The following is a 138,785-nucleotide window of genomic DNA, read 5'->3' on the forward strand; positions in this document are numbered from 1 at the left end:
CAGCCACTGATGGTCGCCAGAGCTGGGCTGAGGATGTGGGGCTTCCGGAAGGCCATCCGCCTCCCCGTCTCAGCCCTCTGTGAATGTGACGTCACGATTCCAGCCACCAGACATCAACGTTGCAAACAGAATCAGACTCCGTCCAGCCTCGGTCCCGAGTGGCGGGCTCCCGTGTCACCCCCACCACCAGGCTGATGTCCCAAGAGCCCCCAGGGCAGACTTGGCGGGTCTTTCCCAGCTCTGGCTGCACAGCAGGATCGGGGGCCCGGCTGGGCTCGTGAGTAGCCGGACCTCGAGAACCTGCCAGCGGGGGCAGCAGCTTGAGCGGACTTTGCCCTGAGTGTCACCTTGGCTCCCTCTGCACCGCAGGAAGGAGAGGACGGGTGCCACGGCGCCATGGCGTCCCGGCCATGCGGTGTGGTCCACGGAGGACTCTCCCAGTGGAGCCAGCCCTGCGGTCAGCCTTCCTCTCTGCTCTTTCTTTGCAAATTCTTCTCGGGAGGCACTTGACCAGCACTTCCCAGAAACTGGTCCCCAGGCCAGTGCGAGCCCATAATGAAGTTCTCCTCGGTCCGTGGTCAACACGAGAAAAGTCGTGCCAGAGGAGTTTCTCGGCCAGGCCACAGCGAGTTCACAGAAAGGCTGTCCTTTTTCTGAGAAGCTTCTTCCCACTTTCCCCACGAAGAAGGGTGAGGGGTGACAGGACCTCTCACCCCCGAGGGCTGCCCCTGACAGAGTCCCCACATGTCCGGACACTCGGACAGTCCCCTCCCTTGTCCGGGCCATTCTGATGGCCACAAAGAGCCGCAGGCAGCATGAGGGCCCTGCCCCAGCCTTCCTTCCGGGACCATGGCCCCGTCCGGGCCTCCTGGTGTCCGGACCAGGGGATGCAGTGCTTGGAGTCGCATGTCCCTGGGGACCCCGTCCATCGCCCCAGACAGGAGAGGTGAGCACAGGAGAATGAAGTGCTATTGACAGTCAGCAGAGCCCCTAACCACACCCTTAAGCTCCTGACACGGGACAGGTGCCTCACAGAGATAAATCGGACTCATCCACGTTTCCACCGTGACATGACATGGACGCCCATCCGTGAAGCAGTACAACATTATCTTCTAACCTGGGTGCGGAAGGTCTGGGGCGGGGGGTCCCCTGAGATCCAAGCATCTCCCAGGCATCCAAAGTGCTCGAGTCATAGCATTTCCCTGAACAGAGGTTACAGACTGAAGGTGCCCCAGGTTCATACACGGAGCGACATGGTGACCAGGGGTGCTCCTCCCTGCTATTCGCTGACCCCACGGAGGTCACCACCCAAACAGGCCGGCCCTTCAAAGCCAAGAGCCCCATCTGCAGTGCTGTCCTCTGCAGGTTCAGCCCGCACTCGGAAAGGATGGAGGCTGCGGCCCAGGTCTGGGGGCAGGTGTGGCCGGGGGCAGGTGTGGCCTGGGGCAGGTGTGGCCTGGCCCTGGCGGTGGTGCCCAGCTGGAGGACGTGAGGCGTGGAGGTGGGGCCAGAGGAGGGAAAGGCATGCTGGCCCTCGGCAGTACCCGTGCACTCCTGGGGCTCGGGCGTCTTCCGGCAGGTGGCTGGGGGTCAGCAGCGTCCACACGGGCGCAGGGGCTCCTCTTCCGGAGGCCTCCCGATGTGGCCCAAGGATGGGCGTGCCCAGTGGCCAGGAAGCCTCACCCCGGGGCTGCTTCAGAGGGGCCGTGCTCTGGACGTCTCTGCTCACGCTGTGAGCTCCGAGGCGAAGCGGGGACTCCCCTCACGGTGATGCCTGATGCCAGAGCCTGCCACACAGGCGGGACAAGGCCGGTCTGGGCCAAGCTTGTGCGGGCCCACGATGTGAGCGCTGCCCCTGTGGTCTCCTCGGCCCCGGCCACCTCTCGGGGTGCCTGCCCCCCCAGTGTGGGCAAGGCACAGGGATGGACGATTGCACCCATCCTGAGGGAGCTGGCAGCATCCCACATCTGAATGGGCCCCGAGCCAGGATCCCTCCAGTGCGGCGGTGGGCAGGGACCCCCACAGACCTACAGACTCAGAGTTCCGGGAACCCCGTGGGCCTCCCCGGGCAGCCAAGGTTGGGAAGACCCCAGTGAAAGCGTGGGCAGTGGTGTTGGGGGTCCTGCCCCATCACAGGCTACCTTCCCCTGCCCAGACCTCCCCGAGGCACCTTGTGTCTGTCCCAGGAACCCCCCTGCAGGAGGATCCCGGATCCGGGGTCCGGGCCTGCTGTATGGATGAAGGAAGTGACTTCAGACCCGGAGGTGAGCTGAGCAGCTATTAGCCGTGGGACCTGCACAGGATTCCGGCAGGAATCCCCAAGGGATGAGCACTGAGCACGTGTGGGGACCAGGTCAGAGCTCACCCTCGGCCCTGGGGGTCAGCCCTGGGATCAGCCGGGACAATGACCCTGTGCCAGCAAGAAGCACCTGGGTAGAGGTGGTGGCAAGGTCTCAAACCCACGGTGCTCTTTGGGTTTGGCTGATTTAAGTACTGGGGGCCGTACCAGCCCCACATCTCTGCAGGCTCTCCTTTCGCCAAACGGGAGGGGTGAGAGGCTAGAGAGACAGGTGGGTGAGGTCAGTGGGGTCAACAGTGCAGGGACTGGAGCCAGGATCCTGTGTGCACTGCCCCCAACCTAAGATGGGATCCCAAATTCTGAAATGTGTCTGCAAATAGCACAATAATGCACCAGAAAGCTAGAAGCTATGGGTTGTTGTTGAGGGGAGGAGGGGAGAGGTGGGGAAGGGAGAGGAGAGAGAGGAGGGGAAGGCAGGGGGAAAGGGAAAAGGAGGGAGGCGGAGAGAGAGTAGGGCGAGGGGAGGGAGGGGCAGGGGAGAAGGAGGGGCAAGAGGGGAGAGAAAGGAGGGAGAAGGGAGGGAGGTAGGAGGGGCAAGGGAAGGAGGGGGAGGGGAGGAAGGAAGAGGGGAGGAGAGGGAGCGGTAGGGAGGGGAGGAGGAAGAGAAAGGGAGGAGAGTAGAGAGGGAAGGGGAGGAGAAGGGAGGGGAGGAGGGAAGGGAGAGAAAGGGAGCAGGGGGGGGAAGGGGAGGAAAGAAAGGGAGGGGAGGGGGCGGGGAGGGGGGAAGGGGAGAGGCGGAAAAGCCTCAGGCAAGAAAACCTGAAAACCTGTCTCTGCCCAGGACCAGCTCCAGGGCTTGTCTTCCTTTAGGAGGGACGGGCTGCTCTATGGACAGTCCAGGAAGCAGGCTCGGCTACTGAACGGGGGCGGGGGGGGGGCGCTCGGGAAGGGAGGGGCTGGCAGTGACCCTTGTTCACAAGTCCTTAAGAATTTCAGGGCAGTGACAGCAGAGCCCGAGCAAGCACGGGGCCCAGGACCAGTGCAGAGGGCCAAGGACCCCAGAGAACACCAAGGGTGTCTATTCGCACACGCACGTACATGTGTGCCCTGAACATGTGTGTGTGTGAACACACGTGTCCATATGTGCCTGTGGACGCATGTGTGAATGCACGTGTGCATATCTGCCTTGGACCGTGTACGTGAATGTACGTGTGCACGGACACGCGTGTGTGCACACATGTGCTTGTTTAGGTAAGTGTGTGCATACACGTGTGTGTGCATACATGTTTGGGGGCATGGATGGAGGAGGGCCCTCCTGTACCCTCCTCTCTGCCTGGGTGACCTCCAAACCCCCAGACCTTTGGGGGACACAGTGAGAGCTGCCCACATGGGGCCTTCGGGACCGGACCCCTCTCCAGCCACCCAGGAGAGCCCACCATGCCGTTTGTTGAACACATGCAGGGCCCTGGCCAGCTGGTGGGCCTGGGGCGGACCCCGAGGCCCAGGGCCAGTGGTCGTCCTGCAGAAGCACAGGAAGAGGCCGCAGGAGCAGCAGCTTCCAAAGCCTGGGATGTGGCCACTCCTTCCCCTTGGCCGCTGGTCTGGCCCAGGGCAGAAACGGCCTCCTGCCAGGAGCTCCAGGGGCACCAGTGCTGACAGGACCCCACCACAGCCTGTCCCAGAAGGGACCCTGCCCCACTGAGCTGTGGCCACCAGCCCAGGGTGTGTCCCGCTGGGCGGCCTCCCCACAGCCCCCTGGAGAGAAGTCAGAACCCACTCCCACTCCACGCCACTGGCCTCGGGGACTTTCAGCCCTGGAATCACGGAGCAGCTGCAGGCGCCAAGGAGGTCTCAGGGTGACCTGGGCCCACCCCGGGACAGAGGGGCCTCAGGAAATGCACAGAACACCCTTCCCTCCACACCTTCCCTGGATGGGGCTTTCCTGGAGCAGAGGCTCGGGGCCGCCTCTGCCCACCCCAGTTTCTCCTCCCTGCCGGCACACCCTGGTCCCCTCCATGCCAGCTCTGCCGCCAGAGCAAAGGGCCCGGCATGGCCTCCAGGAGAAGGTCTTTCTCCAGCCCTGGGGCCCCTAGCACGCACTCACCCGCCCCTGCAGGCACACATCCTCTGGGGGCTACAGACTGCTTCCTAGCCTGAGGTCCAGGCCTCGACTCCTCCTGCTGAGGCCGTGTGTGCAGGGCAGCTCTGCTGGCCTTCCGGGTGCCCCAGCAGGGCCAGTGGGCTTGGGGACACGGTGGGGCTGTCCACACCCAAACTGTAAAGCAGCCCACTCCATCGGGCAGAGACATTGCAAGAACCAGCACTGTTTAATTAAAGACGAAATGTTGAAATTCTGTAAATCAGGAAAAGCTTAAACCAACCTAAGAGGAAATGGAAAAAACATCCTTCATATGCGAAAAGCTCTTACCCATCAACAAGACACCTCCATAGAAACAGAAACGTAACTGCAGACACTCGGCAGCGATGTCAGCCTTGAGCAGAGCCGAAGAAATAAGTACCGAAACAAAACAGGATTTCATTTCTCAGTTCACCCTGGTTTTGGAATGGGAGGGGCTGGCCTACGTGCTGCTGCTGGAGATGAAATGGCAGGAATAAGGCTCCTCACTGCTGTCTTGTTGGCTCTTACGGACACCAGGCCCTCAGCTGGAGGCAGCTTCCGAAGCCAGGTGACAAGGCCGTTCTGGGCAGAGGGCCGCGCTGACCCTGGCCCAGCCCGACTTTCCTACATCGGTGTGCCGGGGCACCGGGGGACACTCAGTATTAGAGGCAACTGTATGCACGAATCTTCCTGGACTAGGGTGCGCGCGGGGACGTGGCTCCCTCCCCGCCAGCGAGCGCAGGCGGTGCTCGGGGTCTGCGCCTCGTCAGCGATGCCGTGGTGAGCATGTAAGGCACACGTCATCCCCGGACAGAACCCCGGGCCCAAGTCCAGCCTCGCTGTGGCTCTGACGCACACGCGGCACGGCTCCCCATGGGCAGGGGCGCGGGGAGCAGCTAGTTCAGAGACAGAAGGTAGACCGGCAGGCACAGTGGACCCCAAAGGACAGAAGGGCGCTCGGGTCGCACAAGGAGGGCGGCAGGCTCGGAGGCTGCATCTCCGAAGTGTGCGTCTGTGACCGTGCAGTCCAACAGACCGGGCTGGGGGCCGCCGTAAGCAGAGACTCCAAGATAAAGCCCTTGGGCAGTGGGGCGGAGCCGGGGGCACGTGCAAACTCACACTGAATGTGTCCTCGGGCCCGGGGTCACGGACACCAGGCAGGGGCTCTCACGCTCGGGGCCACCCCGGACCCCGGTAGCCTCGTGTCTGAGCTCCTCAGCAGCAGGTCATGAGAAGGCTGGGGCTGGGGGCACGGGGAGCACTGTGACCCACAACTCGGATGCATCTGGGAATAATTCACTGAAGTCTGGAGCCAGTGTCCCTTGCTGAGAGCCAGTGGTCATGTGTGAGCATGTTTGCTGTTTACATTTTATGCCTTTCAGAGACAAACTGTGCTTTTTAAAGCACTCAAGAGTGGAATTTGACACCAGTGACCCAGTGTGCAAGGCTTTCCTCTCCCGCTGGTCACAAACGTTTCCGAGTATCCCACATTCGTTTTTGTGGGATCTTCCAGCGGCTATGCCAGCAGCAACACAGACAGGCCCGCTGGCTCCAGGCCGAGGCAAATCCTGTCCCCACGGTGACACGGAGCTCAGTGCCAAAGGATTCTTCCTGTAAACACAGTGAGCACCTAAGGTGACACTGGACAGACAAGCCATGTGGGGACACAGCATCAATGGGGCCGTGCCACCTCCCTGCATCTGGACAGGCCTAGCAACACTGTTCCCCTTGATGGCATGTCCACTCAAGGTCTTGGCACCCAGTTGTTGGACCACAGATCCCCTGATAGACACACAGACTTGAGCTCCGTCCCAAGGAAGGAGGGAAGCTCTCTGAGGTGTGAGCCCTTCCTCCTGCATCCCAGCTCAGGCAGCAAGGGCTCCCCCAGCCCTGCCTTGGCTCTGCCTCTTGTTCCAGGAAGGCCCCGTTCCTCTGAATCCTGGAGTGTTGGAGTGTCACTGCAGCCTTTCCCCCTGTGGAAAACCTCGGGCTGCTGGCTGTGGGCCTGAGTTGCAGGTGTGCTGCACCTGGGCCTGGTTCCCGAGGTGGGAGAACAGCAGTGTTTACAGCAGGGCGGCCAGGAGTGGCTGGGAGGAGCAGGACTTAGTGCTCTGTGGACGGACGGCGACACACTGTTCACCTGATGCCTGCAGGATGACCACTCTCGTGGCACAAAGCAGTGTGGACCCACTGCTAAGGGTCCCAAGCCTCAGCTGGGACAGCATGTGTGCCCGCAAGTGCCCGGCCAGGGTATGCTGGGGGAGCGCCATGGGGGGCAGCCAGGGTCACCTTGGGGCAATCCACCTGCTCCAAAGGGCATTTCCTGCCGGCCACCTCGCTGGGCACAGGAGGGAGAAGGACCCTGTGCAGGGTCTCCCTGGACAGCCAAGAGGGGGAGCTGCTCCATGGGCATCACCAAACTCAGCACCAGGTCCCAGCTCACCCAAGCTGGACAAGGGACCTTGGGTGACAGTGCCCACCTTGACCAAATCAACTCCCAGAAACTGGACAACTTGACCTTGCAAGGTTCCTGCTGGGGACGGCAGCCCGCAGCGACTACTGACGGGGCAGGTGGGCCCAGTGCAAGGACGGGCTGACCCTCTGCTCCTCCCAGCCAGAGCAGCCCCCAAGAAACGGCGAGCAGGGACTTCTCCTCGGGGAGGTCGGATGTTTCCAAGCGCCAGCTTGGAGCAGGGCCCGGGACTCCCCTCGGAGACCTGGGGCTGCACGGACTTTCCCGTCCACCAGGCTGGGTCACCGCTGAGGATACTAGAAGCCCAGGGCGCCTCTCCGCCCAGAAGCTCTGCCAGAGCAGGAGGGTTGCTTGACTGCCCGGCGCCACGCCCTCCCATGCCACGCCCTCCGCATGCCACGCCCCGACGCCACGCCCACCTCCGCGCCACGCCCACCTTCAGGTCATGCCACGCCTGTCACGCCCCTCGGTGCCATGCCTCTCCGCAGTCTCGCCCCTTCCCTGCCCATCTCCCTGTGTCATCCTCGGTCACCTGGCGCTGCTAGCAGCTAATTTCCTGGGGACTTGTTGGCCTGCTGTCCAGAGCACCGGGGCTCAGGCACTGACCTGGTCCGCGGAGTCAGGAAGGGAGTACGGAGTGGGCTTCCCTGTATCCCAGCTCCCGGGGTGCTGTCCCACTGGAATGTGGAAATTGCCCTAATTTCCTCCAGCTCATCAAGGTTTCCTGGAAAACCTACCAAATGCCTGGTCAACACTCCTTCTCCAGGGCTAGGCTGGGTGTTCCCAGCGACCCTGGGTATCACTCCACAAGTTAGCAATTTTCGTGAATAACAAAGTATTTCCGGGTGCCTCACACACTGTGGATGTCTAGCACTCAGAGATTAAGACACCCTTCTCCCCAGGGACACCCCAAGGACTGGGAGAAAATGCGGGGTGGTGCTGGTGCTCCAGAGCCCTGAAGGACAAAGGTGCCAGGATTCAGATTAAATGCCAGAGGCAAACGGGCTCCCCATCAGTGGGTCCCAGGTGTGTCAAGATAAACATTCTCCTCTCTCCCAGCTAATAATCCCTAAACAAACACCTGGTCTCATCCTGGCTCCTCCCACATCTGGGAGGCACACAAACCCCGCCAAAGGGTTGGGGTAAAGAGGGGAAGGGGAGAAGGGAAGGGGAGGGAAGAGGGGGAGAGAGAGGAGGGGAGGGGAAGGAATGAGACCCAAGGGAAGGGGAGGGTTCCTGCCAGCTTCCATTCCTCCAGCCCGACCTCTGAGGGGCAGCATTTTGCCTCTGGGCTCCTGCTGGGCGACAGCACAGGGGGTCTTGAAGCCAGCACCCCTCCCAGGCTGAGCCAGATGTAATTGCCCTGCTCCTTTGCAAGAACCCCTTGTGGGATCAAAGAGCTGGCGGCCACGGGTCCCTCCCGGAGGGCTGGGAGGGCTTCCGTCCCCTGCTCTCTGCCCCTTCCCAGACCACGGGTGAGGGTGAGGGTCTTCTGTCCTTGCTCTGGGGAGCAGGCAGTAAGTCCTGTCTCCTTGACTCAGGTTCCGGGGAAGTGGATTATAGTCTTGGTTCTGTTTCCATGTGTTTGGGGAAAGGTTCAGTGTTGGCACGAACTCTTAAAGCCCTCAGATCCCGGAGCCTTCTTAACTGGGGGTTGCCACTGAGGTCAGAGGCCACACGGATGCTTTCTGGAGGCCATGGGTGGGAGGTACAGGTTGGGGTGTTGGTGTTGGGGGCAGAGCCACAGGGGTGACAGTGGAGTGCCCTTGGGCCCCCCACCCCATAGGACCCCCTCTGCCAGGTGGAGAATCTGGGTAGGGGCTTGCAGGGGTGAGCACTAGAGGAAGGAGCCGTCTGCACAGAAGGGACGAGTGGACACAGTGCGGATGTGTCGCCCACGACCTTCCTTCAGGGCTGGGGCTCGGTCAGCCTCTCCGCACAGCCTGGCTGCAGGGGCATGGCCCGTCACCCTCAGGGCCCCCACGCCCCTTTCAGGGCACCCGGCCCCCAGCTCCCATCCTCGTGGGCTGCACGCTGTGGCCTGAGCTCAAGCTGGTGGTCCCCACACCTCGGCATGAAGGGATATGACACACCATCTGTCACACCCCCTGAGGCTTTCCCTTCCGTGCAGCTGGAAGGACTCCAGGTCAAGCCCTGACACGCGCCATGGGGCTCAACCTGCTCACGGCGTGGCCCACTGCCAGAGACCCTGCCACCACCTTACCACCTTCATCACCATCACCCATTCCGGGCATCACCTGTGCCTCGGTGGGACGTGTCCCCTCTGTCCCTCCAGCACCACCCGCCAGGCCCTCATGCTGCTCCCTCCTCTAGAAACTTCGATGCTTCCACGTTACCCACCGTCACAAACCCAGAGTCTCCAGGCTCACAACAGCCTCCCGTGCATTTGTCTCAACTCTGTGCAGGCCACAGCCCCCTGCCCACCCTCAGCCCGTCATGTCCTGGACGGGAGGTCTCTTCCCAGATTGGGACTCTACGGCTGCCCCCAGCCCAGGCCCAGCCCTCCCCCCACCCCGAGGTCTTCTCTCGGCACCAGCCCAACACCACTTTCCTCCCCCGAGCTCCCCTCCAGGACAAGTGTTTGTGGGGCCCCCACTACACAGGTTGGTGCTCAGCCCTCCATGGGTCACCTCACTTAGTGCTTTTCCAGATGTTCTGGGGAGTTGCCGCCCCACCCCACCCCCTCGCAGCATATCCTGGGAGCTCCTGTCCCTGGGAAGATCCTGGCTCTTCCCAGCTGACCCACCCAGTAAATGTGTGCTGTTGGCTTGCTGGAACCCGGCCCCGCCAAGGCCGTGCCCACGTCCTCCATGGGAACACTGGGACCCAGGGCTGTCTCTCTGCAGGACTCCTGGGAGCCTCTGCCAGTTTAGCTTGGGACCCACTATGGGGTGTGAGCCAACGGAGCTGTGGCCCCTTGGCCCCTTGGGTTTCCAGCTGCTGAGTCTCCGTGTTCCGGAGGCACCACAGTCATCTGTGAAGGGGCCTTGAAGGAAAAGGGGCTAGTGGGGGGTTCGGGGCCATCCTCAGGGTACGGCCCCCTTTGTGGCTGGCGGTGGAAAGGAGGGGTGGAGCACTTGTTCACTGTGCATACTGCCCCCTCCGCGTCTCTGGGCACATCCCCACTGACTCGCTGCACACCATGTGGGGCCCCCGCGATAGGCCAGCGGCCGTGGAAGCAGACACCCACCAGCAGCACAGCTTGTTAAATCCGCACGGCTGGGGACATGGGGCTGCGTGAGCGCCAGGCCACACCGTGTGGCCGGCCACCTGCTCAGAGGGGCGGAGGCTTGTCTGACAAGCTCCTGGGATTCTGAGCCAGGCAGAGCAGCTGTGTCTCAGGTCACCCTGGCAGCCAGTGACTCCATGAGGAGGAGGGCACACAGCAGCTCAGAGGTCCGTTCTCGCGGCTGACGGGGAAGCAGACACAGCGTACCTTCCGTGTGCACTCTGGCCTCAGGGCAGGGTGGGAGGGAAGAGCTCTCAGCCGTGGTGGGGGTCCTGCAGCAGGATGAAGGAAGGCTTCCACAGAGAGAACCATCACAGCAACAGACACTGGCAGACGTGGCCGTCCGTGGGCTGTCATCCAGTGGCAGAACATTCTAGAAGGACCAGCCATCGACCAGCCTTTCCAGATTTGAACCTGCATCCATGACCTGGAGCTGACTCTTCTCCCCCTCATGACGACCTGATTAAGACCAGGTTGAGAAAAGGGCCCGGTGTGCACGGGCTCCCCCCGCAGTGCTGTGTGCAGGAGACGGGGAAGGGGTGTGCACACTGCGTGGGAGGCCGGCTGCTCTGAGTGCAGAGGAGACGGGGCTACATCTGTGCCCTGAGGTCTCTGGGGCTCAGCTGCGGGCTGACCCCTCGTACTGCCCCACACCCCATGAGGGCCAGCAGGGCACGGGGGTCCTGTGGGAGGAGGACCACACCCACACGCACGAGGCCGGAGTGCGCTAGGCTCTGCCCCACAGGCGGTAAGGAGGAGGATGCCCAAAGTCTGTCTTAGGCGCCCGGCCCCTCCTCCCCCCACGAAGGGAACATTGAAATTCCACTTCCTGACTGGGGGCGGGGGAGAATGGCTGATGTGTCCCCCCAGGCCTTCCCAGTGTTGCTGCAGCTTTGAGACTAGCATCTCCTATCACCTGGCTGAGTGGCCCCCCGCGTGGCCACACACAAGGACGGGGAGGCCCACCAGACACAGGCGCCTCGGGATCTGTCGGAGGGGCCTCGCCAAGCCCTGGTGTGTGGGAACCTCCCTCAGGGACGTACCTCCCTACTCAAGAGCAGATCTCTCCCCGGCCCACCCACGGACAACACCACGGATCCTTCCGGAAGCAGCGCCAGCCTGCACGGGAAACGCTGACAGATGTGGAAGAGAAGACACCAGGTTTCCCAGGGATGGTCCATGTTGCCGCGAGGAGCTGCCCTCAGCTGGAGGACAACGTGCCACCCAGGCTGTCAGGGAGCCGCACAGCCATGCTGGTCACGTGGACGGCCACAGTCCTGGTCTCCCTTCCACCACAAGCCCGGTCTGTGGGCCGTGGCGTGGCCGCGGCTAACTTGAAAGCGGGAGCAGGTCTCAGCCCACTGGCCTCAGCAGCCACCTGAGCTGTCCACAGCAGCTCGGTCACCTTGGGGCCTGGGCGCCATGCGGCAAGCCACACTCACAGCTTGGGGAGGGATCTGATCCACCCTCGCAGCACACCGGGCGGGAGTGGCGTCCCTCCACATCAGAGCCCCTGGCAGTGCGAAGAATGATGGTTCCTCACCCCCAGATGGACACCAGGGAAACACGACCTGGTCCCCGGAGCACATCCACGGCGCCGCGGCGTCCACACCTCCGGGACGCCCACACGCCTCCTTCACCGCTGCGCAGTCGGGCCTCGCTCTCCGAATCAGGCACGCGGGCTCCAGGGAGGTGCTTCTCCAGGCCATTGCCATCTGTCCTGCGTCAAAGAGCACCCCGGGCCAAGGGCTTACCACTGCCTGCGTGTGCACCTTCTGACCCCGGGGACCCCGGGGCTCGCTCACCACCTCCACCCGCTCACACCTAAGTCTATTCTGATGGTGATTAAAAGAAAACAAACAGGAAAGCCCATCAAGTAACGCATATACAATTAGGCTGAGAACATCTTTGTAAAAGCATTTGGTGCACTGGGTGTGTGTTTTGTTTGTTTGGGGGGGTGGACCCCAGCACATAAACCTGCACAAGCCCAGTGCACAGGAATTTCTCCGAAACCGAAAAGCGACACCTCCTTCCCACCCACAGAGCAGAGCCAGCCTGGGGCTCTTGGGGGCGATTTCCCTGGAGAGGCGCAGAGTTACTAAGCATGTACGACTCACCTCTGAGGCCGGTGGGGGCCTGGGGATGCCTCTCTCCTGGGTGCATTTGGTTTCTATGATGGTGGTGGCCATCGTCCCGGTCAGTCCAGATGGCTCTCTTCTGCTAGCACGAGGGTGGGCACTGACCAGGTCGGCCAGCCGTGCTGCCCTGTCTTCCTGCCCCTCACACAGGCCGCGAGGGCTGGTGGTCTCGCTTCTTCCCTGTTGCTGGGTGTGGGTGGGGCTGCCAGGAGCTGCCGTGGCCATGTCTATACCCGCAGATGCCATCCAAGGGCATCTGGCTGAAAAGGCCCCAAATGTCCTGGTGGGTGAGTGGCCCACCTGGCCGCCTGTGGTCAGCCCACCTCTGCCCACCCTCGGCTCCAGCCTGTTTGTACCCCAGCGAGTCAGAGTGAGGTTTCTCGCAGTGGAGAACCCTCGGCACTAATTACCTTGAGGGGCTTTCTGGAACGGCCGGCTGGGCTCTGCCTGCCACCTGCGGCCGCACGGGCAGAAAATCCAACATCGAGGCCCAGAGACTTCAGAGGTGGGCGATCTACCGCGGGAGCGGCCGAAGGTCAAGGAAGTGAGTTGGATGAAATTAAAATTAAAACTGTGCTTCAGCGGACACCATCAGAAACTGAAAAGACAAGCCACAGAATGGGGACAATGTCTGCACCCACAACATGTAAGAACTTGTACAACCCCACGAGTAGGGCGAAGGATCTGGACAGGCCTCGCTCCAAGGAAGGTGAGCAAAGGCATGCGTGACATCATCAGCCGCCGCAGAAATGCAGACGCACAGGGTGGGAGATGCCCCGCCGCCGCGCCACGCCAGTCCAGCATGGATGGGACCAAAAAGACAGACAGGAACAAGTGTGGGCCGGGTGCGGAGGCCGTGGGAGCCCCTGGGTGGCTGGCGGCACTCTGACGTGGCGCGTCCTCTGTGGAAAACACTCGGGCCCACCGCCAGGTGGCTCCTCACGAGGTTAAGCAGAGGGCTGCCACGGGACCCCACAACTACTGCCGGGTGCTACCCAGGAGGACCGAAAACCGTCCCACACGAGGGCTGTGCGTGAATGCCCACAGCAGCCCACAAGCGCCAAGAGCCCGCTGTCCCTCAGCAGAAGGATGGGTGTGCGGGTCCCCACAACGGAACGTGATTCAGGCTTAAGGAGGAACGACGTGCTGACCCGCGACACCCTATGGGGATGTGGGACATATCGGGCTGAGTGAAAGAAGTGGACAGACAGCCACACAGCATGTGGTTCTGTTCACACGAAATGTCCGGAACGCGGAGATCTGCGGAGACAGGAAGCAGGTGGTGAGTGGGGGATGAGGGATGAGCGCTAAGGGCATGGAGTTTCTTTATGAGGTGACGAGAACCTTCTCGAATTGACTGGCGATGGTGACGCGCATCTATGAAGATCCTGGAAATCCGTGAATTGTACTCTTTAAGTGGGCGAGGTGCAGGGTACGTGAACGATGTCTCTGTAAAGCTGCTGGAGATGAAATGCAAAGCCTTCGCCGCGTAATCCAGGTCGATGTGGACCATGTGTGAAACTTCTGCTTTATGATCCTGCTCTCTGTGTGTGACAAAGCAGAAGTGATGACAGACGCTGGCCAGAGCAGGGCCCGGCCTCAGGGGTGGCCCCGGCCGCCCAGGGCCACCTTGGTGAGGAGGAGGAGGAGGGCAGTGGAGCGCAGCAGAAGGTGGACTGGTTCCGGGGGCACCCTCATTCCACCTGTCTTCCCAGGACACACACGCACCCTCCCGGCCCTTGACAAAGACCAAAGCCTCAGCCAGAAGGAATGAGACTCTGCAGTCCCCACCAGCACACCTGGGCGGGCATCCCCGCCATCCTGCCCGGGTGGGAGGGCGGGGTGCCTGGCTTCCAGGCGCCTGCGGGAGCGAGCCGTGGCTGAGCACAAAGGCATCATCACACGGCTCCACGCACGAGCGTATCTGCACAGGGCTTGCACGTCTGTCCTTGAGCTGCTGTCTGGTGATGGATACAAACACGTTCGTTTGGAAGGCGCTCGATGTCTAAGCTGCTGTTCTGCATGATACTATTATCGTCACAAACACGGGAACAGGACACGTGGAGCACAGAAGGTGACAATTCGGCCCACTCCAAGTTGGGGGTTAAAAGCTGTATGGGTTGATGGGAGGCCTAGGGGGGCTGGGAGAGCCTGGGAGGGCTGCCCAGAGGTGGAGGTGCCTGGGCCAGGGGCCTTACGGAAGGCACTCGTCTGCGGGCCCAGTGCTGGGGATGTCTGCAGCCGGCCTTCAGCTGGGCCCCTTCGGCATGGATGGGGGGAGTGGCCGGCAGCCAGGGTTGCCCACGGCACAGCGCACGTGGCCTGTGTTTGTGCCCTGTGTGCAGCGTGGGTCCTGGCTGACGGTTGGTGCAAGGGTCTGCTGGGGTCAGGAGCAGGACTCTTGTTCCTTCGCAGTGTGTCGCTGACCAGCTGTGCCCTTCGGGCTGCTGTGAACAGGGACAGTGCCCGCCCCTCGACAGCTGAGAAGTAGACAGTGATGCTTGGCTGGATGTCAGCTCATCAGTGTGTGCTGCCCCAGGGTGGTGGGGTAGGGAGGGTCCAGGCAGCGGTGGGGGCTGCAGAGGCGAGCCGGGGAGGCCCAGCCGCATTGAGGAGGTGGGCCAGGCCTGGGCAGGTGAGTGACCTTGGGCACAGCAGCCCATCTTCAAGGCTCGGAGCTGGCACTGGCCCATGGTGAGGATATTCGCAGAGATCAGAAATGTGGGAATGACCACGGGGTGACAGGTACCTGCTGAGCTAAAACTGCTGTGGGAGACACAGGAGCTTGGTGGGCAGGGAGCACCGAGGCCAAGTGAGGGGGAGTTGTGTGGGAGCAGCAAGCTGGGGTCCAGGGCAGAGCTGAGGAAGGATGGTTTTTCTGAAGGCAAGTAGAGAACAGGGGGAGGGGAGGGGTCCTCCCAGGGCGAGGGCTGCAGGGAAGGGCACAGACGGGGTGCTGAGGGCTGGGTGCTGAGGGAGGGGACAGCAGAGCAGCTGGACGATCCCGGGAAGGAAGCAGAGCAGAGGAAAGGTGTGCAGGTGGCCTCGTCCTTCACGAGGTGGAGCTCAGTACAGCGACTAGGCCGGGGGCACCATAGGACCAGCTGACGCCCTCCGCCATTGCCCAGAAGTCCCGCCGAGGCCAAACGATAGGGAGGGCAGGGTGTGTCCAGCCTGCGGTCTGATGCTGGTCCTTCCTCGTCCTTGATTAATGGAGGCAGAGTCTGGGGCTGGACCTCTGGGGAAGAAGCCAGCAGGTTCACAGGAGCCAGGACAGGACTGTGAGCTCGTGCTGCCTGGAGACCCGTCCTTGGCTGCCCTCTCCAAGGTTCCTCCCGGCAGACCTCCCGTGGTCTGGAATGCTCTCACAGCTCCCCCCCACCCCAGCCACCTTGCAGGTTGTTTCTGAAGCCCTGGCGGTGCCCCGGGGTCCTCTCCTGTGAAGGGAGGTGTTCTGGGCTCCTCTAGAATGGGGGATCCCGACCAGAGATGGCCTGATGGGTGGTCGGGAGCTGCCCCCAAAAGAGTCCACAAGGAACCGCAGGGCCACTGCAGTCCCTGCCCACCCTCACGGCGGCTTGTCCCAGGGCCTCGTGCTGGCAGGTGCCGTTCCGCCACGTCCCCATTTGGCAGCCCCCACCCCGCATCCCCGAGGGCTCCCGGGCGGCCTCGGGCCCGGGGCTGGTGCGGCAGGCGGGCGGGTCCACGGGCCCGGTGCGCTGCGGGCGGCGGCCGCGGGGGGCGCTGCGGGGGCCGCGCTTAAAGCCCGGGAGCGGGCGCGCGCGCTCAGAGGGAGCCGGACCGCCGCTGCCGCCGCCGTGGCGGAGCTCACCCGCGTCCCTGCCGCTGCGCCGGCGCGCCCAGCCTCCCGGTTCCCCCGACATGCGACCCCCGCGGACGCCGGGCCCCGGCGCCGGAGCCCCGACCCGCCCCTGAGCGCGGCGCCGGGTGCGCGGGCGCCGGGGCCCCCGGCGGCATGGGGAAGTGTCAGTCCAAGCACGGTGAGACGCGGGCGCGGCGGGCGGCGGGCGGGCGCGGCCACTCACTGTCCCCTCCCTCCCCCGCGCGCCCCGGCCGAGCCGCAGCCGCCGCAGCCCCCCAGCGGAGAGAGAGCCCCGAAGGTGAGCGCGCCGGGCGGCGGCCGGGGCGCGGGACTGCCACCGGCCAGGACCCCGAGCCCGGAGCCTGGCGCGCGTCCCGCCCTCGAGCCCGCGGGGTGTGGGGACGATGTCGCGGGGTCTCCGGGAGCGTGCGCGTCCCCCCACCTGGACCCCAGCCCAGCCTCGGGCCTGAGCCCTGAGCCCTGAGCCCGGGGCGCGCGGAGCCGGGGTGGGCGCGTCGGGCGGGCGGGATGCGGCTCAGGCAGCGCCTGGGGCTGACGGCGCGTCTCCTTCTTCCTCCGTGCCTCGTTTCCCGCGCGTCTGCTCGCGGGGCCGCAGGGGACAGCTTCGTGGTGTCCGCGTTCGCGAGTGGCCGCAAAGGCACGGAGGAGGCAGAGCGAAGCATGGGCAGCAAGCAGGTAGGCCTGTGGGCCAGGGAGGCGGGCGTCAGGGTCGTGACCCCTGGCGGGGTGGGCGAGAGGGCACGCCAGGGTGATGGCAGCTGGGCCGCAGCCTGTTCCTCCCCAGCCTCTCTCTCTGCACCTGGGCTCTTGTGCAGCAAGCCTCAGGCTCCCAGACTGGAGGCGTTGGAGGGGAGGGCATTGGCCATCCATGTGTGAGGGTCACTGGCTTCCAGTGTAGAGATGGCTGGGCTTTGAGGCCACCACGCCTCCCATCTGCGGGCTGGGTGATCACTGGCTTGCAGGCGGGCTCCAGATGGGACAGCCGAGGGGCCCAGGCTGCAGGTGCTGCGGTGTCTGGCTGAGGACCCCGGTGACCCTGAGAGTGGGTTTGAAAGGTGATGGGTCTAGAAGCAGAGAACAGCCCGGCCTGGGGTACCAGGGGGTCCTTACCCAGTTATCGGCATCCGTGTGAACTGGATCTGTGTGGATGGCTGAGACCCCTGCTCGGTCCTGCCAGCACCCCCCCCCCCCGAAGCCCACCGCAGGCAGTGTCCCAGCTCACCGGGATGTCCACTCCCTTTTTAGAAGGACGTTTGTTCTGGCCGGTTGCTAAAGAGAAAGGCTAAGTGTGTCTGCAGACACTTGTGCAGCACCCTGAGAAGGGGTCCGTTATGCCCCGAAATGAACACATGGTAGAGTTACGGGTCCCGCTTTCTGGGAGTGACGTTTCCGTGCACACCCGGGAAGGTAAGAAGTACTTTTTAAGGCATTTTCTGGGTACCCTGTAGTAATGTTGGCTGGACGTGTGCTCCCGTGTGCGGGGGACCGGGGCAGGACGGGCCAGGGAGCAGCTCAGGTCCCTCTCTCCCTCTTTTCTGTTTCCTTTGCCAGAGAGAGGGGGCGTGTCGATGAGGGGATGGGGTTAAGGGCTCAGTTTCGTGTGTGACCAGTCATCTGCGTGTGCATTCACACGGTGCTCAGGCCTGGGGCCTTCCGCTGGGCATGTGGGCACGGGCCTGGCACTGTGCTCTCAGTCCTTGGCGGTGTCTGGGCGAGGGCACTCACTTGATGAGAGCCTGGCGGTGACATTCGAGGCAGTCCCAGCCCCATAGGCCTGCGTCTGCAGCTGGGGCCGGAACGGTGTTTCAGGCTGACGGATGCCAGTCTCGGGACATTTTTGAGAGTCGGGTGGGGTGTGGCTTGGGTTGTTCCCTTTCTGTTTTGTCCCCTGCAACGGTCTGAATGTTTATGTTCCTCCAAAATTCTTATGTTGCAATCTCACCCCTTAGGTGATGGTGTGGGGAGGTGGGGGCTTTGGGAGGTGATCCGGGCATGAGGGCGGGGCGCCGATGGCAGGGTCGGTGCCCTTACAAGAGGCCTAGAGAGGTGGGTCCCTGTTCCGTCTGCCGTGGAGGATGCTCAGGAACACCCATCTAAGAATCGGAAGGGGCCTCACAGACACAGAATCTGCCCTCACCTTGGTCTCGGGCTTCCAGCCTCCAGACTGTGAGATAGATAGCTGTGTCCCTAAGCCCCCCAGCCTGTGCCATCTGAGTAGCCCAAGCTGACGTGGAAGCAAGGTGCTTTTCACACCAAGGTGCAGAGGGAGCCCAGTCTCAGAGCACAGGATGCCCCTTTTGTTAAACGCATTTTCGCTGGAAGACAGCAGCATGACTTTACTGTATCTCCCACATTCGGCTGCGGGGCTGCGAGCCTCTGGCCAGGCACCAGCCTGGCGTTGACCTCCCAGCCTGGGTTCACCGCACTCTGGCATGGAGGCACACGGGTCCTTGCCACCGCCACGGCACGGAGCGACTCTGGGGCGGTTCTTGCCCAGCTCGAGCTCTGCCCCAACACCCCTGCTCCGGTTCTGCCCCAGGAAATTGCTCAGTTGGGGACACTGGGGGTTGGGTCGTACGTCCCTCCTGCTTCTGGCCAGGCGTCCTGTAGCCTTCTCTGTGCATGGGGTCCCAAGCTGTGTCCTTGGAGGCGGTGTCCAGCCTGGAAGTTGAGGCACAGCGGGGAGGGACACGGTCTGCTGTGTCTTCGTGCAGACGCTGGTGCCCTGTGCTGCCCAATGACCTCATGGAAATTAAGTGTGTGTCCACCTGCTGTACCTGTCCTCCTCTTCCCCCCAAACAAAGGAAATGAGGTTGGTTTTGGCAGCGATGCTGGCTCCTGGTGCCTGCTTGGCGCACGTTGGAAACACTGATCGATATTAGCATTTCCTAGGCAGGTGGGCTGCCTGCTTCGACGTCCAGAATGCCGATTCTGGGAAATGCTGCCGTTTCATCTTGGCAGGACCTGCATCACTTCCTTGCCAAGTGCCCCCAGGAGGGCCAGGGCTGTGCCAGGGGTAGTGTGGGATGCTGGCAGGTGCAGCACAGAGGATCTCGGAAGGGGAGTAACTGAGGTCGTGCATGCATGACAGTTATGAGGAATGAGGGCAGCAGAGTCTGCTTACAGGTGGTTGTGGTTACAGGTGGGGACGGGCAGTGGTCAGCAGGTGGGGACAGTGAGTGGTCAGCAGGGTCGTGGTTACAGGTGGGGACAGTCAGCGGTCAGCAGGGTCGTGGTCGGAGGTGGGGATGGCCAGCGGTCAGCAGGGTCGTGGTTGCCGGGGGGACAGCTCCGTCCCGGAAACGTGCCCTTCTCTCTGCACAGTTGCTCACCGCCTCCCTGCAGTCTGTAGTTTCTGTAATGCTCCCGGAGGTTGGCAGGAAAAGTTCAGAGGGCAGGAATCACCACTAACAATTAAAATTCTTTTGCAAATGAACAAATTTCCATGAAGTGAGCGAAACGGGGACAGTTCCACCTGACTCTGGAGCTCCGGAGCCCTAGAGGCAGCATTTTAACCGAGACTCCGCTGGAGTCGTGGCCAAGGCTGCTGCGTGGGACCCTTGAGACGGCCTCGAGGGATGTGGCTGTCGAGCCCCTAGGACTCTGCCCATCTCGAGCAGACCTCAGCCCCAAGGACACACATGCCGGTTCCACACGCATGTGTCCGTCTCTCCCCACCCCAGGACAGGCCGTCTGGCTCATGGCACACTTCATCTTAACCACAGGCATGCGTTCGTCTGAAACCTGGGGGCTCAGCTCTGTCCCTGTGGCACGGTGTGATGTCTTCCTGGTGAGCGCTCCCCGGAACCAGTCGCCAGGGCCTGGGACCCGGCAGGTCCCTGCCACAGGCTTCACCCTTCTCCCGCCCAGCAGCCAGTGAGCCGCCACTCACCTGCTCACCTGCTCACCACGGGGCCAGAGGCCATGGCAGCGGTGGGACTTGCATGTCTCCGTTAGTGGAGTGACTGTGGCTTCTTCTAGAAATTCCTGGGAAATTCTTCCCACACAGAGAGCTCGGTGTGGGGAGTAAACCGCGCACTGGACACACTTGAGAGGGACAGCATGTGTCCCGAGACTAGCGTGTGGATGCCATTGGGCCATTGCATGGGCCGTGGGCCTCGTGGAAGGAGCGGGGTGGCCTGTATGACTTTCAGTGGGACAGGTGACAGGGCTCCACAGGCTTGGGTCTTCCGTGACCTATGCCCTGGCGATGCTGTGACCTCCTGGAGACCTGGCCTGTATGGGGTGTCTGACATCAAGGCCAGGAGCCCTCTGCTTTCCTTTGCGTGCTCACCGTGTGCCTGGGCCTTGGGTTCTAGCACCGTGGCTGGGTCTTCAGACGTGGCCCTGCCGTGTGGCACGGCGGCGCAGATGTGCAGAGGCCCAGGGGCACCAACGGTAGTCATCCTGGGACCCAGGCTTCGCTGAGCACCAGGGAACGCCTCCCCAAGGTCGGGTGACATCAGCCCGTCACCCCTACCTGTGCTTCTGAAGTTGCAAATCCCCCCCAAGGCCACATTCTCCCTAAGGATGAGCCAGTGATCCCAGCCAGTCCACGTCTGAGGAGCCACTAGGACCCTGTGCAGGAGCTGGCAGCTCTGAGTGGCCTCTAGCGGTTCAGTGGCTGAAGTTTGCCCCATGTCCCGGCTTGGAAGTGTGGATGGATACAGTCTGCAGGCAGGACTCTTAAGGACAGGGAGCTCCACCAGGCCCACATAACCATCCCCTGGGTGGTGGGGTGGTCTGTGGCATGCAGCCAGCAGCATCAGACACTCTGGAGGGGCTGAGGGACACATGGAAGGGCCAGACACCGTGAATGCAGTGTCCACTCCCGCCAGGCACCTGTGCAGGGCAGTGGGGCTGTTGTGGGCCACTTGGCCGCTGGGGGGCAGTGTGTGTGCCCACTTCTCGTGTGCTCGACTGCGGGCATCCTTGTGCTGTGTGGCGAGGACTCTGGGGTGGATCAGGCGAGGCTGCAACCAGCACGCCAGCCTCGGGGCTGGGGCAGAGGACCCACCTGTGTTGGCCATGGCGGGGCTGTGGCAGGGCCATAGTGGGGCCGTGGTGGGGCCATGGCGGGACCTAGTGGGGCCTGGTGGGGCCGTGATGAGGCCTGGCGGGGCTGTGGCGGGGCCGTGGCAGGGTCATGGTGGGGCAGTGGTGGGGCCTGGCGGGGCTGTAGTGGGATCGTGGCGGGGCAGTGGCAGGGCCTGGCGGGACCATGGCGGGGCCGTGGCGGGGCCTGGCGGGGCCGTGGCGGGGCCAGAGGCTGCCCACCGGAGCCTCCCCCTGTGCCAGGACAGTGGTCATGACTGAGATGCTGGTCTCTGAAGAAGCTCCCAGGAAGCTGTTGGAGGCAGCGTGTGCAGCCCTCCACCCTGGGGACACTCGGGCGTGTGAAGCCTGTGTTCTCACACGGCGGCGGCTTTCGGGAGCCTGGAGCCCCCACGTCCATGGGCACGCTCGGGGCAGCTTCAGAGAAGCGCTGACACGGTCGGGACAGGTGCGTAAAAGCACCAAGCATCCGCGCTCTGGGAACACCGTCCCGGAGTCTCTTGCACACAGAGCGAAGGACCCGCCACTGCGAAGGCCTCTGTGGCCGCTGCCCATACAGCCACCTTGCTGCTCGTGAACCCGCGGCTTCCGGAGGCAGAGCAGGCCTGACGTCACCAGCCCCGTCACGGGCGTGGTGAGCCGCTGTGCGCTCGCGGGTGGGCATCCAAGTAGCCCCATCGCCTGTCGCTCCTTCATTCTGCCGGAGGCCCGCGGCTGGAAGAGCTCCGGGGGGGTTGCTGGTTAGAACCTCACTCTTCACAAACCAGCACCCGCCAGACCTCGTTGACTTTCACGGGGGCATAAGCCCAACACCAGAGCCCGCGTAAACTCCGGGTGTCAGGTCGGTGGGGACCTGCTGCCCTGCTGTTGGATGCAGCCGTGCTGGGGAGGCCGTGGGGCTGGCTGGGCCAGCGTCCCTGAGCCGGTGTCAGCCGGGGACAGGGTCTTGTGGGGCGAGCTGGGCCCAGAGAGAGGTCTGCTGCTAGGACACGCGGTTTCTTCCCTTGTGCTGTGGGGCGCCGAGCAGCTGGGCTTCCCACTCACGTGTCCGGCCGGGTCTGGCTGCCCTGTTCTTCTCAGGGAAGACCCCCTCGGCTCCTCCTGCCCCTCCACTCCCTCTCCTATTCTTTTCTTCCCAGTGTTTGTGAGAGGTTGGCCGGCTGACCCTGACCATCTTGGGGTGCAGTGTCCTCTGGGTCTGAGGGGCCAGCCACCATTGTAGCATCCCCGGGTCCCCGGATGAAGTTTGGGACACATCCTTCCCTGTCCCCACCAGGAGGGTTTGGGTGATTCTCCCTGAAGGAAGCTGGACCCTTGTATGCACACCAGGCCCCCATACGTTTGGCGGTACATCTTTCTGGAGTTGATCAATAGCTAAATAGTGTAAGCACACGCTGGGAGTGCCATGGAATTAGGTATTGGAGGATAACCACACAGAGAGCAGCCTCCGGCTACCTGTGTTGCATGCACCGCATGGCCTACAACCACAGACATTTATTCCATCAAGACTCTAGAGGCCACAAGCCTGAATCAAGGCGTCTGCAGGGCTGTGCTCTCCCTGATGGCTCTGGAGGAGGCTGCTTCCCTGTCTCTTCCAGCCCCTGGGCTTGTGGCCGCACCTGCCCGATCTCGGCCTGGGTCTACACGAGGCCTCTTCCCGTGTCCGTGTGTCCGTCTCCTCCTCTTCTTACAAGGACACCAGCCACTGGTTAGGGTCTGCCCGAAGCCAGCACCACCCATTCTAACCGATCACACGTGCAAAGACCCCACTTCCAAATAAGGCCTCGTTCAAGCTTCCGGGGAGGTGTGGGATGTGGGAGGCACGATTCAGCCCGGTCCGCCCCCGGGACTTGCAGAGGCTGAAAGCTCTGTGCTCTGCATCGTGTGGCCTCAAGGGACGAAAGCTGCAAAGCTCTCCGTGGAGAATGGGGCGGCCTGCCCACCTACACGTCAGCGGAGGGCCTCTCTCTGAGGCCGCCCCAAGCACGTCCCCACCAAGCGACAGCTGGAGTAGCTTGAGTCCAGCGTCTGCCGATCCCAGAACGCACCTGCACGTCCGCACGCTCCGCTAGGGGAAGCTCGGTGCTGCTAAGCTGTGCGTGCAAACAAGCGCCGGAGTCAGGATGAGTTCTCCGCTGCAGGGAGCACAACGGCCGCGCTCCCCAAATCCCCATTTGGCTCCCCATCGTGGTTGGCCCCCATCTGGTCAGCTTTAGTGTTCTTCCGTGGCCAACCCGGGAGGGAGGATGGCTGGCAGGGGCCCCTCCCGGGGAGCCTGTTGGGGGCAGGATCGTGACACAGCAGCCTTGCTCCTGGAACAGCTGTGATGAGCTCAGGACCGGTTTCAGGGTACTGAGTTATCCAGCTTGACGGGAGAAGCCTCAGGAGTCCCCCGCAGACCGGGGCCACCCCTGCGCTGGGCAGATTCTGAAGGGCGCTGCTCGGCAGCCGTGCATCAAGGTCCCCACATGCTCAGGAGGCCTTCTGCCCAGACCACCTGCAAGATGCACGCGCATCCACTTCTCCACGTTAGCGTCAGGCCCTCTGTCCCTTGCCTGTCCCACCCACACCCCCTTCCTCCGGAACCCCTCAACTCCGGCTCTTGATGCTGGGGCCAGAATCGGCCATTTCCACCCCCTTCCGCTGTGACCCACTCCCCACCCCCTCCCCTCCCCTCCCGTCAGACCTCCTCCACCCTCCTCCCCTGCCTTGGAGCTGAGGGGGCCTTTGGGACACAGGGCTGATGCCAGCACCTCCTCAGTGAAGGTCTGGGAGGCTACCCCCCTCACCTGCGTCTCACCTCTGAACCTGCTCAGTGGCACCCACTCTGTGTCTGCCTCCATCCTGGTCCTGCCCCAGGGCCTTTGCATGTGCTGCCCTCTGCCTGGAAGCCTGTCCCCACAGCTCAGCTCACTGCCTCCCCTCCTTCAGGTGTCTACTCACATGTCACCTCTCTGGAGGCCTTTAAGATCCCTGCCTGGACCTTTGGGTCCTCCCACTCCTTTCCCTCCCAGGTGCTGGGCTGGTGCTCCCCAGAGAGACCGTGCACCTTTGCAGACTATGTTCTGCCTAATTTGTGCAACTTGACCCAGGTGCACTTGTGCAGTGCCTGGCGTGTGGGGTTGCTCTGAGCCCGCCTTGTCAAATTTCCCTCCAGGTGGGAGCCATCCTTCCTTGCTCTGGACGCTGTGCCGTGTGTGACCATGACATGTTCGAGCAGAGCAGTGGCTTTTGTCAGGACCCTCGCTGGGGCTGTGTCTCTGCAGAGAAGCCTGGGGGAGACGGGATGCAGGGCCTCACAGGGACCCCACCCGCGTCCCAGCAGCCTCCGGGGCCCCACTGACTCCTCTCAGACTGAGTCCCTTCCATCCCCCTTGCTGCGCTAGCTGGAGTTTGCTCAGGGCAAGAGGCAGCCCGCGGCAGCCGGAACAGGAAGGATCTGTTTTCCTTTCGTTCTGCATTGTCTTCCAAGGAAGACTAGTTTTGAGCTCCAAAATCAGAGAAGGGAGAAAGCACGGTGTGTTTTAACACAGAACTGAACCTGGAGATGACGTTCGCACAGCTGTCCGGCGTCTCCGAGGATGTGAATTCAGAGCGCGGCCAGGACCTAGCGACCCTCCCTGCTCTCCGTGCTCGGGATGGTGAGGCTGCCAGCCTTTGTGTCCCCGCACCCCTGCCGCCGTGGCAGGACCTCCCCAGGCTTTGGCCTTCCTGTAACCATGGGTCTCAGGTCCCATGTCTCTGTCCTTCTGGGACTTGGCCTCTTACAGAAGCTCAGGAACAGGGGAGGCCCGGTGCAGCTCTCTTTACCTTCTCTCTACCTCAGCCTGACTCTCCAGAAGGACCCCCTGAAGCAGCACACAGTCCTTCCTTCCCTGTCCTCCAGGGCCCGGGCAGCCTGGCCCTCCTCCTGGCACCTCCCCACCGTCCAGCACCCCGCAGAAGCTCCTCTCCTCACACTCTGGTCTGCAGCCCGCTGCCTGCAGCCTCCCTTGAAGGTGCCCCACCTCCACCTGCTCCCCACCTCCACACCTGCTCCCAGCCCCCCACCTGCTCCCCGCCCCCACCTGCTCCCAGCCTCCCACCTTCTCCCTTGTCCCTGAACCTGCTCCCCTGCCCCTCACCTGCTCCCCCACACCTGCTCCCCACCCGCTCCCAGCTCCCCACCTACTCCCTTGTCTCTGCACCTGCTCCCCGCCCCCCACCTGCTCCCTTGTCTCTGCACCTGCTCCCAGCCCCTCTCCCGCTCCCCCCCACACCTGCTCCCCACCCCAACCTGCTCCCCCATCCCTCATCTGCTCCCAGCCCCTGCACCTGTTCCCCACCTGCTCCCAGCCCCCACCTGCTCCCCGTCCCACTCCCCGCCTGCTCCCAGCCCCCACCTGCGCCCCATCGCACACCTGCTCCCCACCTGCTGTGCAGACAGCCTTGGTACCTGCAGTGCCTGGGGTAGGCCAGCCCAGGTGTCAAGGGTGGGTTGCAGGTAACACTGACCTCTCTCCAGACACAAGATGTCGGCCATAGGCTAATACATGGCACATTCCAGCACATTCTTCGCCTCCTGCAGGTGAAGTCAGGGTTTCATGCTCAGTGTTGGGGAGCAGGATCATGCCCGTAGTTCCATCTTGGACACCTGGCCTGTCTGACCAGCACCGTATCCCCAGTCCCATCCACTCCTCAGGGAACTCCTCCTCCCTTGGTAGCTACACCAGGCATCGGTGTCGGCCTCACGTGACCCAGCACCTGTCCCTCGGCCCACTGGTCTTGTCCACCAGGGTCATGCCATGACTAAACTCCTGAGCCGTCTCCCCAGCCCTGGACCCACACGCTCGTCTGCCCAGGACAACGGTCTGGCCACCCCGGCCTCCCTGCCACCCCCATCACTCAGCAGCTCCGCCAGCCCCTTGGACCGTCCAAGGTCGAGAACCTCTTGGACTTGGCCAAGCCGTGCCCATTCCCACAAGTGCAGGCTTCTCACTGGGCCTCTGCCCCTTTGCTGCCCACATGGCCAGGTGAGTGCATCTCTCCACTTGGAACTGCCCTGCTCCCCCAGGAGTCCAAGTGTAGCCATTGACCCCCCCCCCCACCTGGCCTCCTGCCTCCCTGCTGTCCCACTCTGTGGGTTTCATGTATGGCTTCCGGCCTAGCCATGCCTGTGGATGTCAGCTGTCAAGGGGGCCTCTGGCTGCTCCCTGAGACCATCTCCCCCTGTCTGTTTCAAACCCCTGCCCTCCCACCTGCCCATTTAATCCATCTTCCCAATACCCAACTGGTTGTCATCCCCCCCCCCCCCCCCGCCGCCCAGCCGCAGCTGGGTTTCTGAGGTTCCATGGGCCCTGCGTACCTCCTGGGGTCCCTGCCACCTCCCAGCCCACTCTGCGCTCACCAGGGCCCCCTCCTGGTGGGACGGGATCCTCCACCACTCATCCTGGGCTGCTTGACCCACTCCCTCTCTGCACTTGGCCGCAAGCCTCCGTGGGCAGAACCTTCCAGGCCCCTCCCGCTCTGCAGAGCCTTGCCCAGTGGAGGCACACAGGCGTGGAGTGACCCTCTTTGCTCTGGGGGGGACTCCAGGACTGGCCTTCATTTGCCCAGGAATCCTGAAGCCTGGTTTTCCAGAATCGGAATAGGGTTTCCAGAAACATCTTAATACAGCTACGCTTGTTTTGATAAATTCCCAGAAACGGGGTAAACTGCTGGAAGCCAACCCCACGAGAGTGCCAGACGAAAGCTGCTCTGCGGGGTGATATGTGCCAGCCACAGGCTTCCTGTGCGAGGTCCGGGGCGGGGGGTGGGATGTTAACGGCCCCCCTCGCTCCTTGCATAGGAGCGGCTGAAAGCTGTCTGTCTGCAGGCTAGGGCCTTGACTGGCCCAGGTCGGGCCCCAGCCAGCCTGTGTCCGTCTTTACCGTGTGCACGCACGCGCCGTTCCCGTGGAACGGCGGGGACCTCCCCTGGATGGCAGTGCTCCGGACGGCTACCGGAGGTCCCAGATCTGTCTCGTCCTGCTGCGGCGTGGCGAGGGCTGGGAGCATCGTTCTGCTCGCTGTCATGTGGGGACCACGGCAGCGACGGAAACCACAGGTGCCCCTGGCGAGGGCACGCGTGTCCCTCGTTAGGTTTCTGGACACTTTGGCAGCTGTGCGTGCGTCGGCATCATTGGCTCTTTGGCAATCCCGTTTGCTTGTTTGCAGGTGAAAACCTCTTTCCCTGGTGGGGGCTGGGGGTGAGCCTCTGCCACGAGGCCACCTGCAAGGCATTCAGGCCACACCACACTGCTCTGCTAGCCGGGCACGCTGGCCACGCCTGCTGGCGTAGAGTGCCTGTGGACCGGCAGGGCCTGGGCGGGCAGAGCGTGGGGCCGCCCTGTGGACGCCCTTCCTACTCTCCGCGGCCGTGGACCAGCCCTCCCGTGGGCACCTGGGGTCTCTTGTCCAGCACCTTCTGGCCCCTGCCTTGCCCAGGTTGCACGGCCCGTACCACAGTTGACTCGAAAAATCCAAACACTACGGAGCCAGGATGTGAGCCGCAGCTCAGGAGGAGGGTGGGGCCAGGCGCCTGCCTCCCGGGCATCCAGGGAGGGTGCCGTGCAGGTCCGGACAGCTGCCCTGCTGAGGGCACTGAGGTCAGCGTCAGTGTGCCGCGGCCAATAGCAGGCGACTCCCAGCCACGTGGCAGGTCAGACGTCAGGGCCTCCGGATGTGGAAGCCTCCTGGGGCTCACCTTCAGTGTGGCCAAGAGCTGGGGGCGTGGGGGCCGCCTCACCCCAGCCCGAGGGAGCTCATGTGGCCGTTGCAAGACACCGTCCCATGAGCTGGAGGCCGGATGGCTGGGTGGGCCAGAGTCCCGCTGGCTCTCCCCGTGGCCCTGGCAAGTCACTGCATGGCTTGAGGCCTCAGTTTCCCCATCTGTAGTTGGGGGCACGGGCCTGGATGCCCTCCAGTAGAATGGGGCATGGTGTGTGTCCCCACTGCCCGCAGGGTCACTGCCGGCCACATCTGTGCTTGAAACACGGCTGATGCAACAGAAACGGATTTCTAATGTGGTTCCATTTTAATAAATTTACATTTAAATAGCCACATGTGGCTGTGGCTGCCACGTGGACAGCACGGCTCCATCGGAAGTGTAGCAAACCCCCGTGTGTCCTTCCTCTGCAGCTGGAGTTGGAGAAGGTGGTTTTCCTGTGTTTTAAGGAAACGTCAGCCAAATCGGTGCAGAGAGTGCGTCGCAGGGGTGTACGCGCCCCTCCTTGCCTCTGAGTGTGCTGAGGGCTTTGCTTTTTAAATTGTCGGGAATCCTTGCAGATGCAAGAGGCATAAGAGATCGCTCGCACTGGCGTTTCTTGTCTCTTGGTGAGGCGTGCAGCACGTAGTCAGAACCGTCGGGAGGATGCGCACCTTGCCTCCTGGAAGGAACGTGAACGGGAGTCCGGATGCACGGCTGTCCTCTCTCCCCAGCCAGCACCACGCTTTTTCGTGTTCAGCAAAGGGGAGAAGGCGATTTCCACGGCCTCATCCCGAGAGAAATCCATCTCACACTGCAAGTTAAAGCCATGGGGACCCTGGGCCGTGGTCCACGGTGGATCCCATGTGCAGGAACATGGAGGGAATCTGGATCAGTCAACATTTTGGTGTTAGAGCTCTTTCCAAGTCCTCACATAAAAACGCCCCTTGTAGAGTTAGAAGTGCCTGAGCTTGTGGACGAGGAGGGAAGGCTGTGCACGGGTCTGCTGACGGGAGACACCCAGGTCCCGATGCCACAGGCATCAGTGCGGACGGCCGTGCATGCCTGGGAACTGGGCTGGCCAGAGGGGCTAATCTGGCCAAGATGGAGGGACCAGGTCTGCCCCCCTCAACCGCCTCACACAGCACGAAGTCTGGACCATGTATGTGACACCACGATGTTCAGACGATGATCCCTCAGAGGTCGAAGGCGGCTTAAAGTTCCCAGGCCACAGTATGGAAGGAGGGACACCTCTCAGGGTCTCGGGAGCCGCTGGAGAAGAGCGGCTGCCTAGAGAGTGGGGGCCAGGGCAGGGGTCCCCGCAGGTCCATGGTGGGGGCTGATCTGCACACAGATGAGAAGTTGGGAAGGAGCCCCTAGAAACGCATAGACACCCCAACTCCTGGGGTCTAGAGAGGGTGGGCACTCCACTCCCATTGGCCTGCACGACGAGGCAGGGTCCTCGGAGGGCTTCACCTCAGGGGTGGGGCCGACTGCCTGGGCCAGAGCTGCCCCAGCCCTGCCCTAAAGAAGCATAAAAGCAGCCCCAGTCCAAAAAACCGCACACCACCACGAAATACAATGCTCTATATGACAAAATCCAGCCCCAACCACGGAAGATTGAAATGTCCAGCATACAAGCAAAATTATTCAGACATGAAAACAATTGAGAAATCGTGACCCATGACCTGAAGAAAATCTATCAAAACAGACTGAACCATGATGGAGAGGGTGGGAGTAGCCCTCAAAAACGTTAAAACCATGATTAGAAACACGCCGCACGTGTTTGGGAAGGAAGGAGAAGTCACAGGGAGGCGGGAAGTGCGAGAAGATGGAAGAAAACATAAATGCAAGTTCTAGACGTGAAAACACAGCTTCGGAAGTAGCAGGACATGATGGGTCTGCAGGCAGGTGGGCGCAGCGGGCAGAGGTTAGCGACCCCGGAGCCACGGCCCTGCAGGTGGCCCGGGACGGAGCCCAGAGAGGACGGACCTGACAGCGCCATGTGCGTGGGGCGCCAGAGGCCGAGGGACAGCGCCAGCACCTGTCGGCCCCTGAGAGGGTAGAAGACAGGGAGCCAACACGTATTTGAGGAAATAAAGCCCAAGTTTTCAAATCTGATAAAAACTCCACACCACAGACCCAAGACACTGCATGCATTCCGAGCAGATAAAGAAAACCACGTCAGGATGTGTGGGTGACAATCACGTTGCCGAAAGCAGTAATAAGGAGAAAAATCGTAGGAGCCAGAGGAAAGAGATTGTTACATCTTGTGGCAGGAGAGCGGGGGGCAGGGAGCTGAAGCCTGCCCTGCAGCCCCTGCCTCGTCCGCTGACGGGACCGCGGACTGTTTGCCACAGTGGGCAGTCAGGAGGACTCCTCACAACGCTCGTCTCCCCTTCCCTGCGGAGGAAACCAAGGCACAGTGGGGCCAGGCGATTTGCCCAGAGCCACACTGCGTGGAGCCGTGCCGCCGGGACCCAGCCAGGTGGGTAGACCCCCAGAGCCTGAGCTCCAGCCAGCAGGCCCACCTGCCCTACAGTGCACCAGCCCTGCCCATGGGCTGGGGGAGGCAGCGGGCAATCGCGTGAGCGCCTACGGGGCCGAGGGGGCACCGGGAAGCCAGGCAGGGTCAGGGGGGCCGTCCGGGTCAAAGGGCAGGGTGACCAGGCCTCCCTGCAGGATCCATCTGTCTTCACCCTGGGAGTCACCGGGCTGTGTCATCTTCCAAACGACCGGAGAGGCTGCAGGCGTGTGCGTCCTGCACTCAGCGCTCGGCCTGGGCACCGACAGTTTCCTTTCTGAGTCGAGATCCTTGCTTAAGGAAGATGCGTGCAGGTTTCCTCCAAGCGTGGGAGGGGCGGGAGGGTGCAGGAGGGGCACGGTCTGGCGGGGCGCCCGCTCCCCAGTGAGCTCAGGAGCGTCCAGCAGCAACCACAGAGCCGTGTGGGGGTCGCACACCGCTGGTCCCGCATGGTGCTAAGAAGGTGCTTTCAAAGTCTCCTCTCCCAGGGTAGCTCAGTCCTCGGGGTCCTGGGGCTGTAACCAGAGCCGAGCCTTTCAACCTCTCCAGCCTGAATATCTCCACTTAGCGCATGTGCTGTGTGGTAACAAACGGAGCCTTCTAAATTAAGACAAACACCCCAAAAAACGAACTTAAAATGCATGGGTTCTTTTCCAAACTTTGGAATTAGTCTCCCTCTGAAATGGAAACATGAGGCTTTAATACAAATGAAAAGAGAAGCCTGGGGGGTTCCCGTGGGAGATTCAGAGGGAGGGGAGCTGGATTTAGGGTCTGCACCTGACACCTCGTCGGCACAGGATGGGTGGGGGGAGGCAACGGCCTGGGCGTTTGGGGGACGGGGGTCCTGTTTGTGTTCTGTGGCCGCTGTGGCCTCTGTGGCCAGTAAGCTCAGAGGACAGCAGCAGGGTCTGGAAGGTCAGTCACCCTTGGTTTTCCTTCTTCCGTGGAATCATGAATCATTAACTCTGAAGATCAAAACAGTAGCAGGCATGTTTGGGAGAAGAAAACCAAGTCTGCCCATGAGCTGCAGAAGGGTTCTCTAACATTTCATGCTGAACAGAAAACAGCTCCAGTGTGCTGAGGCCCGAAGTCACCGAAGACGTTTCTGGCATATTTATGGTCCCTTTTCAATTACCTGGGGGTAGAAACGTGTGCTGTGTGCACCCGCGTCTGCACGTGTGCATGTGCTGTGTGCACCGTGTCTGCACGTGTGCGTGTGCCGTGTGCACCATGTCTGCACGTGTGCGTGTGCCGTGTGCACCGTGTCTGCACGTGTGCATGTGCCGTGTGCACCCATGTCTGCACGTGTGCTGTGTGTATGGTGTGTGCACATGCATACCTGTGCCATGTGTGTGTGCAGACGGGATACAATCACACGTGTGTACTCTCACATGCATGTATCGTCTGTGCTGAAAACGTCACCGCTGCCCCCAGCCGCCTGCCGTCCTCCTGAATGAGGTCGGGGACTGGGAGGGGCGTGGACGTGGGCAACACGCATACAGCCTGGGGCTGGCCGTCTTGCAGCTTCTCTTCGTGGCGTCGCTCCCTGCAGCTCACATGCACCACAATACCTGTCTGGGGGGCGGGGGCGTCCTGACACCCAGGTGCCTGCACCCGGCTTCTCGCTGACTGCGGTGAGGACGTCTTCCCTGACGTCTTAGGGGGAGGTATTCCTCCGGCAGCCGGCCTGGGTCTCCCCCCGGGGAGACACGCGTCACTAGTTCACGTTGATGGGCTTGGGTGGGCTGCTGGCCTGTCTACCACGCGGGTCCCGCGTGGGCGCTCCCGACCCCCGTGGTGCGGGTTTTCTGCCATTCCTGCTGCACAGTGGGCAGCCGTCCCCCAGCAAGGTCCACATGTGGGGTCCTTGGGGACTGTCTCAGGGGTCAGGGTGTTCTGGGGGGGAGTGGGTGCTGTTAATCTCCAGAGACCAGGGTAAGTGGGTGTGTAATACACTCCATATCTTCTCTTAATAACACAAGCGGAAGTATGGCAAAGCGCGTTGGGGAGAAGACAAGCGGAGGCAGTCCTTTTGCTGCCTGACCTCACCGGGGACGTAAGTTCCAGCAGAGCGCTGGCGTGTGAAGACACAGACGTGTTTATTTCAGGAGATCCTTTGATCCCCAAATTACTGCGTTTCTAGACATAAACTCCAAATTTGGTGATTATAAAGTCTGATTAAACAGTCCTAACCAAGAAGCACTGACGGACAAAATCCGGAAGGGCCCCTTGCGGAGCTCGAAGCCTTGTAATTTTGGAAGCAAGCACCGGAAACCGTCTACACTCCTGCGGGAAGCCTGCCCGCCCGCCTCCCCGGGGCAGCTGTGGTCTCGGGGTCCTTGATCCCGGGCCGCCGCCTCCGGAGCCCGGCAGCCCTGGGGCGGCCGCGCGGGGCCTGAGGGGCCCAGCACACATGTGTCAGAGCCATCAAGCCCGTCACACTGCGTGGTCACATCTGCAAGTGTTTAGCCGTGGAAAGAGCGCTGCTCACTTCAAAGCTGGCATGGCGATTCCAGATTCCAGACAGACGCGCTGGCAGGTCACCTCCGAGTCAAACTCCATCTGACGGCGGCCTCCTCCTCCATCGCGGGTGTTTCTGGTCAAAACAGACCCTGCAAGGAGTCCTACCTCGATGTCCTTAGACACTTGGGGGCAGACGCGTCCCCAGACCTCCAATCCGGTGGCCTTTGGAAACCGTGTGGATTCCTGGCAGGCAGGAGCGGGGCTTCTTCTCTTTGGAAGAGCCTTGGAAGCACTGGCCCCTGTAGTCCCTCCCTACACCCACAGCCCCCGCCCGCCCCCTTCCTGCCTCCTGCCCCGGCCCTGCGCTCTTGCCCCTTGACCCTGCCGGCCCTGGTGCTTGTCCTTACTCCTCTGGGGGACCCCGGCCTTGCTCTTTGCCTTTCCCCACAAGGTCCAGTTCTGCATTCTGACCCCAAACTCCCCACCTCTCACCCCACATCAATCCCACCCCATGTCCTGCCCCCCAACAACCCGAGCAGGAGCCCAGACACTCCCCAGACTGCCCCAGAGTGGCCTTGGCCACCTGCAGCACAAGCCTGCCGGGGACCATGTAGGGGACCCCCACGCTGGGCCTCTCCTCTGCAGCCCACGGCCTCCTTTCTAAGACCTACAGGCCCTCACCTGCCCCGTCACTCCACCGTCTCCTGCCCGCGGCTCCCTGTGCCGGCCTCTACCCAACACGGGGCGCCCGGCACCCTGCACCCGGCACCCAGGGCTGCCACCGCTGGCAGGACCGGCCCCGGCAGAGCTTGTCCTGGGGGCTCCCGATGCCGCGGGCTTTGCTTCTGGGAGTTTCGGCGCTGGTCAGTCAGTGTTGACTGCAGAAGCCGAGGGCCGGTGGTTGTCGTGGCTCCGTGCCACGCAGCCACGCCATGTGTCACGCAGAGCCACCTCCCGCACGTGTCATGACAGGGAGGGGAGGTTAGGCTGGTTCCTGAAGGTCAGAAACCCTGGCAGGCCCGTCGGAAGCCCGCGCGGTGAGGGCCGAGGTGGCGGGATGCTGGGCCGCAGGTGGTCCCGGGAGCACCGTCCCCCAACTTCATGGGGACTTGGTGAAATGCAGCTTCTGGAGGCGTCTGTGTTAGAGGGCCGTCCTCCCCTGAGGGTCTGGGAGGCCCCAGGGGCTGCTGTGTCGAGAGCACTTGGTTCTGGAAAATGGCCAGCAACACCTGCCTGGGGTTTCTCCCCCTGCTCCCCCTCCTCCCCATCTCTCCCCCTCCCCCCACCCCTGCCTGGACTCCCTGCCCCACCTCCAGTCCACCTCCTCTCCCAGGCCTGCCCCTTACATTCAAGGAACAGGACCCTATTTCCAGGACCCTAGGGGTCCCAGGGGCTCCAGGTCACAAGGGAGCAGTGAACCCACTGAGTGGGTCTCTCTGCGTTTTAATGCAAAAGAAGGGGCAGTTCAGAGCAGGGCGGGCAGGGGTGGTTCCCTAGTGGTGGAGGGAGGGAGGCGCGTGCTCCACCAGGTGCCTGCAGCCCAGCGCTCTGCGGGGACACAACGGGATGTCCTTGGCTCCTTGCTCTTGCTCCCCTGGACTCAACACACAGAGCAGGTTTCTGGGCAGGAGTAAACATTTGCCCCCGGGGGAAACCGAATCCTCCAGCAAAAGCCTGGGGAGTCCTCTTGGGGTCGCTGGAAGCAGCAGGCATCTGCCCCTTCTGGCAGATCTGTCCCCCCATTTTCGAGGTAGCCTGGCTTTGAGGCCGGAGCTGTCTCCCCGTTGTGCTCAGGATGTTCTCATGGGGCCTTGCGCTTACGACGGCCGTTCCAGCGCGCAGTGTGACTCTGTGGGGAGCAGGCTTTGAACCAGACGCTTCAACAGGTTTGGAAGGAAGGCACATGAGACTCGACCACACAGGTTTCCTTGGGGTCTTCCCAGGAGTCGGGGAAATGGGTTTCCAAGGAAAACAGACGACTCTCAAAGCCCGGGAGTGTGTTTGCTAAAATCACAGGTGCACCAGGCCTGGAGCATAGAACATTGACATTTGAAAAGCAGACTCCTTCTGGGGGGATTGTTTGCATTACAAAATGCTTCTCCTTCCAGTAACCCCAACACCCCCACACCCACGTGGCCTTAAATAGGAGCCGGTCCCCTGCCCTCCACCGGGATGCGGGCTGCACGGCTAGCATCGCCACGGTTCTGCTGGCATGGGAGTCTCCAAGGGGCCGGCCGTGGTGTGGGGGTCCACAGGAACATGCGCTGGACCTTCTGGCTTTTCAGGGCAGGCCAGGAGCTGAGATTTTTCTTCCAAACTCCCAGCACCTGTGCACCCATGGGCAGCTGTGGGGGCGTCTGACAGCCTCACCGGGGCAATCCGGGCTCCTCCAGGACCCATGCAGGCCAGGGGCTGCTTGTAGGGGGGACGAGGACCTCAGGTTTGTACTGAGCTCAGGGCAGAGTCTCAGTAGGAGATGTGGACGGTGGCTTCTGGGGGCAGCTGCCGAGGGCCCAGGTGGCCTCCTCTGAGAGTCCTGCAGGGTGAGAGGGACGGGGATGGCACTGTGGGGACTGGTGGCCGAGGCCACAGCCACTGAACTGTGACTTGTAAAGAACGAGATGCGCAAGTGAAGCGTCAGAGTGGGCTCTGCTCCCGTCCCCACGGCCAACAGTGCCCGGCTGATGCTGGAGGATGTGTGGTTGGCAGCCGGAGGCGGGAGCGGAGTCTGGGAGAGAGCGGCCCCGGGGGTCAGCAGGAGGCCCCTGCGGCAGGGACAGAGCCACTGCCAGTGTGGGGAGCAAGGAGGACAGGGCAGAGACCTCGTGCAGGGAGGCCGGGCGGGCCAGAGGAGTGAGGGGCGGGTGACGGTCCGCATGCTTATCTGCAGGAGGCTGGGGCTCCTCTGGGGGGAGCGAGGGGCCTGCGGGGGGACTGCAGCTGCTCCAGCAGGGGAGGGGGCATCCGTGGGGGCTGGGGACGGTGCTGCTCTGGGAGGCCGGCCCTTGGGCCCCCGGGCAGGGTGGGCGGCGGCCAGCCAAGGGTGGTGGTAGGTTTGGTCCGTCCCAGTGAAAGCTCTCGGCCCTCGGTTTACCCAAAGCAGCAGGGACGGAAGGGGTTTTTGTGTGACCTTTGTGACCAGGATGAATTTGTCTGGAGTCTCCAGTCACAGGGACCAGAATCGTTACTTTTCTGCACAAATGAGCCCTCTTTCCCTGTTTGACCCTCTGTGCTTCCGGGCAGCTGCCATGTGCTCTAGTGTCGGGGCGGATGGAGCTCCGTCTGTCAGGGAAGGGTAGCCGCGCCAGATGGCCGCTGACGCCACACGCCCGTGCTGGTGCCGCCCCCCGGCGATGACCGCGTCCATCATACGACCACGTTCCCGCAGGAGACCCGCCAGGGGGCTGTGCTCCGGCCTCTGGGTCTCGTGCCCCGCCGCCCACCTGGGAAGCGTGACTGGGCTCCGGCCGTGTCCTGGGTGACTGGAGCTCCTTCCTGCAGAGTGGCTGTGCACACCTGGTCCTCATCCTTACGTCCACGGGAAGTAGGTCCCACTGTTCTTTTTACTCTGGGATTGTAGCGGGGGGAGCAGAAACATCTAGAATCCTGCCAGATGTGAGCACTCTGACCCTTAGCCTGGTAGGGACGCTGGGGGATGCGTGGAGCAGGGTGGCCAGAGCCCTGGGGACCTTTCACTGGGGGGGCTCCTGTGCTCACAACTGGGTCCCACAGAGGACGTCTGATGGGGTGACCCCAGGGGCTCCCCCGGCATGGGCCTCAGCCGACCACCCTTTGTAACACGATTTCTGTTGTTCATGCTCTCGGGACATAACCCTCCAGTGCCCAGTCCTTCCCCAGAGGAGGCCAGCCGTGCGTGGGCCACGTCCCGGGACTCCGGGCGCCACCTGGCTCCCCACGGAGGCGCGGACCTCAGCCTCATGGCTTGCTCTGTTCTGCAGAAAAAGTTTAACCCAAGATCAGGTTTTTGGAAGTGCCTGGCCTCTATCTTAATGTCCACTGGGGAGAGAGCTCAGCCCTGTCCCACAGGTGAGAGCGGGTTGTGTACTCCCAGGGCCGTCTGCGGTGGCACGAGGACCCTGCGTGCCCCGTGCAGCTCCGTAGTGCCAGCAGCAAAAGCCGTGAGCAGCGCACGGCAGGGCATCCGTCTGCTGTTACACGGAGTGCGAGCGCACTTCCTCCCTGGCACCCTAAGAAGGGGCAACAGAGCAGCCTGGTCCTGCAGGCTGGTCGTGTGGGGACTGGGAAAGAAGGCGATGCCAGGAGGGGGCGTCCGCGGGGGCTCTGGAGGCAGCCGGGCAGGGGTCTCCCCCCTCCCTGCCGCCCCAGAGCCCTTCCTGGGCCCAGGGACCCACGCTGGAAGCACATGCCTTGCAATGGCTCCCAGTGGTGCCCGCGGCCCTGTCCCTGCAGCGGCCCTGTCCCGTCAGAGCCCGGGGCAGCCTCCCTCCCAGCGGACATCTCCTCGGCTGCTGGGCCCCGCCTGTTGCAGACCCGCCCCGTGAGCCAGCAGACCTTCCGAGAGCCAGGAGCGCTCTGTCCCTCTGGGTGGCCCCTCCCGGGAGACCCCCTTCTCCACGCGGAGGGGCCGTCCGGGCTGGTCCTCACCAAGCCTGGGGGCAGCGTGCACCCAGAGCTGCGGGTGCCTGTACGGGCGGTTTCCCTGTGCCCAAGGATTTCAGGGCCTTTCATGTTTCTGCTCAACGCCTCCTGCAAAATTACCAGTTTGTACATTGGGGTGAACGTTCCAGTTTTTTTCATGATTTTTGTTTTGCGGGTTGTTGGGCCTTGCTCTCAGAAGGAGCACGCTAGGATGCCATGCTTTTGTAAACACGGTGTGTATTCTGGCTGTGAAGAAGGCCCATGTCCCTTCTCCTCCTGCTGGTGCACACAGGCCACCCTCGAGAGCATGGGCGAGGGGTTGCTGGAAGAGTCTGGCCGGCGGAACCCGGCCCCTCGCCAGGCGACCTGAGAGCACGCGGCAGGCGCCCTGTTTCCTGCGGAGCCTTGCGCCTCCAGAAGGCCCCTGAGGGCTGGGCCAGTGCAAGGGTGCCGTCAGGCCGCCCCTGGGGTTCCGGATGGTTTGGGTGAACTGCAAGGGGCCGGGGACAAGGCTGTTCCACGGCGGATTGTGGCCTCGTCCTCCTGCCGCTGGGCAAGAGCTGCCCGTGGCCACCGACGTGCCCTGGACAGCAGCTTGTAGACTTGACCTCCCTGGGAGAATGCTTCTGGTTCCCAGTCTGTCTGGGAAGCAGGAGGAGAGCTGCAGGGGTAAGTGGCCCCCAGGGACGCCCACGGTGGCGTGGACTTCAGGCCCACTTGCAGACAGGAGTGGGGTCCAGTCCCCTCCCCCTGCCAGTAGCCTGGGGGTGGCAGCGGGTCCATCCGGAAACTTCCGCCATCCCTTGCCAGGACCCTAACCAAGCACTGCTGTGGCACAGGGGCCCCCATTCCTCCCCCGCCTGCTGCCTGATGAGACAGGCATTTGGGGTGTTGGGTTCCCTCTGGGGATGAGCCCCTGGGCCCCATGCCAACTTGGACGCCAGGCCGGGGTCTGCAGCCCCGAGACAGGAGGGCCCCCAGGTGGCCCAGGAGGACTCCAGCCACAGAGCGAGGGGTCCCGGGTCCACACGCACACATAGCCTCCCCTTCCCGCCCTCCACTGGGCTCAGAGCCAGAGACGTGCGGGCAGCCCCGGATGCCCGGCTCCCGGAGAGCCGCCCCGGGAAGGGCTCTGCTTCTGGGATGGCCGGTTTCCAGGCCGTCCAGGGACCCTTTGATTCAGGGAGGCTTCCCTGATCATACTGTTGCTGTTGCTTTCTCCGTGTTGTCTACTTCTCCGAATTGTTTCCGAGACTGTGAACTTCCAGGCTGCAGCTTCCGTCCCTAAGCTGTCCTGCAGATGTGCTGGTCTTGAGATGGGCTGAGGAGGCCCAGGGGCTTCTGCCTGGCGGGCGCCCCCACGCCCTCGTCCCTGTTCTTGCAGGAAGCGGCAGGAGCGGCTGGGGAGCCCTCCGTGGGCAGCCTGGTGCCTGCCTTTGCCCGTCTCCTCTGCAGAGGCCGAGCCGCTCACCCAGGGCACACAGGGCTCACTTTGCTGCTGCTGCTGTGGTCACGGGCAGCCACGGCCTCTGGACACGGTGCCGATGGGGCTGGACAACACCGTGGGGGGGGGTGCTTTCTAAACTCTGAGGCTCAGTGAGGCATGGAGGGCTTGGTGTTTCTGGGCTGAGAGCACCTGACAGCCCAGGAGGCTGGAGTCTAGGGCCGGTGCCCGGGGCTTACGCCTGGGTCTCCACTGTTGAGCCTCCTGGCCTCACTGCCCTGTTCTCCCTGCAGGAGCCGCCCAGCAGGGACCTGAAGGAGGGGCCTTTCTGGGAGGACCAGTGTCCCCTCGAGGGTGAGTCCTTCTCCCCAAAGCTCATAAATTAGCCGTGCCCAGAGCACACGCCCGAAAGCTGCCGTCAGAAGAAGCGGAGCCCTGGCGACGGGGACCCTGCTCCCCAGAGTGTCCCACCAAGCCCAGACCAATGCAGGCGAGCCACGTTCTCCAGTCTTAAAGGCCATTGGGTCTTGAAATATACTTGGAAAGACATTTCTCTGGGACTCCTTACATGAATTAGGGGATTGGGATTTTGGATCCGGGGATCTGAGAAGCAACTGTCGGAGTCACAGGGGCCTCTTTGGACTTCCCATGAGCCTGTGCTTGCAGGTGGGACGGCCGGGCTCCGCGTGAAAGCCATTTGGCGAATCCACGGGTCAGGTCTGGGTGCCCGAAACGGGCAGTGTGAACTGTTGACGGACTGGAGCCCCTGCCATGCCTGTGTGTCTGTGTGGAGCGTGACAGGTGATCAGACGTGCCTCACCTGGGTGGGGAGCTGTGTGGGGTGCAAGGAGGCTGAGCAGAAGGCCCCCTTCAAGGGCTCCGAGACCCTCCCCGCTGGGGACTCAGGCCCTAAACGGGTTCCCCACTCCCACCAGTATGAGCACTGGTCAGCAGCTGCTAAGCTGGGACGGGCCTGAGCTCCAACCCCAGAGAACAGATGAACGCTGGTTGTCCGTCTGTCCCCACCGGACGAGGCGCTGCCCAGCGGACACGCAGCACACACACGTGTCCCCGGGTCCTGGCGTCCAGGGAAAACTGGACTGTGTGGATGGGGTGGGGAGCAGGACGAGGCAGTGGCCCTCCCAGAGGTCCCCGGGCAAGGACGTCCCACGGCCGGCCCGGGCACCTCCTCACCCCGTGCGCCTGCACAAGCGGGGGCCACATGCCTGCCCCTGCTAGCCCAGGGGAGGGCCGCCCTGCCCCTGCACAGGGCCCACACGCCTCCTTGCTCTGAAGGATGGGCTCTCGGGTCAGGCCCTGGTGGCGGGGGTCAGAGGCTGGTGAGGGCTCCGTGGCTCCCTGGCCGCACCTCCTGCGTCCCCGACGGGCCCGGAAAGGACCTTCCCAACCCTCTCCTCCCTCCAGTGGTTCTCCCCGCTGAGAAAGCCGTGGGCCGTGAGGGCACAGGACAGATCTTCAGCGTGGCCGATGGAGAGAGAGCAGCAAGCCGGGAGGGCCCACGAGGGCCGGGCAGGAAGCACCTCAACATCGATGTAGGTCTTTGCTCCTGCCGCCCCTGGGGAGGCCGGGGCAGGTGCCGTGGGCCCTGAATGGGCATCTGCAGACTCTGCAGTCTGGCAGGTGCGGCCGAGGTCGGGGGTGGGGGAGGCTGGAGCTGCTTTTAAAAGCGGGAACCTGCTCCCAGTGGAGGTCAGCAGGCTCCAGCGAGGCGGCGGGGGGGGGGGGGGGTTTGCTGTGAATTCAGTCAAAGCCACTCTGACACCAGATTATTTGAGGCATTTCCCGGGGGCGGCCTGCCAGCTGCCGGAAGGATACAGAAACCGGCCTGGGGCCGTGGGAGGCGCTGGTCTTCCGAGGATGGCAGGAAGGCCCCGAAGGCCCCGGGGCCCCAGGGTGACCCTGCCCGCCTGTGTCCCACGTGCCCCCACAGGCGCTGCAGTGTGACGTCTCCGTGGAGGAGAACAACCGTCAGGAGTGGACGTTCACGCTCTACGGCTTCGACCACAGCGGCAAGGCCACCAGGGAGGTGATGTGCCCGGCCGCCCACAGACAGACAGATGCCACCCCCAGCTCGGGAGGGGAGGAGAGGCCCCAGGAGGCAGGTGGGGAGGGGTCGGGGGAGCAGCCCAGGGACCCCAGAGCCGCTGTCTGCTGGATCCGACAGACCTCTCCAGGCCTCTGTGCTGGGTTCGACTCCCAGGCGGGGCGGTGGGGCCGGACACACGCCTGCACTCTCTGGCCTGTGTGCAGAATGTGGCGTCCAACTGCTAAGTCCTCTGAACACAGAGTGGGTTCAAATTTAAGCATCCGTGAGATGTGATCCCAGTAACAGCAGGGCTGCCCCCAGGCTGCCCGGGGCATGCACAGGGCTAGATTCGGGGGACAAAAAGACGGCCAAGACAGGCATGTGTGGGAGGCCGCCTGGAGGCAACGGAGGGCCCCCTGCCCAGGCCGCCTCTCGGTGACGCCATGGCCGTCCTCAGGACATGTCCAGCCTGATACACACAATCTACGAGGCCGTCGATGCCTCCGTCAGCCTCTCCTCTGGCGGCAGCAAGACCCTCCGTGTGAAGCTGACAGTTAGCCCTGAGTCCCCCCGCAGGAGGAAGGAGAGCCCCCCGACGGGCCAGGGTGAGGGGCTCCCCTGCTCAGACACCCCCGCAGACCCTGCTTTAGACAGCAGCCCCTCCCGCACACCCTGCCCCACAGTGCTCACCGCTCACTCCCCGAGCCTCTGCCTACCGGTCAGCGCCCCGTCCCTTCCGCAGGCACAGTGTCTGTTTGGGAAGGGAGAGTGTGAGTGGACGAGCAGGGGAATGCCTGCCTCTCTTCCAGCCTGGGAGCCCGCTCGCTGCGGGATGGAAGCCGAGCTCACCGAGGACCCCAGGGGGGCCGACAAGAGGCCATCTGCACACACCAGGTGAGGGGCTGGGGTCCGGCTCCGTCCCTGGCTTGTCCTCAGTGGGAGCAGTCTGCCCACTGCTTGACACCTGCAGGCCTCAGGGCTGTCCCCTCGGAACGGAGCCACCACACCGGGCACCTGGGCACGGCAGGCGGGATGCTGGCCGAGGGGCCCAGGCACTGCCCGCTGTCAGGGTAGGGCACCATCTTGGGGCCTGCCTGGCGGCTGGCGCTCCGGCTGGAGCTGAGTGCTCTCGGTGTCTGAGAGGTGGGTGAGGTTTGAGGGGCAGTGGCGGGTTAGCCTCGAGACCCTCTACTGCCGTGCTCTGGAGCCCTGTGGGTGTCAGTGACTGGGCAGTCTGGAGGGCCCAGTGCGGTGACCCGTTCTCTGCCGCGGCTCTAAGGCTCCAGCTCTCGTGCGTTCTGCAGGGCATCCCCGATGGTGGTGCTGGGATCTTGTTGGGGGCCCCAGGGCTGGCTGGGGGCCTTGCCATCCTCCATGGCCCTTCTCCTGTTCCCCTTTGAGGCAGTGGGTGCTGGTCAGGGCCCGCTGCCCAGGACCCCGAGACCACCCCCTGCAGGCGCCCCTTCCTCTCCGAGCGTCTGCTCAGTGCAGGCTGAGAGCTCTCATCCCCGTGGTGCGTGCAGGAGGCCCGGCGCCGACCCCCACGCCTGCTGCGCGCGGGGCCCATACCGCGTGGATGAGAACACCGAGCGGAGAAATCACTACCTGGACCTGGCTGGCATCGAGAACTACACATCTAAGTTTGGACCTGGTAGGTGCTGGAGACCGACCCTGGGTGTGAGGCCCTGCTATAGATACCTTGGGAACAGGAGCCCCGCCTGAGCGTCCTGGGGTCCCTGTAATGAACCACACGACAGTACTGCATCCAAAGGTGGGCACCCTGTTCAGGTGTGTGGGTTGTACTTGCTCCAAGGTGACCTGGGCCCCATTGCGGGTCTCCCTGGGCTCCCCGTCTCTGCAGGGGCCCCACCGCGGGTCTCCCTGGGTGCTCTGTCTCTGCAGGGGCCCCGCCGTGGGTCTCACTGGGTGCCCCGTGTCCACAGGGGCCCCACCAGTGCAGGCCAAGCAGGAGCACCCAGGCATGGCCATGCACCCCGAAAGCAGGTCCCGTTCCCAGGAGTCGGACACACACACGGCACACCACCGCAGGTCCCAGGTGCTGGCCGACCACCCGCTGCCGGCCACAGAGCCCACCGTCAGGACCCTGGACGTGCAGCCCCGGTTAAAAGGGCAGGAGAAGCCGCTTCTCAAGTCACCCAAGGGCTCAGGGCGGCCACCTGGGGCGCCCAGCGGATGCAAGCCCGGGAGAGCCTTCGGCTACTACCTGCCGGCTGCCCCGCCCCAGGCCCCCCAGGACGGCCACCACCTCCCGCAGCCCCCGCCGCAGCCCTCTGGCCACAAGCGGTCCCGGCAGAAGAGCAGGGAAGGCCACTCGCCACTCAAGGCGGTGCTCAGCCAGCCCGCGGTGCTGGAGCACGAGGTGGTGCGGGACCTGCCGCCCGTGCTGGTGGGGGAGGGCTACGTGGTGCCCGTGGTCCAGCGCCACGAACACCACCACCACCACGAACACCACCACCACCACCACTACCACCACCACCACCCGTCCTAGAGCGTGCCGCACGCACCCGGCCGCGGGTGGGGGCTCCACAGAGGTGGGCGACGGCCGCTGCTGGGGAGGGCCTCCTTCCGCTGTGCTCCCCTCCTCTGTGCTCCCCACGGCCGCGGGGACCAGATGAACACCTGGGGTGCCACTGGCAGCTCAGTTATGAAGCTCATTTGTGTAACCCTTAAAACCTTACGTAAGTGTGGAAAAATACGCGGGTATCTGCTTTTGTTGGATTCCAAACGAGACGCCCCGCGTTTGCGGCACACGGGGTGGCAAGGGCTCCTTGTTAGGCGGCCCTTCCTGTAATTTATTCATTATGAAGTCATAAGGGGAGGGCTCAGGGCAGCTGTCGTCCGCGTGGCCCCCACGCACTGACGGCTGGAAGGAGGGCGGCCACGCGGGACGGGGCACTGTCAGGAAATGTGGCAGGAGCCAGTGGGGCAGGGCCGAGGGCCTGTGGGAGGCAACGTCTGGACGTGCGTGCCCCTGGCGTCTTCAGTGGACACAGATGTGGACGGCAGGCAGGCTTCTCATGCTCGGTGGACACAGACACGTACATCCAAACACTTGGGCACAGCCTCGGTGACGCTCCCCTTCGGGAAAGCGGGATTCCCTGCGGACGCCAGGAGAAGGGCTGCAGACCAGCAGGACGCCCGGGGGTGCGGGCGGCGGTCCCACTGAGGCAGGAAGCTACTTGTCCCGGAGCAGGGAGACTTGCCAGCGAGTTGAGAATCTGCCAGCGGTTTTGCAACAGCGGGAGCTCGCCCCCCCCACCCCAGGCTTAATAAAAACACGTGCATTCTGTACCACGTCATACCCTGTTGTGAGACAAGCTTTGCAGACACGTTCGGTCCACCTGCACCAGCAGCGCGGGGGCACAGGTGTGCAGAGCGGGCCACCCCGCCGGGGGCACGGGAGAGAGCGTGTGCGTCTCTGCTTACGCACACGTGTGTGCACACTCCGTGCTTATGGATACACTTTCCCCCCATTTTCCTGCATAAGCAAACAAGAAACCCTAAAACCTAAGCCCCAAACTGGGTCATGATAACGGGACCCTGGGCACCACATCTGGGACCGTGCAGACCAAGGCTGATGGGGAGACAGAGGCTCTGTCAACGAGCCTCCGTCTACAGAGGCTCAAACAGCACCTGCCACCCTCTGCTTCTCCTGACATCCGGTGCCGGGCACCCTCAAACGTCCGTTGGGATTTCTGAGTACCTGGTACCCCCCCCCCCAGGGCCTCCATGCCACCCCTCATCCCCGGGAGACCCCCTGCCACCCCTCACCCCCTGGGAGACCCATGCCACCCTCTGCCCCTGGGAGACCATTCTCTGCTTTGTTCCCTCATTTCTGTCCCAAACCTACATGTTTCTCTGCACTTGGGGAGACCTGTGTGTCCCCACCAGCATGCTAGCCTCACCCATGCCTGCTGCCTGGAACCTTGTTCCCGTCTGCTCCTGGGCGCGAACGCATGAGCTCTGAGGCCACAAGCCACGTCCTTGGTACCAGGCCCATCAGCACACACAGCAGCCCAGTGGGCACTGGGGGGTAAAGGAAGGAGTGAACCAGGAGTCTCAGACCAGAGTCGTGCTTCCGAGAAGCCTCGCTCCAAACAGAGACCCCTCTGGCCTCAGCGCGGCCTGCCGTGGGAAGTGCCCACGGGGGCTAGGAGGGACGGTGGGCCTGGAGATCCAGGGAAAGCAGGAGGCTGCGGTGCTGCTCGGCTACGCGGGCGGGAGCCGGGTGCCTCGCCAGCCCTGGCCCGGTGGGATCAGGAGCGCTGGAGCTCCCGTTCCAGAGCCGGGAAGGTGGGCAGTGCCGGGGACAGCTGAGGGTTCCATGTTGGGGCTGTGGCAGGGGCAGGTGGAAGCTTGCCGGGAACCCTGGGAAGGGTGTGGGGTGCTGGATGGGGCTTCAGCCAGAGATTCTAGGGGAAGAGCCGTGGTTTAGGAAAAAGGGGTCTCGGAGCACAGGAGGGGCAGGGGCAGGTGTAGGCACCCGGGGAAGGCAGAGGGACGAGCCCTGATGACTAGAGGCAGGAGAGTTGCCCACTCAGCCTGGAAGGATGGAGAGGCAGCTGGGAGGAGGACACTGGGCTTCCCACGGCTTTGTCAGATACTGGCGGTGCCCTGCTGGGGCTGAGAGTAGGACCTGGAGAGGGCGGCCGCTGCCCCAGGGAGGAGCAAACACGGACAAGCCTGTCTCCCCCAGCACACCTTCTCACCCCGAGTCCCGGGGTCTCAGCAAGTCTGCTGCTGACTCTGGGAGGGCTGCGATGGGGTGTGCCCAACAAACTCCTGGGCACTTTGATGCCACTGGCCCACACCCACGGCTCAGGGCCACCAAAGAGACTCAGCATACGGTGAGTGAGAGACCCACTGGACACCGAGACCGTCTCCACACCTCCGGCCTGGGAACACCAGAGTCTGAGCTGGTGTCTCTGCAGGTATTTCTGACTCAGCACCTCCCCACGTGCACGGGCATCCTCTGATCCATCCGGCCTGGAATGGAAAAAAGGCAGAGGAAGGGGCAATTGTCCCTCTCTCCTTGAGCTGGGGTGTCCATCTCCTGCTCCCGGGCATCCCGGAGCTCCGGGATCTCAGGATTCAGGCCTCGGACTCATTCAGCCCCATGGGGCCTCCCAGCCTCAGTCATCACGGGACCCGAGTTCTGTTCTCTCCTGGTTTCTCTGGAGAACCCTGACGAATGCAGAGACCACTTACAACAGCACAAAGATGCCAAACGCCTAGATGGACAAGCTCTCGACTCGGGCACTACGAACGTCCTGGGGAGTAGCTCGGAAAGATCTACACGGAGGGGTGTGCCGAGGGCACGGGTCGGGCAACGCAGGCAGCTCGAAGCCGCAGTCTGGTCCCAGTTGAGATCTCAGCCAGATTTCCGATGCTAAAATGGGTGGAAACGCCAAGGGGTGAGAACGTGCCCAGCGAAGTGAGGGCAGCGACTGTCAGGACACACCGTGGCCACAGGAATGAAGTTGGGGCGCCGAGGCCAGGCAAAGCGAGCCCCGGAGCGGGGCAGGAGACCCAGGCACAGCACCTACAAATACAGCCACTAGATTTGTGACAAGGGCTGCCCTATGGAGCACGGGCCACATCTTTCCCCAAATGGTGATGGGTCAAGTGGGTCCCCATGGGGAAATGGACACCTGACCAAAACCCCGATCCACTCCAGCTGAACATACCATGTGAGGGATGCTGTGCGGTGCCGGCGGGCGGGTGCGTGAACCTAGCAGCTCCCCTCCTGGGGGTGCACCCAGGGGCATGCACGCGCCCACAGGGGCCCACACGGAGACCCACACTGCCCACCGCGCCTGCCTGGGCCGCTCGTGCGGGCAAACCACCTGCGGCGGGGGGGAGGGGGGGAAGGGGGACGGGCAAGGTGCCGGCTGCTGGAGCCACACCCACTTTGCTGCATCTGAGCTGGAGGCGAGCCTGCTTCCCATGCCCGAAACCAAGAGAGAAAAGCAGGAGGCTCCGCGAGATGTTTCCCCAGATGCTGTGAACGCAAGGAAGGACAGCTGGGGAGGCGATGGTCTGCAAGGCATCCCTCACATGACACGGGGATCGACGGGCCTGAAGCAGACGCCACAGCCACACGACCCCGCCCAGAGTCAGCGATGATGGGGGCAGATGTTGCGAGGAACCGTCTGGGACCTCTTGGTTCTCATGCCCCTCATCTTCACCCCTGCCTCTCCCTCAGGGCATCGGAGGCCACGGCAGAAAGAAACAGAAAGAAAAGCCAGAGAAACGGTCTTGTCCTGAGCGCCCAGTGAGGTCCTGGTGAAAGCAAGGGCCCTGGGAGGAAGCTGGCGGGGCCTGCCTGGCACCTAGCTGCCCGGGGAGAGGCACCAGCAGGGCCGGCCCCCAGGGCCTGCGTGCAGGATCCAAGGGATGGGTGCAGCAAGGACCGCACGCAGGGTCTGGGCCCGGGGAGGAAGGGGCCCTGGAGGCTCCAGGCATGGGTGACGGCTCCAGGAGGGCGGTGCTGGCCAGCCCTGCAAGGAGGGGGAGCCTGTCCGCCTGGGGTCCCCATGCAGCAGCAGGGGGGCCCCACACCGGCTGAGCACGAATCCTGAGTGAAGGTGGGCTGGTAACCTTGTGGTCTCCACCAAGGACAGGATGTCCATTATGGGAGTCACAGCCTTGCCACCTCCACCCCGGGGGCCATGCCTGTGGCCCAGTGACCACAGCCACGTTTCCAATGCCGGCGGCTGAGCCACGTCCACGGCACGCAGGACAGGGCTTCATTCAACTCCCAGGCCACCGTCCCCCAACCTACGCTATCCTCATGTCCTTCCCCTCCCGCCAGCTTGAAACCACAGGTTGCAGGTGCAGCCTGGAGTGACCGCCCAACCCATGGGGCCCTCGAGCTCCTCTGAGCTCCATGGATCTCCTGGGCCTCGCTCCCAGTGCCCAGAGGCCCCGTCACCCCGCTGCCGGAGTCTAGGCCTCCCTGGCCACAGGCAGCCCTCCAGCCCCTGCCTGCCCTGCTGTGCCCTGACCCCATCTCTAGTTCCAGCAGGGCCCCCATCTCCTGGCCCTACTTCCTGCTGCTGGCACCACAGCCTCCACCATCCACACCCCAGGCACCACCTCCTGCTGCTCCCAGAGGAGTCCCCTGCCGGGTCCTGACCCCACCTCGGAGCCCCTCCCACCCTCAGGCTGTCCCTGCCTCAGGGCCTTTGCACCTGCCGTTGCCTGTGCCTAGAAGAACTGACCCTCTCTCCCCTCTGCCATCTGGTCACAGCTTCCCCCACACTCGTGTTGGGTCCGGGCTGATGCTGGACAGAAGGCAGAGGGCTCACAGCTGTGCAAAAGGGTCTCGGTCACAACGTCAGGGCACGATCGCTGCTCAGGCCCATGGCGGGGCTGGGATCCCTCTTGGCAGTGACAGGATTCGCTAAACTTCTCTGAGAGGGTGTGACACAGAGTCTGAGGCCCCATGGGGCCTCTCTGCTCTACTGCCCACACTGCCCAGGCTCACGCAGCTACAGACCCGCCCCGTGGCCACCTGGGGACCCGTGGTGGTCAGGACCCTTGGATTTGCTAGGTCCTCTCCCCTTGCATCTCTTCTGCACCCCCCACCCCGCCATCTCTGTGCCCATGACATCTGGGTCCCCTGTCCCGGGCCTGGCCAGCGCTCACAGCAGGACTGAAGGAGGGTCACTCCCAGCAGTGCTGCGGCCGCCACGTTACCAGGCCCCCAGGAGACACCGGGACGGGTTCCACGCCCCCCGGCTCCCCGCCACGGCCTCCACGCTGAGATTCTTGGCTGTTCAGACTTCACAATCCCCTTTAGTACTCCTGCATCACTCCAAAGCAGCCCTGTACCCACCATCACGGGCTCTCACCACGCCCCCACCCCCACTGGGGGGGCCGTCACCGCCACACTTCCCGCTGGCTTTGTCCATTCTGGGTATTTCGCGTAAATGTTAGCATAGGACACGTGACCTGATTGGCTTCCGTGCGGCCCACGTCAAGGCTGCTCCTTCGTGGACACACAGACCGCGTGGTCTCCCACTCACCAGCGGCGGAGCCTGGGCGTCTGCGCATCCTGGGTGCTGTGAACACACAGGGCACACGGTCTCTTGGCTGCGGCCCTGGGAGCGGAGGGAGTCGAGCGGCTCAGATTGGTGGTGCCTCCACGCTCCCACCAGCCACGTGGGGGGGCGCTGGGGTCTCACGCTGTTCTCCAGTCTGTGGTACAGTCCCCCGTAGGGCACGGTAAGTGCTCGCGCCGGGAGCCTGGACGCCGGGACAAGGGGTCCCCTCTAACGGTTTTCCCTGAGGACCCCACCCTTCTGGGAATTAGGACTCCAGCACGCGGCGACACCGCGTTCTCATGCTGAACATCTACTCAGACCTTCCCTACTGACTCACGGGCTTCGTCCTTCACTCCCCTTGACCAACCAAGTGATGACGCCTGAGCCGCCTGCTTCGGGCCGGTCAGGGGAGGGAGGGACCGGGCACTTCCCAGCTGTCCCACCTTGACGCTCAGTGAGACACAGCACTCGTCCACATACGCAGGTTTTATACGATTTATTCTTCTACCAACAAAATCACACAAAGACAAGGAAGCTATAAAACAAAACGCGGAACCAACTTAGATCGGCGGACGCAGGTTCCACGAAGCTCAGTGTGGAGAGGGCGCGGACGCAGCTGAGTCCCCCCCCCCCCCCGCAGCTGCGCCAAGGTCTACGTCGTGTGAACAGGGGTCGCAGGGGAGGTCCTCTTTCGCACTGGCCCTTCTGCAGCCAGTGTGAACGCTGCTGTGCATCAAAGGGGCCCTGGGGACGTGCCCCCGCCCCGGACACACGAGGGGGACCCGGGGCCAGGGAGGAAGGTTTCGCCGCTTAACTCAGTGCAGAACAATGGCGGGAAGAGCAAGGACGCCCGGAGCCCGGTGGCGGCTGTTTGGCACACGCTCTGACCGGTGGTCACTTGGCGCGACGCGGACCCTCTGCTGCCCCCACCAGCGCCTCTGAAATGTCTGGGCGCACACGCTCAGCCTCTGCCCTAACCTGAAATCCATGGACCTGGCCGACGTCCCTGGGGTCCAAGGGAGCCAGAGAAAGCCAAGGACGCAGCCGTCTGGGGCTCGTTCACAGCAGCAGTCTCTTCACTGACCCCCGAATCATCACGGAAATCCCCAGGTGCTTAAATAAATAAATACGCCGCGGACAGCGAGGCACACGTCACCGCAACCTACGGCGGGGCGATCAGGACGTGGAGCACAACGTCCGCGGAACGCGTCCACGGACCACTGAACATGGCCCACCACGCCCTGTGCGTGGCTGTCACCGTCCCCTCTGTGCTGGCAGGGGTGACAGGCACGTGGGCTTCGGCTCGCTCACTCGGGGCCACGGAGGCCCCAGGACCTCACCCAGCAGCAGCCCAGCTCCTCCGTGGCGCCCGGTGTGGGGAAACCGAGAGCCACGGGCGTGCACGCATTAGGCGGGGAAACGCGGGTGAATTCTCAGAAACCGGGCCCAGCTGCCTGTGTAGGACGTGGCTGGTGTCCCAGCTGCAAACACAGGCTGGGCTTGGCAGGACCCTCGCCGGGGACTCTGTCCCTCGGGCAGCTTCCCGTAGCCAGAACCTCCCCAGAATGTGCCCACCCGTGGAGCCCGCCTGCACTCCCGAGGAACTGGGGTTCCCTTTCCAGACGTTCCTGCACCAGGCAGGCAACGCCGACCAAGGCCACTCAGCTGAGCCCAGGGCGCAGGCGTGAACGGCTCTCCTTGGCCTTAATTTACAGGAACACAAGTAGGGACATTACAGGGACAGGTGCTGAGGAGGCTGACCGAGGGACCGAGGCCCTCGGCCACCTTCCTGAACGGACCCCTGTGGCCCAAGGTGACCTTCAGTCCGAGCGGGGGTTTCTTATAAGCATCCTGGGTGGGGCAGAACTGAAACATAACCATGACAACCGGGTAGGTCCAGCCAAGGACACCACTTCTGGAATCCACAGCCTGAGTGCGTGGCCAGGGCTGCTGTCTTGTCCCAGGTCACCGCGAGCCTCCCCCAGGGGCACACAGCACGCTGCGGGCATCCGCGCCTCCGCTCCACACGAGGAAACCTCTGCAGCTCCGTGCTGGCTCTGGGCCTAGAGAGGAGAGCTGTGGGGCTATTCTGGAAACTTCTGTAGCGAGCCACATGTGGTACCATCCCCAGCCGGCCCGTGTGTTGCTGGGGTGGCTGAGTGTCAGGAGTAGATGGTGACCACCTCCCGGCCGCTGCCCCGGACCAGAAGGACCCGGTTGAGCCCCTCGGTCAGGACCTCGAGGAACTCCATATCTGGGGTGACCTGAGTTAAGGACACAGCTGGCTGCACTGACGGGAGACCCCGGCAGAGGGAGGTCGGTACGCGGGAGGAGGCGGCCCCGCCGCACCACCTGTGCGCCTACCCTGCCCAGCGCAGGCCTCAGCCAGGTGCCGGCAGACACATGCTCCTGCGGCCATCCTGGCCGCGACCCGAGGAGCCCCGTCCTCACCCCGGGCTCTGGGTGCAGACAGTCCACCGAGAACCCAAACAGGCCCACAAGTCCGTCTGGTCAACCAAGTGCAGAGTCCTCCAGCTCGTGGTGAGATCGAGGACTGAAGCCCACGAGCCACCTGCTAACCGCGCCCCCCCACCTTCCAGGGCCTGAGCAGAGGGCGGGGCCATACCCAAAGTCAGCCCCCGGCCTGCACACCCAAAGGGCACCGAAGTCACCATCACAGGACAGCGGCCTCGCCATTAAGGGCACGAGCCCAGCTCAGGGTACAGCTGACCTGTGACCTCGAGGTCAGGCCTGGCAGCCTCCACCCAACCAGGAGGGGCACAAGCTGAGAAGAGCTGGGGGGCAGGGGCGGGGGACCCCCTGTGCAGTAGCTCGTCTGGGATGAAGGGGGGACAGTGCCCCCAGGTCCCAAGAAAGATGCCCAGCACAAGAGCCGGCCAGGCAGCTCAGATCCAGCACCGAACCCCCCCGGGGCCAGGGGGCCTCGCCGTGGCAGGTGGGGTCTGGGTTGGGGTGTTTTGGGGCCTGGGCTCCATGTCTGTGTTACCTCCCCCATGGTCCCGATGCCCGCGTGTCCCAGTGTCTTCACTGAGGGCCTGAGCTGCCCAGGACACCCCACACGTGTACGGTTTCCTCAGTCGCTGATGCCCCAAACCAATCAGGAACCAATCACCCGGGCCCCCCAGACGCTGCTTTCTGGCACTCAGCCCTGGGGGTGGAGGCTCCAGCACTGGGGGCCACGCTTGGGGCCCCACTGCTCCCACCCCCAACCCAGGAATGCGCCGAGCAGAAGGGGCAACACAAGACCCGCCCTGACGTCCCCGGGGGCAGAGCGCCCGGCACTCCCGTGGTGGAGCAGGCCGCGTGCACAAAGGATACAGTTCTCGTCCCCCTGCCGGTTTCTGGGGGGTCCCGGCATGTTCAGCAGGACCAGCTGCGCGCCCCGCGACCTGCTGAGGACGACGCCGTTGAGCTTCACGGCGGTGTGCATCCTCCTGACGTTGGACTGGTTCCTGCGGGGAGACGACCACTGGGCGCTCCGGCCCACAGCTCCGGGCACCAGGCCACCCGAGCCCCGTGTGCCCATCTCAGTCCCGGGGAGGAACGCCAGGATGCAGACGGTGTCTCCTCCAAAGACCCCACGGGCAGGAGACTCCGTGTGAGGCTGGTGAGCACCACCGGGACATTACCCGCCCACGAGAAGGCTTTGGTCTAAGCGTTCTAGGCTGGGCATCGCTAAAACCCCAGGCTTCTGTGTCTACGAGCGGTGTCCCTGCCGGAAACACGGCACTGCTGGGCGTGAGAGCCACACACGCACAGGCTCTGATCCCACCCCAACCCGAAGGCCCCGGCAACACGGCCCTGCCCTGCTTCATACGCGGCCCTGAGCTAAGCCATCTCTCTCATCCTGACACGGGCTGGGGTCCCAGGAGACCCCATGATGCTGTGCAGGGGAGAGGCCCAGGCTGGAGATTCTGGTCAAGAACGAGGCTACAAGGGTCCACCTGGGTCTTGGCCGCCTGGACAATGCTGCCCCTGGCTGACGGCGGATGGACAAGCGCTTCCGACGCTCAGCAACCCAGGCCCTGGCCCTCGTCCTCACCAACCACCCGGCTCTGCACACTCCAAGCAGGCCGAGGTCCGCTGCGCTCTGACGGGCCTCCAAGCATCCCAGGCAGACTCCCGCCCACCTGCCCGCACTCCCCTGTGGCCAAACACCCGCGGAGCCTCATCCTCGTTTACCCCGCGTGTGCCAGGCGGCCACGGGTCCCTGTGGTACTGAGCTGTGTCCCAGGAGACACTGCCTCCGAGACGTCCATCTCCCTCTGAGCCGGAAAACCTGGGCAACTGTGCCGATTCTCGGGCAACCTGAGCGATGGGGCGTGCAGGCAGCCCGCTGTGTCGGCTGCAGCCCTGCTGCGACAGGTCACCGTGCCCCAGACTCCAGAGGGGCGGGCAGACAGGCCACCGCACAGGGTCGGGGGGAGGCCCGCAGAGGCTGCGTCCAGGCCATGCCCTGTCACCAGCTCGGCCCTCGAGCCAAACACGTCCGAGCACAACCACCAATTCCCAGCAGGAAAACAGGGAGCCGGGCCCCTCTTTCTGTCCAGTTTCGCCTGATGAAATTACAGACTGGGCACCTGTCCACGGCACAATCAGGGGTCTTCCATCACAAGAACCATGAGTTAGCTGCCTGCATAGACCACAATTACCAGTGTTTGGGGACAACAGCCACTCCAGAAATGAGCGTCTGTGTGATATCGAAAGATCCTTAAGGCCCAAAGTCTGAAAACACATATAATCTTAAAATCAGGGGTTTGGTTCTAGCTGGAAGGGCCCCTGGCTCCAGGGTGACGTGCCCTGTGGAGGTCACAGGGGCGCGGAGACGGCCAGCGTGGCCCTCACGTTTCCAGGAAGCCAAGAGAAACCTGCATTTGCTCCCAACGGCGGCCGTAAATGCACCAAGTAAAGGAACCAGTCATCCGCAGACTGACTCGGGCGTGGAACAGCTTTCGAAACAGCTGAGCTGGGAAGCAGAGTCCGGGGATTGGGGGCCGCCCGGGGCAGAGGAGGGGCAGGCCGCAATGTGCCCGCGGCCGGCATGGGGGCAGAGCGGGGGTTCCGGTCCCTCGGCTCCTGGGGGCCACATGGCAAGGACAACGGACCAAACCACAAGCAGACGAGCACCTGCATACGCACCAGAGAACCACCAGCCACCCCAGGCCGCCAGCCCTGTACCACCGACTGGCCGACCTCACTTCTCCTGAAGCTCCTCCCAGCCTGACCCTCAACCGGGAGCCCCCCTGTGCCCCCGGGGACGGGATCAGCAGGCCCATGGTTCACAGAGTTTTAAGGGAGAAACCCTATTCCTGTGTCTCCCTGCTTTTGTTGTTTCCATTCAGACTTTAGCGGGGAGCGCGTCTGAGTCTACAGGAGACTAGAGCAGACGGTGGAGGCCCTCTGTCCCCTGCCCATTCCTGCCAGGTCTGCACGCTCGACGCCCTCCACGCCCAGCGTCCACCTGTTTCCGTGGTGTGTGCTCAACAGGGGCCCCGGGGCTGCAGAAGGAAGGGCTGCCCCCCGTCTCAGCGCTCCGCTGGGAACGCCGCCCGGTCACCCCTCCGTGGGGGACACACCTGCAGGTGCTGGGGGCAGGGGGCACAGCAACCTCAGGCGGGTCCCCTCCTGCCCGTCCAGCTGCCCCCCCGCGTCGGAGCATGCACAGGGTCCGTCCACACCCCTCTTCAGCCCAGGCCGGCAGCTTCCTGGGGGGAAGAGCACCCAGGGCCAGGGAGCAGGACGAGGCTGTCCCCACAGAGCAGAGACCGACCAACGGCTTGGCCTCCAGGGGTGCAGACGGAGCAGCTAAGAGCTACCAAAGCGCCCGCTCCTCTCTGCTCCAGGGCCGGCTCCGGACCCGCCCTCCCCAGCGCAGTCCCCGCTCCCCGGAGGATGCCGTCAGCTGTGTGCCCGGAGCCGTCTGGACAGAGGGGCGTCTGCGGCCAAACTCCGCCTGCGGCGGACATGCGCGCGTGCACACACACACACGCAGGGCTGAGCACGCGGGCACACATGCACACGGTTCACAAGGACAAGCATGCGAGCCAACAGGTCTACGAAGCATCCTGAACAAGCGAGAGGACTTACAGATTTCCCCACTCTCTACACGGGAGAGAAAACAGACAGCGAGTTACTTCCAGGCTGAACGCGAGGGGCACCTGTGAACAGTCCCCGGCACGTCCCGGCAGCCCTCCCCCTCAAGGCCCCAGGCCCCGCCCTCGCTGAAGACCCCTGGGGAAGACGTCTCCAGGCCCAGCCACGCCGCGCCCCCCACAGGCACCCGTGCCAGCCCCGGCGACACTCAGCCCAATGCCACGGGCAGAACCCGGGCCCCGGCAGGCAGCCCGCACGGACGGCGGGGTCACAGCTGGGAGCCCCCAGCCCCCCAAGAGCCCTGACCTCTAGCTGCTGGGATCCAGCAAGAACACAGATGCCTGGATCCTGGTGAACGGTGGCCCTCGGGCTGCGCGCCCACAGGTGTGTGCCTGTGGCCGGTAGGAGACAGCGAAGCCTCCACCCTGGGCCCCGAAGCCAGTACTCACGGCTTCAGGCTGAAGAGGTCCTTGAACCCGGACACACCCGGTTCCTTGTTCTTGTACTTCTCCGCGATCAGCTTCTCCTTGGTCCAGGTCATCTGCACCTTATCTGGGGTGGACGGGGCCTGGGTTCTGGTGGCCACCACAGAATGGGACGCAGTGTTCCTGTCGTGAATTAGCTGAGCCTGGTGGGAGAGCAGGGCGTGGCAACAGGACCCATTCTGTGACTTCAGGTCTCCAAATTGTATGACCTCAGGTCTCCAAAACGCTCCGAGAAAAATCAGGCACAGATGAGACGCTGGACCCCGGGACCAGCCCTCCCTCGCAGGGGACCCGATGCCACCCCGCCCCCAGCCAGTCCCCCTCCTCCTGGGCATCCAGACCAAATTCATCCCTCCGCCCCCACTTCTTCCTGCCCCGGCTCTGAAGGCCATTGAGAAGAGCCCAAGACTCCACGTTAACATGAGGGGATGTTTGCACCCAAAGTCTCTGTACTTGACACGGCTCCACCCACTCATCCGTCCGTCCCTCACTCTTTTATCCCCGTTTATCCATCCACCATCTGTCACCATCCCCTATCCCCTCACTCATCAGCAGTGCAGAAAGTCAGGGAGCCCATGTTCTTGGGGCGGGGCAGGAAGAGCCTGGAGTTTGGGGAGGGGGTAGGTGCGGGATGGGGAGGCTAATGTCACCCAAGACGCTGGACAAGCCGTGTGCAAAGACCATCATGACAACCGGTGCCCAGAGGGAGCTAGGCCTGAGGGGACGGGGCTCGGGGCAGAGCCTGGAGCTGCTGAGAAACTGCAGGGTGACATGAGGGGAGGGGTCAGCACGCTGGCTCCCGGGGACTCACCGTGACTCCTGGCCCAACGAGGGGTGGGGGGGAGGAGCGAGGCCATGTGGGGGCCGCTATGGTGGTTCGCACAGGAGCAAGGGTGGGATGGCCGGGGGACGCTGGCTCCGAGCAGATCCACGTGCGTGGGTGGGGGCCACATGGCTGTGACCACAGCCTGGGCGTGGACTGCTGGGGCCCATGAGGGCGCGTGTGGGGAGAGGAGGCGGGGGCAGAATCGTGCCACCCGGCCATTCAGAAAACCCAGCGTGGGGACAGATGGCTCCCATGACCGCCAAGACCTCGTCCTGCTGGTCAGGCCAGCGTGGTTGGCGTGGCAGGACAAGGACACCTGCTCAGAGGGGCTGCCCTGCTGTGCGCGCCCGTGGGGGTGCCCGACGCCCACCCGCTCCCGCACACGCACCTCTCTCTCCCGCTCCGTCTTGGACAGCTGCATCTGCTTCAGCATCTGGGACCTCTGCTCCATCATCAACGTCTTCTCGTACGTGAACGCCGAGATGTCGTTTTCAACCTAGAGAGCGCGTGACGTGCACCGGTGAAGGCGTGCTCGGCCGCACCGCTGTCCCCCCCAGCCCCAGCCGCCCGAACGGTGAGTGTGGGTGACCGTGTGGGTGGGAACAGCCGCTGCAGCAGCATCCACGTCTCCTCCCGGACACGTGAGACGGCCCGAGGGAACCCCACACCGAGCACGCGCCTCGTCCTGCACGAGGGTGACGCCCACAACAGGCACCGTCTTCCGCGCCAGGACGGCCGACGGCTGCACAGGTGTGTGACCACAGGGCCAGGATCTTCTCCAGCCCCTGGCCTGACCCTTGGCAGGTGGCCCTGGGTCCTCCCACCCGTCTGTCCACGGCGGGGTTGGGGTCGGCATCGGGAGAGCACCACCTCCTCAGCCCTCCTGGGCCAGAGAGCAGGGAGCACCCCGCGACCCTCTGTGGGACTCTGGGCTCCTGTCCGGCGCCCCACTCACTGCTCCCACGAGCTGCGGATCCTCTCCCACCAATGTGGGGAGACGGGTTCTGACGCCTTGTTTCTGCACCAATCCGCCTTACTAAACTCTGAATATTTCCTTGGGCTTTCCAGGTATTTAAGTGATGTCGTCCACACAGACGTACCTCGGCCTCCAACACTTAGGAAAGGGAGACGGGCGTGGGCAGCCCGCTGACTGCTGACCTCCGGGGACATTCATGGGGGGCTGGTTGTCAGCCAGGTGTACCTGACTCTGTTGGCCAAATATGCACCAACTCTTACTTCCCTGGCGCTCGTTATAAACTCTATAAAGTCTAATTTTAAAGACACGTCTTAACGGGAACCCCCAGGCCCTTCCTGCTCACACGTCCGGCTCACGCTCGGATTGGTTTTCCTCAGCCGTGCTGACCAGGAGCACCCCCCTTGTAGCAACCCTGACTTCAGGCTGTTAAATGTTGGCCTTTGACTCCGGCCTCCCCTTCTGCCGTGGGGCTCCCTGCCCACCTCCTGATGGAAGAACCTGGCTAAGCGGGTCCCAGCCATGGTCTGCTCGTGGCTCCCACAGGAGCACGCGGCCACGTGACGCAGGAACAGTGGCCTGCTCTCACGAAAGAGACGCAATTATGTCCCTAACGTCACTGCCAACGAAACAGAACTTGCTATCGTGACTGAAATCAAGCACGGCCACAGATTTTAACAAGTCATCAAACGTAACACACCAACTACCTACTTGGAATCTGAAATTAGCAGCTTTGAAATACAAATAGTTAACGCAAACCCACGAGAGTCTGTGCCTCACGGCGTGATCTCGCCACGCTGCACCCCACTACTGCTTCCACCTCGGTTCTGTTCAGCTTCAGGGACCTAACGTCACGTAAGGTTCCTGAACGTGGGCGGGAAGAGCTGGCAGGGAGTGAGAGCAAGGACGCGGACAGCACGGGACAGAGAGACACAGGAGCTGCCTCGAAAACGCCAGAGAGGCCACAGCAGAGCAGCACGAGCGACAGAACCACCGCGTGGTCCAGCGTAAACCCCGACGTGGGGAGATCACGTGAGCCCACATGGATGTGGCTGGGGGGACACAAACAGTAGCCCTGGGGGAGAGCAACCAGCACAAGAACGCTCGCCCTGTGGACGCGTCTGTGGGCGGGAATGTGGGAGCCTGGACCGCAGGTTCACGGGCTGTGACGGGCCGGGTGCCAAGCGTGCCTGCAGGGTCCCCCTCCCGCAAATCGCGAACCCCGTAAGCCCCGTCGATCCCAGAGCCCGGCACAGCGAACCCGGGGGTAGGCCGCGGCATGTGGCACTTCCGTAAACCGCCAGAGCCCGGCGTGGCGCCCTCACCATCTCCACCACCTCCACCTCGGCGCTGATCCTCAGGTGGTACAAGAACACTTGCAGGTCCTTCTTCATCTGGATGCTGTTGTCGTCCACCTGCGCCACCGTGAAGATGCGCATCCGGCACTTCCTCCACACCTGGCAGGCGGGGCTGGCGTGAGCACGTGGCCGGCGGGGGGGGCCCCCCACCCTGCCCTGCCCCCCGCCCCGCGTGGCCCACCTTGTGCTGCCGCAGCAGGAAGGGCAGCAGCATGAGCAGGCCCCCGTCGTGCACGACCCACCACACGTCAATGTCCCCGTCGCCGAAACGCTCCTGGTTTTGTGGAAACAGGTCCACGTTTTTGGCCACCAGCAGGGCCTGCTGTGCTGCCGTGGTGTCTCGGACGGTTTCTGTGGAGAGGCAGTGGCAGGTCGCCCCGTGGACTCACGGGCTCCGGCCAGCGTGCGAGGCAGGCGAGGCCACGGGGTCCCCGTGAAGCGCCACTCGGGGCGCTCGCTGAAGGCGGCCCTCCCGCGACCAGGAGCTGAGCCTCCGGCCGGAAGGCCATGGGCAACCGAGCGTGGGCCTCCCGGCAATCACCACACCGCAGGGCTGGCCGAAGAGGCAGCGAGGCTACCAAAGTGCGGGATGCTTTCCTACGGGACGCCAGGAGGCCGCGGGCTTGCGCGAGCCCTGCCCACGGCCGTAACACACTACCCACCGACAAAGTTCTTCCAGGAGAAAGTGTTGTCCTCCTGCTTCCAGGACTCGGGCCAGGCCATGAGAACCGTGTTGTGCTTCATGCCCCCCAGGCCGGCCGACTGGATCAAGTGCGACATGCCGTCCCGCAGGTTAGAGGACACCACCAGCTGGCAGAAGCCCTTGGTCTTCTCCACGCCCATCAGAGACCGGATGTTCTGGGGAGACAAGCTGGGTCGGTGCCTCCTCGGGGAAACCGTGGGGGCCAACTGCACCGTGACCCCCGCCCCCCGGAAGACCACCTCGTGCGTGCTCCCAAGGAGACGCAGGGCCTCCCCTTCCTCACATCCTGGCCGGCCCGTGAGCCAACCCCGAGACGGCCAGATCCCAGCGGGAACCGGCATGGCCCTTCCCCGGTTCAGACACTGAACAAAGGAGGGAAAGTGAGACAAGGTCAGGGTGCGCCGGCAGCTTCCACTTACGAAGCCGGGAGAATGCCCCACGCACCGCCGCCCTGCCGAGACGCGCCTGGCCAGCTCAGGAGTCTGGTCACGGAAGCAAGCCCGGGTTCAAGGGGTCCGTGGTGCCCCTGGGTCCTCACCCTCTGGGACACAGCTACTACTCCCCCAGCCCCACAGACGGCGGTGCCCTCTGCTCGCGGACACCGTGGCTCTGAGCCCCCCACTGGGGCTGTACGTCTGGGGTGACTCCCAGCTGGGCCACCTACACACGTGCTCTCACGCCTCCCAGTGCAGTGATGGGGCTGAGCCAGGAGCACACGGCATCGTCCCCAAGAGACGGCAGAGCGGGGCCGGATGGGCCCCCTGCCCGCCCTGGTCACTCAGACACACTCGCGCAGATGGACAGGTGGACCACAAAACCGGAACCTGGCCCAGACCCTCGGAGTCCACGCGACCACTGACTCCACGGCGTCCTACAAACAATCCCATGGGGAATGAGACGTGTCCACGGAACCGCTTACCACACAGAACTGCTCAAGACACAGAAACACCACAGACCCCCGAACACAAACACAGCAGCACCAAGGAAGAGAAACCTGAACATGCACATGACACGAGCGCGACGCCAATGCAGACACGCTCACTAAAACGGGAAACACGCTTTACGGTAATGTCACATGTGAAACACTTCCTGCAGAACTGGTTTTGTTAACAAATCAGAAAAGCCCAGGAACACGCGTGTCAGACGACAGCAGTCTCTGGCATCAGCAAGGGGCAGGGACGGGGAACGCAGTCACGCCACAACCATCCTGGGCCGTGGCTGTGGACGCCCACTCCCGACACGGCTCCCCAGAGATGCCCCGTGCAGTGCAAGCTGCGGCTGGTGACCGTGTGGCACTCGTGCAACATATGAAATAAACGCCAGGGCCTCTCCCGCCACGCGGCGGATCTGGGCCGGAGCTCGTCACCACACGCGAGACGCAGTCCACACAGCAAAGGCACCAGGTGAAAAGCCTACCCCGGCTGACAGGACAGTGTGACCAGCATGAGGACAACACCGTCTAAATCCAGTTTGTGGCCAGCCCACAGGTTTACGATCCCACTGAAGAGAAGCCTGGGTGCCTCAGAGAAGAAGGAACGGTACCCGGCGTGCCGGCTGCCTTCCCTGAGCGAGCCGAACCCGCGAACCGCCAACGGCAAGGAGCTGAATGCCCAGCTCAGGGAGGCGGCGGGAGGGTCAGAGGCCACCTGCAACCCCTGCTTGGATACGCAGGCATATAGGGGCTGCTCCTGGACACATGACCACAGCGGCCCACCCAGACACGGGGCTGCTCCCCCACCTGCCAGACAGCGAGAAGGACCCACCCCGTGAGCAAGAGCCCGAGCCACGCCACCTGCACGGGGAGAAAGGGAAGACAGATGCGGGGCAAGCAGGGAGGGTGCCCGGGAACCAGCGCTGACGTGCCTCCCGCCACGGACACGGACTGTCAGAGACAAAAGCACAGGACCCAGAGGGTCTGCCTGGAAACACTTAGCCCCCGGGCACTCGCGGCACCAGGCCGTCTCCACGTGTCCCTGAAACCCCCCATCAGGAGCAGTCTGAAGGTGCGGAGACTGAAGAGCCCACAAGGGGTGAGGCTGCGCGGGCCGAGGTCAGCATCTCCTCCAGCCAGAGCCCCTGGACAGGCGGACCCGCCACACGGGCCTCATGCCACCGTGTGACTGCGAGCATGCAGGGACGATGGCAGGCCGAGCTGTGGAGGGTGCGGGGGAGCCGGCCGTCAGGAGGACATCTCCACGGCCAGAGGAACCAGCCTCCAACCCGCACACTCTCCCTGTGGTCTCGGCCTGCCCCACGCCAGGTCTCTTCAGTGACGTCTCAGTCCTGACCTGACCAAACCCAGAAACCACGGTCTTCTACAAACAAGGCAACAGTGCAACATGCAAAACCATGCTCTCGGGCGTCGGAGATGGAAAACGTGCTGGTCTGACCTTCCTGCGCAGGGCAGGCAACAAGTGGCGGGCCTGCCCCTCCCCTGCTTCACCCGCCACCCGGCCCCGCCCCGTCCCTGCCCACCTCCTCGGCCCGCTGGGCCTCCACGTGCTTGTCCAGGTAGGTGCCCTCCAGCACGGCGCCCACGATGGTCAGGCCCTTGCCGGCCTTGAGCTGGGTGGTGAGGGACAGCAGGCGGGGGTGTTTCACGCGCTGCTCCTCGTCCAGGTTCAGCATCACCAGCACCTGGGGCCTGCGGCAGAGAGAGCGGTCACCCCATGCCCCTCATCCCGCGCTCAACAGCAGGGGGGAAGCGAGCCTGCCCGGGGTTACACCTCCAGGCGTCTGAGGGACAGAGGCCATCCCTGTCCTCCCAGAAGCGGGAGACGCACAGCTGGCGGTCCACGCACTTACCTTCCTCCTCAGTGGGACCCCGGGGCGGTGCACTCGCCCCACACCCCACCCACCACGCTACCTGGGTCTGGCCTAGTGCCCAGACACACACTCATCACGCCACAGCCGACCACCGCGAACTGAGGGAAGGTGTTAGAAGCTTCAAGACAATCACTCCCCAAAAGAGCGAGCAACGGCTTCCGTCTCTGAAGTGTGATGTGGGAGACGGCACTCTGTGTCCCAAGGGCGTGAGGCCGGCTCGGGGGGCTGAGGCGCTCACCTCCAGTTCTTGGTGTGGGGGGGTCCGTGCTCCACACGCAGCAGGGCATAGCGGGCTGCGTTTAGCGACAGCCCCCTGATGCCATCACCCCACTCCTTCTCGGCCCTGCAAGGAAGGGGCAGAGGGTTGGGCCCTCGGAGCCGGGGACACCGATGAGCACAGCTGGCTCGGTGGGCCTGGCCTCACCAGAGTGGTCACACCCCAACGCTCCTTCTAAACTAGCCTGGAAAGAGCTGGGAGGGGACCTCCAAGCAGCGGCCGGACCCCTCAGGCCCACCCCCCCGAGGGAGCCAGGCCCCCAGGCGAGACGCCCCAGGAATGGACCAGCCACTCTGGACGCTGCGTACTTTTTGGAACTTTGAAATCCATCACACATCAGGGCTTCAGTTGGTGGACTTCAACGTTCTCAAAAACCACGTCGTGAAAACGCGTCACAAGCGTGGAATCGATTCCAAGCAGCAAATGCAGCTCTCACCCGCGATGCCTAGGCGTGTGGCCACGGACAGTGGGGCCGCCCCACGCTGTGGCCCCCCACCTGCACCGGGCTACGCAGACCCCACGGGGACACCCCCGCAGGGAGCGCCGGCCGGCGTCCGCACGAACCCGCCCGCGGCAGCTCACCCGCGGTACTCGATGTACTTGTAGATGCAGCCGGCGATGAGCATGGCGACGAGGGCGTAGTACCAGGAGCAGACGAACATGAGCGCGAGGCACAGGCTCATGCCCAGGAAGGACAGCGCCCTGGCGGGACACACAGCTCACACGCCGGCCACGCCCAGGACCCGCACACGTTACTGCCCCTTAACAAGACCTCCCTCCGCCGCAGCAAAAGAGCAGCCGTGATGCCGGGGCCGGACCCCCGAGTCGAGGGTTGGCCCAGCCCCAGCTCTCAAGCGCCCCACGGGCCACAAAGCACAACGGGCATCACGCGTCCACCACACACCCGCAGCACACAGACCAAGCAGCCCACAGCCAGACATCCAGACATGCTGAGGCCGGGCCCCCGGTGGGGACCACGTGCCACGTGATGCCCGGTGGCCCGGGGGACACACGCAGGCACTGGGCCCTTCCTGGCTCAGCCGTGGCCGGCGCTGCCTGTGGCCCAGACAGCAGCGGCCGTACCCGCCCAGCCCACGCCGGGCCCGGGCCGTCCTGCGGGGGGCTCACCAGTGGTAGTATCTGAAGCGCGGACGCCAGTTGGGCGTGCGCAGAAGCGTCTGCACCGCACACGCCAGGTTCACGAACATGTAGCACATGAGGAAAAACCTGGGGCACGAGGAGAGGGCAGGGCAGCCGGTCAGGGCCCACGTGGTCTCCCGTCCACGGCACCGTTCCACGAGGACCACCCGGGCCCCGTGACCGTGCGTGTCTGTTGCCCCTGAGCACGACCTCGCACTCGCCTCGTCGACAGTGGCAGCCCCATCTCCGTGGCCTGTCCCCACACACCGCCCACTGCAGACACTCACATGGACAGGATGGGGGCCACGCTGTCCAGGGAGGCGATCAGAATGCCGGTCTCGCAGATGAGGGCCGTGAGCAGCAGGGCCCACGTGGGCTCCCCGTTGGCCTTCCCGTGGCCAAACACCTGCAGGGAAAGGGCAGGGGGGCTGTGGGCGTGGAGCAGCAGCCCGCGTCCTTGTGAGAAGCCCAGCTTTTCAGGTGCAGCCCCAGAGGGGCTCAGGGACGGGACAGAGGCAAAGGCAGACTTTCACCCCGCGTCCTGGACCCTCTCCAGCTCTGGGAGGAAAACCCAATATCCAGAACCGAGAAGACAAACGGTGGCTGAGGAACCATCAGGCCTGGGGTCTCACAGTGACCAGTGAGGGGTGAAGGCAACCTGTCCATGTGCTGGACGGGAGCCTCCCAGGCATCCTAAGGCCAGCCTTGTGGGGGAAGAGGCAGGGTCCCTGCACACACGCGCACGGGAGAACTCTGAGGACCTCCCTGAAAGGTGCCTGGGCCCTTCGTCCACAGCCACACAGGGCAGAGCCACATGGAGGCCACAACTGCCTCCAGAGTCACCAGCGTCCAACGCTCTTCTAGCATAGTCCCTGCTGCCCAGGGGCTCTGGGAAGGGACATGCAGCGCAGGCTGCAGAGACACACGATGACACCAGAAAGACTCAGGGAGGGGCACCAGGGACACAACCGCCACCTTCCCTCCTGACAGCAACGCCCGATCCAGGAGGGTCTCGGGGCAGCCGGTGCGTGACCGTGTCTGCGCTGAGCCAACAGAGCTCTAAAGTCTGCTGGAACCTTCCAGGGAGTGAAGGTGAGGACCGTGCTCTGGAGCAGGGAGGGCCAGTCCCCACCCCAGGCGATGAACAGACGAAGCGGCCTCATGCGCCCCAGAACCGCCCAGTGAAACCCCGGCCCCAGCTCCTCAGGTGACTTGACTGTGTTTGCAGATGTGAGCTTTACAGGCGACCCAGCCCGACAGGGTGGCCCTAAACCCAGGTGACCGGTGCCCTCCCAAGAAAACATGAACACAGATGCACAGGGAAGCCACATGGCGACTCGGGGAAGGTGGTGCCCACACGCCAAGGACAAAATAGCCTTGCCCACGCCTGCGTCGGGGGCTTCCTGCCTCCAGCATGTGAGCAAATCAACGTGTTTTCGTCTGACCCCCAGCCTGTGGCGTCTGGGGTGCTGGCCCCAGAACACTGAGACATCGGCCCCTCAAGCTCATTCCGGAAAGCTCCATCCTCACAGGAGGACGCTGTGTCCCAGCGGGGAGGATGCCGGCCCTGCAGGAGATTCAGGCTTCCCAGGTTGTTCCTCTCAACTGTTCCCGTGGCCCAGGGCGGGGAGGGGCCATCCCCCCACCCCCGACATGCACCTGGTCCTCAGCCCTGCGACCACCTGGGGAAGGGCAGCCAGGCTGGTGGTGGGGACGTGGGTCCCACGGTCTGTAACCGTGAAGACTGTGCTCTGGGGGCAGACCCTCAGGGACCCTCGCAGACACACCCCTTCCCGCGGGGCCCCCGGCTCTGAGGGGTGGCCTCCCTGCTCACCTGCAGGAAGGGGATGATGCCGTCTCGGGCGATGGCCTGCAGCAGGCGTGGTGCCCCCGTGAGGCTCTGCAGGCCCGCACCGCAGGTCGAGAAGAAGGAGCCGATGACGATGACCCAGGGGGACGGCCAGGCCAGCATGCCGATGACCAGCTTCCCCTGCAGGGCCTCCCCGAACCTGTGCGGCAGGGGGGCAGGCTTTCGAACACAAGCTGAAGACGTAGCGTCTCCCCATGCTCTGAGCTGAAATGAGGCCGCTCCCCCCCACGTGACCTTCCTCAGGAGCAGGGAAGCCACTGTCACTCCTGAGAAGTGCCGTCCGCACGGCCTTGCTGTCGGGGACAGCACAGAACCCCTCGTGCTCTCTCGGGCGGTGGGGTGCTCGGTGGCTCCCCAGCTCCAGGCTGGAGCAGGACAGGACGCACACACCAGACCGAACAGAACCCCCCAGAGGGGCCGCGGGCTTCTTGCTTCCCGCTCGAAGTCTGAAATGCTGCGGGAGGTCCCACAGTCAACGTTACCATCATCTATGAGAAAACGGATACGGACCCGGAAGCTTCTAGAAGCCACAAAACCCCAACATACTTATCTCGTAAGATCACGCCTTCAATGCAAGCCCCGAAAAGCACGATGCAGGATAGGTCTTTGTCTCGTGTCAAGGAAGTGGCTGGCCAAACACCGACAGGGTCCCAGGCGCAGGCAGGCCTGCCCCACCCCGCGCGCTGCCGTGACCCCATGGCCCCCCAGGCGCCTTCCCTGCTGCCCCGTCCTGGCTCAGGTGAGTCAGGCTGCCCGTGGCCGGAAGTGTGACCGCCATGGGCGCCCGGCAGGGGACGCTGGATCGCTCGGCAGGGACAGACCCCAGCGACCCGCATGGCGACGCTGTGACTGTGGGCGTGGACACAAGCACCACACGCCGTGCCCGCAGCTACGGGTTACCGCCACATGTCACGTGTGAGGATGTGGGTGCCACACGCCGTGTACGGACAACGGCTCCAGCCGCAGCCAGCCATGAGGTCAGCGTCCTGGCGTCTCTCATTCTCCCTCCACAGGCAGATGCCAGCCTGGTTCTCCCTTGGGGCAGCAGTGGTCAGGCCATCGGCGCCTCCCTCACCCAGCGCCTGCACCCCCCACACCTCGGCCCCTCCGAGGATACAGATAAAAGAGGTCGTCACGATGGCCAAAATGGTCCCTGTGGGGATCGACTTCTGGGCGTCCCTGAGATCCCCGGACCGGTTTGAGCCCGCCATGATACCTATGGAAACCACCGGGGGAGCCCAGTCACAGCAGACCTGGAAAGCACCGCCGGCCCAGCCCCAGGCCACCACACACGGGAAGGGCGTGAGACTAAAGACAAGCACCCAGCCTGCGAACCGTGGGGCTGCAGCTAGCGGAGGGGAAGCCCAAGAGGTGGCCAAGCGGCCCGGGCACGGGCCAGATGTGCCAGTGGCTGCAGGTGGCTCGGGCAGCCACGCCAGGCCAGGTGGGGGCTGGGGCTCCTGCTGCACACCGGGCCGCGGAGGGGTGTCCCGGCAAGGGAGGTGGCACTGGCGCGCACTGAAGGTCATCCCGGAAGGTCAGCTGAGGGTCTTGTAAGGACACCACTCGGGTCCACGCCAAGGCGCCACGGTCGGTGACTCCAAGTGGTGCCGGTCTGTCGGGTTGCTTGGGACAAAGCTTCTTCCTGCACCCCAATCAGCATGTGGGGAGCAGCGACCCGGCGGCTCGTTTCCTGGAGGACCAGGGCAGCCGTACACAGTGGAAGGACAGGGCAGGGCCTCACCGGTCACGGAGGGGAAGTAGATCCCGACCAGCATGGTGAAGTAGGTCATGATGTCAGTGAGGACGTAGGGCAGGCCGCTGGCCCTGCTCTCCTCTGGCACGGGCACTGACGGTGTGCCCTTCCTCTCCACGAACGCCCCCTTATCTGTGTATGCGCTCCACAGGTTATCTGTGGGCAACAACAGGCCAGTAACAGGATTCCAGAACCTTCTGCCAGGGCTTCTGCCATCAGGGAGGCCCCAGCAGAGGCCACGGGGGGCAAAGGGCTCACCAGCTCCCATGGGCTGCAACTTCACAGGATGACGCACCACCTTTCCTCCCAGAAGAACCAAGGGACAAGCCCTGTTGCCCCCAACCACGACCCCCTGTGCACCCAGCAGCAAACCCCAAAAAAGGCAGGGTCTACTGACCGCGGCTCTGGCTCCTAGTCGGGCAGCCGTGGGAGAGGGGAGGTGTGGTCCCATGTGGAACCCCAGGGCGCTCACCGAGGAGGACGCCGCTGGCCACGCCGGGGATGCCCTGGATCTCCGTGACGTTGTTCTGGGCAAAGTACTCATCACAGGTGGCGCTGGGCATGGAGCTGTTGCAGAAAAGGCCCCAGAGCGCGGTGGGTGTCGTGCTGTTGTTGGCGGTGTGGAACTTGGCACAGACGTCAAAGCCGCGTCTCGACAAGGTACGGTTCCCCAGCAGACAGACCCTAGTGTGGAGAGTCAGGCGTGAGGGGACGTGCGGGCCCCTTCTGAAACGACTACTGCTTTTGTCTGGCAACTGGGTTGGGGGCTCTAAGTCGCTTCAGACACTCCACCTTGGGCAATGGGAATGCTGCGCGAGCTGCGAGGGGTCGGGGTTGACGCAGGACCCCAGCAACCCCTCGTGATCCTCCGTCAGAGGCTCAGCGCAGCGTGGTGCAGACACGGCCGTTCCAGGCGTCTGACACAGGTGCCTCCCTCCACACGGAGAAGCGGGGAGGGGCTCAGCGCCAGCGGCCACCCGGCCCACCAGCCCCTCCTGGATCAGCCCTGTGGGGGCTGGGCCCACCCGGCCAGCCTGACAGACCGCATGCCAGACATACCACGGCTCGCTCACCCACTCTGTGACCTTGGGCCACCTCCTTGGGACTTGGCATCCACATCCAGAAGAGGGAAAAGAAAGGAACCCACGGGGGGGCTCCTGTGAGGACCAGGGGAGCCGGGACACAGGGAGCACGGAGGACGGGCCACCCCAGGCGGAGCTCAGTGCCGCCTGCCTGTCCCTGGGGCCAGCAGCACCCTGTCCACCCGTGACCTTCGCCAGACCCATCCCACCCGCGCAGATGACGCGGTCGCACGAGAACCCTGATGGACCGGGCGGGAGCAGGGGCGTCTGCGCCCCACGGCACCGCCACCCTGGGCCCGGCCACGTGGTCATGGGCACGGACGAGGCTTGGAGGACCAGCTGGCCCTCCGCGGGCCTAGGACTCACGGGATGTCTGGCGGGTCGAAGGCGGTCTTGACGACGCCGGCGTAGATGGCGAGGATGGACAGCACCACGCAGGCCAGGAACACCAGGGCCAGCTTGTTGACGTACTTGACGCCCACGAAGACCACCATGGCCATGAGCACCAGCGTGCACGTCCCGTACACACGCATGTTGTGCAGCATGGCCGCGGCCTCGCCTTCCGCTGTCTCTGCCTGGATGATGGCCGCGCTGGGGGAGATGTAGGTCTGCAGGGGACAGAGGGTCAAGAAGGGCCGCCAACCAGCCTGCCTGGAAGCTGGCCCCACAGGAGAGGCCCCTTCCTCTGCAGGGCCTGATGCTGGGCTCCCTCCCCGCCGTGAGCCCCCACCCTCCCGAACACATTCACGGCCCTGGTGGGTGCCCCGAAATGGGAGCGGAGAGGGAAGCCTCGAGAGAAGCTGCCCCTGGGGTCGGTGTCGTGGAAGCCGGGCCCGGGGCAGCAGCCCCAGCTCAGCCTGCAGGGCTGGGGCCACAGCGGCTGACAATCTAGGAGTGAGAACGTCTCTGGAGGAGGCCCTCCTGAGCTCGTGTAACATCAACAGTGGGGACAACAGGACAGAACAATTCCTGGCGAGGAGCCGTCTCCCGGCCAGCCCTGCCTCCAACAGATGAGGCCCTGAAGGCCAGGGCCGCGCGGCTGATCCCGGGCTCAGGCCTGCAGCCTGTTGTGCACTCGGACGTCGACCTGGCAAGAACCCTGGCGGCCGATCTGAAGGGCAGCCGGGGACCCGGTCACTGCCGCACGGGCATGGTCACCAGCCACGGTGCAGCCCCTGAGCGAGGGATACAGCCAACCCCCCCAAGAGCCCAAGGAGGCAGGCGTCAGAGTGAGGGGCCGGTTGAGGGGGCCTGTGTGCCTCGGGAGGGATTCCTCGAGGTCTGGAAAACCAGCCCAAAACAAGGCACTTACCAAAAAAATCTCAATGGTCCCCAAAATATACATGGCCCCGGCGAAGGTCGTGCCCAAGTAGAAGCAGAGGCCAACGGCACCCCCGAACTCAGGCCCCAGAGAGCGCGATATCATGTAGTACGAGCCGCCAGCTGCCAACGGGACAGAGAAGCAGCGGGTCAGCGCCGCACCGTTTACTGTGATGCCAACGCCAACCTTGACGCTGTGCACTTTGCCCCAAAAAGGCCAAGGAAGCCTGTGGCTGCTGGAGCACACCATCCTGCCCCAGATGGTGGCTAATGCCCGGTGGACCCCAGACCCTGCGCGCAGGCGGCTCGGCCGGTGGGCGGGGACACGACCACTGCGGATCTACGCTGTCCACACCGCTGCCACCCGCTGGGCCACGGAGGCTCCGGGCACGGGGCAGCCCCCCAGGGCCTAGACACGCAGCACAGCGCCCCCTCCCTGTCCTTGCCTGCAGCTCCCCCCACCCACCCTGCAGACAGTCAGTAGCTGCAGCCGTGCCACCAGGGCTCCAAGGACAATGCAGCCCCCCCAGACTGAAGGCCGTCCCCGGAGCCCCGCAGCCCCTCTGCTCCCCAGGCCCCTGACACCGGCCACACGGCGCCCGAGGCAGGCACTGCCCACTGCCCACCGTGGTGCTTCAGTTTATTTCTAAATAGTGAGCATCTGGGAGAAATTAACTCCAGAATCAAAAGCAAAAAGCGGCTCCTGAAAGGCCACAGTCTGTGAACACAGCAAAGCCGAAATCTCATAAGAAAGTATCGGGAAGCGTTCATGTAGGTTCCTGATGGGAGCAGAAACCCAGCGTCACAGCAGCTCTGAGCGCGGGGTCAGGCGCTGGGCAACAGCGTCGGAGTTGGACCTTAGCCTTAGGACGGCCCACGGTGCCCTCTGGGGACACAGGACAACGCCCAGGACACCAGGCACCAGCTCCCATGCACTGCTGAGAGCCGGGAGCCCATGAGCACCTCTGCCTGGAGGCAGGGTCCCTGCTGAGGGGGCTCCTGAGAGAGCCTGGCTGTGCAAAGGACGTCCCCAACTCCCCACCCCGCTGCCAGCCAGATGTGGGTGTCTCTGTCCTCCGGGCTGGCCGCCAGGCGGGTAAGGGCACGTGCACACACTGGGGCCCTTTGGGGAGAGCGCCGGCCGCCTGGGCTGAGGCCATCCTGAGTGGGGTCCCCAGCAGGGCTCAGCTCGGGACCCCACACAGCCTGCCCCGGCACCCTTACCTGGGACTACACCGTTGGTGGCGATGGCACTCATGGAGATGGCAGTCAGCATCGTCTGCAGAGACACAGGCTATCTTCTCAGAAGACAAGGCACCTTGGGGGCCACACCCAGCCCCATCACAGAGGGGCTGCCAAGCAGTCAGGCACACGGGCGCCAGGACACTCAGGGCTGCCCCGATCTCCCACTCAACCCCCCAAGCTGAGCTCCTGCAGGGCACCCAGAAATACCCAACTCAGGACCCTACCTGGAATGAAAGGGAGACCCTGTCTGGGTGCCCACCTGCCGTGGCGTATGGGGAGGACCCCGTCTGGGTGCCTGCCCACCGTGGGGTACAAGGGAGACCCCATCTGGGTGCCCGCCCACCGTGGGGTACAAGGGAGACCCCGTCTGGGTGCCCGCCCTGGGGGCTGGATGCAGGACCTCCAGAGCTATCCTGGGTGGCTCTGCCTCCAGCTCCCAGCACAGCTCAGAAGTGGCCACACCACAGGCTGGGGGCAGTTTGCCACCCAAGGACCAGAAGGAACAGCCTCAGGAAAGTTAGGGCCTCAGTGGCCACTGTGATTCCACCGGGCGCACCTTTGGCTAAAAATCCTATGGGATGCATGTGCTGCTTAAAGGAGCCCCTGGTCCTTATGCTAATTTTTATCTGGTTTTACGGCAATTACTCCAGGTGTGTGCACATTTCCCCAGTGAGAGAAATGTCACCAGACATGAAAGAGGTAATGCAGTTTAGATGGCCACGCCACGGCCCATGAAGCCACGGGGGGCACATTCTTTGGGCCAGAGCTCCAGGTGACAGACCCCTGGGGGGATGAGGGGAGCTGAGCTCCAGTCTCCACTGTGAGAGCCAGGCAGGAGAGCCTGAGGCTGCGGGAGCAGGCGCTTAGGACACGCGGAGGCCACAGCCGACCCGGGGCGCTGAGAAGGGGGCCTGGTGCAGTGAGCGCGACAGGACGCAGGCTCCTGGGGCCACGCGGGGATGAGGAAACAGGGTCGGGGGCTGAACAAGTCACTGGCACGGGCAGCCCCTCCTTCAAACAGGGAGCCCAGGCGCTAACATAGGGCCCTGGCGCCCCCCAGACACCCCTGGCCACGTCCTCCCGCAGATGCAGGGACGGGAGTCCGGCCAGCCCGACGTCCCCCCGCCAGCGCCAGCACTCGTGAGGAGGCTGCCCTGGGGGCGGGGAGCCCCAGGCCCGCGGTCACTCACACAGGTACAGCACATGGACACGATGAGGAAGGACTCCAGCACGCCGGCCACGCCCACGATCCACGTCAGGCGCAGGAAGAGGATCACCCCGAGGATGTTCTGGAGGCAGGGCAGGTAGACACCGATGAAGGTGCCCATGCGCGGGCTCTGGAAGAGACACAGCGGTTCCTGCGGACCCCGGCCTGCCGCTCCCCCCCCAGGCGCCCCGGGGACAGCAGACGCCCCATGGGCTGCACGCTCCAGGCCACGCCTAGAAGGGGGGCTTTGGGAGAAATCCTCGAGAGAGCGGGTTCTGGGAGGAACCATGTTGCTTCCAGGGGGCAGGAAGGGGTGCCACGAGGGCAGCCACGGCAGCGTCGGGGAAGTTGAGCTCAGGACAAGCAGGCCCCGTCCAGCGGACAGCAGCTCAGGGTTCCAGAGGCCCAGGCGGGCCCTGACGCAGGAGGAAATGGGACAGCAGTGCCAGGAAGGTGTGAGTTCTGGTTCACGGTTCAATTAACGTCCGAAACAGCCGCTAGACGTGCCAGGCAGCCATCCCCCAGCTGCAGCAGGGTGTCCACTGATGTCCTGCACCCAGCGGCTGGGAGACCCTGAGTCCTCCTGGAAGGGCAGGGCGGGTCTCCTGTTCTCTCCTAGAGGCAGCTTTGCTGGATCAGCCCAGCCAGAGGGGAGCCCTGGAAATGGTGCCTTGCAGTGGGGGCTGGGTGTCTGGGCACAAGCTCCTGTGCCCGGGGGGACACAGGGGACAGTAAGGGCAGTGCCCCCACCCCGAGGACCGAGTCAGTCCTGAGTGGGGCGGCGGACTCATCCCAACCAGAACCCGTCCACCTGTCTACGGGACAGCTGTGCTGGATCGCTCCTGTGACCACAGCACCTGCCCCTGTGCCCCAAGGGGACAGAGGCCAGACAACACCCCTGCCTCAAGGACAGGACCTCCCGGTCCTGCTCTGGCCACAGGTCCAGGCCACGTGCCGTGCAGACGCACCAGGCTGGAGGCTGAGACCACATCTCGACAGACACACCCAGAGCCTGGGGCGCACTTCGGAGCTCGGGGAAGGGCATGCTGGGCTGTGCCGGGCTGTGCCTGGCAGCAGGGGCCAGTGGGGCGAGATGGCAGGGGGGCAGTGAGGGGGGACGGTGGGGACCACGGTAGGTTCCAAGAGGCAAGCAGACCCGGGCCAACCACAGGAAAGGACCTATTCCTGAAGGCAGTGGTCGGTGCCCTGGGACACAAGCTCTAGCAGACAGAGGGACAGACGTGGCCGGCGGCATGGAAAAGGCCTGAACGTTGGAGCCCGAGCAGAGTCCAAGTAAAGCCACAGGCAGTGCCCGGGACACGTGTGAAACCCCAGAAACACACCGGTGAGCGACTCAGCCGTAAGCACGGCACCCAATTCCACAGCGTCCACGGCTGTCACCTCCCCACATGGTGTCACCTGGGACCGGTGTCCCCCCTGCCCTCTGCCCCAGGAAGGTGGCCGGGGTGAGGCTGGGCTGGGAAGTCCTCACGCCCCGTGTCTGTCTGGACACAGGCGATCAGGGAGGCGGGCCCCTGTGCACACAGGGGGCCCAGCACCTCGGCCATGTGGCTAGTGCCACGGGCAGGGTGGACACGGAGGAGGGACAGGCAGGCAGGGAGGCAGCCATCAGGAAACCCCACCCTTTCACCAGCTTCCATGCTCCACACCTAGCTGGTGGGAACCCCGCAGGAACACCGAGCCCTCAAGGCCAGGCACTTAGACCTCGGGGTCCTCATGCTGCCTTTGTCTTGTTCGCTGTAGAGAAGGCCCGTTTCCACCCTCAACTGAGCCACGTGCAGAAGAGAGGAGGAAAGGAGTCATGTTTCACTAGGACTTGGGGAATGCCCCAGGGAGGGGGATGGAGGGAGGGTTACGGGGACAGGGGGGACAGGGGAGCAGATGTGGGGGAGAAGCAGGGGATGGGGACCAGGGAGGCAGGAGAGAAGACGGAGAGACGATGGAGATGGGGAGCAGATGGGGACAGAGAAGGAAGAGGGCGTGGGGGCTGGGGGACAGGGGGCGGGAACAAGGACCAGGCGGGGTGGGGGCGCACCTTGACCTCGCGCCTCTTGCTGTCCTCCTCGTGCTCCTCGTGCTCCACCACGCCCTGGCTCAGGTTGGTGTAGTTGGCCAGCTTGTTGAGCAGTGAGGACACCATGGGGTTGCTGTCCATTTCCTCCTGTTCGGGGCCACGACTGGATTAGTCACCTGGACCCTCAAACCCACGGGAGAGTGCCCAGCGGGGCTCCCGGCCGTTTCCAGCTCCGGATCAGGTTCCCAGGGCCCAGATGGGCCCACGCCACCCCAGACACACGCACGCCAGGGCCCACGTCAGGGATCCCGGGTTCCCCAGGTGGCCCCACCGAGAAGGCCCCCCCACAACCCCCCACCCCCGTGCACGGCGTCCAGTCAGACGGACAGCCCTCTGCCCCACCCCCAGCTCCTCAGGAGACCGACTGCGAAGTCTCAGCCCTCTAACAAGTCACGGCCCTCACGTGTCTCGTCGGGGGACGTGTAAGTCACCTCAAAAAGCGCCATGTTCTTTCCTTCAAAGAAGTTCTCCTGCTCCACCTCCGTGTGGTTGATGAACGGGCTGTTTTCTCGCGGGTTTCCATCTCCTGGAAGGGAAACCGCTCAGGTCAGTCTTAGAAGTGGCTGGAACAGGACAGGCACCCCTGCAGGCCCCGCGTCCACAAAGGCCTGGGGGAGACCCTGTGCAACACCAGGGCCCTCGGCTCCACCCAGCCAGCCATGGGGCAGCGGGAGAGGCTGTTGGGTTCCGAAAACACAGACATGCGTGTCACCGGCAGATGTCACTCTGTGCCTGGGACCCCCACCAGCAATGCTCCTCAGGGTCATGGCCCTGGCTGCTGGGACAGCTGTTTGTACCCAAGCAGCCCAGCCCTCCCCGCCTCAGTTTCCCCACCTATGACACAAGACTCAGGGAGCAGGGAGTGGGAAGGGGTGGGTGGAGTGGGGGAGGGGGACAGGCTGCCGTGCAAGAGGAGGCCAGGTGCTGATGTGACCCCAGCCCACCCTGGATGCCTGGAGCGGGAGTGGCCAGGACCCCATTCCCGCCGACCTGGGGCCCAGGCGGGGACAGGCCATGCCAGCAAGGCAGACCCTAGTGTCCCCCCATATCACACCCCCACATGGTTCAGTTACGCTGTCCTGCGAGCCAGGCCCGTTCAGGCCCCTGCAGTACCACCCCCATCCCCAGCAGGCAGGACCCCACCCCACCCCCAAACCGTGCTTCCCCATCCACCAAGTCGAGCACAGCCCCCACTAACTCTCAGTGGGACCGAAGCTGGATGCCAGGGTTGGGGGGTTGGTTAACTCAAAACCCAGAACCCCCAGCAGGACAGCTCCCTGGCACCCGGACAGCGGCCTGACCGCAGGCAGACAGTCCACCTGCAGGAGCTGCGCCCTGTGGCCTTGGGGCCAACACAAAGGCCCAGGGCTGGGCCAAGGCGCCTCAGATCCAACCGCAAGCCTGGAGGAGGTCAGCAGCCCACACGGGCGGCGGGGGGGGGGGGGGGGTACGTGCTCATGGAGACAAGCGCCCACGGGGTCTGCAGAAGGAGCCCTGTGCCCAGGGGCTGGTGACCTCTGACCTTTGCTCCTGAAGCCAGGGTCCTGGTCCCACCTCCTGGTGCCCCGCCCACAGGCACGGCACCCCCTGGATCCTGCATGGCTTCGACCCTCCGCCAAGAGCCTGCACGTGGCACAGCCACCACCCTATGCCACTGACCGCCAGGGAGGAAGGAGGAAGGTGACCTCAGTGTGGGCAGGGGTGACGCCCAGGCCCCTGGCCAGTAAGTGAGGGATGGCCACCGCTTCTCCCTATTTCTCTGACAGGCCTTAAGAAGCACGCACATCCCCAACACACACGAAACACGCGAACCTCACGAGTTGTGTTCAGAGCGACACAACTTCATTCCTTCCTGGGCAAGAGGACAGGAGGCAGGGGCAGGCGGGGCAGGCGCTCCGGTCCTGGACGTGCGGCTCACAGAGGTGGTCCCAGGCCAGAATGGGCTTTCAGCTGCCACAGCCACATCTGCAGACCCCCTACAGTTAACCAGATGCCTCCAGACCAAGACACGCAGCCCTTGTTAGAACAGAAAAACCCCTCCGCCACCGTGTGGCCCATTAGCGGGCATCTGGCTTTAGACACGGCTCGGCATACGATAAAGCTCCGTGCGTACTTCAGATACCGGGCTACCGTGGACACGACGATGCTCCGGGATGTTAGGAGAAGAGCAGGGAACAGAGCACATCGTATCGTGGGGTTCCTCCTCGAGAAGCATGTGGCACCCCCCACCCCCGCCCCGCAGCACTATCCACAGGGGATCAGGTGAGAGGGCCCCAGGGGTCGCCACCCAAACGGGAACTTCAAGTCCTGAACTGTCCCCCTCGGGTCCCACGGCGCTTCCCCGGGAATCCGGGGGACACACATCTGGACAGACCCCACCGCAGCCTGGCCACACCCCCTGGGTGACGGGAGCCCCACCCGGCCCCATTTCATCAGGGACGGCAATGTCGTCCCACGTATAAAAGCTGCAGAGAGGGACAGGTGGGGTGTGCAGCCCGGGGCCGCACCCCCTTGCTGGCACCCACTCGCGTCCCCCCAACACCGTCCCCGCCTGGGAGTCAACACCCCCAAGGGGGGGCTCCGGCCTGGACGTCCAGAGTCAGAGGAGGCTGCGCAGGGAAGGCGGGGCCCGCCACACGGGGTACGGACATGGACACTCACACACAGGATGACCTCCTCCCAGGTCCGTTCCTGAGCGAGGCAGGAGACCTGCGCCCACCCAGCCCGAGCTCAGGCCACCTGCTGCTCTGACCTATGACCCCCGCCACAGCGGCAGGCTCCCCAGCAAGGAGGGAAAAGTCTCTGAAACCAGCTTTCTCAGACCCCAGGACCCCCCGCGCTGGGACAGAACTCACGGCAAGTCCTATTGGTCCCACTTCCTGACAGACTCCCCAAAATCACCTTGTGAGCGGGGAGGCCTGCGTCAGGACTTCCTGTCAGGAATAACCGAGGGGATGGCGGGTCCAAGACGGTCACCTGTGGACACTGTGCCTGCCTCCGGGCTCCATGGTCCCGAGCTGAAGGGTCACTAGTAAGACCTGTCATCCGCTGTGATTTGGTCACCATCCTCCCCGGACACTCGGGGGTGGGGGCGGGGAAGTCCCCAGTCCATTCCCATGGCAGCTCAAGGTGACAAGGGGGAGCGATCGTGGGCTGGCATGCTGGGCACAGTAGGCAACGCCATCCTCACCAGTCAGCCGAGTGGTGTCCGAAATCCAGACACACCCGGCTCCTGAGTGGCACACCCAGCTGCCCAAGGCCCCCCAGACCCGCAGGGTCCCAGCCTGTGGCACCCGGCCCCCTGCACCGCCACAACCGTCGCTCACCGCCCGGTCTGCACCACATGGCTTCTTTCGGACCTCAGCCCCCCACGCTTGTCAGGGGAGCGCCTCCCTGCACGGCTTCCAAACCTGTGCCCGTGTTTCCCACGCTCAGAAAAAACAAGGAGGATGGACAAAACACCAAACAGAATACAAATGGCCATATTTCAACCGGACACCATAAACACCGCAAGAGAGGATCAAGGAAACGGCCCACGTACCGAGTGCAGACTAAATCCTGCACTAAAGACCCCGGGAAACTGGGGACCCCGGGAGGGGGTGCCCTTTCCAGAGACTCGGGTGAGCGTTCCTAAAACCAGCATGGTGTCAGCGAGCACACACTGGCCACCCCAGCCGTCGCATGACCGCGCCCTCACTGCTGGGGCGGGCGGTCAGGGGCCAGCTCTTCACCTCTACCCACACACCCGCGGGTCCACTGTCGGCCGAGGATGCCCCGCAGACCCGTCAGAAGGACAGAGCGCTAGCGATGGGGCTCCCACTGGCCACCCTCCTGAAGAATCTGAGCGTCAGAGTCAAGGTCACAGCACAGACCCCAAATTCACACACTCGTGAACAACGGGGGAAGGACAGGCACACCCATCAAGGACAGAAGGATGGCCGCGGTAGACGCGTGCGCCAGACCCGCAAACAGACACAGGCCCCGCCCGCGGCACCTGCTGCACATCACAAGCCAAGTACGCCCCAGGGGAGAAGCCGGGCCACTGACCTGACCAAGGTCAAGGTTAACACCAGGGTCACAAGCCAGCCTGAGAAAACTCGTGACAGCCATGACTTCAGGAAGCTTGAGACAACTGTGGACACGGACCCACAGAGAAGCTGCACCTCAGGTACACGGTATCGCAGAGGACAGAGACGGGGGCGGAAGGTTCTGGAAGCAGGGAAACCACAGAGACCGGACAGGGCACAGCAGCACGTGGCCCGGTTCCTCTGATAAAGGACACTGCTGGGCCGGCTGGTGAAGCCGGAGGAAGAGCTGTCTCACCATCCAGGCGTCCTGTCGGCCACCCACTCAGCAGCTGACCCGGCGGCTCAGGGAGACCCTGAAGGGCGGCGGGGGGGGGGGGGGGCGGGGGGGGGGCACAGCAAGTGCTGCAGCACGTCATCTGGTGACTTGGGCCAACGGGTCTGCGGGGGTCCTCCAAGTGCTCACAACTCCTCCCAACTCACAGTTAAGGCAAAATCAGGCTTAAAAATATAAACGATTCCCATAGAAAGGAAATCGCTTCTGGAAGGGCTCCCTGAAGGGAAAGCCCAGGCACACCGTGCGGGCCCCGACGGCGACTCGAGCAGCCCGCGCCCCCCACCTGAACCCTGCCAACTGCGCGGGGCGCACCAGCCCCACCAGCCAGTCCGTGGGTGCGACCTGAGAAAGCCATGTCTTCCCCTGGCGTCAGGCGCTCCGAAGACCCCTGCCTTCCCGATGAGTCTGAAGAGTCCCCTCGCTCGATGACGGGGCCCCAGAACAAGCCTGGGCAGAGGAAACCCAGGGGCAGACGGCAGCCCGACTCCACCAGGCCCCGCCGCGTCCTGCTGGGCAGGCCCCTGGAGGTGGCCTCTGCCAGGACCAGGCGGAGGGACAGCCACACATACAACCCACCGTGGCCAGCTGGGGGCCCATCGGTGCTGCGGCACGAGGTCACAGGACTCGTCCCCACACTGTCCGCGGCAAACTCCTCTCCCACTTCCTGCCACAGGAAACCCGCGTCTGGCTCGCCCGCGCATCTAAGCACTGAAAACACTTGCCTCCCATTTACAGAAATCATTCCAAAACCTGTTTGTTGTAACTGCCCATTTGGCACAACAAAGTCACGACTCACTGAGCCCCGAGATCCTTTCAGAGCGAGACACAGCGAGCCCGAGCGCGTTGAAGTGAGCACAGAGTGCAGTCAGCAGCACCCCAAGGAGCGCGAGTCTCGGGGCGGGAGGGAGTCCGTCCCAGGACTGTCCCCGGAAGCCCGCGACTGCCGCGGCTGCTCCTCTGTTCGCCAGAGACAGACTAGGTTTACGGATCCTTCAGCCAGCACCACCTGTGGGGGACAGATGCCCTGGCCCCACGTCCGCTGCACCCCACAAGCCTGAACACAAACCGGGATGGGGCACAGGGCGGGCGCGGCGGAGCCGTGGGAACGCCACACAGGAAAGGAGGAGCCGAAGGTGCCCGAGGGTGTGCACAGAACAGTGAGCTCCCTTTAACTCGAAGAGAAGTGGGGGGCCACCCACGGAACTGCGCCAGGGAAGCATGCGCCCGAGGCGGGCGGCACCGCGAGGGGCGGGGCTCATGTGCTGGACTTCCAGAAACCAGCAGCGCCCAGTCATGGTGGTGGTGCAGGTGCGGGGGCCCCGCCGCATGGTTGGCCGTGGACTCGGAGGTGCTCCCACGCCAGACGTGCTTCTCCGTGACCTGGCAGCCCCTTCCCAGAACAGCACACTGAAGGGTCCCACAGCAGCACACGGCCCACGTTGCCCCACCGCCCCACGGCTGCCGGCCCTCCGAGCACTCGGGTCCTGAACCCACCGCCTCATTACAGAACAAAGCAGGGGAACTGCCACGGGCCAGGAAGCAGGATGCCCTGTGGCCTCCTGGGGCGGAAGAGACACAGGGAAGGACGAGGGCTGCAGGCCACATGGGGCCGGGGGTCGTGGCCACGGGCCAGGGCACGTGGGAGCTCCGCAAGTCCACAACTGTTGCAAACATAAAGCTTACTCAGTCAATGAAGAGGTAATTTTTATCTCAAAGAAACCACAAGGAGAAAACTTAAGAATTGAGGCCTGGAAGGCACAGACGGGCAGGCGCCATTCATGAATGCAGGTACACAAGCCTCCGAATACCACGCGTAGCTCCCACGTGAAGTGATTCAGGCAAAATTCCCCAAGATCCTGAAGCCGCTGGGTGAGAGGCAGAGGGGACGGGTCCCCATCTCGTCAGAACAAAGGGGAGGTGTCCAGTACCAGGGTCACCTGGGCAGTAAGACAGGGACAGGACACCCCATGGCATTCCTGCCTCAAAGCATTTCTCCTGAAAACCACCCCAGGAAAACGGCCATGTATAAATTCTGCGGCATTCTACAAGACTCCTGACCCACATCCTTCAAACATGCTGGTATCAGAACAGACAGCATGTGCAGGAAGGTTCTAGACACACGTCCAGCAAGCTTCATCTGTAAAAGGCCACAGTGCCATTGGAGCACCAAAGACAACGTAAGAACAAGCCCAACAGCAGGGCCATGTGCCAATAAAACTTTATTGACAACCACAGGCAGCCAGGCCTTGGCTCGCAGAGTCTAGCAGCAGGTTCTCAACACACAGGGCAAGTGGCCATCTTTCCTCCACCGTCCTTCCTCCACCCACCCTGCCGTGTTCCCAGCCTCAGTAGCCTTCTGGGCCTCTGCCTCACCTCACAGCAGGTAGGATCAGCCTGTTTAAAGCCCCTCAGCCCAGAGACATCTGTGGAAACCAGATGCCGCGCAAAGGACCACTCCTCTCTGCACCCCGAAGGAACCGTAGCGACCGCACATAGCTGCTGGTCCCCACAGGTTCTAAGGGAAGGCCCAGCAGCACACCTTCTGCACCTGTTACACAGGGCACAGAACTGGTGAGCAGGGCCCCGTCCAAACCCGGGACCCAGAGGCCATGGACAGGCTCTCCCAGGAACAGACCAGACGCATAGTGTCTGCTGGGCCGGAACCAAGGTTCCAGGAAGGAACAGGAGCCTGGAAAGGGCGCAGGTGGGCATGGGGTGTGAGGTCCTGGCCATCACTGTCGTCCTCGTCCCCACGAGGGCTGCTTCGGCTAAAGAACAGTGGCTTCTCCTTCCCGTCTCATTACAAAATGTTCAACACATGTTCTGTGAAAGCCATGGCCCCCCCACCCCAGCACTGGACACACACCCAAGCAGGGACTCTGCGGACGTCTCTCCGAGCTCACAGCAGCTCCCAATGCCCTGTGTCCCTGACTTCACCTCGGGAAGCCCCCCATCAGTTCTCACCCCACTGAACACAACCCCGAGCTCCGTGAATGTGAGATGTGAGCAGGGGCAAGGTCGTTCTGGCAGACCGCACCCCCCTCCCCCAAGCCTGAATCTGATTCCACCCCAGACTCCAGGCTTGCTCGCGGCACAGCCCGCATCCTCGTCGTTCCCAAGCAAACACGGCAGAGTCTAACGCGGTGGGCGGCAACACCCCAGGGCAGAGAGGCCGGGGCTCGCAGAGGCAGGGAGGCTGACCGCGACCTGGTGGTCTGCTACTGACGCCTGCGCAGAGCCCACGTTCCTGCAGAGGGCCGCGGCCCCGTGCTGCTCCCTTCTCAGGTTACAGCGTCCATCGGCCCATCTCCCCATCTCACCGCCTCCTGAGTGCGCCAGACATCACGCCCCGGCTCCTTCCGGTCTGCGTGTGTAACTGGGATGATACCAACATCTCTCCCAGAACGGCTCTCAAGGCGGGGGCAGAGACAGACCTCGGCAGGTCAGCAGCCAGCCCCCTTCCTGCCCCCCCATAGGACGGAGTCCCCTGGGGTGACCGCCTGGTGCACCCGACAGCCAGACCCCAGAGCAGCCTCAGAAAGCCAGATCTCTTTGAAGTGGTTACGGCTGGAATGAAGTGTTTCTAGGTTCCACAACCCTAACAGTGTACTCGTGACCCCAGCCCGTGCCAGCCCCATGCTTCACATCCAGGACCACCGCTAGAACCTGAAATCCGGGCCCACGGGACCCCCCCTGCAGCCAAGGAGGAGTCCTGCACTCAGGCCAGGAAACCACCGCCCAGCTCGAGGTCAGAGTCCCCATGATTTTCACGGCAAATCTCTGGCTCAAGCAGAAACGCTGTGTCGAAATCAGAGGAAGTATCATGAGGACAAGAACCCTCAGGGCCCCCACGCCAGAGACGGCCGCTGATACCTCGTGGCACCCTCTTCAGGGAGGACGGACTAGCCTTTCCCGGGCTGGGTCTCAGGAAAGCGGAAGGAAGGACGTCTCAGGAGCGTGCCCTGCCCTGCAAGGAAGAGAGAGGGCCTCAGGCGGACGGGAAAGTGGACGCCCTTCCTGCCCATGCGGCACTGGCAGGTCCCAGGCCTCCTCGGTGCCACTGAAGCCGCCTGCCCAGGCCTGCAGGGCCATCACCGGAGTCACAGGGAAGGGACGGACGCCAGAGTCGCTCTTTCCTGAATTCCACACTGACCGTCTCACGTCAGCACATTAAACCTGGTTTCCTTTGCCCCCACACCCAGCATGCTCACCAAACAAAAGGCCCTTTACGTAAGGCCATGTCACACTTCTGCCCTGCTCTGGCGTCCCGGATGCAGGATGGAGGCATGACGTGCCCTAACACCGGGATCCGTCCACGCATGAGTGACGTCCACGTGAGCATGGCATCTCACGGAGCCCAGCACCCCAGAGGGGGCGCGTCCAGCCCACAGGGCAGCTGGGCCTGCTTACCGCTCCAAGAGGCCTCCCCTCAAGGACAGAGCCTCACTTGCAAAGCATCAAAAGCATCCTGACCCAGCACTCCTATGACACCAGGTGTGACCCCACTCCAGCCGACCCCCACAAGCAGCCTCGTGGCCGGAGGGCAGCATGGCCTTGGGTTCCAAGCCCCACCCACCAGGCTCCCCACCATCTCCCACTCGCCCCATGCTTCCAGCAAGGAGGTTCCCTCAAGAAACACCTTGGGGACCTCTGGGAGAAGGGGTCGGGAAGGTTCTGGACACTGGAGGAACACAGCCACCTTCCAACAAACCAAGGCCACCACGGCAACTCACTACTACCACTCGGAGGGCCCCTGGTCCCCGAGACCAGGCAGAGGCCCCACGTGCGGCATGTTCTCTTTAAATCTGACTCGGTCCAGAACACAGGGGACGTCTCAGCGGACTCAGCTACCGAGAGGCAGCAATGCAGAAACACAGCACCTGGAGAGCCCGGCTGGCTAGACATGTGTGTGCATTCACACAGCACACATGCACACGTGTGTGCACGCAGATACACGCGCACACATTTCCTCGCACACGTGCACGCAGGGCATCTCTGGGGACCTGCGCTCTGAAGGCCTCACCAGACTGTCCCCCAACGGATGTGCCCCCAGCACGGGAAACGGGGGACCCCCGATCCCCATCAGTCCCTCCTGTGCTGATTCTGGTCTGACCTCTCCCACGACCTCTCCTGTGACTTCTCCCACGTCAGGACCCGCAGTTGGCGAGCTGGGCCCCAAGGAGGAGGTGGCGAGAGTCCGCCAGGGGCACTGAGCCCTCCCCTGCCTCCTGGGGCGGCTCCTGTTACCCACACAGGCTCCCGTCTGGCGGCGACCGAGACCCTGCGGCAGAGGGAGGACGAAACCCAAGACTGACCTGCAGCTCCTCCTCTGATTTCGGCCCCACTCGATCCCTCCCCAGTGGCTGCCCAGCCTCCCTGGGAACCAGCCGACCTGCAGGCACCGCAGCCAGATGGAGCGGGGAGGTCATGGCCACCTCTGGGGCAGGCCAGCTCCTGGACGGGGAAACTGAGGCACAAGCAGCCCCCCCCCCCGCGGCACCCTGGGAGCACAGGCTGGTGCAGATGAGGAGCGGGACGGCTGCTGCCCACAGGAGAAGTCCCCACTCACGCCAGCGCACGGCCGCCCCCACCTCGTGGGCGGTGCCAGGCCACAGCCACTCAACGGACACAGGCTCGGCTTCCAGCTGCGCACACAGCCCAGAGAAGCTCCCGCTTCACAGAATCGAAAGCAACTCTAAGTGGCAAACAGGCCGAGGCCACGTGTGCTCTCCTCCCGCCACGGAGACGCGGGCCACAGGCCGCGTAGGGACCACACCCCAGGACGCCCCCCTCGGCGACCCAGCCCAGACCACACGGGACTCAGGACAGCACCTCCACCTCCTCCCCCATTGTTCCTCAGAAAGAAACCGCCCAAGAACAGAAAGGAAACAAGCCCACGGCTCGCCAGGGCTCCGCAGCCTCTGCCAGAGACCCAGGCCAAGGCTGTGCACGAACCCCTACTCCTCCCACCAGGGACGCAGGCCTGCAGACCACCACCGTCCCACCCAGGACACAGGGGCCGCGTGGCTGGGCCACCCACCCTGTCCACCCCCAGGACACAGGGTCCACGCGGTTGGGCCTGCCCACCCTGTCCACGCCCCAGGACACCGGGGCCACCTGGTTGGGGCCTGCTCACCGGGACTCCTGGCAGGAGGTTCAAGGACCCACATGATGGCAGCAGCCTCAGACACAAGAGCTGGGGTGCAAACAGGGACAGCTGGCGGGGGGACCTCACTTCGCTGGCCCCGGTCTTGGTCCTGCTGAAGCTGCCAGGCTTATCTGCACAGACCAGACCTCTACTCTCAAGATGGAACTTCCCACCTTCTCATGAGGGAAGGATATTAACCCTCTGTGCTCTGCTGGCCCGCCGACAACACCTCCCTAGGGTCCGCCAGATGGGAGCCCCGTCCCCCGTGGCACCCACAGCTCACCGCCTGACAGCCTGGACGGCCCAAACTCCCGCGGCCTAGAGACCAGCCCCACCGGGTTCTCCTCAAAGGCTCCCCCACCCCACAGCAGAGGGGTCCTCTTCTTGCCGCCCCCGCGGGCTTGCACTCCCAGAGCAACGTAGAGACGCCTGCCCTGCCCAGCACAGCTGTGGCCCCAGCGCCAACGGACGTGACCCAAGGAGCGCGGGCTAGCGAAGCCAGCTGGGGTGGAAAGCGCCTGGCCCCATGAGCACAGTTAATACCTAACGTCGAACTTTGCCCTCTGGGCGCACATCCGCAGCAGCTGACAGAGAACTCATGTCCCAACGTGGGGGACAGCAGGAGGCCCCGACACGGCCGCAGCACACATGCAACAGAATGCGGGCCGAACGTCCCATGTCCTCCACGCCCTCCAGGCCCGCCCCTGCTGCTGCGCCCCACAGATGCCCTGGTGAGGAGCGGCCCCCGAGGACGGCAGCCCTGGGAAGGTATCCCTGGCCCAAGGTCACCTGTCCCGATGCAGGAGCCTGGGTCAACCTGGGAGCCACCCAGCCAGTGACCCTGACAGAGGGGGCTCCAGTGGGCTGGGAGGGGAGGACGGTCACCAGCACGGTCCCACCTGGCACCGCAACCCTGGACGCAGTCCGGCCACCCCGTGGACACTGAGCTGCAGCAAAGACGACCCGTGAACCAGCCACCTCCCCAGCTCCCTTGCGGCCCCAGCCCTGACCAGCTCTGTGCTCACACCAGGCACCGCACCCCTCTCTACACCCCGAACTCCATCCACACCCTCCAGAGACACGCAGTAAGCCTGCCACACACCTCTAAGTAGGACACATTTCGGGCCATTTACGTGAAAGAAACACTCTGAAATTCACGTGAGCCTCAACCACAGAGGGGAAGGCGTGGGCCATGTCCCGTGGCTCCTAGACCCTCGGCAAGGGTGAGGAGGGTGCTCCCACCTGACGACAGCATCCAGAACACCCACAATGCACCAGCCCCACTGAGGCACTGGCAACGACACACGGTTCCACAGGCCCACCAGGCCCCACAGATCTGCCCAGCACAGAGAGGTGGGTGAGGGCGTCCAAGGACACACAGCACAGCAGCCCTAGGGCCCACTCCTCCCTGCTAACAGGCATGAAAGCCCAGCTGAGCACATGGCCCCAGGGGCCCGGGGAACTGCACACCCCACACAGCCGCGCTCCTCCAGCCACCACCCCCCAACACTGGGCAGTGAGGCCCCACCCCCACCGGCCCTTCCACAGAATTCCCCTGGGCCATCTCACTGTCCCGTGGCTGCAAACCCTGACTCATCACGCCTCTCTGTCTGGGGCCAGGCTCACCCCACAGACTGCTGCTTTTCACATTCACCCAGGGGGCTGCATTCCGGGGGGCAGGCTGCTGGTCCCCATCACCCTCAGGCAGTCTGACGGCTGCTGGTCCAGCACACCACGTGAGGACAGCTACAGACCCACGTGCCCATGTCACTGAAGAGCGCTGAGAGCGCAAAGGGTCAGTCTGGGGGGTCGGCTGCTCCCCACTCTCGGCCACAGCCCACCTTATGAACAGTAACTGGTGGGTGGTGGCTTCACCAGGATGGGGCAGTTCCAGCCTCCAGGACCCCCATCCCCATGGGCAGGCTACAGCTCAGAGATGCCCCCCAAGTCTGGACAGCCACACAGCCAGGGACCTCAAAACCAGAAGAGGCCCAGAAGCCCGTGGTCTCTGCATGGAGGGGCCTAGCCCTGCCTCCTGGCCACTCTCACTGCTGGCACCACCATCCCCAGCACCTAAGCGTCCCCTCCTGTGAGGCCATGCTGACACCCAGCACCTCATGGCGCTCCATTTTCCCCAGTGCACCATAAATCACATGCCTGTCCCTATAGCCTCTGTGCCCCCAGAAGGAGAGCACAGACTGTTCCGCTCACTGATGCACCCAAGGCTGTAACGGACCAGCCTTGGTGCACCCTCCAGTCTCACAGAACAAACGGCAGCTGCCGTAACCAGCGCCCAGTGGACCCCAGAGGTGGGCAGCCCTTTGGGTAGCTGCCACGGGAGCCAACCCTCACAGGTGTCCCTCGTGCCCAGACTCATGGTGGACACTCGCCCTCCCCCAAGCGCTGACCGCCACCACTGGCGTCCACAGCTCAGATACCCATTCCAGCACAACACAGACCTTCAAACTCAGAAGGTCTGGGGAACTTTCCAGAACACCACAGACCTGGATCTATGTAGCAAGGCTCCTCGCACTGGTTATGGGAACAGATCTCAGATCAGAGGCACAAATGTGTCTCACCACTGCTTCCATGGCCCGGCTGGCACCCCCGCAGGTGCACCTCCACCCACTTCACGGGACAGGGTCCACTGGGGGCTGAGGGAAAGAACAACACCCCAACACCATGTGACCACCAAGCCCCTGTACCCACCTCCATGTGCATGCACACACACAGGCCCACACACGTGCACATACACAAACACACACACCTACACGCACACACGTGTACAAGCATGCACGAGTCCCATACACAGACCCACGTGTGCATAAATGCAACATGCAGACCCACGCATGTGCCTACGCAAACACGCCCACATCCGTAGACCCACGTGTGCACATACGCAAACACGCACACACGTGCACACGCACAAACACATGCACTCGGCGGGGGTACTTATTCAAGAGGGCCTGCCCCCTGAGACCGTCCGGGAACCCAGCAGGTGCACGGAGGAAGTGTGAGCAAGCATGCGGCCACGCGGTCAACGCGGCGAGCTTCCCTCTGTGCTCCTCTGCCACTGAACACGGAGTCTGGTACACAGAACACACGTGTGGGGACCGCGGGCATGACGGGCGCCCTGTGTCAGCGTGACGCCTCCCTCCCTTCCTGAAACCCCGCATCCTTGCCCAGCAGAACAAACCTGGAAGCCATGCTGTCCTCGCTCCCTGACCGCACTGTTCGCAGTACCCCTGCCCAACCCGTCAGCAGCCACACACCAAAAGAAACGTAGCTTGAGGTCTGGGGTCACAGCCTCGGAGCGCAGCCCGCTGCCCGACGGCCAGCCTGCCACACGCCTGGCAGAGCACGGGCAACGCTCCCCAAGGCCGTCCGGGTCAGTGCCTCTGGGAAGCACAGGGTGGGGAAGAAACCCCTGGGTGCCCAACAGGAGCTGAGCCACAGAGCGGAAGCCACCAATGGGACAAGGAGGCTGGAGAGTCTCAGCCACGGACGGGAACACAGGGCAACCGATCCGGTCAACCTTCCAAGGGCTGAGCCCCCGAACCTCCGTGGGGGCCCACGGCCTGTGGCCGTGCCTCATACGCACACCCGCCTGCTCTAGGACCTCAGTCCCCTCTCAAGGCCCAGGAGGGGCTCCACCCAGGCCCAGCAGTCACATGGGTTCCCTGAAGTTGGTAAAAACCCCACACTTGAAACTTAGGAAAGCATCCCACTTCTCGCCACCTCCCCTCTGAGATATTTTCACCAAGAAACACAACACAGGCGGACACAGAATCTATCCTTCCCACTTGCAATCTCTAATCACAGGAAAATGCAGGACAAATGTCCTCAACAAGGCACAGGACCCCAGGCAAGACAAACCTGTCATTCCAGAACACACCCCCACGTCAGGAGCAGAGGGTGGGGAGGGTCCAAGGCGGAAGCTGATGCTAATGCTGGCCTCCACTTCCTGTGCTGACCTCCCTCTGCCCCAGCCTCTACAAAGCACCCCCCGGGAGAAGGGCCTGGTCCCCCGGCTCTAAAGCACCAGCCACAGGCCTGTCGGAGGGGCAGAGCCGGGGGGCATCGCAGCAGGGCAGCTAGGGTCAGTGCTTGGCTTCCTCCAGCCTCCGCACTGACAGCTTGAAGCTGTGGGGACCTCCCACGGCCAGAAGACAGGACCTGGCTTCAGAGTGCACTTGACGACCCCGTGTCTGCCCGGGGTGTGTGGAGCAGCAGCCCGGGGGGCGTTCAGGCTCCTTCCAGCTCTGGGTCACAGTTCACTAGCCCTCACCAAGGCAGGGCAGACCCTGCCAGGCCAGGTGGGCCTGCTGAGGACAGGGCCGCTCCTCCCGGCCTGCAGTCACTCTCCACACACCCTGGGCCCTCAACCTATAGGCCTTCTCTCCCCAGACAGCCCAGGACTTCCAGAAACACCTCAGGAGGATCTCCCCAGCCTTGCTTCCCCACCACCAGGAGGCCCACCCAGAAAGCCAGGAATTTCCCTGGGGCATTGGCCAGAGTGCCAGCAAGCCTGGGACAGGGCCAGATGTGGCCACTGCTGGGACCTCGGGGTGCGCACCCCGCACCTGACCTGCACAGTGGGCCTTCGGGAGGGGCTCAGGCCTGGCCTTCCAGGCTCACAAAGGACCCTCCCTGACAAGCAGAGTGCAGCTGCCTCCCCAGCCCCCTTGTCACACCAGTGACGCAGTGCCAGTCAGACGGCACCTCTGAGCACCAACGGCACTGTGGGACCTTATGTGAAACATGGAAGCCTGCCATAGCAGAGTCCCCGAAAGATAAGCGCAGGGACACGCACAGGACGCTACCCTCTTTCCCAGGGAAAAGGAAGAGTGTAGAGCACAAAACGTCAAAGACCCAGTGACTTCTGTGCGGGCTCAGCTCGGGATCACAAGCGCAGCTCCGAGGCAGGCTTTGCGAGAAGGTGAGCGCGAAGCCCACGACCGCATCTGCCCGCACTCCGGAGTCAGAGATCCCGCGAGGCAACGAGATTCCAGGCGAGCCCTTGGCAGGAAGGGAAGGAGATGAAAGCTGAGAGAGTGGGCAGCAGTCAGTGAGGGCGGGCGGGGGCTCAGGACCCCGGCCCCCCACCAGCCCAGATGGGCACTACGCCCAGCCCTCCTGGCAGCCGCAGGGCCTGGCTCTGAGCCCATGGGCCCAACAGCACCACGCAGAGCTTCTAAACGGAGGGACAAGGAAACGAGCAGGAAGAAAATTACCCCACCTTCAAAACAAGACACACTCCAACTCTGGAAGGAAAGGACCGCAGTCCGCCCAAGAAGGGGCCAGCGGATGGGCTGCGGGACACGCAGGCAGGGCTGCAGAGAATCCTCTGGAAACGTGAGGCACTGCTGGTGGCCGCTGGGACACGGCTCTACCCAGGAGGACGATGCCAGAGCTCAAAACCAGGGAGAGGCTGCGCACAGGCTGCCTTCACCTGCCACCTGCTCGCGAGCCCTCAAGCCAGGCAGCGGCCACCACCTGTCCCAGGCCCTAGGACACACACAGGAAAGCTGGACAGGGGCCTCACCCCACGGGGGGAAGGGACACCTAAGGAGGGGGTGCACCTGAGGGTGGCTGCTGCTAGAAGGTGCCTGGCCTTACCACGGGGTCTGGGCCACCGGGAGCACGGAGCCTCTGCCCAAAGACAGTGGACTGTTCTCAGAGGACCCCAATTCTAGAGCAGAGCTACTGGGGGTGACCCACTCATCACCCCGGGGGGAACCTGGGGTATGGAGCCTGGAGAACAGAGGGAGCAGGCCTGGGGGATGCCCCGGAGAGAAAGTGAAAGCACTAGACACCTCCTGAGCCCAGAAACAAAGAGGGTCCAGAGGACCCCTCCGCCACACCACAGCTCTGCTGAGATGGGGCGGCCCCTCCCCCAGCCCCGCCGGGCCGGCCTACCTTCCTGCGGATGACCCCACAAAAGCGCGGGTTTGTGGGCAGTCAGGAGGCCCACAGTGCTGGGCTCTCGGCCGGGCTTATCGGACCGGCGGCCCTTTGCCCCAGCGCGCAAGAGCAGAGCAAAGGCAACAGGAAGGAAGCAGGAAGGCGCTCCGGCGGCCCTAGCGGGTCTCGCCCGGGACCTGGGGGGCCTGGACGTTCTCACGGAGGGGGGAGGCCCCTCCCCGTTTCCATAACTACCCCGGGCGTCCCACCCCGAGTGCGAGAAAGAAGGTGCTTCTAGTGTCCCGGGAGGGTGGGCCAGGCATGGAACAGCAAAGCTCAGCCCCCACCCCTGGGAGCCCTGCGCCCCCGCGATAAGCCCGGTGAGGGGGCTCTGCAGGCAGGAGGGGTGCCGGGGGCTAAGAGGGGGGTCGTGGGAGGTAGACGTGGTGGGGAGGGAGAGGGACCGTTGGGGGGACCCCCGAGGGAAGCGGTGGGGGAGAGGGGGTGGAAAGCAGCCTTCCTCGGGGTAACGTCCCTGCGTCCTCCTCCTCCAGACCCCTCCCGGGTTCCAGGGCCGCCCCTCCTCCCGGCCGTCCCCGGGCCCCGCGCAGCCCGGCTCCGCCTTTGTCCGGCGGGCAGGTGCGGCCGCGCTCACCCGGGCTCTGACAGTCGGGCTCGCCCTCGGGGGGGCCCGGCGCCTCGGTCCCCTCGGTCCCCTCGGCCGCCTCGGCCGCCTCGTCCTGGCCGCCGTCCGCCCTAGCCTCCACCGGCACCACAGTGAAGTTGGTGGGCATGGCGCTCCGCTCTCGGCTCCGGCCGGCACTCCGACCCGCGCTCCGCCGACTCGCCGCGGGACTTGGGCGCAGGGGCGGGGTCCGCGCGCTCCGCCCCCGGCTCGGCTCGCCCCGCCCCCTGGCCACGTGACCTCACCTGCTGTCCCCTTGGCCTCCGGAAAAGTTTGCGCGCGGCGGGGCGGGGCGCCTTCCGCAGAGGTCCCCTCCCCGACCGCCCGCGCTTCCAGGGTGCCCCCTCCCTCTGCATCACCCCGCCCAGAGCAGGCCCTTGCCCGCCCTATCCTCCCCGCCACTGTGCCCCCAGCTGGCCCCCGCCCGCAGGGTCCCCGCACAAGCAGTGTGGAGCCCTCGAGGACAGAGCAATACCCCCCCCCCCAATCCACCAGACCAAGCGGGGATCTGGTCTCCCCTCTCCATCCCTGCCTGGCTCAGGCGCCCCCAGCGCAGGTGTTTCCAACCAGACGGAGCCATGCTCAGCAGGGGCTGGGCGTGGGGAGTGGAGACCACTGTGGGGGAGGCTGTCGGGGCTGCTGGGGGGCTCTGTCCTCAAGGGACATAACCCAGACAAGTTACCAAGGGTCTGAGACAGGTCCTGGCCTACAGAGGACCCCAGGCCTTTCCCCTCCGCTCAAGGGAGTGCTTCCAGTCTCTGTGCCAAGGAGCCCTCCCTTTCCTTCGTCTGGGCCCGGCTGGGGCAGCCAGGGAAGGGAAGGGAGGCCAGGTGAGGGGGGGCTCCGGACTCCAGTCAGGTACCCCCCAGGACGCCACTGGCCTGCATCTTCCAGGACCTGGAGCTCTCCTGAACAAAGGACACGTGAAAAGGAGGCAACAACAAAATGCCCATCAAAGTGAAAATAAGTTCTGGCATCCAAGTCCTGATGGCGTCCAGGTGCACTGAGCCCAAGGGAGGTCCTGTTTCACGGCCGGAGAGCAGAATCACAGGAGGGCGAGCAAGCGCACCACGCACTCAGGATCACCAGGAGGGGCCGAGCACCCCTGAAACATGTGGTTCTCTCTGGTCTTGGCATTACGAAGGTATGCATTTTCTCTGCACTTTTTCATATTAACAACAAACAATATAAAACCAAACTCAGAAAGTCCATTCCCAATTAAAGACAAAAGAAGTCGGTCAGGTGGCCCGGGTTCCAACCCTCTGCCCCAGGCTCCCGGCCCCACCCAGCACCAGCACCAGCTTCCCCAGGTGGCCTGGGCCAGCCAGGGCCAGCTGGCTGCCCGGGACTGCTCTCGTGTACACTCACGCCCCAGCTTCCACAGAGAGATACGGAGTCCCGTGGCAGGGGTCAGGAGTGTCAGATGGCGGAGCTGCCTTCCTGGGGCAGCAACAAGAAAGGTGGGGAGAAGGCCACCCCCCCCCAAGTAGAGAAGGGTTTCCAGATGTCCTTCTCAGGGAAGGGCCGCCTTTGTGGAAAGAGTCTGGGCATCGCTCAGCAAAACTGCAGAGTGTGTGTGGTGCGGAGGGTAGGAGTGTGGAAACGGAGGCTTGCACGGCCCTGACCAAGCCCCTGCACTCAGCACTGGTCACCAAAGCTGTGGCCCCTGGGGTGCGGGGAGCTCTGGAGCAAGAGGGCTGCCAGCCTCCCTCCAGACCAAGTGGTGTCTGACCACAAGTGATCCCAGGAGCTCACCAGTTGGGCCCACACCTTCACTCTACAGATGAGGAACTGAGGTCCAGAGGTAAAGGGCCATTCACAGGGGCTGGGGGGTGACTCTCTTCTCGCTTCGTTTTCAGAGGCTATGGCTGACCCTCCAACTTTCCCGGCCCGAGAGTTCAGCTTGTCTTTCCGGGCTGGCAGCGTGCTGTCCAGGATCCACCAGGGAGGATGCGTGGGGGACGGGGGTGCCAACCGCCCCGGGTCCAGGGCAGAGACCAGCCCTGGCAAACCAAGACCAGCTCTCCCAGGAAGTTGGCACCTTTAGGCTGGAAGAGCCTGGCACCCACATGGGTGCCCACCCCTGTGGACCCGGGGCCAGTCCTGAGGAAAAGGCCAGCTCCTGCCACAAAGGGAGAAGACCCTCCACAACGCTACTGGACTGAGAGCCAAGCCCACCCGGAAGGCAGGAGTGCAGGGAGAAGGGAGAGGGGGGATGTGGGGGGCGGAGAAGGTAGGAGGGGAGGAGGAGGAGAAAGCAGGAGGAAAGAGGGGCGACAGAAGGAACCTGAGCAGCTCAAGAGGGAGGCGGAGGGGAGGGAGGCCCCTTTACTTAAAGCCGAAGTTCCTTCTGCAGAGCAAACAGTGTGGTGAGCCGTCCCTGCCAGGGGGCAGTGTGAGGACAGCAGGGGACAGAAGTCTGAGAGGGGAGAGGTCACTTCAGGAGCCTTTTCCGGCTCTGTGGCAACTGGACTCTGCTGGCTGGCAGGGCGGGGAGAACGTTCTCTGAGGGGTCCACCCAAGGCCCAAGTCTGCCCCTCCCCTCCTGCCGGGGCTCAGGAAGGGGGCTGCCGCAGTGGTCCCCCGCAGGGCACAGTGGGGCGGCAGGCCAGACCGGGCACCCCCCCCCTCGCCCCGCCCCCGGCTCTCTGCTGGAGCCCTCGGCCCCAGGCGCACACCCTGTGACCACTGGCGTCTGGGTGGCTTCCCGGCTCAGAAGCCCTGCAGCCTGCCCTGGGGACACAAGTCCGGCTCTGAGCAGGGCGGGGCGGGCTCTCTGCCCTGAGCACTGAACCGGTTCTGGGGTTCTGCAAACAATGGCCTGACTCTCATTGTCGGCCTGACTCTCATTGTCACCTGAGGACACAGAAGCAAGAACGGCTGTAAAGGACGCTATGGGACCATGGGACCATGGGATCGTCGTAGGGGTTGTGTGACTGCTCTCACGCTAGTCTTGCACTTTCTGTGCGTCGGAAATCTTTCAAAATAAGGTAATTTTATAGCTCTCGTAAAACCTCCTGGTTTTGAAGGGACATGGCCATCTCTTAAAAACACCGTCCTCTGCATGACCTCCAGTGCCCCCTGGCAGCTGTCCGCAGCTCAGGACGTCCTGTGGGGGACTGTGGGGCACATCCGCGGAGGCAGTGCTGAAGGAGGGCCTGGAGCCTGGAATCGGAAGCTGGGAAGGTGGGATCCCATCTCCAGAGCTCCTGGGAGACCTTGCTGGGCTTTGTTTTCTGAGATAAGCAAGTAACGTTAAGAGACCGGAAGTTAGAAAGCATACAGGACTTGAGTGCTAAATAGGGTTTATAATGCTCTAGCACGGACGGAGTCCACTTCAGCCAAACCCCCCAGGGACCCCACGGTGGCTGGTGGCTGGCAGGGGACTTTCGTACCATGCCCACAGTTCTCTTCTCCCACCAGGGAGCTGGTGGGAATCCTGTGCCCCTGCTCCCACCTGTCAGGACACTGATTACAGAAGAAACGCTTCCTTTCGCCGTTCTTTGGCGCTTGAGACGCCGGAATACCGCTTTGCCCTCACACCCTGTTCTGGGTCCACAGGTCACTTCTTTTCAAATAAATCTTGGTGGAAATTCGAGAAGCCCATTGCCACGCAGGTGGGGTCTGAAAGCATGTCTGCAACCGAACCGAGATGCTGGCTCCTGATGGTGGCTGCCACCTTCTCCCCAAGCCCCTCCCGGGGCCTGGACACAGGACACCCTCGCCCCTAGGCCAGGACCATGCACCGGCAGGGACCCTTCTGCCCCCCACACCCACATGGCACTGCCCAGACCCCTGAGGGCCATCTGCTTGGTGCGGCAGGTATCTCAAACCCCTTCAGAAATGTCTGAAGCCACGGAGCCTCAGCGTGACCTCTGCATCCATTCCTGCCCATCTCACCACGATGAGTGTCCTGGGGCCCATGCGGGCCAGTGCCCCGGCTTCAGCCCCTCCCACAGGAGCTGGGGTCACGGGTGGTGGTGAGGAGCCCCAGAAACTGTCAGGCAACAGGGCTTCTCGCCAGGACATCCCTTGTCCACCCAGGCCCTGTTCCCCGGGCTCCTCCACCCACACTCCTGGCCCGGGCCCCGGCCCCGTGGCTCCTGCGTAGGCAGGGCAGGCCCCACCCTTCTCCAGAGGCTGTCAAGGAGCCAGGCGCAAGCCAGGAGGGCCCGTTCCCCTGGACTTCCCGCGAATGGGAAGGTAGGGACAGGAGCATCCAGCTTTGGGCCTTGGTGCCCCTGACCTCCCTTCAGGCCCAAATGCCTCATTGTCCTCCCACCGCCAGGGTCTAGCAGGCCGTTCCCAGACACCGTCCCTCCGAAGGCCTCACATGTGACTCCCAGGTTCCAGTGCATATGACTGACGTCCACTCAGGATCTTTCTGCAGACAGGGCTGGCCAGGCTTCACCCCTCAGCCTGCCATGGAGCCCCTGGCAGGCTCGCAGGACACGCCATGGGGCCCCCACACTGGGCTGGGCCTGCGTGTGAGGTGACACCGTCAGGGAGGCCCCGAGCTTGCGGGAGCACAGCCTAATGTCAAGCTCCTTGAGACAGATTCACACTAAAAATGGTGGCTGTGGCGTCCCCTCGTGGCCTCGAAGGCACTCTTCCTGAAAGAGAAAGTGTCTAAGTGGACTCCGGTCCTCACATAGCTCCATCCAGAATGGAGAAGTCGCCCCAGGGCACCAAGACAGCTGTCATCCACGCGGCCGGCCAGGCATGTCCGGATTCTACAAGGAGCCCGCAGATCAGTAAGGAGAAGACAGCAGCAGGACAGAGGACTGCCACGGCCACGTGTAAGGACGCCAGCCCACGGCCACAGACCAGGCCGAGCACAGGCGTGGATAGCGTGCAGCCACGTTGGGAGACCCACACTCGTCTTGGCCAGGAGCCCCAATCCCCCTCCCCGCAGGGAGTTACAGGGACCAAGGACCCACACTGGGCCGCTCCGAGCAGTGCATTCGTGTTGGCCACACTGGAGACGGCCCACAAGCCCATGGACACAACGGGCAGAGGGACGGGGGTGTCCATGAGGTGCCAACCACGGACACGGCTGGCCAGTCCCTCACCGTGTGGGTGAGAGGAGGCCGTGTGACCCTGGCCGCCTGCAGCTCGGGGCGGACAGGGCCAGTCCAGCCCAGACGTCAGGACGGGGAGCACAGAACTCACCAGTGTAGCCCATGATCGCACCTCACTGCGGGCCACGCCTCGTGGGAGAGAGAAAGCGTAGCACCCGCCCAATGCCCGGGGATGCAGCTCGGCTGCAGGAGAGAAGGGGACACAAGCACAGGAGCCCCAGGCCCCCGACACACCTTCTCCCTGCCCGAACCCCTCGTTTCCCAGGCAGGGGGCCACCTGGGCCGCCCTCTCCCAAGCTCTGCCTACCAGGCCACCTAACTCTTTGTTAAATCACAAGGACACCTCGGAAGAACTCCACCTGGCCCAACGCGGTCCCGAGGCTCGGAGATCCCAGGTGGCCTTCCCGCTGGTGGGTGGGTGATGGGCTGTCGGCCCCGTGGTATTTGGCCCTGACGGAGGCCTGCACCCGGGCCAACGCGAGAGACCGAGCGCCTGCATCTGCTCCCTCAAGGCCCTTCGAGCCTCGTGGGGCAAGGGAGGCCAACGTCCAGGCCCCTTTGCTCATTTCCCTCATCCTCACCCCAAGCCCCAGGTGGGGACTATCCCAGCACTCACCATATATCAGGCACTACTCGGGGTCTTTTTCTGTGTGGCCCCAACTAGTCATGAAGAAAGAAAAAAACAACCACCTGTAGGCACAATAGTGACTCCATCCTGTGGGTCCCGGGGAAGGCACGTGGCGTGCGGGACCTCACCCAGCACAGGCAGGGCTGGGACGGGAGGCGCGGCAAAAGCCGGGTGTGTCCACGGTCCTGCAGGGGTGAGTGCAGGCCCAGATGGAGCTCTGCCTTCCCTGGGACCGAGCCCACCGCCCACCCACACGAGCCCAGGCCCCGAGGTGGGGAGCCCCAGATGCCTGGACACAGGCCACCCTCAGGAGTCGGGCGGGCTCTCCCAGGAAAGGGCAGCTGGCCTCGTCCTGTGGCCGTCAGGAGGCGGTGTCCCGACGGGCGGGGCGATGGTAGGGGTCATGTGACCCCCAGGGCAGGTCAGTGCCTCACTGACCAGTTCTCCCACAGGCTCAGCTCCATCCCCGAGGATCACTGTGCCAGGCACTGTGGCCATCCTTGGACACACAGAGTGGGGCAAAGTGGGTCCCACATCCCAGGCTTTGTCTGGCGCAGAAGGCCAGGTCCTCAGGCCTGAGGAGGGAGGTGGACTATGGATAGTGCTTCGAGGAGTGGGCCCTTGGGAGAAGGAGGCCCTGGCCATGGCCCTGCAGGGCTGCCAGCTTGGGGGCCAGGCCCGAGCAGAGCCGACGTCAGGTGTCACCCCCCGACCAGACTGTGGCATAGGAGCTGGACAGGAGGCCACCAGGAATGCAGGGAAGTGGGTGGATGGGGCACGCCAGGTCCTAGAGGACAGCTGCCTTCCTCTGGGGCCAGCATCTGCTCCAGGCGTCTTGGCTGGGCACTCAGGGGTCTGTTGCCTGGACCCTCCTCCCAGGGAGGCCAAGTATGGCCCTGGAAGCCACTGCACAGCCACCCCAAGAGGACTGGCTATTGGAGCCGGCCTGGGCCAGCCGCAGCGGGAACCCGGCCGCCCCCACCGCCAGCCCATTTGTCTTTGGGCTCGCTGTTCTGGGGGAGTGCCAAACTGCCCCGGGGTCTCCAGGCCCCAAAGCAAGACTGCTTTGCCACACCAGCTTCGCCCTCAGGCCCACAGTGATGGCACCCCTTCCTGCGAGCTTGTCCCTCCCGCGGCTCCCGAGGGGTTTTGGGGAAGGCCAAGGGTGGGGCACTGCGGCCTCGGGCCTGGGCGTGTCTGCGCCGTCCTTCGGCTGTTGTCTGTGGGAGACCGTGGTGACCCCCGTGGTCCCCAAGTCCTGTGGGGGATGGTCACTGGGTCATCCTAGAGTCCCTGAGACCACACCAGCGTCCCCTCTGAGGACGGGACCCCACTCACAGGGCTGTGGTGATGACGGGGTGCGGTATTCTTGGGAGGGGGGCAGCTTTGAAACCCGACAAGCATTGGGATCTCAGACAATGTAGTCAGTGGGGGTGAAAGCCATCGGCCACCGCGCTGTGACCGTGTGTGGGACGCGCAGGCCTGCCCTCGCGGCTGCTCTGAGTCCTGGCACACGGGGCTGCTGGGCCTCCTGCACCCAACCCCAGGTATTCGACAAAAATGTCGACTCGTTTTGATTTTTCTTTCCCTTGCCAAAAAATCAATTTTGTTTAATTGTGGTAAAACACACAGAATATTAAACAGACTGTTTCAACCATATCGAACTGAGTAGCTCAGTGGCATTAAGGATGCTCACGAGTGTTGGCACACCTGAGGCGGCGGCTGGATGGCGTGGCTCTGATGCCCCAAAGAGGAAATGGGACCTGCGAACAGCCGGGCGGCCTTCCCGAACGAGCCAGCCGCTCACACTATGGCCGATGAGATCATCTCCTGGCTTCGTCGCCTCTGAAACCCGTCTCTCGCTCCTGGGGAGGTTCCTAACCGCGTCTGCCCAATCAAGGTCTGCTCAGATGAACCCTTGAAAAAATAACTGTAATGTGCCTCGGTTTACCTTTTAACACATTATTGTGCAAACCATCACCACCGGCTGTCCCCAGAACGCTGTCCATCTTGCAAGACGGAAGCTCTGTCCCCAGGGAACACCCGCCCCGGCCCCCAGGCCCTGGAAACCACGTCCTCCTTTCTGCCTCTGAACGCGGTGACTGCAGTGTTTGTCCCATTGACCGCCAGTCTTGCTGAGGTCCGTCCACGCTGGAGCAGGTGTCCGTTTCCTTCCTTCTGAAGGCTGAACAACACTCCAGCGTGCGGACAGACGTTTTGTTTGTCCACTCGTCCGTCGATGGGCACTGGGGTTGTCTGCACCTTTCGGCTACCGTGAGTAACACCTGCTTCAATCAATGATCCCCCACCCCCCGCGTGGGGTGAGGTGGAGGAATTTCCAGGGACTGTACGCAAGGAAGAGACAAAAGCGTCGGAAGTCTGTCGTGGTGGCTGTAAGGCACCAGGCACCCACAGGGCCTCTGGGAGGAGACAGGACGGAAGGAGACTCTCCCTGTACCTTCTGGTTGGGTGGTGAGAGCCAGCGTTGCCGAGACAAAAATACTTCACCATCATTTCAATTAAACAGCTGCTGTCCAGAGATAAGCAGGTCACACTCAGGCGCCCGGGGCAGTGATTTCTATCCTATTATTATCCACAGCACAGATAAGGTGACCAACGGCTTCTCTCAAGGTCACACTTACCAGCCCAGGAAGGTGGGGACCTGCCCAGGGCTTCTGGATTCCGTCTGGGTCAGGGTTGGGGGCCTGCTCAGACGCCAGCCCCTAGGAGGGGGGAGGGCTCCCGCCGCGTCCTGTACCTCTGGGTGGGCCCCCGGCACCCTCGGGACGACACCGGCTGCCGCTCGCCTGGCAGCTGACTCTGGAATCGAGGCAGAAGGACCCTCCATGTTAATGAATAAAGCCTCCCCGTCAGCATGCCCCATGCCCCCAGCACGGCAAGGCCACAAGGCAAAGACCGAGGCCTGAGCAGAGGCCGCCCCCACCATGGCCTGAGAGAGCCGAGGGCCCTTGGAGCCCCAGCAGTCAGTTGTGCTGGACGGTTTCCAGCTGGGGGGGCCCCAAGCTGACATGGCCAACTCCACTCGGCAGCCTGAACCAAAACCCTTCTTCTACTCCACCAGGAGGAGAGGGAAAGGGCGGTGTGTGAGCCATATCTGAGTTAGATAACCATCTCCGGGCTCAAGTACCTCGGCCAAACATTAAATATTTGGCTCGGTCGCAGGAGAGCTGACCGAGGAAAGCGCTAGCGAGCCGGCTGCGGTCTATAGAGAACGACTTTTTGTGTAAATACCGCAAGTCATTAATTTCTATTTTCTCGGGGCAATGAGTTAAAAATACATTTTAAAAATAAGCTTGATTGCTGCCGAAGTACTCCAAGGTCACTTGGGCCTTGCAGCTCCAACCTGGGAGTCTGTCTGCCCTGACGGCAGCCAGGCCCTCCCAGAGGCAGCCGTCACAGGCCAAACACATGTCCAAGTGTGATGAGCACGGAGAAAAGTGGTAAAACGCACGTTGGCTAAGAGCGTCTGGTCGCCACTCTCTGCTTCCAGGGAGAAAGGACACGCACATGAAAAGAGCAGAACCAGGAAAATCTGCCACTCGGGTAAACCGCGCGAGGAAAACGGCTGCCCACCCAGATGTCCACGCCCGCAAACACAGTCCCTAAACACCGGCGACATCATGGCATTTCCAGGACACAAAACCTCTCCCCAAGCTGAAGGCCAACGGCTCCGGGCAGAAGCCCGGGGACGCAGAATCAGCAGGAGGGTGAGGAAGTTGGCGTGGAGTCAGGACGCGCACAGCAGCGGCCACGTGGTGTGGCGCTCTCATGCACAAACGCGAAATCCAGGTATTGAACGCAGCGTGTGGGCAACGCGGGCCCGAGAGGCTTCCTGGCTGCCACGCTCACTCACACAGACCCCAGCGAGCCAACACACCGCGGCAAGAAACGGGGAGCCCGTGCAGGGAGAACACAGAGCACTGAGAATACAGGCTCCATACCAAAGAAGGCACAGGGGCAGGAGCCCGCTCTGACTCACCGGGCGAGCACGCCCCAGACGAGACCTTCTAAGGGCATGTGCTCCGCGCCATCGCCCGGGACGGCAGAGGCGGACAGAACGTCCACGCTAACGGGCTTCAGACTCGCCTCTCAGGAACTGATAGAACAAGTGGACGAGGAGAAAAAAACCAGTGGAGATAAAGGAGCTGAGCACCCCACGTGTAAGGAGGTTGACCTAACGACCGGCGCTGGAGGCGCTCGGCCGCCAAGCACACACCGTGGCCGCGCTCCGCACCAAGCCAACCACGGTCCACTTCCAAGCTGGGGACGTGGCCTTACTCAGACCCTGGTCTTTGCAGAAGTGAGCGAGTTAAGGCAAGGTCACACTGGGTATGCGGGCACCGAGCCAGGACAGCTGGCCGTGTTGAAAGGAGAGAGGGACGGTTGACGACGCAGAGGGGACACAGAGGCGGGCTCTCGGCCGCCCAGCCAGGAGCCACCGGAAGCTGGAGGGATCCGGGCGAGACCCCCGGGAGCTCCTAGAGGGAGCGCCCGCCCCTCGACCCAGGCCCTGTCGCTTCTGGAAGGTCAGAGAGACCTGCTGTTGTCAGAAGCCACGGCCCCAGGTCATAGCTGCTGATGGTCGGGAGATGTTAGCAATCACTTCCCCGGAAGCATTTTGAAATTGTCCATGACAGAGACCAGTTCTTCGGGAAACAACCTACCCAGATTTTCACAGGGAGAACTAGCTGCTCTGAGCAGAGCCGCCTCTGCCGAGCCCAGTCAGACCCACCCACGCTCCGTCCCGACGGCGGCGCTGGCCCGATCCTCCAAACCCTTGGGAAACACCGCCGCTTGTAGTGAACTCCTCCAGACAGTTAAGAAAAAAGAGGGAATATTGCCTAACTCGTTTTATCAAATCAACGTTCGTCATCAAGGAGCTGAAAGATGAAACCACAATGCGACGTACTACACCCCGTGAAAATACCTACAATGCTGTTAACCGCTGGGGCCAAAGGTTCTATTTTTATCCTGGGGGAGGTTTCTCAAGAGATCACCTTTTGCTCATTCAAGAAGAAGTACAAGTAGGATTTGCATATTTCTGACAACCCGTGTTACCTGTCCGCACAAGTTTACTTAGAAACGGATGTGTCCAGGGCTGCCGGAGTGGCTCAGTCAGTTAAGCTTCCGACTCTTGGTTTCGGCTCAGGGTATGATCTCAGGGTCGTGGGTTCGAGCCCCGTGTCGGGCTCTGTGCTCAGCGGGCAGTCTGCTTGCCCCTCTCCCTCTGCTTCCCCCACTCACGTGCGCTCGTGCTCTCTCTCTCAAATAAATAAATAAAATCTTAAAAAGAAATGGATGCATCTCCTGGGAAGGCCCCGGGGACAGGCGGGGACCGTGGTGGCAGGGCTGCCGGTCTGGCTCACGGCTGCAGGTGCCGTCACACCAGAGCCGAGCGTGGTTGAAAACCTGTCCCAGTGCCAACCGGTCGTCCCGGGGCAGGAAGTCAGCAATACCCGCAGTCCGGTGAATCAAGGTCAGCTGCTCCCAGTTGCCTAGATAAAGCCTTTGTTGTCCCGCGGCACAAGAAACAAGACCTGCAGGACGACGCAGCTCTTACGCAGACCCTCTCGCTCCGAGAGGGGCTGTGGAGACCCGACACCATCTCTCCCAGCAATCAGCAGCAAACAAGCACCCGACCGACCGCCAGCCAATCAGGGAGGCTGCCTTGGGCTGGCCCCAGCCGCGGGTCTCCTGATGCCCTGAGGCATGCCCACGTGCAGATGCCCGACAGTAGTTTCTTTTCTCCTCACCCTGTTGATGGAAGGTTCTAGAATTAATCTTCTCAATGCAGGGAATGTGTCTTGGCCTCCATCACCCAACGCAGCCCCCGACGGTGCTCAACGATTATTTGCTAACCACCAAGCTTGGCCATCCAAGACTGGTCCTGCCAGAGGTGGGAGTGGGAGGAAGCCCACCTGGTTCTCATCAATCCCCACGGGTGCATGCAGGGGCGTGTGCGCACATGAGTATGTGTGAGCACATGTGAGTGTGTCCACCCAGGGCTTGGCCCTTCCTGGCGTACAGCCACATCTTCGCAGTCCAAGGGGCCTCCTCCAGCCACCACGAAGCCCTCCTGCTGCCCCCCTGTGCATTCCTGGGGCACGTGGCACCGGCTGGACGGGGTATCCACCTGGCCACCTCACTGCTCCAGGGAAAGCCTTGCCTCTTGCTTCCGAGAGGCGGAGACCCTGTACCCAGCTCGGACACACCCAGGTGGCACCAGGTGGGGCTGGAAGCATTTGGAAAGTAAACAGCTTTGTCTGCGCAAATACGGCCACGGCTGGGCTCTGCGGCCATGTGCCACACCAGCTGCTGGGCAGGGAAGCTGGACCCCGGGTCCCAGGAGCAGCCTCGGCCTTCGGGTGGGGGAGGGACATCCAGGGGACGGTGCGGTGGGAGGGGCCACGGGCATGCGGACGCCGAGTGTGAGTGTGTGCTGTATATTGTGCCACAGTTAAAAGCTAAATGTCAGAAGTCTGTGTAGCTCCACTGAAGGAGCTCGGCCCTGCGGTGAGAGCCGCCACCGCTCCTCCCCGAGGGGCGGGGTCCCACGGAGCTTCTGCACCAGCCCCAGGCCACCAGGAGAGTCACCTGGGGACCTGCAGGGTCAGCCCGAGACCCCAGGGATTTCCCGGGGCTTCCCGTTCTGCCCTCCAGCCCCCCTGGGGTACACAGGCCCCACCAGAGCAGGAGAAACTGCAGCGCCCCCAGGGTCCCAGGGGCCTCACCCAGGGTCCAGGCCGGAGCCTCCAAGCCCCACACGAGTGAACCCGGGGGCCCCCAGGAGCCAGCTACAGGGACGCTGCCCCGGGGCAGAGCCCCAGCCTGGACCCTGGTGGGTGTTCCACGGGAACAGAACAGAAGGATCTGGGGGGGGGGGGGCGTTGGTGATCACAGACCCCGCGGAGCCCTGCCCAGACCTGGGGCTTCAAGAGGAAAAGTCGCTGGATCAGAGGGGGAGGTCCTGTGCTGCCTGCAGGCCCGGGTTTGGGTGTCCAGGGAGGGGCGTCCACACAGGGACAGGCCTGCACACACCCCAACTCTGTCCTGAAGAGGGAAGTTAGCAAACCCACCTCCGTAACTTTATTTCTGGATATGGTCGAGAAAGCAGGCAGAAAATCACCTAAAACTGCATCGTGTGGTGTACACGAGGCTGCAGGGGTGACCGTCCTGCTGGCCCCTCGAGGCAGCCACGTGGGCAGCTCCAGGACCCTCCAGAACCTTCCAGAGGCCACAGCACATGCTCCGGCCAGGGACGGGGTCCCCGGGTGAGTGTCATGGGCCGGGAGCACCTCTGCGGCCTCAGGGGCAGCTTTACGAACCCTGGCAGGACCCTGACCGGGGAGGGTGGTCTGCGGGCTACACAGGCCCAGGGCACTGGGGTGCGGGTCAGGAGACGCCCAAGCAGAGCTGGGGGAGGGGTGGGAGTCGGTGCTGCGAGGCTGGCCTGGAACTTTCCGACCCCTGGCCTCCTGGCAGGATCTGAGACAGACAAGGGCACAAGCAGGGTCCGGCGGCGTGCAGACAAGGTCTCAGAGGTGACCCGAGGACAAGGCGGCCTCAGGGGAGAAGAGGTGACCCACACAGGTCTGACTTTGACCCCACGTCCCACGGTCTTCCGCTGCCCCCTACTGGCAGCCCTGGTAGTGGCCTGACGGGCCTTGGGCACTGCCGTCCAGCTTCAGAAACGGCCTGTTTCCACGGGCACCCGCACTAGAGAGCCAAGTGTCCGAACCGCACGCGGAAGGTTCCGGAAACTCAGCATCTCGCCAGCCTGGGATACACACAGCCCCACATGGCCCCTTGTGGACCATCTCCACAGGCCCCGAGGGCAGCAGAGGGGACCAGGCCCACGGTCTCCTCTCCGCACAGCCCAGGTCTCCGGGGAGATGGGACCACAGGAGCCGACCCCCAACAGTGACAATGGACGCAGGGCCCACTGACCCCCTGCATCCACGCACCAGCTCCTGTCCCTATCCTGCCCTTCTGTGGTGACCCCCTGAGTGAGGAGCCCTCTCTGGGCTGAGGCTGTTCCAACACCCGCCCACGTCCCCTCCGCTCGTCCAGGGCACTTCCACCGCATGGGCTCCCAGCCTCCTCCCCTTCAGGACCCAGGGGCGTCAGCAGCCCTAAAGCCAGCCCCACAAGAACCTCGTGGTTGGAGGGCTCCCGACGGGCTCCCAACACAGGCACGCGGGCAAATCGGAATTTCAGATAAATACTGAATTTTGCTTTGGTGAGGTAGGTCCCACGTCTTGCGTATGCCAAGGATTACTTGTGCCTGGAAGGTCAGGGCGTCCGTCCCACGCTGCCGGCGGCTCGGTCTGGCTGCCCCGAGCTCGGGGCATGAGGAGAGTGTGCGTGGGCAGGCGTGGCTTTCTGAGGGGCCGTGGCCCCAGGGTCCCGCCAGCCCGCCTCTCCCAGGGAGTGGAAGATTTTCAAGGGCTCCCTGGACACTCTGCCCTGCAGGACCCCCTGGGAGGGAATTAGGCAAGAGCCCGGAGCCGCCTGGACTAGCAATTACGCACATGTTTTCCCCACGTTTTAGAGTCAACAGGAGCTCCTGCAAGACAGGCAAGGGCGCCCCCAGCAAATAGCTTCGCGGGCAGGCTCTGGGTGCGAAGGACAGGCCCAGCCGTGGCCACTGAGCTGACTGGCCAGTCACCTCGCCATGACTCAGCGTCCAAGGGACCCTTCCTCAGCACAGAATCCCCTCCCAGCACAGAAGGCCAATGAGCTGAAAGAGAGAGAGAGAGAGGACCTCGGGGCACAGAGAGGGAAAGAAACCAGCAGGCCCTTGTCTGTGTGTGTGTTTTCTTGTCCAGCCAGCGCATGGGGTGGGGAGGAAGAAATCCCCAAACCTCGAGAGCCAGCCCCCTGCACTTCCCTCCGGTTTCTCCTGCCGAGCGCTGAGGCCTCCATTCTCAGGAGTCTGAGCCTCCCCTGCAAACCATGCCCCACACTGGCAGCCACAGGACCTTTGCTCTTGGAGAAAGTACTTCTCTGGGACTGTCACGGATGTGCCCCATGGTGCACGGCCAGCCACTTTCCACGGCTCACCTCGAGGCCACTATGTCCCCTCCACTGCAGGGGCTGTCCACCCCCCCGTCAGAAATCTGAAAACAAACAAGTGAACAGAAGTCTGAGTCCAGGAAGGACCCAGAGCCTGCTCCCCTCAGACAACAGGACCTTGCCCCCAACCCTGGCAGTGACCCGTCCAGATGGTCGAGACTTGGTCAGTGACCACCCCACTTCCAGCTCAGGACTGACCACAGGAGGCCAACTCGATCCCCGAACCAACCACACAGGAGGCTGGCTCCTCGTCCCCGCCTCCGCCGAACTCCCCTGCACCCCGACCAGACCCAGACCCCCTCTCCGCCGTGCCGCTCTCCCACTCCCCGGCCTGCCTGGGCCTGTGTGCCGGACCCGTGATGGACCCACCCCCTCCCCACAGCATGCTCTGCCACTGCCCACCCCAGGTCTTCTTCACATCTCAGGTCCCATCCTGACATCGGCACTGCCCCAGGGCCTTTGCACTGCTGGCCTTGGGCTGGACATCGGGGCTGCTTAGGGCACCTCTTCCCGGAAGTGGCCTTTGTACTCAAGGCCCTTCCTGCTTGCTCCAGCACGTCATCTGAACTCACAGCAGCGTGAGAGGGGTGGGTCCTCACACCCAGGTCTAAGCCAGGTCTGCCCCCGACCCTCATTAGGGGACGCACGTGTTTCTGAGACCACGGAGCGGATTCTGCTGGGTCAATGGCCGCGAAGCCACACACCCTTCACTTGGGTTGGGTGACAATCACCGCGTTGGGGCTGAGAAAACCTGTGCAGGATGCCCCTCGCGGGGGTCCTACCCCTCCCAAGACGACCGCCCACACTCACAACTGGGATGTGTCCCCGGAACCGGGCGAGTTCACCCGTGGACGGGGTTGCCCCCAGCGCTTTGCTGACAGTCGGGGCTGTCCCACCAGCCGCCCCCTGAGCCCGGCAAGAAGGGAAAAGCACCGAGCCACCGCACGGCAGCTCGCGGCGGTTAAAACGTACGCCGGCGCACCGAACCCACAGATACCCTCCTTCTCCGAACAAAGTAAGAGAGGTACCACGCGCGCCGTGGCCCTGCTGCCTCAGACCACCACGCCTGCTCTGCGAAACGGTCTCATTTGGCAGCCGCACACGGACTGTGCTGTGTGCACAGGAAGGTACTAAAGGACGGGGAGCCCGCGGCACGGCCCTCCTGGCGTGCGGGCATCCCGAATCCCTCGTCCCGCTCTGGTTCTGCCTCGGGCTCTGCGCAGACGTCACAGCCAGAAACCCTCCGGGTGCTCGAAGCCGCAGTCACAGCCCGGCTTCCAAGCAAAGCAAGTCACCCGAGGTGAGCAGAGTTCAAATGACTCTTGGTGATAAAACGCAGGCGGGCCGCCCTGGGGGGAGCGCGAGGAGCGCAGGGAGAGGAGGGGACGCCGCTTCTACAAAGACAGTCACTGGTTTACAAGCATGCCTGGCTTCCCTGGGGCGCTGGCCGAGGCCCGTGGAGGCCTGTGTTCTGGGGTGCGTCTGAGCAGGCAGGGCGGCCACGCTGGTTCTGCAGGGGACCTGACCGTGGGGTCCTGGGGGTCTGCATGGGGAGGGGGCTTTGGTCGAGCGGAGCTGGGGGGGGTCTCCGCGGCCGGCTGCTGGCCTGACCAGGCACCTGCCCTAGGGCTTCCCAGGAGGCTGAAGAGTGGCCTGCGCTTTGGGGTCGGGTCCCAGCCTCTGCAGGCCGCTCCCTTCGCCGGCCACATGCTCCAGGACACAGCTATCACCTCCCTGCTGAGGTCCAGCCTCCCCCTGCAGGGACTGCTGGCCAAGGCCCCGTGAAGCCTGCGAGAAGGTGCCTCCATGGGGCTCGGTGCTCGGGAGGACTGGCCGGCTCCTGGGCTGAGGGTGCTCCAGCACGGGCGGGGGCCGCTCGCCCTCGGCTCCCCCTCCATCCCTGCAGATGCAGACAGTGGGCCTGAGCCCAGCACCCAGAGAAGCACCACATGTGGGAGCCCCTGCACCAGCCACGAAGATGCCACCTGACTGGGGCACGCTGAGGGTCTACGCAGAGAGGGGCAGGACTTCCTTGTGCTCTCCTTCTGCACCCGCATCCCCAGGGCCCAGGGAGCATTCCAGAAACAGCTCCCAGGTGAACCCAGCCAGCCCCTCTGGCACCACTGAGAACCTGGACCAGTACCCTGGGCGGCTGTAACCCAGAGCCACAGACCGCGAGACCTGGTCCCAGGGTCTCCGGGCCACAAGGCTGACAGCCAGGTGTCGCGGGCCGCACTCCCTCTGGAGGCCGCAGGGGACGGTCCCTCCTGCCTCCCCCTGGTGGCCCGGCACTCCCACCTCCGTGTCCTCATGTGGTCTGTCCCCTGTGCGTCCTGTCTTCCTCTGTGTCTCTTACAAGGACACTGGACTCAGGAACACTGGATAAGCCAGGATGACCTCTTCACCTCCATGTCCCTAAGCTAAGCACATTTGCAAGGACACTTTCTCCAAATCAGGTCCCGTTTACAGAAGCCAGGAGTTAGGATGCGGACCCATCTTTTCGAGGCCACCATTCAGCCCCCGCTAGCCTCAAAACTAACACAGGATAAGGCCCAAACCTGGAAGTACTTGGTTCTCAGGGAGGGGTCTCGAGGAGGGTCACACCCCAAAGCTCCTGCAGTCATGCCCACACAGTGGGACCGTCTCGGACAGTGGGACAGGCTGGCAAGACTCCCAGTTGCTGTCCGCTTGCTTTTAACTTGCCCGGAAAGCAGGATTTTCTGCCACATCCTCACAGTACCTGATTTTAAAACACGTGTCCTCAAGGCAGCAGCTCCCAGGCAGGAGATCCCATGTATCCTGTCCCTACTGGGCCCCTACCCACCAACTGGCTTTCTGAAGGGGGACAGCTGAGGTCCCCAGTTTGGAAGGACTGCTGGGGTGGAGTGGCTTGGGCCACAGCAGGTGCATTCTGGGACCCCTGATGGTCCCACAAGCCAGGTTCCACCCTCTCCCTCATGGGCCAGTCCTGTCTCACACACTCACAGTCCACAGGCAGGAGAAGGGGAAGGAGTGCCTTCCTGGGCCTGGGCAGGAGCCTGGCAAGGCTTCCCAAGGAGGGGAGCCAGGCCCGTGGCAGCCCTGTCCCCAGGGATGGTGACCCATGGGCCTGCACAAAGCAGGGACTGAAAGCAGCACAGGGGGGCAGCAGGGGGCAGGGCAGGAAGGCAACCTCATTCTCAGGAGGTCCCAGCCCCCCCGCCGAGAGCGGGGACAGTGAGGCCTGGCCCACGCTGGAGAGTGGCTTGCTCTGAGAGAGGTGGTCCCCGGAAGGTGGGCCCAGAGGAAAGGGGGTCTCAGCAAACCCCAACACTCCTCGGCAGGCATCCGCTCAGCCCTCTTTCCATGGCAGACAACATAGCCTTGCTTGGCCCCTCAGGCAGCCGTTTCTGCAACCCTGCACCCTCCCACCAGCAGGCCTGCTTGCCTTTGCTGCAGGGGTGGGGAGGGTGGGAGGGACCCCTGTGCGCTCCCTCCGCTCTGTCCCAGGGCACCTCTCATTCCCACCCTCTGGAACACCTGGGTGGGCTCTGAAGCCTCCAGAGCCATTTCCCCACATCCCTAAAGCAGTTGTTGATGTGTATGACTCAGGCCGCCGGTCCCAGGCAGGGCTCCGCTGAGAAGACCTCCGTCCACAGGCGGCAGGCATGCCAGGACATGCCCACCTACACCCGCGCCTCCCAGGATGTCCCCGAGTCTCAGCGCATCCGCGGGGCAGGCGTCACGCCAGCTCTGGGGTGGGTGAGCCAAGAAGCTCTCTGCTTCTCCGCATCGGTCAGCACCCCCGAAGAGCCATCCTCGGCAGACCCTCGGAAAGCACGGTGCCCAGCCAAGGCCTGGCCGGGTGGGCTTGAGGCCCACACCTGCAGTGACCAGATGAGCCCCCGGGGGTCACTCTGCCCAGGTGGATTCATAGGGGGCTCAGAACCCCGCCGAGAGGTGCGTGCGTGGGAGCAGCTCCATGCTTCCTGCGGGCCAGCGGCCAGGGCCTCATCCATGGAAGGCTGGGAGGGGACCCTCTGATGGCTACAGGGGGACACCCAGACCCCCGGGACCCTAGAGCCCCACCTAGAGTAGGGAGCCACAGCCTGTGTGAGTTCTGGCAGGCTGCTCTCCAGACGAGGCAGCCCCTGATCTTGGCCAGTTTTCCCAGGTGGGGGCACAGGGTGAGGCCCCGGGAATCTCTGAGGGGTGACCCTGACCACTGACCTGCACCCCCAGACATCTCTGTGTCTAGTCACCCTTCAGGTCATTAACACCCCCAGGCCTGGTGTGCACAGGCACATGGGATGGAGGGGGGCTGCTGGCATCACCTGCTCCCCTCAAACCCCTCTCCGCAGCCCCCCAGGGAGGCCTCATTTGTGAGCAGGGGAGGGGCTGACCAGTGCGCCTCACACCCCCTCCCCCACCCCCACCCCCACCCCCGTAGCTGGCCCACCCCCCTCTGCGCTCTGGAGTCTAGGGGGATGCGAACACTCAGGTCTCCAGGCAACAAGAGGCAGCGAGCAGGAGCCGGGCCCTGGGGAGGGCTCAGGTGGCCCGCGGGGGGAGGGGCAGGGAAGCCCGATGCAGGTGGCTGCAGGGGAGGGAGCCTTGGTACAGGTGAGGCAGCTGACGAGCCCCTGGCTGGGGACAGCACAGGGTCCCCGCGCTGGCTCGGATGGGCTCAGTGACCTCACTGTGGACTACAACGGGGAGGCTGCTCATGGCAGCACTGTCAGGGAGGAGGCCAAGCTGACAAGGCCCCTGGGGGTGCGGGGGGCATGCACAGCTACAAGAGCGAACCCCTAATCTTAGCTGTGGTGGAACAGGCAGTACCGGCTGGGGGCACAGACAGCACTCCTGCGTGGTCTCATGTCCTGGAGGCTGTTTCTCCCGAGGCCTCTGTCCATGGCCTGTGTCCTCACACGGTCGCCCCTCCGTGGCTCTGTTCATCACATCTTTAAAGACCATCTCCAAGTGCAGTCACATTCCGAGTTGCTGGGGTCAGGACCCCCAGAGCCATCAGCGGTCTGGGCTGCCCCACCTCCCTTCACCCCTGCTCACAGGCAAGCTCCTGGAGCTACGGGCTTGGGCGGGCTTGGGCGTGTGTTCCCCTCCGCCCTCCTCGCGGGGCCCAGGCCAGCGGTTCAGCAGCCACTGAGCACGTGCGGTTGGTTGAGCTTAAATTCAAATTAGTTAAAAATTCAAAAAATTTAAATCCAGCTCTTAGCTGCAAGAGCCACATTCCCCGTGCTCCACAGCCACCCGCGGCCGGCAGGGCCCTGAGGACAGGGCGCAACAGAGACGGAAGGAGTGAGCAAGGGAAGGAAGGGAGGAAGGGAGGAAGGAAGGGAGAGAGGGAGAGGGGGAGGGAGGAAGGGAGGAAGGGAGGAAGGGAGGAAGGGAGGAAGGGAGGGAGGGAGAAAGGGAGGAAGGAAGGGAGAAAGGGAGAAAGGGAGGAAGGGAGGAAGGGAGGGAGGGAGAAAGGGAGAAAGGGAGGGAGGAAGGGAGGGGGCTCTGGTCCCACACAGCGGGAGAGAAAGGAGCTAGGAGCTTTGTTCCGTCTGAGTCACGGTTACCTCCGGTGCAGTGGGGAGACCACGCGGGTCCTGCTGGAGCACGCAGCAGTCGCGGACTGCGTCCCCCCCCCCCCCCAGAGACCGCCATTCCCCACGCCCTCGGGAGGCGCTGCCCAGCCCGCGCAAGTGTGCCCGCCGGGTCCCTCCCAAGCCGCACGGGGTCCGGCCGGCCTGCCAGCCCGTGGGCCCTGCTGGCCACCCAAGGACAGGCCAGTCCACGCCACTGGCCCGAGTGGCCTCCACAGGCTCCACTGGCAGGGGCGACCCCACGGGGGACGGAAGTCACCGCTGCCTCCTCCTCCTCTCCGTCTCTGTCTCCCCGGCACTGAGCTCATGGCCCACGACACTGTCCGCCCACCGCAGACCACCGACCTGGAGGGGCTGCCACGGTCCCCCCCACACCCCCACCTCTTCCGGCGGCTCCTGCTCGTTGGGCCACATACAAGCACACAGACAACCGAAGCCTACAACGGGCTTCACCAGGCCCATTGGCCCGTTCTCCGCCTCGGCGATGCGCGGGGTCCCGTGTGCAAGCTTGGCAAGGCCAGGGCGGGGCACAGGAGGGCACGGTCCCGCGCCTGATGCGGGTGGGGGCTGCAGCCGGGTGACAGCCGCACGTGGGACACACGCACCCCCAGAAGCGACTTTGGGAAGGTAGAGTCTTCCACAGCCCAGGAAGGTGGGCCTTGGGAGCTCCAAAAATTCTGTGGCATTCCTCTCAAATGGAAACAGGAGACACTTCGAGTAGCCTGTGTGAAGTCCATCGATTTTCTCTGAGGTTCTCCCTAACACCCAGGCCTGCTTTTCCACAGAGGGTGCCCTGACCCTGCTCCCTGAGCTCAGGCAGTGTGGCCAGCCTCCACTGAGGGCAGTGGAGGGGTGCGGGTGGTGGGCAAGGGAGATGCCTGGTCCCACGGGCTCCACGTCCGCTTGGCCCCCACGCCGGCCCTGGACGTGTCTTCAGCCACCAGGCCCCCGTGACCCACTACGTCAACCGTTTCAGCCCGATTTTAAATGGCCCCCCAGCCAGGCCCTCCCCAGCCCGGCCCGCCTGGGTCTGAGCGTCGGTGTCCCGGGACTGAACCCGAGGGAGAGGAGTCCGGCCCCGACCGTGCAGGGGTGGAGAGCAGGCCGACTGCCTGTGGGCTCCTGCCAAATGTCGTCCAGGAAGCGGATGCCACAGCCCCGCACCGTTGGTTTAGCGCAAACGCTCACCGTCCAGTGTGCGCACAGGTCACAGGGTGGGGGTGGGGGTGGGGCAAGCAGCTCACAACGAAGACACGCGGCAAGTTGCGGCAACGGTATTTCAGAAGTGACCGTCTGAGTAAACAGGAAAAACAGGCCCTGGGTCCCAACCTCGCTGCCACCCCCAGGCCGCGTCTCCTCTCTGAGCCGCTGCAGGTAACAGACTTTCCAAAGCTCGTGGTCATGTGTAATACTCAAGTATTTGTTCAGCCGCTGGAGACAGACTCCATGCGACGAGCGTCAGCCACAAGCATGACAGGTCAGGGCCACCTGGCCCCATGGCAGAGGGAGCATGCCACCACCACTGGGGCGCACCTGCTACGGCCATGGGCGGGTGGTCCCACGCAGCCCACTCTGCTGCCTCCTTGGCGGCCATGGTCTGAGCCTGCAGCCGGAGACACGTGGGAACACCGCTCCGCACGGTTCACGGTCTGGGAAGCTGGTCCCTCCCGCCCCGTGGCCGGTGAGATGCAGACCCAGGTTTCTCGTTCTCCACGGGAAACACCCAGAAGGACTGGGAAATAAATGGCCAGCTTTGCAGTGGGCTCAGCGAAAGTGAGAAGTCTTACTGCCCCAAGCTCTGTGTTCTGTTGGCTTTCTAATGCCTTCCTGGAAAAGCCAGAGCCAAAGAATGAGAAGAATAAAGGCAATTTTATTCAGGAAAACATTTTCAATACATAAAGAGATAAGGTTGGAAAAAGCGCGTACGCTGTGGGGATGCAGCCACACGTGTATACGTGCGTGTGCACAGGGACAGGCAGAGACAGCCTGGAAGAGGCTTTTTCACAGGGACTATCTCTGAGCACTTTTTCTCTCCATTATTGTGACGGTTCATCGTACGTGTCAGCTCGCCTGCGCTGCGGTGCCCAGCGTGAGGTCAAACACTATTCCGGGGGTTTCCATGAAGATGCTTTTTGGAGGAGATTAACACTGAAAGTGATGAGTTCTGAGTCCTCCCTGACATGGGTGGGCCTTGTCCAATCAGTTGAAGGCCTGACTAGAACAGGGGCTGACCTCCCCAGGCAGGAAAGAATCCTGCCAGCAGGCAGCCTGTGGCCACTACAGCCTTCCCCGGTGTCCTGCCTGCCGGCCCACCCTGCAGACTTTGGACTCCCTGAAGCCACAGCTGCACGAACAAACCCAGTCCCTGAAGTCTCTCTTGCTCTCCACGCACACATCCTGTTGGCTCTGCCCCTCTGGGCCCCCAAACACTTGCCACAGTTTCTCAGGTGAGCATCATGGCGCCATCACGGCTTCCAGGGAACTTTTTTAGAGCACCCAATGCCCCGAGGCACACCCTCAGCCCACTGGGGGTGGCACCAGGCCTGGGCGGTGGCGGAAGGGAGGGCTCAGATCCCTGCGCCCAGCGAGGACTGGGGACCACGTCTGCCTGAGAGAGGGAGAGGGAGAGGGAGGGCGAGCAGGGGCAGGGGGCTCGAGAGGGGGAAAGAGGACCCCAAGCAGGCTTCACACCAGCACGGAGCCCGACATGGGCTCGATCTCGCAACCCTGAGCCAAAATCAAGAGTCGGACGCGTGACTGACTGAGCCACCTGGGCGATCCTGCCTGACTCTTGATGACATTCGGAAGCAGTGTCCACCAGGGACAAACGCGGTCCCCTGGCCCTGCAGGCGGGAGAGGCTCACCTGCACCCACACGCTCCTGCCCGCGGCTGAGACACGGCAGGACAAGCCAGGGAGCCGTCCGGGGCCGCAGGTGTTCTCGCCCCCTGTGCGGGGCTCAGTTCCCTCCAGGGGCAGGAAGCTGGGTCCCCAATCTCCCCCAAGGCCAACTCGGGCAAAAAGCCACTCTGAGCTGCCGCATCGGGAAGGAGGAAGTACAGCCAGCAGCCCGTCCCCATTTCTAGGGACCGGCCAGCACGCTGAGCAAAGGGCAGACCCCGCAGCCCCTACTGAAGGAGGACCCGTCGGCTGGAGGGGCCACCCCAGTGCCCCGCGCCTGCCCTTCCTTCAGACTGGAGAACTCGGGCTCCTGCTCAGGGGTCTTCAGGAGACTGCAGCAAGGGACGAGGGTGAGGGGGGCCACAGGCCTCGCAGCCAGGACAGGCTGTCCCCGGGGTGTCCAGGGAGAAGGGGCCTTTCCAGCCAGTGGCTGAGGCCCAGGGCTCCTTCTTGGTCCCTGGAGGAGCAGACTCAGGAGGGCAGTGTGAGGAGGGGCCGCCCAGGCCCGCACCCCCGCCAGAGCCCCTCCCCAATCCCAGCGCAGCAAGCACGCCCGAGTCCTCTCTCCTGCTCCAGGACCAGCCCGGAAGGGCCACACCGGGTGCTGTTTGAAACAGGAAGGTCCCTGGACAAAAATATCTCCTGTGAAAGGCCTGAACTTGCACCTTGCCGAGAGTAATTTAGATGAAAAGGACCCCTGAGAGAGCCCCGCGTGGCGAGAATGGATTTAATCAAAGTGGCCTCCTCGTCCTCCGGAAAACCAGACACCAGCTCGCCTGCCTGCGGAAGGAGCACGTCAGGGAGGGGGCGGATTCGGTTTCCTCTCACCCTCCTCTCCTGTTAGCGTTTTTGATTGTGGTAAAATATACGTAACATAAAACTTTCAGCCATTCTGTATACAGTGGCGCTCAGCACATGCACAGTGCTGTGCAGCCATCCCCTCCCCAGAACTTCCATCTTTATGAAACACTCTCTCCCAGCCCGTCTGCAGTCCCGGGCGCCCACGTGCTCCCACGTGCTCCCCTGTGTCTCTATGGACGGGACTCCTCCGGGGACCACCTTTGTCCACCAAGACGTCCCTCTGCCACTGCTCACAGCATCCTCAAGGCCACCTCTGCTGTACCAGGTGTCCATCCGTCTTTGGAAGGCCGGACAACAGCCCAGCGCGTGGAGAGACCACGTCTTCTGTCCACCTTTCTGCACACCCCCCACATATTTGTACGGTAGTCAACATCTGTGGACACACGTCTGGAGCCCCCAGGCCGAGCCCACGTTTGCTCGGTGCAGCCCTGGCTCACGGGGACAGACGCCCGGGTGGGAGGAGGCGAAGGTAGGGCAGCTGGGGGCCCCGGGCAGGCACCGTGCACAGGGTGGTCCTGGGCAGTATGGCCGCTCCCGCGGGGGTCCTGGGCCTGCCCGCAAGCCCCCCGTGGGTTAAGGACGGTAGTGTGGCCAGTTGAACAGACTTACCATATAATTTTGATGTTTAATGGGAGTCGGTGCTTCCAAAACCGCGACACCACCCCTTGGGAAAGAAGCCAAACGGAGCAGAAGTAGCGAGGAGGGAAGTGAGGGACGCGCCCTCAAGCGTTTTCGCCAGCGGACCTGGAAACCACCGAGGAGAGAGTTCCCTGGCTGAGTGACAGAGCCTGGGAGTGGGCTCCGGACAGAGCTGCTCCGTGAGAACCTACACGAGGGCTGCGCTCCATGAAATATTTAAGTAAAACGAAAACAGAGTCTGCCCAGCGGGGCGGCGTGTTCTCTGACACCAGAAATGGGCAGCCCGCGACCAGGACTCCGGCTCAGTCTGCCTTCCTGGGCAGCCAGGAGCGATGCTCGGCCTCCTTCCTGACGAGAAAGCACCACAGTCGGCGAGGGAAATGGGACTTGCCCCCGACGCACACCTGGAGCAGAGACCCGCGACCCCCGACGCACACCTGGAGCAGAGACCCGCGACCCCCAACGCACACCTGGAGCAGAGACCCGCGACCCCCGACGCACACCTGGAGCAGAGACCCGCGACCCCTGACGTGCACGTGGAGCTGAGACCTGCGACCCCCGACCCCTGACGCGCACCTGGAGCAGAGACCCGTGACCCCTGATGCGACCCTGGAGCAGAGACCCCCGACCCCCGACATGCACCTGGAGCAGAGACCCTCGACCCCTGACCCACACCTGGAGCAGAGACCTGCGACCCCTGACACCCAACGCGCACCTGGAGCAGAGACCCGCAACCCCCGACCCCCAATGAGCACCTGGAGCTGAGACCCGCGACCCCCGATGCACACCTGGAGCAGAGACCCGAGATCCGCTTTCGAAGTTGCACGAAGGGCAGACGCCCCCTCTGGAAGGGGAGGCGGGCTCTCCGGGGGCTTACAGACTGGGCAGAGGGCCCAGCCCAGAGGGTGAGCCGGGGAGCCCGTTCCCCGGGGACAGCAGTGTCAGGGCCAGCGCCTGGCAGAGGCTGGGCCAGCAGCATCCCTGACGATGGCTCCCAGCCTCGTCCCGTTCCCGGCTTCCCAGGGCCCAGCTCGCGAGGGAGCATCCCCCTTCAAGCACACGATCCCCCTCCGGACGGAGCAAGTTCTAAGGCTGAGTGGTCAACCCCCACCTCCTTCCTGAGCAGCAAAGAGCCAAGCACGCAGTCATACACAGACACGGACACGAGACACATACAGGCACACGTACGTGGACACTGACACACAAAGACGCACGTACACACACACTTGAGTGTTCTGAACAACAGGCCTACAAGAGCAGCCCTTCAGGTGTCATCTGAGGGTCTGTGGGACCCTGATGCCCCCACCACTTGGGCTTCAGAGAAACAGAAATTCAACCCCGCAACAGGGGGCTGGTCGGAAACCAGGATCCCGGTGAGGGTCCACCTGAGTCAGCCCTGGGCTGCCCCAGCCTCCCTGGGAGCATGGGCTCAGAGAGCCCAGGGAGACAGTGGTGGCGTGGGAGGACCTGTCTCAGTGTCAGGCCTCTGTCTGATGCCCCCGGACCTGCAGACCCGCCCAGACCGGAGACAGGGAGGCGGCTGAGGGGAGTCTGGCCTCTGGCGAGCAGAGCTGAGCTCCGAGGAGTCTGGCCCTGCGTTGGAGGGGCAGATGGGTGGCTGTGGCCTCCCTGACTGTCACTGTCCTCAGGGCAGCCTTCTTTCAGGCCAAGGCTCCCTCTGTCCCTGCCCTTCCTGAAGGGGAGTGGGGGGCACAGATCCTCCAGGGTCTTGATTCCGGATCTGGGGCCCCTCTGTGATCCCACAAAGGAACAGCACCAGGAGCAGGGACCAGCGCTTTCCTGGGAAGTGGGGGACAGCCACGGTTCAGCCGCCCCCCCTTCTGGAACCTCCCCAAGTGGTGGTGGTACGGTAGCCCCATCCCTGCCCAGCTGCATGCTCCTGAGCTGTCTCCCCTCCTGCCTGCGCAGGCAGACCAGCGGTGCAGCCAGGAGGGGCAGGCAGGTGGCCTGGGGACAGCACCCCTGCCTCCTGGGGGTGAGGAAGCCTCCCCCTCCCGGCCCAGCACAAACCTGGCCACCCTCAACAAAGCAAGCGTGCTGCAGACCAGTGTGCACCAGGGAAATGCCGGCTGAGCCAGGGACACAGGGACGGGGCGCCAGAAGCTGGGATTACGTCCGGTCCGGTCCCTCAGCAGAGAGAAGGGACACCCCACCCGAAGGGGAAGGGGGCTCGTTAGGCACAAACGCAGAGCAAGCAAACTCACTGGCGGGGAGCTGGCCTAAGGGCAAAGTCGGTGCTTAGCCTGGCTGATTCCCGCAGCTCCAGGAGGCAGGCGGGATCCTGACTCCCTGTGAGGAGCCTCTGTGCCAAGAGGCTGCCCGTGCGCCACCCCCCCCCCCCCCGGGTTGGAAAGCCCCCTCCTTTCACACAGAAGCGGGAGGGCAATGCAGGACCGGTGCCCCACCTCGCAAAGGCGCACCAGAAAACCCAAGTTCCTTTTAAACTTAGTGCACGTTGTCTTATCAGCAGCGTCTCGTCAAATAATCTGTCTTTGTTCTCCTGCCGTGGGCACACAATCATTTGATTGATCGCTGGCTGGAACCGTGCCCTGCACCGGCCGCCCCACTGGAGCCCAATTGTGTATCGGCAACCGTGTCAGCCAGGGGCAAGAGCACAGTGACGCCCTGGCTCCCAACAGGCCCACACCTGAGGGCTGGGGCGGCAGCCGGATAGGGGAAGGGGGAGGGAGGGAGGTCTGAACCCCCTGGACCACCGGCCCATGAGAAGAGATGACGGTGGGAGTGGGGGAACTGTAGGGTCAGGCAGGTCTCCCTGGCCCCAAACAGCCCTCCCCCCGCCCCGGTCTCCCATCGCCCACCCCTCGAGGACTCTGGGTCAATGCCCTTCTCCCTCGACAGCATGAGGATGAACATATCAGTGCCTTTGAGGCCAGAGGACAAGCGAAGACCTGACCGTGCCTGTGTCTCCTGGCACCAGACCCTTTCCCTGGGGCAGAGGCCAGCATGCTGGGGGCCCAGGACAAGTGGGGCAGAAGGGGTCAGAAGGGGGGACGAGGAGGGCCTGCACACTGCTGGACAGAACAGCTCCATGCCAGGACAGGGCCCACGGAGAGCCCACAGCCACGGCCTCCACAGCCCCAGCTCCTGGGGGGCCGGCAAACCCAGGCCGGGGCCTCGGGGTCCTCGAGGCCGAGAGTGGAGAGGCCCTCTCTCTCACTGCAGCCAGCCACACGTCAGGAGGACCACCTGCCCCACCAGGGGCTCTTTTCTCACCCACAATCTCCTGAAAGTCTCTATTGACCCCTTTCGTGAAAGCGATTTCCCTCAGAACAGAGGGGCCGGCAGTCCCAGAAATAATTAGTTGTTCTGATTCATACTGGGTCACCACTGCTCATAGAGCAGAAGAAGAGGAGGGCGCCCCCGGGTAAGCAGGGGCGTGGGCAGGAGGGTGCCTCTCTCTCTGCTTCCCCACGGCCACACACACCCCTCCCAGAGCCCAAACAATGGCTCCCAAGGTTAAGAGGGCGATGGGGAGGGAGCAGGACCTGAAAACCAGCTGCCCCCAGAGTGACAGGGGTCGTGGCCACACCTGACCACACCTGACCTAGGCTCAGAGCAGAGCTGGTGGGGGGACACACACCCCAGTGCGCACCACGTGTCTGGGCCAACGCAGTCCTTGAGAGAGGGCATGTGCAATGTGTGTGCGTTTGCTCGCGCACACACACACACACACACACACACACACACCCAGCACCAGAGAAGGGCTCATGAGGGAAGCACGGCTCGGAGTTCATCCCAGGGTTAAAGAATCTCCCAAGTAAACCAACAAAGGCCTTGTTGGAAAGAATCTAAACTCCGAGCACTGTCAGCTCTCCGTTTAGAGCAGGTCCTCACTGCAGGCACTGCCCCCCACCCCCCACAGAGGCCAGACAGAGGCCCTTCTGCCCAGAGACCCGCCTCCCCTCGCTGACCTGCAGGAACCTGGGCTCCTGAGCAGCTGAAGGTTGTCCAGACATCAGCCCAGAGGGGGAGGCTCTGGCCCCCAGAGGCGCCTGCTGTCTATGGACTGTCCGCCCCCCCGGGAGTGGCCTGAGGCTGGAGGGCAAGGGCCTCTCAGAATCCAGTCAACCCAGAGCTGCTGGAAACCCGCCTTTGCCTGCCCTCCCGTTCGCACCCTCCCCCACCCAGGGCTGTGGGTCGCTGACCGGTGTGAGGGGCCACAGGGGCCACAGTGCGTACACCCGCCCCCAGCACACCGGGTCAGGGCAGGGATCACCGAGGTGCTCACCTACACTTCCTAGGGCCTTCACATCACAATCCTCAAAACCAAAGGAAAGTGGCTGGTAGAAGTTTGATGATTAAAGGCGAGGGGGTGGGGAGTCCACTGGGGGCACAAATCAAGTGACTGACCAGAGGGCAGTCCAGGTCCGACCTGCCTCGCTGATCCCCGGGCATCTTCACCCCGCCGGGGCCCCAGCGTTTCCGCGGAGGTCTCTAAGCACCCACCTCTCCCCCTGCACACACAACGTGACTTGCACTGGACTCCCGGCGCTCCAGGGACAATGTGGTCAGAGGCCCAGGGAGTCGCATCCCCCTCTGGGGCACAGGACAGGACAGAAAGACGGGGCGTCCGGCCGAGGCCACGGTCCCCAGAAGAGTCCGCAGGGCACGCGCCACACCAGCTCGACCCGGCGCTGACGACGCAGCCACCGCGGCCGTCCCCAAGGCCCGCGCCCCGGCAGCGCTCCGTCGGGCGGCCCCCGGCCTCGGCTGCGACCCTCCCTGCGCGCGCCCGCCCGCTCCGCCGCACAGACGGGGTGGCCGCGCGCCCTCGACGGGCGTCCCCGGGGGCCCGCACCTACCGTAGCGGCTCGGCTCGCGGCAGTAGCGCAGAATGGGCAGCGCGTCCACCCTCGGCGTCTCTGGGGCGGCGGCGGGGTCGGGATTCGGGGCCCGGCCGGAGCTGGGGAACTGGCTGCCGCCGCCCTCGGACCTGGGCCCCGCGTGCCCCGCCCCGCTCGCCGCGGGGGTCACCACGAAGCGCTGGGACATGGTGGCCGGAGCGCCAGACCCAGCCTCCTGGTTCCCCGGCGCCGGCAAATCTGCGGAGCTCGAGCCTGGCCGGTGGGGCCGCGGGCGGGGCCCAGGTCTGCGCGGAGAGGGCGGGGGCGGGGCAGCGGTGGGGGCGGGGTTGGCGCTGGGGAAGAGCCCGCCTCAGGGACCCAGCGCTGTCAAGGACACAGAAGGGGCAATGGCGTGGCGTGGGAGAAGGGGACCCGTTGGGGAGCGGGGAGGGGGGACCAGTACAACTAGGAGCGAGGCTGGAGGCGCAGTCACTGGGGAAAGGGGCGCATTCCCTGCGTGAGACGCAGAAGCCTCGATCTCCAAGCTAGAGTGTCCCTTCAGATCAGCAGAGTCTTGGGGATCTTGCTACAAGACCTTGAAGGGGTCAGCGCCAGGGCCTGGGGCACTCATACCAGTGGATGCTGGAGACCTCTCTGGCCTGGGACAGCGACCACCCCCAGCGGCAGAATGGCAGCCAGGGACCAGTCACAAGAAGGCTGGTGCCAGAGTTTCCTGGAGTGAGTGATGGTGGAGGCCTCCTGGACCATGGGGTCTGGGGGAGGGGCACCCTGGCCTGGCATGCTCCCATCCCCCAACTCTGGCTTCTTGACCATTAGGTGTTTGGCAATTGGCCCAGGAGGTCAGGCAGCTGGCCTCAGCCTCAGACTTCTACCTGGATGGAGGAGAGGTCGGGAAGAAGGGGTTGAGACCAGGAGATCCTGGAACAATGGACAGGACAGGAAATGGGGGCAAGAACTAGCCGACTGTGTTTATGGACACTGGCAACACACGTACCAGCCACAGGTTAATTTTGTGTTAATACTGCTACCACTTCATGTTTTTGGTAAAGCAATTTACAATATTCAACATCCTGCACATTCATTTGTTCAACAAATTTTTACTAGTGCCAACTATGCAAGGCCCTGCAGATAACAGAGGAGACAGAAACCCCTGCCTCTTTGAAGCATGCATTCTAGAAGGGAGGCAGAGGCAAGAGCTGTGGTGAAGAAGGAAACAAAGAAGGGGTCTAACAAAGTGAAACTTCAATGGGGTGTCCAGGATGTCCCAGGAGAAGGTGATCTCTGAGCAATGACTTAAAGAAGGTTGGTGATCAGCTGTGTGTAATTTCTACTCATTGACCTCATGGTCCATGATAGCTGCTCCTGGTCCAGCCATCGCAGTTGTATTCCAGCAGTGGAGAGAGGAGACCAGAGAAGGGCAATTAGCCCCCACTCCCAAGCGCACAACCCAGAAGCCACACACAATACCTTCACTTGACCCATTAGCCAGAACTTAGTCACATGGCCACACCTGCCCCTGAAGAAGGCTGGGAAATGTGCCTGCTGAGTTTGGGGGCTCTGTTAATGAGGAGGAATGAGAGGTATTAGGGCACAGCGAGCACAGGAGGAAAGAAAGATCCAGGGTGTAGGGTGTTGAGGACTCCTTTCCGCACCACCCTCCCCTTGCTTACCCCACCTCCACTCCCATAGTGCAGAGGGAACAGCAGGGACTAAGTTCCCACACCTGCAGGCTCACCTGGCCACACCTGGCCGCACCCATCTCATTCCTGGACAGCCTTCTCGAGTTCTTCTGGGTGCTCTGGAGGCCGTCCAGGCAGGGTGTGCGCTCCAGGACAGACGGGATGCAGCCCTGCCCCTCCCCCATCCATTCCCATTCAGTATTTTCTGGGCCCCTTCTGCCCATTGCATGTTTGCTCAAGATGAACATGTGAATTATTTGGGGAAGTTTCCTCCCAATACATTTACGCTTTTGTTGAAAAGGCACCAGATCTATAAATAATTTTGCTGAGAATTGGCACCTTTATGGAGTCCAATCTTTTATCCAGGCTCCAGAGGCATTTTTCATGAAGTTTGTATGTGTCCACATTTCTTGTGACTGTTGTACGAGATCTTGCAACTACATCGATATGTAAAAACCAAACCAAAACACACTGACTGGGGCAGGTGCGTTTGCTCCGGAGCCTGCCGCCTGGCGGAACTCTACATTCTGTCGTACAGCCGGGGCTCCAGTTCAGCCCCTCAGTTCCACAGGGAACTTCCCTGCCTGTAAATCACCACAGCGTTGTCCTTCCTTCCTGCCCCTCCTCTGCTTTCTCTCCACCTTTTGGTCTTGTCTTGGAATTTTCTAGACATTCGCAGACTACATGAAATACCCCATTGGCTGGAGCTCCTTGTCTGGTCTGAGCAGAGATGGGAACAGTCCGGGGCCTCCCAGCGAAGCAAGGTGCAGGCCAACAATGTGGGACGGGGTCTCCTGCTCTGATCCTCCGGGGCAGGGCTGGGACCAACAGCACTGGTGGCCCTGGGTCATCAGAGGCCCCAAGGGTTCGCAGAGCAGGGGAAGAACCTCAAAGCTCACTCTGTCCACACAAGACCCTGAGGCAGCTGTGGACGGGCTTGCCGACAGGCCTGGAACAGAACTGCAGCCCAGGCTCCCGCCCCTGGGTTCTCTGCCCCTGAAATGTCTTCCCCCGCATGTGGCCACCAGGTGAGAGTCCCTCCCAGACAGCTGTGGCCTCGCCTCTCGGGCCAGGCTCTTCTGGGCACCTTCTCAGCATCCTCATTTTCTACCTTGTCTGCAATTTTATTTTATTTTATTTTATTTTTTAAAGATTTTATTTATTTATTCGACAGAGATAGAGACAGCCAGCGAGAGAGGGAACACAGCAGGGGGAGTGGGAGAGGAAGAAGCAGGCTCACAGCGGAGGAGCCTAATGTGGGGCTCGATCCCACAACGCCGGGATCACGCCCTAAGCCGAAGGCAGACGCTTAACCGCTGTGCCACGCAGGCGCCCCTCGTCTGCAATTTTAATCTCTTCAGCTGGTAAAATGTTTCAGTCTCGAAGTTTCAAATTTGTGTACGTGTGTATGCGTGCATATGTGTGTGTGCGTGCATGTATGTGTGTCTTTGTGTGTGCGTGTCTGCATGAGCATGCATGTGCGTGTCTGTCTCCATACGTGCACTTACATACGTGTGTATATACGTATGTGTGTCTGTGTGTGTGTGCACGGATGTGCGTGCGGGTATGTAGTGTGTATGCACGCATTTACTGGTTGGTCGACTGTTAATTGAGGTCTCAGGTGCAAACCCTCAGACTCACCATTTCTGGGCAGAGTTCCACGGTCCTGACCACCGTGAATTGAATAGCAGGACAGAGCACCATCCCGCCCCCAGGGGCCCTGCCCCTGGCAGCACTGGTCACTCCCAATCCCTACATCATTTTCTAGAATGTCCCATAAACGGCGTCCATCATGCAGCATGCAGCCTTTCGGTCATGGCCTGGACAATTTTGAAGCGCGTCTCGATTGCACACCGTGGCTGTAAATGTGTCTTGGGAAGCACTTGTATGCAGCCCGACTTTCAGGAGACTTGCACTGCCAGGCCTCCAGGCTGCAGTGATGGCAAAGTGTGGGCTCTGCACATGGACCCTGAAAGTCACCACCTCTGAGTCATTCGGTTGACAGAAGATGGCCGGCAGAAGACGTGTGTGTGTGTGTGCCTGCGTGCATGCTGGGGTCGGGGTGGGGGGCCTGGGCACTCAGATGGGAACAAGCAGGCAGCAGTGCACAGTCCTCTGACATTTGACCCGGTGTGTGTCCCTGATGCCGACCTGGCCTCCCAGATGAGAGAGGCCGTCCCAGCTTGCCCGCTGGACGTGCTGGGCCATCCACAGGGTCCAGGCCAAGAAGGGCCCCTGTGAGCAGCTGTTCACGCCCCCAGGGGACCCGCCGGCTGCCGAGCGCCACCCCGTCCTCAGTATGCGCCAGCCCAGAGGCCTGTGCCGCAAGGCAGTTGGTGGACTCTGGGACAGGTTTTAATCAGAACACACGGCTGGCTGATGCATCGACAGTCTGAGTGGTGGGGAGAAGGCCCTCTTGCTGTGCCTTGGGAGTGGGGGCACCAAGGACCCCCAAACCTCGACCCTTCGCTTTGGAGTTCTCTTTGATGACTCCAGGAGCAGGATGACTCCCTCCGGCCCCCCACCCAAGGCTGAGCCTGAATCTGGGCTCCTCCCACCTCACTCAGCAAGCCTGTGCCCTGGGGGCTCTGCATGGGCACACCAAAACCCTTGAGGGCGCGCCCACCAGCAGCTCCCTGTGAGAGGAGAAAGGAGGTGTCTCGGGGGGACGGACGGCTCCTGCCAGGAGTGGGCTCCCAGGGAGAGCCGAGGAGCGGTCACGGGGGTGAAGGCCACGGCAAGGAAGACACGAGGCGGAGACAGAGGTGGGGGAGAAGCAGATAGAGAGACAGAGACAGGGAGGAGGCAGGGCCCAGAGGCCTGCCTGCCGGTCCCCAGAGCCAGGAGCCTTAGTGACTTCCTGCAGATGGGACTCGCCCTCTATTGTCACCACGAGGAGAACATGCCTGGCTGGCCTGCTGGCTTCAGAGGACGAGGAGCCACGGAGAGCTCCAGAACCAGCCTGCAGAGTGGGGACGGACCCCCAGCCGGCCTGGCGAGGCATGAGTGAGGAGAAGAGGCATCGCTTTGGGGAGATTGGTCACACGGCCTTACACAGCAACTGCTAACTGACACACCCGGGCTGCGCACCAGGCGAAGTCTCTCAAAGGCTCAGTGTCCTCCCGTTTGAAACGAGAGCAACAGTGATGCCTTCTCCCTAGGACTGCCACAAGGGTTAAGTGACCCAGGTCATGGCAACTAATCGCAAAACACCAGTGAGCGCCACTCTTGTCACTAACGCTACAGGTGGCCAGGACCAGACTAGGCCCCGGGAACTGGGTGTGTCCTGACTGTGAAGAGTGTGGTGTGAGGCCCTGGCTCAGAGCCTGTGTTTGCGTGGCTCACAGCTCTCATGTGTGCTGTGCCGTGGGGAGGTCCTGCCCGTGGCTGCAGCCCTCTGTCACTGGCCATCAGCAGCTTGAGGGACAGATGCAATGAGAGGGCATTGAGGGCAAAGCTGGGGCCAGAGGCGTGATGGAAGGTGCTGGACATGTGCTGGGCTCCTGGACAGCAGCAGGAAGTGATTCGCACTCAAGACCTCACAAGGGGGTGGCAGGGAAGTTCTCTCCTCCTCCCCACTGCCTCTGAAAGGTGTTTCCTGGGTGAAGGGTCCTCACTGTGCCAACAAAGGAGCGTGTCAGCCATTCTGGAGAGACAGAGCTGGGCCCCATACACATAGAAGGTGACTCGCGGGGTCCCCATGACAACCCAAGGGGGAGTTAGATTTCTTTTGGTACACTTCCCCCTTTTGACATGTCCTCTGGCTCTGAACCAGGGCCCTAGAGGTCTCTTGTGTGCTTGTTGGACGGCTCCTACCCGCCCAGCACTCCATCTTGGACAGAAGGAGCCGCCCGTGGAACTTGGTTCTCCCAGGGGACCCTTATGTACCATTTCCTGCTTTACTTCAGCACCCAGGATGGTGCACAGTGCCTCTAATGTTCAGAAATTAGTATGTAATGATGATGGATAAATGGGTGGAGGATGGATGGGTGATGAAGGGATGCATGGAGGGATGGTAGGTGGATAGAAGAATGGATGGATGGATGGATGGATGGATGGTTGGATGGATGGTGCATGGATGATGGAGAGATGATGGATCGATGGAAGGAGGGATGATGGATGGATAGAGGAAGGATGATGGAGATGGATGGATGATGGGTGAATGGATGGAGGGAGGGAATGATGGATGATGGATGGAGGGATGGCGGGATGATGGAGGGAAGGTGGGAGGGTTGGTGGAGAGATGGGTGGATGGCAGGTGAGTGGGTGATGGTTGGATGGAGGGAGGGAGGGATGGTGGATGGAAGGATGGAGGGAAGATAGATGGATGGAAGGAGGGACGGTGAATGAATGGTGGATGGATGGATGATGGAAGCATGGACAAATGTCTAGGACACTCCTTCTGGAAGGGTCGGCACTCCGTGAATCTTGATTCTCATTATTATTTTCTTCTGGAAAGTGTCGGAATGGCTATTGGGTCATGGCTATTTGGCTTAACTTGTGCATCTCTCCCTTGAATTGTGTGCTGGGGTAGATTAAACCCTCAAGGAGTTTGGTCTAGACAAGGAGAGGGAGAGAGAGAAAGGTAAGGACGCAAGCACATGGGAGGGCACACGCGGGGGGGGCTGCTGGGGAGGATGCAGGGATTGGCTTTAGAGATAGCAGGCTGACCCTGAAGGTTGGCTGGGACCATCTAGTGGGGCTGGATAGAAGCCAGAGCAAGGGGCTGGGGGAAGACCGCATAGGAGGGGCAGGCTGAGCAGCAGGGAGTGTCCCCATTGCCCTCCATGCCTATGGCCATCCCCTCTTGCCCTTCTACCCTGCTGGGGAAGCCCAGCTTTGTCCAGATGCCCGCCTTTCTGGAAGGACTCCCGCAGGTACCCACAATCTGGGCCCGACTCTGTAGCCCCACCCTCCTGCTGGGTTTTGGTGTGGATAGGTGAAAAGTGGCTAGCCAATGAGCTGTGGGGATAGGTGTGAGGGGCAGGGGTGGGGGAAAGAGGACATTTCTGGGAATGATTTCCGTGGGGCCAGGGGACAATGTTCCGACTGGAATGGCAGTCTCCTCCTCAGGCCCGTGGCTGTGCCTGGGTATGTGGTCCACCTGCTTGTACCCTATGGCTGGCACAGTGGGAGGTAGTCCTGTTCTTATTTGGGCTCATTTGGCAGTGGTGCCTGGTGCTGTGGGGGTCAAGTCAGACAGGTCAGCCCAGATTCTGAACTCAGTCTCGGGGGTCCCAGGGTCAGGGTGCTCAGACATCCCCATGTTGGACACCTTGTGTCTCTCCTGCCTGGAAGCCCCAGTCCCAACCTGGCCATGTTGCTCCCAAGTCACTGGGTCAGCCTTTTGCCATGGGCCCCTCCCTGTGCCGAGACCTGCCCCACTTTGGACGTGTAAACACGGAAACTTGGGCCACCCGACCTGCTGCCTTCCTCAGTATAGTGACCTGATCCTTTGGGCTCCTTTGGCCCCTCAGTCCCCTGGGAGGTCAGGTTTCCTGGTCTGGGCATCTCAATCTACTCAAACGAGGGGTGCCCGGGGTAATCCTGGCCCTGAGCCTCCCCCTACCTGCCTCCCAAGGCTTGGGGGCACATAGTGTATCAGACCCTGTGGCCCTCAAGCCTCAAGAGGCTGCAGACTCCAGTTGGCTCTGCTTCCCATTTCGGGTGGCCTGGGTGCAGTCCATGGGTAGGCAGTCTGAATCTCAGAGACTTCTCACATCACAGACAGGCTGCTCTTTGAGAATGGCTAAGACAGAACACATTCAGTACATGCAATCTACTTCCCATCACCCACTGACCCATCCATTCACCATCCATCTATCCACCACCCTTCCATTCCTCCATCCATCCATCCATTATCTATCTACTCCTCCCTCCCTCCATCCACCATCCATCCATCCATCCACCATCCATCCATTATCTATCTACCCCTCCCTCCCTTCCTCCCTCCCTCCCTCCATCATCCATCCCTCCACCATCCATCCATCCATCCATCCATCCATCCACCATCCTTCCACTCCTCCATCCATCTGTGGTATAGGGAATGCAGAGGATCAGTTGCTGTACAGGGCTGGAGACACAAATAGGAGCCCTGTGGTGGCTATCCTGAGGTGCTGCCATCATGTCCTGAGGCTCCTGCCATCAGGAGGAAAGCAAGGGGAGCCAAGGGTATGTGTGAGGAGCCCAGAGAAGGGCACAGTCGTGGTGGACAGTACAGTATAGGCAGCATGGGGCCCATCCTGCCCATCAGGACAAAGATGGGGGTTCGGAGCAGTTAGGAAGAGACAGAAGATGTCTGTGCGGAGTCCCCAGGCTGCAGGCAGCTTGGAGCACAGGAAAGATGAGAGACCGGTCCTGCTTCCAGCTTCCTGGCCGTATTCTGTCTGACACTCTCAAGCTCTTTCTCCTGTTATTGAGAAATTTTCAATTTGTGCGTCTGTCACTTAAGGTCCAGAGAGTGATAATGAAAACGAGTGAAATAACCTTCTCCATCCAGTGCTTCCTCTCTCCTCCACTCATGCTGCCATCCACATGGAACCTTCAGTGACTCCCTATTTCCAAGTCTAACCCCTGTGTGGCTGTCTGGGCTCCTTGTGGCTCTTCCCCCCTCTTCCCACCGCCCCCCATCTCACCCTCCCGTCTGTGAATGCCCGGGACTGCCAGCCTTGCCCCGAGGGCCCCTGCTCGCCCTCCCGCTTTGCGCCCCAGGGATGTTTCCTCCTCTAGGGTTGGCTCATTCCTGGCTTCCCCTCGCTCCTCCCCACCATCTCCAGTTGCTCCAGCAACTCCGCCTTGTCCCTGCGTTCTGTCGGATGTGTCCATCCGCGGCTCAGACGAGCCGGGGTCCTTCCTGCACAGACCCCGCTCGGAGCAGCACAAACGTTGCAGCCGCGGACGGACACGTCTGGACACACAGGCGCTCCGAGGAAGTGCCTGGCACCGCCACGGTATAGATGGAGGCAACAGCAGGGCATTCTGTCCGAAATGCTTGCCTCCCCGTGGCCCTGGCGACACAGGGGTGTTTGCGCCGGGCAGGCGGGCTCGGAGGCCCCGGCTCTTCTCCAGGTGTGGTTTGCAGGAGAAGATGCGCACAGACCTCACACGGTTGCGGGCGGAGCTGGGAGGAGCACGTGCCTGCGCAGCTGCGGCCGGCGCAACACGGAGATGCGCCCGGAAAGTTCTCTCGACCCCCAGGTTACCACGCCCGATTCTGAAGTCCGGGTGAACGGATGGCGCAGTGTGTCGCGGGACGCACCTCCTTCCTTCCCGCCGCCCAGAGAGAGGCTCCCGGGGACGCCCCACAGGGTATACCCGCGTCTGCTGCGGACGGAGGCCGGGTTCCTGCCGGTGGCGCTGCTGGGGGTAGGGTCGCTAGGGGCCTGCGTGCGCCCGCGTCGGTGTGGACACTTCCCGGTGTCTGTCTCTCCTGGGTGGATACCTCGGGGTGGAAGGCCAGCCGCCAACTAGTTGTTTAATGTTCTGACAGTGCCAAACGTTTTTCTGGAGCAGTTGTCTCATTTTACACCCTTGGGGTCCCTCCCCTAGTCCCATGAGGCAGATTGCGGTCCACACCCACGCTTGGCCTCGCTCCCGTGTGGGCGGTCCACACAGTAGAATAAAAGCCACACTCAGCACTGTCCGGGCCAGGGACCAGACCGGCCCTTCATGCCCATTATGCCATCTTTACAGAACATTTTAAGTGACAGAGGGGAAACCTGAGGCGTGGACCGGGAGTAACTTGCCTGGTTCCCGGCTGGTCGGCACCCAGCGGGTTTGCCCCGAGTGTCTGACCTCAGAGCCCAACCTTGACATGGTCATCCCCCACCATCGCTGGAATCCGGCCTTCGTTCTCCTGGCCTTCGTCTCGTCTGCTACGGTTTGAAATTCCCTCTCCGCGGGTCCTTGTGGTCACTCTGATTTGCTTTTCAGGATTCATCTTCCTTAGGAAAAATACCTCATGTGACCTTGGGCTGGACTTGGTGGCTGCTGTTTGGGTGAGGAGCGGATCTGGGGTCCATGAGCCCCCAGCCGGGGGCATGTCTCCCTCCCGTCTGTGAGGAGGGGTCCCCTCCGCAGAAACACACTGGAATAATTTACAAACGAGAGCGTGGGCAACAGGAGTTGGGTGAGGTTTTCTGTCCTCTCACTTTGGTCCGAGGACCCCAAATTGCCCTGCGAGCCAGTGGCCCAGCACCCTGGAGAAGGGTGCGGGAGGGGCCTGGAGTCGCCCAAACCAGGAGAGATGGCGGGGATGGTGGGCAGGAGACCCTGCCCAGATAGGGTCTCGCTGGAGCTGTCAGCCCCCTCCCATGGGACCAACAGGGGCTCCGGCAGCCCCTGGAGCCCTGGGCGTGCGTGCCGAGCCCGTGGGATGCTGTGTGGCTCATGCCTGCTGGTGAGGAGCTGGGGGGACAGTCACCCTCAGCTGCAAATCCCCTCGCTGTGGTCTGCCCCCAGGAGCTGACCAGCCCCCGGACGGGGCCCGCCTGCAACAGGCAGTGTGGGGACCAGCTTCCAAGAAGCCACGTACGTGGTGCCGCCCCTGGAGAAAGGTGGCCTCAGACCACGTGGCACGAGGGGCCTCCACACTCACCCCTCCTTCATTCAGCCCTAACCCTGACTGGGGGCACAGAGAACTCAGCACTGGTCTCCCCACCAGAGGCCCCAGCCAGGGCAGCTCTCACAGACCCACCGCAGGACCCCCCCCCCAGGCCTCAGCCTCCCCAAAACCCCCACCATCCACCCCCCAGCCATGATCCCAGAGCCCCTACCAGGGGCTGTGACCCCGGAGCCCCCCGCCCAGCCCTGGGCCGAGCACCCAGGCCCAGCGGAGGTGCTGGTATCCCCCGGGGGGCCGGGGGGGGCGGACACAGCAAACACTTGCCCTCCCTGTCCCCTCCCTCTGCCGGGTCCGAGAGGCCCTGCCCGGCCCCCTGAGGCCACGTGTGGCGTGAATTCACCGTAGATGAAGTTCATGGGACATGGTGAGCAGATAGATGACATTTTGAGGACGTGGCTTCTCGTTTGTGGAGTTTCTCAACTTGAAAGAAGTAACTCACATTTTGAGACAGAGATGCAGGGCCAAGATTGCACTTCTGTTCGGAATAACTGGCTTCCTCTCCCCTTCTTCCTTGATTGTTACACTCCACCCCGTGCGCATCCGTTTGTCACCTGGAGTCCATTTGGGAACAGAGGGGTATCTAAAAGCCACTCGAGCATCTCCCAGTGTCCTCGGTCGCCCCTGGCCCCTGGCAGACCCAGCGTGACGGTGGTCGCCGCTCACACTCGGCGTGGACTAAGCCTGCTGCCTGGCTGCCAGAGGCGTCTCTGCGAACTCGGGGGCCCCGTCAGGTAAGTCTCCAGAAGCCACTTGGGCAGAAGAGCCCTGCTGGAAATCCTTCTGAACCGTGCAGGGTACCAACAAGAGACGCACAGTAAGTGGATAACAAAGGCGGACATTTTCATTTCTTACTGGAGAGCAGGGGCTAAAAGAAGCCTTCGGGGAGGGGGGTTTATGGGGATGGGCCCCACGAGCCTGGCCGTGTGTTAAGCCGCACGGGCGGGAGCGTCCTGTGGGGCTCACCGGTCACTGCAGGCGACAGGACAGGACCCTTGAGAGATGGGTGGGGCAGCCTGATGGGGAGGAGGTGCCTGCATTTCCACCTGCCTCAGCCCAGGCTGGGCCGCCCAGTGGAGCACAGGAGCCCAGAGTGCTCGACCCCATGCTGCAGCCAGCCCAGCAGCACTGACCTGCGGCTGGCGTGGCTCCCTCGGTCAGTGCGACAGGGGTCCCTGTCCCAGGACGGGTGCAGGCTTGGCAGGCAGCTTCCGGTCACTTGTCAGAACTCACGCCCCCAGGAGGAGATGCAGGGCTCGGCCCGAGGCGTGAGCGGCCCCCCTGGGGCCTTGGAAGGACACCCAGGAGACCGGAACGTGTGCACGGGCCCAAGTGCACCCAACAAAGAGCTCCCACGCCGGTCCTACAGCCATGGGAACGGTCATGCTCCGGGTGCTACAGGCTCGCCACGTGGGGGAAACCAGCAGGGTCCGAGGACCCACGTGCTCAAGACATTTCAGCCCCAAGCAGAGGGTCTTGCCAGCGGGTGGGATCCAGAGCCCGGGGCATCCCTTCAGCGGCTCTGAGCAGGTCTTGGGAGCAGTGGGGCAGGGGTGTGGTCACTGCCCTCACCTGGGGGACGCATCAGGCTCTGTGTGTTTGGGTGCCCCCGCGGGACTACAGGTCCGTGAACGGAGTAAGTCAGAGTTGCAAATTCTCCGGCGATGAGAAACCTATTTCACGGTTGTTACCGCAGAACAGTGTTCTCCCTGACGCATGTGCTGTTTGGAGATGGCTCTTTAAAGAGGTGAGTAGGGTACGATGGCGTCTTCGGGTGGGCTTGCTCCAACATGGAAGAGGCCACGGGGACAAGACCAGCCCCGGGACACGTGCAGGAAGAGTGGGTGGGGGGGGACGTGGAGAGATGGGGGCTCAGGGCCCCTCCTGTGCCCAGCCTGCTCTGCAAGCGTCTGCGGAGGACCGAGTCACCCACAGAGCAGGCCAGGCAGGCACCCGTCAGACTCTGTCGCCAGGGGCCGTCTCGAGAGTCGCTGCACTTGTGAGGTCCCAGCCTCCTGGGGGCTTTGTAGGGGTCCTTGCTGCAGGGACAGGCAGCCCATCATCATTGCGGGGGGTCCTTCATGCCAGCCAGGCCCAGGGGGGGTTTCAGTCCCTTGAAGGGCGGGGACCTGTCAGCACGCTCAACAGCAGGCCACCCCGGGGGCCCTTCCCTTCCCCCGGCCTCACCCCTTCTCTGCATTCTGCATGTGCTGCACTGGGGCTTGACGGCCAGTCTCCCTGCAGCCGCGCCATGTGTGTGCCGATGGCCCGTGTTTATCCCCCCAACTCCGGCCGTGAGGTACATGTGCACGTCCACTTGGAGCTGCGACGCCTCCCCATTGCCAGCTCCCCCTTACGTGCGGCCCGCTCTCCTCCAACCCCCAGGGGCTCTGGGAGCCGCACCTGTGCCTCCGCCAGCCCCGCCAGACAAGTCGCACAAGTCACACGGAAGCCCAGGATGATAGGCAGACCAGCGGGAGCCCCGTACGCTCTCCACCCCTTTGCCCTGCAGGTGGCAGCCGGGGCTCCGCTTTGGCGCCCGGAAGCTTCAGTGAGGCGCTGGTCCCGCATCACGCTGCCAGCGAGGACAGGAGACCGAGAACGTCAGATGTGTATTAAAAAAAACAGCTTTACAAATTGAGCTGTAGCAGCGCTCCCAGCGGCCTGCATGTCGCTCTTGCTTCGACAGACATGGGGACGCCCCTTGCACCGGCTTCCCGCCCCCCCCCCGACCTTTTCTCCACTCGCAAGCTTCGGGGCCATCTTCCCGCCCCTCAGCCTCGGGGACCAGACAGACCCTACTGTGAGCTCAGCCCCGTATTACTGAACACCCACGAGCTCCCAGATGCGTCCAAGCTTGTCCCTGGGGTGGAGGCCGCCTCAAGCACCAGCTCCACGTGCGTCTGCGGGCCTCCCACACCTGCCTCTCTCTGGGCTTCTAGTTCGACTGTGACCACGTGGCTCTGCAGGGCCTGGGTGTCTCTCAAAGACGCAGAACCAGTGCAGGGCTTCACCCTCTTCCAGGACGGGGAGAAGCCCTCCCAGGATGAGCGGGGTCCAACCCACACCCCTGGTCCTGCCTGAGTGGCCTGTTTCTGTGACTTCGTGAATGGCGAGGCCCTTTCAGGTCTGCACCCTTGGTCCTGCCTGGGTGGGCCCGTCTCTGTGACTTCCTGGATGGCAAGGCGAACACAGGCTCCCTTTGGAGCCCCCATGCCATCCGCCCCCACCTGCTATCCCCACAATGGCTGCTCAAGGCCCCTCTCCCTGCCCCATTTCAGGGAGCCTGTGACACATCCCTTCCCGTGGCCCACCGGCCCCGTCCTGCCTCCAGCACCCGCCGCAGCCCCAGGACAGGGAGGGAATGGTGGAGGCTGCCCTCAGAGCCCCCACGTGGACAAAGAAAGACCCCCCTGTGCAGAAAGTAGGGCCCATCTGAGACAACCCAGGGTGAGGGGCTCCCCACGAGCCTCCCCAGGAGCCAGGCCCGTTCCCTGGTGGAACTGCAGAGAGCGTGGAGGGGCGGGGGCTGGGAAGGGGCTGGAGGGTGGCGACAGGGAGCCCATGGGCCGCAGACACCTGCAGAGGACCTCGTGTGGCAGCACACGTCAGGGACCAGCCAGGCCCCACCCTGACACCTGGCACAGCCGTGCCCGCGTCTCGGGGACAACTGGGCAGCTGCGGGACCCAAGCCTGCCCCCCACTGGCCTCCACTGCCCAGGCAGGAAGCACGACCACAGTACAGAGAGCAGAAGCGTGCAAAAAGCAGTTAGGTGTGTGGCACCCTGGCTTAGGGACACGGGTCTGTCTGTGTGAGCAGACCCGTCATCAGGTGAGCCCTCACCCTGCCTGTGCGGGGCCTCGGCCCCACTGACCCCAGGCTGGCACACACCAACCCAAGTGGGCCCGAGCCACCCTTGCTGACGCAGCGCTGAGGGTGGCAGGAGCTCCCCCCCTGCAAGGAGCTCCTGGAGCCCACACTCTCCTGCCTCAGGCCCCTGGGGCACCCGCCCTCCCTCCTCCCTGTGTCTCCAGGGTCCTATGCCTGACCCTTCCCTCCGTGGGGCACTGCCCTGTCCTCCGCAGCACCCCCAGTCCCTTCCAGGAAGCTGGGTGTGAGAGAGACAGAGACAGAGACGAAGAGAGACAGTGAGACAGAGACAGATGTGCGGAGAGACAGAGATAAAGAGATGGAGACAGGGACAGAGAGAGACAGAGAGACAGAGACAGAGGTGTGGAGAGACAGAGAGAGACAGAGACATAGAGAGACAGAGACAGAGATGTAGAGAGACAGTAGGACAGAGACAGAGGTGTGGAGAAACAGAAATAGAGACAGAGAGACAGAGACAGAGACGTAGAGAGACGGTAGGCCAGAGACAGAGGTGTGGAGGAACAGAGAGAGACAGAGAGACAGAGACGTAGAGATACCGTAGGACAGAGACAGAGACATAGAGAGACAGAGAGACAGAGACAGAGACGTAGAGAGACAGAGAGGTGGGCGGGGTGTCGTTTCAGGACCATCTTCAGAACCACTGGAACGAGGGTGCCACTAACTGTTAGAAACAAACACGTAAAGCCCAAAGGAGACCAAGCTCACTTTGTCCTAGTCTCTGCTTCCTCGGGGTACGTGAGGCTGGCGACATTCGCCAGAGCCGCCAGGTCGGCGGTGTCCCCCTGACGTGATAGGCATCCCTTCCGGCGCCCCGCACACGACAAAGTGGGAAGGCAACTCCTGACCAGTGATGTCGCCCCTAGTTACAGGCTCATCCCCGAGGCGTGGAGTGTGAGTGCAGACCAGACGTCCTGACCGTGGAAGCAGGTGCTCTTCCTCACCCCCACCCCATCACCACCTTGTCCCCGCAGCCCGTGACTTATCGGCGGGGGGGCTCTGAACGGCCTTCATCAGCCCATCTCCGATCTCAGATCTCGGGGGAATCATGGGGGCCGTGTTAGTGCGCGTGTGCGACTGGGGACACCTGCAGGCATCGGTTTTTTTGAGTGTTCGTGCCCTCTGCTGGTCCATCTGAACATTGCCGTCAGCAAAGCTTCCTGGATGATAGTGACCTGGTTCAGCTGGGACAGAGGCTTGCTCAGCACTCCTGCTCCCCCCCCCCCCCCCGCCCGGGGCCTTCAGCTCACCCAGAGCGCATTTCTCTCACACTGGAGAAGCCCACAGGAGGGTCCCAGGGCTGGTGCAGGGCTCCAGTGTCAGGCACACAGGCTCCTCGTGTCTCGCTGACTCACTGTTCCACGATCAGCAGCAGGAGCTTTGTCCTTATGGCCCAAGATGGCTGCTGAGGCTCCAGACATCCCATGTGCCTTTCCATGGGGGTGCGGTGTGGGTGCTGGGGACACAGGGTCCAGGATTCTTCTCCCGCTCCCTGTGAAGCCACAGGTTTGGACAAGGACCTTCCTCGGGGCCTGCTTCCCTTCTCCAGGTGATAGTTTAAGAAGCTCTTATGTGACCCCGGGGCAGCCGCATCGGGGTTCCTGATGGGAGAGAGGAAGTAAGCCCCTCCCCCTCCCTCCCAGGGGTCTCCACCAGGCAGAGGACCACCGTTCCTGGGATCTGGTCATCCAGGTCACACACATCTAATTCTGGACGTGGCTGGGCTGCGATGGGGGGTTCCTGCCCCCACGGGGTCTCCCTGCTGAGCCCTCTCCACCCCGCCATGGAGGCCGCGGCCCCTCCGCGTCCTGGGAGCTCTGTGACTGCCTCTCACGGGGGACCCGGCCCAGGACTCCAGGCAGATCTCCAGGGACCTCTGCAAGCACTTTCTCCCAAGTACAGCCATCCAGGCCGATGCTGTCAGCTGACACTGGACCCCCAAGGTCGCTGGAGCTGGGCGTCCGCAGACTCATGACTCCACCCAAAGGGCCAGGGCCCCTCCTTCCAGCAACACCCCAACTTTCTCTGTGACTTGGAAAGACAGCAGCATCAGTTGGTTGAGACAGTCGTCTGTGGGGCACAGGCTCGGACCCCCGTTTACACATTCCCACCTGACGGCTGCCACTACACGGGGACTCCAGGGTGGCCAGGACGCTCCAGCCTCCCTGACCTGCCTGGGCGGTGAGGTCATAGGTGGCTGCCCACCCACCGGGTGCTTCTGGTTCTGCCAATTGTTCTCTTGGGACCACCCCCAGACCTTCCCTCACTTATCTCTCTGCCAAACAAACCACCAAAGCTCGAGGAAAACAGCACCCAGCTGTTAGTCCTCCTGATTCAGGGGCAGGAATTCAGGCGGGGTCTGTGGGGGTCACACTCTGGGCTGGACTAGAAGGTCCCAGAAGGCCTCATTAGCATGTCTGGCACCTTGGCTCCTCAGGAACCCCTCCCCTCCTCAGGAACTACTCCCCCCTCCCTGGGACCCCCTCCCCTCCTCAGAGCCCCCTCCCCCTCTTCGGGGCCCCCACCCCTGGTTCATCAGGTCCCCCGAAGTTGCTGGGGTCTGTAGGTAATAAACCTGTGAGCGCTTCCTTGGCGGGGGTGTATTGAAGCTGCATCCTTGATCCCCAAGGTCCCCAGTTCCACTTCCCCGTGGGGGGGCCCGGACGCTCAGGGAGCCACCTGCTGCTGGTGTGGGAGGCTCGTGCCCCTCACCAGGCCGGTGGGCACTGCGTGTGCCTGAGTTCTGCGCTGGCGCTGGCATCGCCACATGCCCTCCCGGGGCCTGTCTCGGCAGGCGTGCATCTCTCCTGAGCCAGGCATGGTGCGCACATGGCCCGGGCTCTGAGCTGTGCTGACGCGGACGCCTGCACCAGGTGCAGTCAGGGGCGTTGGCCGGAAGTGGAGCCTGGAGTGGCGCGGAGCCCACCCTGGACATGAGCTCTCAGGCCGCGCCGACATCAGCTGTCACAACTGGCTGCCGTTCCCGGGTGAGACTAGTGTCGCCGAGCTCCCGGCCAGCGACTGGCCTGGGGGCCTGGGTTGTAGAGACCAACAGGAATGATTCCTGCCCACGCCAACCATGATTCTTTCAGAACACCTTCCGTAAGCCTGTGGTTCTCCCCTTTATAAACGCTTCCTCCTACCCCAGAGCGCTCTTTCCCTTCCAATCCATCGGTGTTTCCTGAACTGCAAAGCCATGGGCAGGTAAAGCTGTTCCCTTGCTTCATGGTTTTGGCTGGTTTTTGGCTGAAGTGACTAAGGGTCCACGGCCGGGTCAGGCCTTGCCCTGCGGCCACGGCAGACCAGCAGGGACACAGGGATGGGTTTTGAGGGCTGACCCCAGACAGGGCAGCAGGGGCCAGGGTGCGGGAGGGAGGAGAAAGGCTGCGCCTCTCACCGGACAGTGGGGGGGCGGGGGGGTGGGCTCTGGCTTCTCTCACCTGAAGCAAGGCCAGCATGGAGCCTCACGGTTGTACCTGAACACCCAGATGGGGCTCCTGACTCTACGGGGAG

General features: G+C 63.1%; 2 protein-coding genes across 9 annotated transcripts; one reads left to right on the forward strand and one right to left on the reverse strand.

Annotated features, from left to right (window-relative positions):
- Window positions 1-16,255: 16,255 nt before the first annotated feature.
- On the forward strand, window positions 16,256-44,308 carry NKD2 (NKD inhibitor of WNT signaling pathway 2). Its single transcript, XM_048224350.2, has 9 exons — window positions 16,256-16,400; window positions 16,719-16,798; window positions 39,246-39,306; window positions 40,378-40,505; window positions 40,904-40,999; window positions 41,457-41,604; window positions 41,809-41,893; window positions 42,523-42,650; window positions 42,943-44,308. Exons 1-9 carry the CDS (start codon window positions 16,256-16,258, stop codon window positions 43,506-43,508), a joined length of 1,437 nt encoding a protein of 478 aa, XP_048080307.1. The 3' UTR covers window positions 43,509-44,308.
- Window positions 44,309-49,549: 5,241 nt separating this feature from the next.
- On the reverse strand, window positions 49,550-121,303 carry SLC12A7 (solute carrier family 12 member 7). Of its 8 annotated transcripts, XM_057312151.1 has the most exons (26): window positions 91,415-91,499; window positions 82,581-82,674; window positions 74,777-74,871; window positions 74,307-74,432; window positions 72,234-72,380; window positions 71,023-71,077; window positions 69,791-69,921; window positions 68,845-69,086; window positions 67,869-68,080; window positions 67,385-67,552; window positions 66,758-66,856; window positions 66,187-66,244; window positions 65,605-65,779; window positions 64,058-64,176; window positions 63,759-63,857; window positions 63,213-63,332; window positions 62,592-62,696; window positions 62,003-62,171; window positions 59,487-59,682; window positions 59,006-59,175; window positions 58,792-58,923; window positions 56,882-56,989; window positions 55,632-55,810; window positions 55,177-55,191; window positions 52,408-52,541; window positions 49,550-51,322 (listed from the first exon to the last, which is right to left on the reverse strand). In XM_057312151.1, the coding sequence occupies exons 3-26, from the start codon at window positions 74,789-74,791 to the stop codon at window positions 51,231-51,233; spliced, it is 3,066 nt and encodes a 1,021-aa protein (XP_057168134.1). In that variant the 5' UTR covers window positions 74,792-74,871; window positions 82,581-82,674; window positions 91,415-91,499; the 3' UTR covers window positions 49,550-51,230. The 8 variants fall into 8 exon arrangements, with proteins under 8 accessions (XP_057168134.1, XP_057168130.1, XP_057168132.1 ...); XM_057312147.1 differs by lacking the exons at window positions 82,581-82,674; window positions 91,415-91,499 and adding an exon at window positions 121,082-121,303; XM_057312149.1 differs by lacking the exon at window positions 82,581-82,674 and having other exon boundaries at window positions 91,415-91,607.
- Window positions 121,304-138,785: the final 17,482 nt, after the last annotated feature.

The sequence above is a fragment of the Ursus arctos genome, unplaced genomic scaffold, assembly GCF_023065955.2.
Source record: "Ursus arctos isolate Adak ecotype North America unplaced genomic scaffold, UrsArc2.0 scaffold_15, whole genome shotgun sequence".
Lineage (NCBI taxonomy): Eukaryota > Metazoa > Chordata > Mammalia > Carnivora > Ursidae > Ursus > Ursus arctos.

Excerpts from the sequence above, each read along its gene's own strand:
- NKD2 (XM_048224350.2), top strand. The coding sequence starts at position 16,256 with ATGGGGAAGTGTCAGTCCAAGCACGGTGAGACGCGGGCGCGGCGGGCG. Across the intron at positions 39,307-40,377 it reads GGACCAGTGTCCCCTCGAGG|TGGTTCTCCCCGCTGAGAAA; the intron begins GTGAGTCCTTCT and ends TCCTCCCTCCAG. Across the intron at positions 41,894-42,522 it reads AGGCCATCTGCACACACCAG|GAGGCCCGGCGCCGACCCCC; the intron begins GTGAGGGGCTGG and ends TGGTGCGTGCAG.
- SLC12A7 (XM_057312147.1), bottom strand. The coding sequence starts at position 121,271 with ATGTCCCAGCGCTTCGTGGTGACCCCCGCGGCGAGCGGGGCGGGGCAC. Across the intron at positions 64,177-65,604 it reads GCATCATCCCCTTCCTGCAG|GTGTTTGGCCACGGGAAGGC; the intron begins GTGAGCAGGGAG and ends CTTTCCCTGCAG. Across the intron at positions 56,990-58,791 it reads AGGTGGAGGTGGTGGAGATG|GTTGAAAACGACATCTCGGC; the intron begins GTGAGGGCGCCA and ends CGCGCTCTCTAG.